The 140,300-nt window shown below is 33.2% G+C and overlaps 16 protein-coding genes and 1 pseudogene across 24 annotated transcripts; 6 read left to right on the top strand and 11 right to left on the bottom strand.

Annotated features, from left to right (window-relative positions):
* Positions 1-589: 589 nt before the first annotated feature.
* On the top strand, positions 590-13,147 carry LOC137836061 (mediator of RNA polymerase II transcription subunit 15a). The gene is made up of 12 exons (XM_068644880.1): positions 590-732; positions 1,329-1,506; positions 4,325-4,436; positions 4,534-4,648; positions 5,677-6,966; positions 8,510-8,580; positions 8,938-9,012; positions 9,174-10,517; positions 10,646-10,990; positions 12,082-12,282; positions 12,367-12,455; positions 12,736-13,147. Exons 2-12 carry the CDS (start codon positions 1,397-1,399, stop codon positions 12,938-12,940), a joined length of 3,957 nt encoding a protein of 1,318 aa, XP_068500981.1. The 5' UTR covers positions 590-732; positions 1,329-1,396; the 3' UTR covers positions 12,941-13,147.
* Positions 13,148-26,338: 13,191 nt separating this feature from the next.
* On the bottom strand, positions 26,339-35,272 carry LOC137836059 (protein TOPLESS). 4 transcript variants are annotated; one of them, XM_068644876.1, is made up of 26 exons: positions 35,045-35,272; positions 34,406-34,542; positions 34,108-34,287; positions 33,900-34,013; positions 33,674-33,832; positions 32,987-33,164; positions 32,768-32,891; positions 32,546-32,655; positions 32,273-32,438; positions 32,046-32,155; positions 31,882-31,951; positions 31,702-31,775; positions 31,505-31,600; positions 31,334-31,429; positions 31,055-31,182; positions 30,698-30,932; positions 30,452-30,613; positions 30,285-30,377; positions 29,953-30,099; positions 28,710-28,820; positions 28,435-28,614; positions 28,225-28,353; positions 28,045-28,140; positions 27,682-27,870; positions 27,434-27,600; positions 26,339-26,789 (listed from the first exon to the last, which is right to left on the bottom strand). In XM_068644876.1, the coding sequence occupies exons 2-26, from the start codon at positions 34,483-34,485 to the stop codon at positions 26,585-26,587; spliced, it is 3,399 nt and encodes a 1,132-aa protein (XP_068500977.1). In that variant the 5' UTR covers positions 34,486-34,542; positions 35,045-35,272; the 3' UTR covers positions 26,339-26,584. The 4 variants fall into 4 exon arrangements, with proteins under 4 accessions (XP_068500977.1, XP_068500979.1, XP_068500980.1 ...); XM_068644878.1 differs by having other exon boundaries at positions 32,546-32,589; positions 35,045-35,242; XM_068644879.1 differs by having other exon boundaries at positions 32,546-32,589; positions 34,646-35,232.
* A 9,529-nt stretch (positions 35,273-44,801) lies between these two features.
* LOC137836058 (uncharacterized) lies at positions 44,802-47,126 on the bottom strand. The gene is made up of 6 exons (XM_068644875.1): positions 46,779-47,126; positions 46,620-46,696; positions 46,451-46,516; positions 46,271-46,345; positions 46,080-46,154; positions 44,802-45,462 (listed from the first exon to the last, which is right to left on the bottom strand). The coding sequence occupies exons 1-6, from the start codon at positions 47,098-47,100 to the stop codon at positions 45,025-45,027; spliced, it is 1,053 nt and encodes a 350-aa protein (XP_068500976.1). The 5' UTR covers positions 47,101-47,126; the 3' UTR covers positions 44,802-45,024.
* Positions 47,127-49,876: 2,750 nt separating this feature from the next.
* LOC137836057 (amino acid transporter AVT6E) lies at positions 49,877-52,015 on the top strand. Its single transcript, XM_068644873.1, has one exon. The coding sequence runs from the start codon at positions 50,186-50,188 to the stop codon at positions 51,626-51,628; it is 1,443 nt and encodes a 480-aa protein (XP_068500974.1). The 5' UTR covers positions 49,877-50,185; the 3' UTR covers positions 51,629-52,015.
* A 5,255-nt stretch (positions 52,016-57,270) lies between these two features.
* On the top strand, positions 57,271-58,325 carry LOC137836056 (uncharacterized). The gene has a single exon (XM_068644872.1). It carries the CDS (start codon positions 57,468-57,470, stop codon positions 58,074-58,076), a length of 609 nt encoding a protein of 202 aa, XP_068500973.1. The 5' UTR covers positions 57,271-57,467; the 3' UTR covers positions 58,077-58,325.
* Positions 58,326-58,554: 229 nt separating this feature from the next.
* LOC137834438 (protein NUCLEAR FUSION DEFECTIVE 4-like) lies at positions 58,555-60,757 on the bottom strand (annotated as a pseudogene).
* A 1,584-nt stretch (positions 60,758-62,341) lies between these two features.
* On the bottom strand, positions 62,342-63,203 carry LOC137836055 (uncharacterized). Its single transcript, XM_068644871.1, has one exon. The coding sequence runs from the start codon at positions 63,094-63,096 to the stop codon at positions 62,494-62,496; it is 603 nt and encodes a 200-aa protein (XP_068500972.1). The 5' UTR covers positions 63,097-63,203; the 3' UTR covers positions 62,342-62,493.
* Positions 63,204-65,820: 2,617 nt separating this feature from the next.
* On the bottom strand, positions 65,821-69,248 carry LOC137836052 (uncharacterized). The gene is made up of 7 exons (XM_068644869.1): positions 69,074-69,248; positions 68,834-68,930; positions 68,618-68,742; positions 68,368-68,464; positions 66,731-66,840; positions 66,172-66,246; positions 65,821-66,088 (listed from the first exon to the last, which is right to left on the bottom strand). The coding sequence occupies exons 2-7, from the start codon at positions 68,901-68,903 to the stop codon at positions 66,038-66,040; spliced, it is 528 nt and encodes a 175-aa protein (XP_068500970.1). The 5' UTR covers positions 68,904-68,930; positions 69,074-69,248; the 3' UTR covers positions 65,821-66,037.
* Positions 69,249-69,958: 710 nt separating this feature from the next.
* Positions 69,959-73,876, bottom strand: LOC137836053 (NADH dehydrogenase [ubiquinone] flavoprotein 2, mitochondrial). The gene is made up of 10 exons (XM_068644870.1): positions 73,668-73,876; positions 73,549-73,581; positions 73,397-73,462; positions 72,194-72,310; positions 71,544-71,621; positions 71,355-71,460; positions 71,183-71,229; positions 70,603-70,680; positions 70,426-70,491; positions 69,959-70,332 (listed from the first exon to the last, which is right to left on the bottom strand). The coding sequence occupies exons 1-10, from the start codon at positions 73,722-73,724 to the stop codon at positions 70,225-70,227; spliced, it is 756 nt and encodes a 251-aa protein (XP_068500971.1). The 5' UTR covers positions 73,725-73,876; the 3' UTR covers positions 69,959-70,224.
* A 2,500-nt stretch (positions 73,877-76,376) lies between these two features.
* LOC137836051 (formamidopyrimidine-DNA glycosylase) lies at positions 76,377-82,180 on the top strand. Of its 4 annotated transcripts, XM_068644868.1 has the most exons (11): positions 76,388-76,709; positions 77,087-77,138; positions 77,927-77,984; positions 78,821-78,889; positions 78,980-79,105; positions 79,537-79,587; positions 80,370-80,447; positions 80,534-80,633; positions 80,702-80,788; positions 81,469-81,503; positions 81,596-82,063. In XM_068644868.1, the coding sequence occupies exons 1-11, from the start codon at positions 76,481-76,483 to the stop codon at positions 81,965-81,967; spliced, it is 1,257 nt and encodes a 418-aa protein (XP_068500969.1). In that variant the 5' UTR covers positions 76,388-76,480; the 3' UTR covers positions 81,968-82,063. The 4 variants fall into 4 exon arrangements, 3 of the variants coding, with proteins under 3 accessions (XP_068500967.1, XP_068500969.1, XP_068500968.1); XM_068644866.1 differs by lacking the exon at positions 80,534-80,633 and having other exon boundaries at positions 76,377-76,709; positions 80,686-80,788; positions 81,596-82,180; XR_011085181.1 differs by lacking the exon at positions 80,702-80,788 and having other exon boundaries at positions 80,518-80,633; positions 81,596-81,698.
* Positions 82,181-83,632: 1,452 nt separating this feature from the next.
* Positions 83,633-87,557, bottom strand: LOC137836050 (zinc finger BED domain-containing protein DAYSLEEPER-like). The gene is made up of 2 exons (XM_068644865.1): positions 87,421-87,557; positions 83,633-85,891 (listed from the first exon to the last, which is right to left on the bottom strand). Exon 2 carries the CDS (start codon positions 85,869-85,871, stop codon positions 83,895-83,897), a length of 1,977 nt encoding a protein of 658 aa, XP_068500966.1. The 5' UTR covers positions 85,872-85,891; positions 87,421-87,557; the 3' UTR covers positions 83,633-83,894.
* Positions 87,558-92,975: 5,418 nt separating this feature from the next.
* On the top strand, positions 92,976-97,657 carry LOC137836049 (PX domain-containing protein EREX-like). Its single transcript, XM_068644864.1, has 9 exons — positions 92,976-93,463; positions 93,551-93,649; positions 93,734-93,820; positions 93,922-94,030; positions 94,196-94,860; positions 96,047-96,211; positions 96,297-96,539; positions 96,771-96,986; positions 97,303-97,657. Exons 1-9 carry the CDS (start codon positions 93,134-93,136, stop codon positions 97,558-97,560), a joined length of 2,172 nt encoding a protein of 723 aa, XP_068500965.1. The 5' UTR covers positions 92,976-93,133; the 3' UTR covers positions 97,561-97,657.
* A 584-nt stretch (positions 97,658-98,241) lies between these two features.
* On the bottom strand, positions 98,242-102,135 carry LOC137836047 (signal recognition particle subunit SRP54 2-like). The gene is made up of 9 exons (XM_068644860.1): positions 101,648-102,135; positions 101,434-101,533; positions 101,122-101,275; positions 100,079-100,229; positions 99,851-99,999; positions 99,361-99,461; positions 99,087-99,244; positions 98,853-98,967; positions 98,242-98,738 (listed from the first exon to the last, which is right to left on the bottom strand). Exons 1-9 carry the CDS (start codon positions 101,876-101,878, stop codon positions 98,401-98,403), a joined length of 1,497 nt encoding a protein of 498 aa, XP_068500961.1. The 5' UTR covers positions 101,879-102,135; the 3' UTR covers positions 98,242-98,400.
* A 2,295-nt stretch (positions 102,136-104,430) lies between these two features.
* On the bottom strand, positions 104,431-111,649 carry LOC137836048 (uncharacterized). Of its 2 annotated transcripts, none has more exons than XM_068644861.1 (11): positions 111,072-111,649; positions 110,778-110,846; positions 109,693-109,785; positions 109,331-109,452; positions 107,892-108,087; positions 107,379-107,554; positions 106,723-106,852; positions 105,910-106,070; positions 105,732-105,820; positions 105,392-105,512; positions 104,431-104,739 (listed from the first exon to the last, which is right to left on the bottom strand). In XM_068644861.1, exons 1-11 carry the CDS (start codon positions 111,348-111,350, stop codon positions 104,694-104,696), a joined length of 1,482 nt encoding a protein of 493 aa, XP_068500962.1. In that variant the 5' UTR covers positions 111,351-111,649; the 3' UTR covers positions 104,431-104,693. The 2 variants fall into 2 exon arrangements, with proteins under 2 accessions (XP_068500962.1, XP_068500963.1); XM_068644862.1 differs by having other exon boundaries at positions 105,392-105,509; positions 111,072-111,627.
* Positions 111,650-113,674: 2,025 nt separating this feature from the next.
* On the bottom strand, positions 113,675-116,103 carry LOC137836045 (uncharacterized). Of its 2 annotated transcripts, XM_068644859.1 has the most exons (6): positions 115,637-116,103; positions 115,400-115,535; positions 114,735-114,958; positions 114,307-114,480; positions 114,005-114,099; positions 113,675-113,895 (listed from the first exon to the last, which is right to left on the bottom strand). In XM_068644859.1, the coding sequence occupies exons 1-5, from the start codon at positions 115,796-115,798 to the stop codon at positions 114,013-114,015; spliced, it is 783 nt and encodes a 260-aa protein (XP_068500960.1). In that variant the 5' UTR covers positions 115,799-116,103; the 3' UTR covers positions 113,675-113,895; positions 114,005-114,012. The 2 variants fall into 2 exon arrangements, with proteins under 2 accessions (XP_068500960.1, XP_068500959.1); XM_068644858.1 differs by having other exon boundaries at positions 113,675-114,099.
* A 4,186-nt stretch (positions 116,104-120,289) lies between these two features.
* Positions 120,290-132,367, top strand: LOC137836044 (pre-mRNA-processing-splicing factor 8A). Its single transcript, XM_068644857.1, has 26 exons — positions 120,290-120,846; positions 121,412-121,535; positions 121,655-121,747; positions 121,836-122,226; positions 122,459-122,945; positions 123,052-123,842; positions 123,961-124,046; positions 124,822-125,004; positions 125,141-125,455; positions 125,549-125,853; positions 125,927-126,381; positions 126,473-126,599; positions 126,919-127,160; positions 127,237-127,360; positions 127,470-127,659; positions 127,785-127,892; positions 128,041-128,294; positions 128,416-129,032; positions 129,114-129,220; positions 129,409-129,663; positions 129,751-130,224; positions 130,366-130,527; positions 130,672-130,869; positions 130,951-131,229; positions 131,435-131,677; positions 131,837-132,367. Exons 1-26 carry the CDS (start codon positions 120,575-120,577, stop codon positions 132,029-132,031), a joined length of 7,077 nt encoding a protein of 2,358 aa, XP_068500958.1. The 5' UTR covers positions 120,290-120,574; the 3' UTR covers positions 132,032-132,367.
* A 519-nt stretch (positions 132,368-132,886) lies between these two features.
* On the bottom strand, positions 132,887-135,873 carry LOC137836043 (PTI1-like tyrosine-protein kinase At3g15890). The gene is made up of 4 exons (XM_068644856.1): positions 135,453-135,873; positions 134,880-135,027; positions 133,883-134,145; positions 132,887-133,805 (listed from the first exon to the last, which is right to left on the bottom strand). Exons 1-4 carry the CDS (start codon positions 135,494-135,496, stop codon positions 133,160-133,162), a joined length of 1,101 nt encoding a protein of 366 aa, XP_068500957.1. The 5' UTR covers positions 135,497-135,873; the 3' UTR covers positions 132,887-133,159.
* Positions 135,874-140,300: the final 4,427 nt, after the last annotated feature.

Raw genomic sequence — 140,300 nt, 5'->3', positions numbered from 1 at the left:
AATAATAAAAAAGCTTTGTATAAGATATTTTTACCTTCCATTTTTTCTCTCTCTCCAAGTTAATCTTATTTCCACCAACATATAGTGAAATATTAATTATAACTAGGTTTAAAACTTCCAAAATAACTAACAAAATTAAATCATGCTCACTAAGTTACTTTTGTTAAAAAATGAGATTTGGTTTAGTTTATAATTATAGGATATAATATTCACAAACATATATTTTGATGTAATAAAACACAATGGCATGCAAAGTAGTTAATCCAATGCAAAATATAAAACTATATATAGTTAAACTTTATATTAATAGAAATATAATATTCCATTTAAAAGTAATACAATGTAATAAAATAACATAACCTAACCTAACCGTATGGTCTAGTATATTTGGAAATGGAGGCAAATATAACCTAAAACATAAAAAAGTATGTTGAATAGTTAAATGTAATATAATCATACATTGATAATCGTGATTAAAGTTTAATTAATCAACCACTTAAAGAAGCCAGGTATTTTTTCTTTTCTTAATATTATTATCTTATTACATATATTATATTTTATGTATTAAAATAATAATTATGGAGGAGTTAGAAGGGTTTGAAAATAACAATAAAGAGGCTTTGTTTCTGCACCCATTTTGAAGTTACCTACAATACAGTAGAAGCTCACGAGTCAGACACGCAATCTGCAACACTGCGTTCGCCATCGCCCCAAAATCGCCACCACCGTAAGGTTCGTTTTCTAATATTGGATTTATCTTCTTTCTCTTTCTCTCTCATCCTTCAAACCTTGTTATTGCCTTCACTCTGTAATTGATAACGGTTTTTAATCATCGAAAGAGCGAGTAGAAAAGTTTTTTTGAATCATTGCTCAAGATCTTCCAAGAAAAATTTCAAGAAAAAAGTTGAAGGAAAATTTGAAGGAAAATTAGAACAGGATGCACGTTCGTTCACGCAAAATTTGGAGAACAACGAATTACGATGTGGCATATGATTCTAGATAGAGACTGAAATGAGGGAATACTTTATGTAAAATTGGAATTCTGTTATTGGCTTTTACAATTAATTACTAGACAATCCGTAGTTTTGTTCGTTAGAAAATTAATGTTTGTTTGCATGCATAGATGGTTTAAGCGTGGTATGTTGACGATTAAGTCGGAAAACCTCTGTCCTTTGTCGGTTGAGGAGAAACGAATTTGGTCTCCTGTTTAACTGTTGTGGTGACTCTAGACAATTTATGGATCGACGGTTATAATCTGTGAAAGAGAGCCACTGATTTCTATGGATTATCTTCATGATATTTCATGCATTTGTGTTCATCTTTTGCAGGTTCTTTTGGGAATCGGATTTGACAGCAATAGTCTGGTTTCGGTGTTTCAGTTTATCAAAAATATTAGATGGATAACAATAATTGGAGACCTAATCAAGGTACTGAAGCCAATATGGATACTAGTGATTGGAGAGGTGGACTGCAGCAAGAGTCGCGCCAAAGAATTGTCAACAAAATGTAAGATTCAGGTTTAATATTGTCTATCTGATGTCATTTGTAATTTCTTACTATTGTCCCGCAACAGAAGTAAATCAATGATAAATGATATTCCATGAGGATTGTGGTCTTCTTTTCAAATGATAAATGAATGTATATCAAAGAACATTGATTGGCTGTGTCATATTGTGTAATTGTCTTATTCAAATAATTGCGAATAATTACGAATAATTACGAAACACGTGCTCAAATTTCTGGTTGATAGGTTAAAAAAATAATTAAATCTGTTCGTTTTTCCTCGAAACGAATATTTAATAAAAGATCGCTTTGATTGTTTTTAATGTCAATAAAAGTGTAGGGATGAGGTTTAGCATGTCAGCATTGCACATGCTCATTGATGGGTTAGTGGGACAATTTTTTTAAAATCATGTATCATTTTACATGTCAAAGGTCCTGGGCAAGCTGAACTTCTTGAGGGTGGGATCATTCTGGTATTGTGATTTACCTTGCCCAGTCATGGGATCCTCGTTAGAATGCAGTCAAAATTACCCTTTTTCTCTCCTATTATCAAATGGTCTCCGCCATTCACTGCCTTACCCCCATATGAAAATCACTCAATTGTATCATTGGACCTGTGTATAACCTGCTGAAGCTCCACCTTGCTGCTACTTTCACTGTGCGTAGTTGCTACAATTGCTGGTTATTGCACTGTAGTTGCTCCTGTTACCCACATCTCAGCTTCTGTCTTCTCTTTTTCTCAAGGTCAGCCACTGCTACCCAGCCTGGGTCTCTCTCGCTCAGTGATCCAGTCACTCTCATCTCATCCCACTCTTTTCTATCTTTTAATTCTATGCTTTGGCTTCTCTCACAGTGGCTGAACTGCTGAATTAATTTTTTAATCACCCTTTTATTTTTCATAATTGTTCTAAAATTATCTTTCTGACCTATTATTAATTTTAATTCTATTTATTAATTATTTGAAGAACTTTATGAATTATTTTTATCATGTTACAAATTTTAATTCCACTCTTTAGTTGTCTATAAATCTATGATTTTGGATTTCAACTTAAGTTTTGTAATGATGTGAGGTTGTTTTCTTTATCTGTGGTGTTTTTATGCATATGCATTATTTATAATTATTTTTGGTAGAAACTTAGGATCTTATGATCCGAGTTACTGCTATTCACTCCTCTCGATCCCAGGTAGTATCTTGAGTTTAACAACCTTGGAGTGGGATATAGTCATACTTGGGGGTTGAACGCTATCACCCGCAAATACAACTTTTCAATTATTTGGTGTTATTGCACAATGTTTTAGAATAAACTTTTGCTATCATGGGTGTATCCTTAGAATATGGGGCACTTGCTTATTTGTTTTAGATGTCTCAAAGGAGGAGTAGAGCAGAGTTTTTTTTTCTCTATGTGCTGTTATTATTTTTCATGTGCTATTTGGTGAGTTTGGTTGGAGGTTACTGCCATTATTTTCACAGCAGAACATGTTTGTCTTTGCAAACTGATTTAGGATTGTGTATTTTGCTCTTGAATAGGTTATACATATTTTCTCTTCATAGAGAATGTGTGGTAGATGGATATTTAGTGGAAAACTATAGGACTATTAGTAGGATGTTTTTCTCTTACGTTTTTTATAAAGGTCATATATGCAAAGGAAGCTTAAATGCATATGTAGCAAGGTAACAATTGGAGTTGAATCTTATCCTTGCCTTAAAACATGAAATCAATTATTGAGAGGCTTGAATCAATGATTCTAATCACAAGATCAATATAAGAATAGGAACTAGTATATATTAGAATTCAATACAAGAACAATATAGACTTCAAGCTAGGGGAATAGAATCATTAACAAGAATATAACTATGGATAGAAATGGATTAGAATAAAATTGAATCGAAAATTATAGAGCATAAGAACGTTAACACAAATTAAAAGAGAAAATGTGGAGAATACTTAGATGGTGGAAGAAGCAAGGCCCGCCAGTTGAATTTGAAGTTCCACCTCCATCTTCAAGATAAGCACAAAGGAAGAATAACCAGTTTGATTTCTAGAAATCAACATAAAACTCATGGATGAGAATTACTCTCACAAGTGCTTCAAACTCTCAATTTTCATATATTTCAAAAGTTATTTACAAGGAAAGGGAATTGTTATATCTATCCACTCATGCTAGCCTTAGCCGAAAATGTTAGAGGAGAAAGAGAGGGAAATCCGAAAATTTAAATTTAAATCTCCTAGATCTTTTCAATGACCAAGATTAACCTCATACTTTTTGTGGTTGTATCACACTTTCTATGTGTGTGTAACTCTCCTGTTGTTTCTCTCTTCTCTTGGCCGAACTTGATGCTCCTTTTTGGGCATGATTGACTTTTTAAATTTAGGCCGAATTACAACCTAAACTGCAATTACTATTTACACCTTGATATAACAAAGAAATTAAAGGACATACGTTTTCCAAGTCTAAGTAAGAAGTATAAAATAAAGAAAATGAAGAACTATTTTTATGAGCAATAGTATTTTCTCTTGTTATGCTCCTGGTGACTCTTCTTGGAATTATGTATTATTGTTCTTTTTCTTCTTTTTCAGTCATGCAATCATCAGATTTGTACGTAGAGGAGAAACTATCTACATTATCAAAATGATGCTTTGCACTCCATTTCTGATATCCATTGTACTATATTTGTTTTTTGTTCTGAAATTGTGTATGATTTCAATGAGGGCTTCTTACATTTTAACGAGCTTATAACATTTTAGGATTGTCTATTGACCATAAGTTTTCTATAATTTGTATTATTTAGTTAATAAACCACTTTCTTCATTTTCTATAGAATGGACACGTTAAAAAGACATCTTCCTGTTTCTGGTCAAGAGGGATTGCATGAACTTCAGAAGATTGCTCAAAGGTTTGAAGAGAAGATTTTTACTGCTGCCACAAGCCAGGTACTATTTGATTTTAGATTTATCAACTTATGGTTATGTATACAAACACGTACGAAATGAAAGACTGATGCTTTAATGTGATATTCCCTTATTTCAGTCTGATTATCTACGGAAAATATCTTTGAAGATGCTTACAATGGAGACTAAATCCCAAGGCACCATGGCCAACCCTCCAAACCAAGGTGGTCCAAGTAATAAACCTCCCGATCCAGGTTAGATTTTAATAACCTTGGCATAGTGGCAATATTCTCATTCCAACAGGATCTAACTTGGAGTTGTTTCTAGTTCAGCTTAAGTTTTTGGGACTGTATTGTGTCCTATTGATGTGAAGAATCACTAACATTTTATTTTTGTCTGGTGGTGTTACATACGATCCTGGTTGTTTGTTTTTGAGTCTTTGTTCCTTTTAAATTTTTTTGATGATATCAACTTGTTAAAATTTATCTCTAAAAACATTGCAGTGTCTGTGTTTAAATCCGTTGTTAACTTGCAATTTTGGTTTCCTTTGCCCTTGCCACTTGTTTCCATGCTGATTTTAGTATTTTGTTGTGGATCTTAATTAAAGAAATTTTATTTTAAATTGTTTGGTTTAATCTTGAATACCAAATACATGTAATTTGTTTGTTTTAATATTGATTACATCTTGTTGAGTTTCTTTTAGCTTTCTTTGATATTTTGTGATGTCTTATTGTTGTTTTCTTTCCTCCAGTGTTATTATGAGGCATTTAGTCTTGAAAGATGTTTGGTTAAGATTGTATGTGGATTTGAGCTAAGTGATTGATTAGCGATGCAAGTGTTGTATAGTACATTAGGAATCTTTTGTTAATCTCTAGCGTTAGTCTTGGACCAAAAAGAGCACATTGAAATTACAAAATCTAGGTGTTCGCCGACCAAAATCAATCTAATTGTGAAAGTAGAATGAAAACAACCCAAAAAGGTAGAAAGAGGTGAAATGCTTAATTTTTAAAAGTTCATAAAGCTTGAATCACATTGTTAAGTCTTTATTCCCACTGAAGGCCAACTTGTGTCCATTATTAGAGGTAGTATTGCTTGTTTATACCGTTACTCTCTTTTATTTGGACCTTTATTGCTTGCTTAATAGCTTTTTGGTAACTTCAACTCCTTCTAAGGTTGCAAAATTTCAATTGTGTGTTGTTAACAATTCATCTGGATCTTGATGTAATATCTTAAGTTTTTTTCTGGGTTTCTCTGACTTAACCTATCATTGTTTATGTAATAGGACTTGTTATTCCACCCCAAGTTCACAATCCTGGGCAGCAACATTCTATTCCTATGCCCAATCAATCTCAGGCACGCCAACAGCTTATTCAAAATAATATTGCATCTCAATCATCGGGTTTAACCCAGACTCCAATCCAAAATGTTGGCCAGAATAATCCCAATATGCAGAATATGCCTGGACAGAATTCAGTGGGAAACACCATTAACCAAAATTCCAACATGCAAAATATGTTTGCTGGTTCCCAGAGACAAATTCAAGCAAGGCAGCAGGTTGTTCCCCAACAACAGCAGCAATCACAAAATCCGCAACAATATCTGTACCAACAACAAATTCAACAACAGCTTTTGAGGCAGAAGTTCCATCAGCAGCAACAACAGCAGCAGCAGCAACAACAACAACAACAGCAGCAGAGTCTTCTACAACCAAATCAGTTGCAATCTTCTCAACAACCTGTCATTCAAACATCATCTGTTATGCAGCAGAATCCCATGATGCAGACATCTCTACCTAGCATCCAGCACAATCAACAATCAAATAATGTTCAACAATCAACACAGTCCGTCCTTCAGCAACACTCCCAAGTTCTAAGGCAACAGCAACCACAACAAAATTCGATCATTCATCAGCAACAAACACCAATTGGTCAACAGTCAATATTACCTCCACAACAGCAACAACAGCAACAACAGCAACAACAGCAGCAACAACAACAACTTATGGGGGCACAGGGAAATGCAACAAACATGCAGCATGCCCAAATACATGGGACACAGAATAATGTTGGTGATTTGCAGCAACCACAGAGGTTACTTGCACAACAGAATAACCTCTCCAACCTGCAACAGCAACAATTAATAAATCAACAAAACAGCCTATCGAATATGCATCAACAGTTGGGTAATAATGTCTCTGGGTTACAGCAACAGCAGGTCCTAGGACCTCAATCTGGCAACTCAGGTATGCAAACAAGCCAGCACTCTGCACACGTGCTACAACAATCACAGGTCCAAATTCAACCACAATCTCAGCAAAATGCATCAAATTTGTTACCATCTCAAGGGCAGCAGTCACAGTCTCTGGCTTCACAGCAGCAGTTGATGCCACAGATTCAATCTCAGCCTGCACAATTGCAACAACAGTTGGGTTTGCAACAGCAGCCAAATTCCTTGCAACGAGATATGCAACAAAGGCTTCAGGCCTCAGGTCCCTTACTTCAACAATCAAATGTTCTTGATCAGCAGAAGCAGTTATATCAATCACAGAGACCCCTTCCAGAAACTTCATCAAGTATGTGAAATTGCAATTGTGCATTTTTCTTTGTGTGCTTTACCTTTTGTCAATTGTTGGTTTCAAGGTGGTCAAATTCGTGAGCCTGCCTACCTACTACCTTGGGTCATTTAGGAGGTAGACAAATTGTATGATCACATCATGGTTTAAAAGATCTCCATCTTATAAAAAATTGTATTTCAAACATCTATATAACATAAATAGGTTGGATAACTTTGAAATCTCTACTGACATTGGAATAAACTCTTATTCTAAATACAATATAGGTCTAATTGTGCAAGGTCTAACCCTTGTCTGCCCAGCAAAAGAATTAGATGGCCTAAGTCCTCTAATAGTGCCAAGGTCACAAGTTAAAGATGCAAATAGCAACATTAAAACACTAAAAAGATTGATTTTTCAGTGAACTTTGAGGGTTGCCCAGAAAAATGTAATATTACATAAACAGAGAAAGGACTGGACATCAAAATATAATAGAACAGGCATAGTAATGTAAAGCATACTCTAGCAATGTGCGACTGAACCAACAATAGGCAGCTATTCTATATGTCTTTTATTTTGCTTTCAAAACATAATAGGACTTAGAACCCTTCTTCCTTGACCATTGTACGGAAGGTTACCTCTATTGTGATTTGATTTTAAGGTGGTAGCTCTGTTCTGTCCTTGCCCTAGACAGCTAGACCTATATAGGCTCTGGTGCAAGCAATACAGAAATTACATCCAGTCTCTAGTTACATATTGAGAAACTCACAATTTCAGTTTTGATGAATATGATTGTTTTAGCAGATATTGTTTATTTTGTATACATTGTATTTTGCAGGTATGAGGGTCCTGCAATATGTCATTTACGTTTTGGGTATTATCTGGGTTTGGGTTTGATTTTGCCAGCAGGTCAAGATGCAAAACCCAAGGTAGGATTACTGGGATTGCTTGATCCCAGTAATTTGACATGCTGGAACACAATCCCTGCATGATCTCAGTGGAACGAGTTTTCTTCTGGATCAGGATACTCCTTCTTACAAGCATGTAGAAGTAGAATCATCTTATGATTCTACGAATCTACATGTAGGAGTTCATTTGTACTGCCTTGGATAACTCTCGCATTGTCATCAGTTCTTGTCAAAAAATTGCAAAGAAAATGAAAATGTAAAATAAATACAATAATTCAGTGCATTTTTGTGCATTCTCTGCAGTAAATTATGATTATCGTCTTATTTCTTTAAAAGAAATATTGGGACTATTGCTTCAAATTTACCATTTCTGGTTTGTTTGTCTTTCCTCCATAACTTTTTTGCCTTGTCTAAGTGCTTGTGGCAAGTCTCAAATTCTGTTGTGATGTTTGTGCTATAAATCACTGGTCCATATAAGTTAAGCAACAGACTTTCTGAAAAGCAACAACACAGGATATCACATATAATGTATCTTCTATATATGATATAATAATATTCACTAACTTAGTTTGCAATTACCTCATTTATTTTTAAAAGCAAAACATTTCTGCGTTCTTTTAGCCCTAGCTCATATGTGTGTGAAATATCTTTTGTAGCTTCTCTGGATTCAACAGCACAGACTGGACAGTCAAGTGGGGGTGATTGGCAAGAAGAAGTTTATCAAAAGGTAATATACTATTTCTTATCATCATTTTTCTTTCAGTTAATTGGGTTAAGCAACAAATATTTGTTAAACGAGCCCTAAAATAAAACAATGAAGATTGATGATGTTTATTGTGAGGAATTTAAACAAGAACGTGGAACTCTATCAATTTTTGAAAAATAACAAGAACTCTTATCAAATATTTGCTTTGTGTATTACATGTAACTGCATATGACTTAAATTTTGTTTCAGTTTGCTGAATAAAATATCTTAATTTGTCAATCTGTTCTTAAGGCAATAGTGGTACAAATCTTCTTGCACAGGAGATTGCGAGGTTTATAATGCATTTGATTATTTGCTTCTGTTTATTTTAAATGGCAGATTAAATCAATGAAAGAAAGTTACTTGCCAGAGTTGAATGAAATGTACCAAAAGATTACTTCTAGACTTCAACAGGTATGTTTAGTCAGGCAACTTTTTAATATCAGCTATGGACAAAGAAGCTTTTGTCATTATTATTATTATGCAAACTCTAAAAGGAGAAGTCCTTTATTGTTTTTATTTTTACTCAAATTATTTTACTGTTTAACCTCGTATCTTTTTTCTTTTTCTATCAGCACGATTCTCTTTCACAACAACCAAAGTCAGAACAGCTCGATAAGCTGAAGGTGTTTAAAATGATGCTGGAACGAATTATAACATTCCTTCAGGTTTCCAAGAGTAACATCTCAGCTAGTTTCAAGGAGAAACTGGGTTCATATGAGAAGCAGATTATTAATTTTATAAATACAAATAGACCTAAGAAAAACTTGCCTGGACAGCTTCCCCCACCACATATGCATTCCATGTCACAGTCACAACCCCAAGTTACACAAGTGCAGTCTCATGAAAATCAAATGAATTCTCAGTTGCAAGCAGCAAATATGCAAGGCTCTGTAGCAACAATGCAGCAGAATAATATGGCAAACATGCAACATAATTCTCTGTCTGGTGTATCTACAGCACAGCAGAGTAAGATGAATTCAATGCAACCAAATACCAATTTGGATTCAGGACTAGGAAATGCTGTAAACTCCATACAACAGGTTGCAGTGAGCTCACTCCAACAAAACCCTGCTAGTGCTCCTCAACAAACTAATGTTAACTCCTTGTCTTCACAATCTGGGGTTAGTGTAATCCAGCCAAATCTTAATCCCCTTCAGCAAGGTTCTAGTATGCTTCAACACCAGCAACTAAAACAACAGGAGCAACAGATGTTACAGAATCAACAGCTTAAGCAACAATATCAGCGGCAATTGATGCAGAGGAAGCAACAGCAGATCATGCAACAGCAGCAGCAGCAATTACACCAGACAGCAAAGCAACAGCTGCCTGCACAATTGCCAACTCATCAAATACAACAACTTCACCAAATGAATGATGCAAATGACATTAAGATGAGGCAAGGAATTGGAGTTAAGCCAGGGGTCTTTCAGCAACATCTTACATCCAGTCAACGTTCAGCTTATCCCCATCAACAGATGAAAGGGAGTCCTTTTCCTGGTTCTTCTCCCCAACTCCAGGCCACATCTCCTCAGATTCCGCAACACTCATCTCCTCAGGTTGACCAGCAAAACCACCTTCCATCTCTCACAAAAGTTGCTACACCTCTGCAATCTGCTAACTCACCTTTTGTAGTACCCACTCCCTCACCTCCCTTGGCTCCATCTCCTATGCCAGGGGATTCTGAAAAGCCCATTTCTGGCGTTTCATTGATATCAAATGCTGCAAATATTGGATATCAACAATCAGGGGGTGCAACAGCACCTGCTCAATCCCTTGCCATTGGAACACCTGGAATATCAGCCTCTCCTTTACTTGCAGAGTTCACTGGTCCTGATGGTGCTCTTGGTAATGCATTTGTATCCACATCTGGAAAGTCGACTGTTCCTGAACAGCCTATTGAGCGTCTAATTAAAGCGGTTAGTCTGGTTAATCTTAGGCTGGCCTGTTCTGTGACTTTGCTCTTTAAGTTTATTACAAATTTGACAATTCATAAAGGTTTCCATAATTTTTCAACTGACAAATTTCCGTCCAATCATGATTTCAGGTGAAATCAATGTCATCAAAAACATTATGTTCTGCTGTTAGTGATATTGGTTCAGTTGTAAGCATGAACGATAGGATAGCAGGATCAGCACCAGGTAATGGATCCAGAGCTGCTGTGGGTGAAGATTTGGTCGCTATGACTAATTGTCGCCTTCAGGCAAGAAATTTTATCACACAAGATGGTGCCAATGGAACTAGGAGGATGAAGCGCTACACTTATGCTACACCCTTGAATGTTGTATCTTCTGCTGGTAGCATGAATGATAGTATCAAGCAGTTAGCTGCTACTGAGGTCTCTGATTTGGATTCAACTGCAACATCTAGATTCAAGATGCCAAGGGTTGAGGTACTATGTTTTTTAGGTGTTACATTTTATTTATAATTTATATCTTTTACTTTATGGTCTTATATTTTGGGCTAGCCATTGCATTTTATGAATGGACATAAACACATAGACGGCATATGCTCTAACATATTATGTAATTACTTCACCATTTATGATTTCAAGGAGTCAGACTCATAAACCATTGCTGCTAGTTCAATATAGAAGTATATAGAAAGGTGTAATTTCATATCGTCGTTTAGATGGTGAAATATCTATATATCAAATATGCATTGTTGCTTTCATACTTATTGTAACACCAACCAACTAAATTAGAGATTTTGATGCCTTGAAATATTCAGTTCACGCAACAAACAAAGATCCAGGTGGGGGCAAGGGGAAAGAAATAAACATATGGTGGGGGTATTTGAACTGATGAACGCCTTAATTTCATGATAGCACACGTTTTTTTGCAACTACCAGTATTTTGTAAAAGAACACAGTTTATAACTCTGATTATGATCTTTCAGGACATTTTTTCAGGATCTAGTCATAATTGAGATAGAAATTATTGAATTAGATTTTCTTTTATATTAATTTGATCAATTTAATGGGTAAGCACTCTTTTCTTAAAGATACAAATGGTACTAAATATATTACCAAAAAAGAATAGCGATTATCATGAAAAGATAAAAATGTATTATGGTTAGGCTGAATCATGTTGACTTGTTATTCTTCAATTCTTTTAATTAATAATGTCTTTTTTTTTACAAATAATCATTATCCACCCGAACCTCTCCCTCTTTATGGACAATAATTAAGGGCAGCATGAGCTATAGAACAAAGATCCTATTTATGTTTAACTCTCTTAACAGGTCAAATGTTGACTTGGACAGTTCTGGATTCATCATATAATAACTTCGATTTTGCATGATCTGGTTTAGCTTTTGACATTTGCTTCATCAGAGCATTAGATGATTCGTTGGTTATTATGTTTTAAAATTATTCTGAAGTTAACCTTGTGAAAATTATGAAGTCACTTTATAATTTATGGATTTACTCTAAACATGCAGCCTTTGATTGTTGATAAGGAATTTGTGTGACTTATATTGTAGGCTAATCATTCCCTTTTGGAAGAAATTAGGGAGGTTAATCAACGACTTATTGACACAGTAGTAGACATAAGCAATGAAGAAGTTGATCCAACAGCAGCAGCAGCTGCGGCTGAAGGGACAGAAGGGACCATTGTCAAGTGTTCTTACAATGCTGTAGCTCTCAGTCCGAGCTTAAAATCCCAGTATGCTTCAGTACAGATGGTGGGCTTTAAAACACTTAAACCACGTGCATCTTTGTTATAGAAATTTTAACTTTGTCCTTACTTGTGTTTTATTACCTTGCAGTCACCAATTCAACCCTTGCGCTTGCTTGTTCCCACGAATTATCCTAACTGTTCCCCCATACTCCTCGACAAGTTTCCAGTTGAATCTGGGTGAGAAAATGAGCTTTTTGGCATCTCTTATGAGTCTTATTTTCTTTTAAACAAAATCTTTACTCACCAAATCATGAATTATCATGACAAATAAGTTCTACTTTTGCATTTATCAACAAAAGGAATAAATGTATTGTTCATATCTTACAAAAAGTTGATTATGACTTTTTTTTCATTCATGAAGCACGGGTTTGATTTATTGTATCAGACTCCGTAGTTTATGTTAAATGTACTGAGAATTCTTGTGTTTAACAGAAGTGGTATTGAATATTTGTTTCAGTAAGGAGAATGAAGATCTTTCTGTGAAAGCAAAGTCAAGGTTTAGCATATCCTTACGAAGTCTGTCACAACCTATGTCCCTTGGGGAGATAGCAAGGACTTGGGATGTTTGTGCTCGCACTGTTATTTCTGAGCATGCACAGCAAAGCGGTGGTGGGAGTTTCAGCTCCAAGTATGGGACTTGGGAGAATTGCTTGACCACATAATGATCCTTACCATCCCATGCAAACATCTCTTTTTCTCAAAATATTTTCAAAACTTGTTTGTATCGTTGGATGGGTTTTTGGGTTTGAGATAAAAGCAATTATATCAACTCCTTGCCGTTGTAGTGAAATTTAGTGCATCCATTTCCTTGTCCATTTACATCTCAATGTAGTGAATTTGTGTGAAATGAATCAAAATGCCTTCACCTAGACTTGGTTCTTACTGGTATAGAACTGCTTCTTCACGCACCTCCATCCTTCTTGTGCCACCCTCATAGATTTATAGAATCCAGAAACAATTTTTAAAAATTATATATATTCTAGATTACATAATCCGAATTTGGACATAGTTTACGAATTATGTAATTTGAAATATATTTCTAAAAATTGGTATTTCATATTATATTTCATAATCTATAAATAATTTTTAGATTATGTAATATGTAATCTGAAATATATTTTTAAAAAAATGATATTCTGAATTATATAATTCGGAAATTTTTCTCAAATCTAGAAAGAAAAAGTTTATAGATTACATAATTCGAAAAATTAATTGCTTATCTGAAAAAAGGTTTTTGAAGTACATAATATGCATCTTAAAAAAGATTTTTGGATAAGTACAAATATGAAAATAAACTTTTGTATTAGGTAATTCAGAAGGATATTTTTTAAATACAAAAAATTTATGGAGGTGAGAGGAGAACATATGGGGGTGCAGAAAGAAGCAGTCCTGGTAGAGTTCTCGACAAGTTAGGCCCGTAATTTCTGCCCGAAAATAACTCTTCCTGAGTTTCATGCTAATTTGTGAGTTATGTTTAAAAATCTAATGATTTCAATGAATAACTATAGGGATTTGTTAAATTACATTTAGTTTTTTTTTGTATTTAAAAAAATGCATTTAGAAGTTGTTTTTTATAAAAGTAAATAGGTTTAATTTACACTATTTTTAAAAAAATATTGCTCCTTCCTCCCATCTCATGAAACATTATCCATTAATTATTTCCTCCAACTTCCTTGTACTATGTACATGCGTTTGGCATTGAAACTTCTTCCAATCTTACTAATCGAATAATTAAAATATAAATTTTATTTAAATTTATTTTAAAGATACAAACATAATTTCTATGCATTACTAACGTAAAAAAAAATTATACTACTAATTGAAGTTAATGTACAACCTGGCACTTGTTAAGTTTGATCATTTTTAAATAACATCTTATTAGTATAGAGTATTTTCTAACTTTTTCAGTAAGTTTTATTATTGCATTAGTTATATTCATTTATCATTTCTCTATATTTTCTCCCTTAATATATAATCCTTCACCTATTTATTTCTCTTTATTTTGGCTAATAGGTCTAGATAAAACCCCCATAACCACACTTATTTAATAATAACAGGTTAAGTATATCCTCTTCTTCTACAAGAGTAATCTAAAACTTGTGAAATTCTGGTCTAATTTTAGCAATTTTATTCTAGGTCCGTATGCGCTGAAAAAAATTCACACAAACACTTTCTTATGTTGTTTGCACTCAGGCAATGAGGCACATCCATAAACGAATGACAAAAAGAAGATAGGGGGAAGAAAAGTCAGGACGTTTTGTTTTCGAAAAACCGGTTTTGTTCACTATCGGTCTGGGACTTACTACGCCTTACTCCTTGGGTATTTTGGTCTGAAATTTTTACCAGACATTCGTCACTATGTCTATTGAGTTTTGACTGAGGTTTGAGCCCTAGATTCTTCCCACAAGATTGGCAATAAATTTTTTATTCGTCACTGCCAGGGCTGAAAGGAATATTCGTTTGTGTGTGAAACTGTTTGATTTTTTTCGTGGGTGAATACTCATCTGTTTGACCTGAAAATTGTCGTGTTTTGTCCCAAATTCAGTCGAGATTCTTGGGCGGAATTTCAGGAAAAAAACAATTCTGGGAGAATTTTTCAGAAATTTTGTGCAAACCAAAGCTATATCTTCTACCGAAACTTGTGAAATTCCGGCCTAATTTATGCAATTTCATTATGGGTCCGTATTACGCTGAAAAAAATTCACACAAGCACTTTCGTATGTTGTTTGCTCCCAGGGAAGGAGGCACGTCCATAAAAGAATGACAAAAAGAAGATACGGAGAAGAAAAGCCAGGACGTTTTGTTTTCGGAAAACCGGTTTTGTTCACTCTCGGTTTAGGACTTACTACGCCTTACTCCTTGGGTATTTTGGTCTGAAATTTTTACCAGACATTCGTCACTGTGTCTATTGAGTTTTGGCTGAGGTTTGAGCCCCAGATTCGTCCCACAAGATTGGCAATAAAACTTTTATTCGTCACTCCCAGGGCTGAAAGGAAGGTTCGTTTGTGTGTGAAACTGTTTGATTTTTTTCGTGGGTGAATACACATCCGTTTGACCTGAAACTTGTCGCGTTTTGTCCCAAATTCAATGGAGATTCTTGGGTTAAATTTAAGGAAAAAACAATTCCGGGAGAATTTTTCAGAAATTTTGACCAAACCAAGGCTATCCTCTACCGAAACTTGTGAAATTCCGGTCTAATTTCTGAAATTTCATTCAGGGTCCGTATTGCGCTGAAAAAAATTAAGACAAACACTTTCGTATGTTGTTTGCACCCAGGCAAGGAGGCACGTCCATAAATGAATCACAAAAAGAAGATACGGGGAAGAAAAGCCATGACCTTTTGTTTTCGGAAAACCGGTTTTGTTCACTCTCGGTCTAGGACTTACTACGCCTTACTCCTTGGGTATTTTGTTCTGAAATTTGTACCAGACATTCGTCACTGTGTCTTTTGAGTTTTGGCTGAGGTGTGAGCCCCAGATTCATCCCACAAGATTGGCAATAAATTTTTTATTCGTCACTACCAAATCTGAAAGGAAGGTTCGTTTGTGTGTGAAACTATTTGATTTTTTTCGTGGGTGAATACTCATCCGTTTGACCTGAAACTATTCGCTTTTTGTCCCAAATTCAGTGAAGATTCTTGGGTGGAATTTAAGGAAAAGACTATTCTGGGAGAATTTTTCAGAAATTTTACCGAAACTTGTGAAATTCCGACCTAATTTCTGCAATTTCATTCTGGGTCCGTATTGCGCTGAAAAATTCACACAAGCACTTTCGTATGTTGTTTGCACCTAGGCAAGGAGGCACGTCCATAAACGAATGACAAAAAGAAGATACGGGGAAGAAAAGTCAAGACGTTTTGTTTTTAGAAAATCGGTTTTGTTCACTCTCGGTCTAGGACTTACTACACCTTACACCTTGGATATTTTGGTCTGAAATTTTTACCAGACATTCGTCATTATGTCTATTGAATTTTGGCTGAGGTTTGAACCCTAGATTCCTCCCACAAGATAAACAATTAATTTTTTATTCGTCACTGCCAGGGCTAAAAGGAAGGTTCGTTTGTGTGTGAAACTTTTTGATTTTTTTCGTGGGTGAATACTAATCTGTTTGACCTGCAAGTTGTCGCGTTATGTCCCAAATTCAGTGGAGATTCTTGGGTGAGATTTCAGGAAAAGACTTTTCCGGGAGAATTTTTCAGAAATTTTGTGCAAACCAACGCTATCCTCTCCTGAAACTTGTGAAATTCCGGCCTAATTTCTGCAATTTCATTCAGGGTCCGTATTGCGCTGAAAAAAATTAAGACAAACACTTTCATATGTTGTTTTCACCCAGGCAAGGAGGCACGTCTATAAACGAATCACAAAAAGAAGACATGGGGGTGAAAAGCCAGGACCTTTTGTTTTCGGAAAACCGGTTTTGTTCACTCTTGGTCTGGGACTTACTACACCTTACTCTTTGGGTATTCTGGTATGAATTTTTTTACCAAACATTCATCACTATGTCTATTGAGTTTTGGCAGAGGTTTCAGCCCCAGATTCGTCCCACAAGATTGCCAATAAATTTTTTATTCGTAACCGTCAAAGTTGAAAGAAAGGTTCGTTTGTGTGTGAAACTGTTTGATTTTTTTCGTGGGTGAATACTAATTCGTTTGACCTGAAATTTGTCGCGTTTTGTCCCAAATTCAGTGGAGATTCTTGGGTGGAATTTCAGGAAAAGACTTTTCCGAAAGAATTTTTCAGAAATTTTGTGCAAACCAAGGCTATCATCTACCGAAACTTGTGAAATTCCAGCATAATTTATGCAATTTCATTCAGGGTCCGTATTGCGCTGAAAAAGATTAAGACAAACACTTTCGTATGTTGTTTGCCCCCAGGCAAGGAGGCACATCCATAAACGACTCACAAAAAGAAGATACGGGGAAGAAAAGCCAGGACCTTTTGTTTTCGGAAAACAGGTTTTGTTCACTCTCGGTCTGGGACTTACTACGCCTTACTCCTTGGGTATTTTGGTCTGAATTTTTTACCAGACATTCGTTACTGTGTCTATTGAGTTTTGGCAGAGGTTTGTGCCCCAGATTCGTCCCACAAGATTTACAATAAATTTTTTATTCTTAACCGCCATGGTTGAAAGGAAGGTTCGTTTGTGTGTGAAATTGTTTGATTTTTTTCGTTGGTGAATACTCATCCGTTTGACCTGAAATTTGTTGCGTTTTGTCACAAATTCAGTGGAGATTCTTGGGTAGAATTTCAGGAAAAAACTATTTCGGGAGAATTTTTCAGAAATTTTGTCCAAACCAAGGCTATATCCTCTACCGAAACTTGTGAAATTCTAGCCTAATTTCTGGAATTTCATTCAGAGTCCGTATTGCGCTGAAAAAATTCACACAAGCACTTTCGTATGTTGTTTTCACCCAAGCAAGGAGGCACGTCCATAAACGAATCACAAAACGAAGATACTGGGAAGAAAAGCCAGGACGTTTTGTTTTCGGAAAACCGGTTTTGTTCACTCTCGGTCTGACACTTACTACGCCTTACTCGTTGGGTATTTTGGTCTGAATTTTTTACCAGACATTCGTCACTGTGTCTATTGAGTTTTGGCTGAGGTGTGAGCCCCATATTCATCCCACAAGATTGGCAATAAATTTTTTATTTGTCACTGCCAAGGCTGAAAGGAAGGTTCGTTTGTGTGTGAAACTGTTTGATTTTTTTCGTGGGTGAATACTCATCCGTTTGACCTGAAACTATTCGCGTTTTGTCCCAAATTCAGTGAAGATTCTTGAGTGGATTTCAGGAAAAAACTATTCTGGGAGAATTTTGTGCAAACCAAGGCTATCCTCTACAGAAACTTTTGAAATTTCGGCCTAATTTCTGCAATTTCATTCTGGGTCCGTATTGCGATGAAAAAAATTCACACAAGCACTTTCGTATGTTTTTTGCACCCAGGCAAGGAGGAACGTCCATAAACAAATCACAAAAAGAAGATATGGGGAAGAAAAGGCAGGACGTTTTGTTTTCGAAAAACCGGTTTTGTTCACTCTCGGTGTAGGACTTACTAAGCCTTACTCCTTGGGTATTTTGGTCTGAAATTTTTACCAGAAATTCGTCACTGTGTCTATTGAGTTTTGGCTAAGGATTGAGCCCCAGATTCATCCCACAAGATTGACAATAAATTTTTTACTCGTCACTGCGAGGGCCGAAAGGAAAGTTCGTTTGTGTGTGAAACAGTTTGATTTTTTTAGTGGGTGAATACTCATTGGTTTACCTGAAATTTGTCGCGTTTTGTCCCAAATTCTGTTGGGATTCTTGGGTGGAATTTAAGGAAAAAACTATTCCGGGAATATTTTTCAGAAATTTTGTTCAAACCAAGGCTATCCTCTACCGAAACTTCTGAAATTTCGGCCTAATTTCTGCAATTTCATCCTGGGTCCGTATTGCGCTGAAAAAAAATTCACACAAGCACTTTCGTATGTTGTTTGCACCCAGGCAAGGAGGCACGTCCATAAACGAATCACAAAAAGAAGATACGGGAAAGAAAAGCAAGGACCTTTTGTTTTCAGAAAACCGGTTTTGTTCACTCTCGGTCTGGGACTTACTACACCTTACTCCTTGGGTATTTTGGTCTGAATATTTTTCTAGACATTCGTTACTGTGTCTATTGAATTTTGGCTGAAGTTTAAGCCTCAGATTCGTCCCACAAGATTGGCAATAAATTTTATATTCCTCACTGACAGGACTGAAAGGAAGGTTCGTTGGTGTGTGAAACTGTTTGATTTTTTTCGTGGGTGAATACTTATCCTTTTGACTTGAAATTTGTCCCGTTTTGCCCTAAAATTTGTGGAGATTCTTGGGTGCAATTTTAGGAAAAAACTTTTCCGGGAGAATTTTTCAGAAATTTTGTGCAAACCAAGGTTGTCCTCTACCGAAACTTGTGAAATTCCGGCCAAATTTCTGCAATTTCATACTGGGTCCGTATTGCGCTGGAAAAAAATCACACAAGCACCTTTCGTATGTTGTTTGCACCCAAGCAAGGAGGCATGTCCATAAACCAATCACAAAAAGAAGATACGGGGAAGAAAATCAATGACATTTTGTTTTCGGAAAACCGGTTTTGTTCACTCTCGGTCTGGGAATTACAACGGCTTACTCCTTGGGTATTTTGGTATGAAATTTTTACCAGACATTGGTCACTGTGTCTATTGAGTTTTGGCTGAGATTTGAGCCCCAGATTCGTTCCAAAAGATTGGCAATAAATTATTTTTTTGTCACTGCCAGGGCTGAAAGGAAGGTTCGTTAGTGTGTGAAACTTTTTGATTTTTTTCATGGCTGAATACTCATCCGTTTTGACCTGAAATTTCTCGCGTTTTGTTCCAAATTCAGTGGAGATTCTTGGGTGGAATTTCAGGAAAAAACTATTCTGGGACAATTTTCCAAAAATTTTGTGCAAACCAAGGTTATCCTCTACCGAAACTTGTGAAATTCTGGACTAATTTTTGCAATTTCTTTCTGGGTTCGTATTGCCTGAAAAAAATTCACACAAGCACTTTCGTATGTTGTTTGCACCCAGGCAAGGAGGCACGTTCATAAACGAATCACAAAACGAAGATACGAGGAAGAAAAGTCAGGACCTTTTGTTTTCGGAAAACCGGTTTTGTTCACTCTCGGTCTCGGACCTACTACGCCTTACTCCTTGTGTATTTTAGTCTTAAATTTTTACCAGACATTCGTCACTGTGTCTATTGAGTTTTGGCTGAGGTTTGAGCCCCAGATTCATACCACAAGATTGGCAATAAATTTTTTATTCGTCACTGCCAGGGCTGAAAGCAAGGTTCGTTTGCGTGTGAAACTATTTTATTTATTTTCGTGGGTGAATACTCATCCGTTTGACCTGAAATTTGTCGTGTTTTGTCCCAAATTCAATGGAGATTCTTGGGTGGAATTTCAGGAAAAAACTATTCTGGGAGAATTTTGAGCAAACCAAGGCTATCCTCTACCGAAACTTGTGAAATTCCGGCCTAATTTCTGCAATTTCATTCTGGGTCCGTATTGTGCTGAAAAAATTTTACACAAGCACTTTCGCATGTTGTTTTCACCAAGGCAAGAAAGCACGTCCATAAACGAATCACAAAAAGAAGATAAGCGGAAGAAAAGCCAAGACATTTTGTTTTTGGAAAACCGGTTTTGTTCACTCTCGGTCTCGGACCTAATACGCCTTACTCCTTGGGTATTTTAGTCTTAAATTTTTACCAGACATTCGTCACTGTGTCTATTGAGTTTTGACTGAGATTTGACCGCCAGATTCATCCCACAAAATTGGTAATAAACTTTTTATTCGTCATCGCGAGGGCTGAAAGGAAGGTTCGGTTTTGTGTGAAACTGTTTAATTTTTTTCGTGGGTGAATATTCATCCGTTTGACCTGAAATTTGTCGCATTTGTCCCAAATTCAATGGAGATTCTTGGGTGGAATTTCAGGAAAAAACTATTCCGAGAGAATTTTGAGGAAACCAAGGCTATCCTCTACCGAAACTTGTGAAATTCTGGCCTAATTTCTGCAATTTCATTATGGGTCCGTATTGCGCTGAAAAAAATTCACACAAGCACTTTCGTATGTTGTTTTCACCTAGGCAAGGAGTCACGTCCATAAACGAATCACAAAGAGAATATAAGCGGAAGAAAAGCCAAGACATTTTGTTTTTGGAAAATCGGTTTTGTTCACTCTCGGTCTCGGACCTACTACGCCTTACTCCTTGTGTATTTTAGTCTTAAATTTTTACCAGACATTCGTCACTGTGTCTATTGAGTTTTGACTGAGATTTGAGCCCCAGATTCATCCCACAAAATTGGCAATAAATTTTTTATTCGTCATCACCAAGGCTGAAAGGAAGGTTCGGTTTTGTGTGAAACTGTTTAATTTTGTTTAATTTTTTTCGTGGGTGAATATTCATCCGTTTGACCTGAAATTTGTCCCGTTTGTTCCCAAATTCAATGGAGATTCTTGGGTGGAATTTCAAGAAAAAACTATTCCGGGAGAATTTTGAGCAAACCAAGGCTATCCTCTACCGAAACTTGTGAAATTCCGGCCTAATTTCTGCAATTTCATTCTGGTTCCGTATTGCGCTGAAAAAAATTCACACAAGCACTTTCGCATGTTGCTTTCACCTAGGCAAGGAGGCGCATCCATAAACGAATCACAAAAAGAAGATAAGCGGAAGAAAAGCCAAGACATTTTGTTTTTGTAAAACCGATTTTGTTCACTCTCGGTCTCGGACCTACTACGCCTTACTGCTTGGGTATTTTAGTCTTAAATTTTTACCAGACATTCGTCACTGTGTCTATTGAGTTTTGACTAAGATTTGAGCCCCAGATTCATCCCACAAATTTGGTAATAAAGTTTTTATTCGTCATCGCCAGGGCTGAAAGGAAGGTTCGGTTTTGTGTGAAACTGTTTAATTTTTTTCGTGGGTGAATATTCATCCGTTTGACCTGAAATTTGTCGCGTTTTGTCCCAAATTCAATGGAGATTCCTCGGTGGAATTTCAGGAAAAAACTATTCTGGGAGAATTTTGAGCAAACCAAAGCTATCCTCTACCGAAACTTGTGAAATTCCGACCTAATTTCTGCAATTTCATTCTGGGTCCGTATTGCGCTGAAAAAAATTCACACAAGCACTTTCGTATGTTGTTTTCACCTAGGCAAGGAGGCACTTCCATAAACGAATCACAAAAAGAATATAAGCGGAAGAAAAGCCAAGACATTTTGTTTTTGGAAAACCGGTTTTGTTCACTCTCGTTCTCGGACCTACTACGCCTTACTCCTTGGGTATTTTAGTCTTAAATTTTTACCAGACATTCGTCACTGTGTCTATTGAGTTTTGACTGAGATTTGAGCCCCAGATTCATCCCACAAAATTGGTAATAAATTTTTTATTCGTCATCGCCAGGGCTGAAAGGAAGGTTCGGTTTTGTGTGAAACTGTTTAATATTTTTCGTGGGTGAATATTCATCCGTTTGACCTGAAATTTGTCGCGTTTTGTCCCAAATTCAATGGAGATTCTTGGGTGGAATTTCAGGAAAAAACTATTCCGGGAGAATTTTAAGCAAACCAAAGCTATCCTCTACCGAAACTTTGGAAATTCCGGCCTAATTTCTGCAATTTCATTCTGGGTCTGTATTGCGCTTAAAAAAATTCACACAAACACTTTCATATGTTTTTTTCACCTAGGCAAGGAGGCACGTCCATAAACGAATCACAAAAAGAAGATAAGCGGAAGAAAAGCCAAGACATTTTGTTTTTGGAAAACCGATTTTGTTCACTCTCGGTCTCGGACCTACTACGCCTTACTCCTTGGGTATTTTAGTCTTAAATTTTTACCAGACATTCGTCACTGTGTCTATTGAGTTTTGACTGAGATTTGAGCCCCAGATTCATCCCACAAAATTGGTAATAAATTTTTTATTCGTCATCACGAGGGCTGAAAGGAAGGTTCGGTTTTGTGTGAAACTGTTTAATTTTTTTCGTGGGTGAATATTCATCCGTTTGACCTGAAATTTGTCGCGTTTTGTCCCAAATTCAATGGAGATTCTTGGGTGGAATTTCAGGAAAAAACTATTCCGAGAGAATTTTGAGCAAACCAAGGCTATCCTCTACCGACACTTGTGAAATTCCGGCCTAATTTCTGCAATTTCATTCTGGGTCCGTATTGCGCTGAAAAAAATTCACACAAACACTTTCATATGTTTTTTTCACCTAGGCAAGGAGGCACGTCCATAAACGAATCACAAAAAGAATATAAGCGGAAGAAAAGCCAAGACATTTTGTTTTTGGAAAACCGGTTTTGTTCACTCTCGTTCTCGGACCTACTACGCCTTACTCCTTGGGTATTTTAGTCTTAAATTTTTACCAGACATTCGTCACTGTGTCTATTGAGTTTTGACTGAGATTTGAGCCCCAGATTCATCCCACAAAATTGGTAATAAATTTTTTATTCGTCATCGCCAGGGCTGAAAGGAAGGTTCGGTTTTGTGTGAAACTGTTTAATTTTTTTCGTGGGTGAATATTCATCCGTTTGACCTGAAATTTGTCGCGTTTTGTCCCAAATTCAATGGAGATTCTTGGGTGGAATTTCAGGAAAAAACTATTTCGGGAGAATTTTGAGCAAACCAAAGCTATCATCTACCGAAACTTGTGAAATTCCGGCCTAATTTCTGCAATTTAATTCTGGGTCCGTATTGCGCTGAAAAAAATTCACACAAGCACTTTCGTATGTTGTTTTCACCTAGGCAAGGAGACACTTCCATAAACGAATCACAAAAAGAATATAAGCGGAAGAAAAGCCAAGACATTTTGTTTTTGGAAAACCGATTTTGTTCACTCTCGGTCTCGGACCTACTACGCCTTACTCCTTGGGTATTTTAGTCTTAAATTTTTACCAGACATTCGTCACTGTGTCTATTGAGTTTTGACTGAGATTTGAGCCCCAGATTCATCCCACAAAATTGGTAATAAATTTTTTATTCGTCATCGCCAGGGCTGAAAGGAAGGTTCGGTTTTGTGTGAAACTGTTTAATTTTTTTCGTGGGTGAATATTCATCCGTTTGACCTGAAATTTGTCGCGTTTTGTCCCAAATTCAATGGAGATTCTTGGGTGGAATTTCAGGAAAAAACTATTCCGGGAGAATTTTGAGCAAACCAAAGCTATCATCTACCGAAACTTGTGTAATTCCGGCCTAATTTCTGCAATTTCATTCTGGGTCCGTATTGCGCTGAAAAAAATTCACACAAGCACTTTCGTATGTTGTTTTCATCTAGGCAAGGAGGCACGTCCATAAACGAATCACAAAAAGAATATAAGCGGAAGAAAAGCCAAGACATTTTGTTTTTCGAAAACCGGTTTTGTTCACTCTCGGTCTCGGGCCTACTACGCCTTACTCCTTGGGTATTTTAGTCTTAAATTTTTACCAGACATTTGTCACTGTGTCTATTGAGTTTTGACTGAGATTTGAGCCCCAGATTCATCCCACAAAATTGGTAATAAATTTTTTATTCGTCATCGCCAGGGCTGAAAGGAAGGTTCTGTTTTGTGTGAAACTGTTTAATTTTTTTCGTGGGTGAATATTCATCCGTTTGATCTGAAATTTGTCGCATTTTGTCCCAAATTCAATGGAGATTCTTGGGTGGAATTTCAGGAAAAAACTATTCTGAGAGAATTTTGAGCAAACCAAGGCTTTCCTCTACCGAAACTTGTGAAATTCCGGCCTAATTTCTGCAATTTCATTCTGGGTCCGTATTGTGCTAAAAAAAATTCACACAAACACTTTCATATGTTGTTTTCACCTAGGCAAGGAGGCACGTCCATAAACGAATCACAAAAAGAAGATAAGCGGAAGAAAAGCCAAGACATTTTGGTTTTGGAAAACCGATTTTGTTCACTCTCGGTCTCGGACCTACTACGCCTTACTCCTTGGGTATTTTAGTCTTAAATTTTTACCAGACATTCGTCACTGTGTCTATTGAGTTTTGGCTGAGGTTTGAGCCCCAGATTCATCCCACAAGATTCGCAATAAACTTTTTATTCGTCATCGCAAGGAAGGTTTGTTTTTGTGTGAAACTGTTTGATTTTTTTCGTGGGTGAATATTCATCCGTTTGACCTGAAATTTGTCGCGTTTTGTCCCGAATTTAGTGGAGATTCTTGGGTGGAATTTCAGTAAAAAACTATTCTGGGAGAATGTTTCAGAAATTTTGTGCAAATATTTAGCAAATGCATAAATCCATTCTCCACTATTATTTGAGAATAGAGTGGAGAAAAGGAGAGAGCTAAGGTTTTTTCCAAAAGCTTTTGTACATGTTTAGAAAACTTGTTTTTGAAATTTTATTCTGAAACTCATCTCATGATGTTGTGAAATTTTTTTCCAAAAATCTCGCTGGAATTATCATGTTAGGGAAAATTTGTTCCAAAAACTCATTTTGAAATGTTGTGAAAAGAATGTTCTGAAAAATCTATTATGGAAATCCTGTTTCAAAATTCTATTCAGAAAATTATATATTCTGGAAATCATGTTCCAAAAATAAATAAATAAACCTTGTTTGGAAGAATTCCAGAACTAGAAGTCACTTTTAATGGTCATTTTAAAATCATGGGGTGCAGCTAGAAATTATGGAGGTGCAGGAAAAAGCTACTATGGTCATTGAAAACACCAGAATTCACAAACCTCAATAAAACGTCATAACTCAGGGCAATTTCTCCTTCCACTACCATATTTTCCTTATGCACCTACAATATTTTTTAAAATACCCATTTTCCCCTTTCTGTTTTAATATCCAAATCAATAATATAATTATAAGTTTATAATTATACAATTCAGGATGTATTTTTAAACTGTATAATTCAAATACTTTTTTATATCTAAAAATATATTTTAAAATTTACAATTTGAAAACATATTTTAAACTGGACAATCCAAAACTATATCACATAAATAGTTTGAACTTTTTCCATATATCCTAAATCGTGGATAGTAAAAACAAATAACCTAATTTAGTCTGAAAAAACCAAAGAAAGAAGAAATCCACATAAAAATTATTTAAACAAAGGCACCGTTCTTTTTTATCGTTATTCTGATTCTAGAAAGAACAAAGAAAAATATGTAGTTACTTTCGTGCATATCTCAAAACGATAATGAGAAAAATAATAGTTGCTTATTTAGAAAAATAATAATTAATTAATTTAACTAATATCATGATAGGGCTTAAAATGTGAAGATTGTTGTTGCATTATAGAAAATCCAAATATTCATTAATAAAAAAATTCTACTTAGATTTTCTGCGGTCTCATTAACATTTTTTCAACTTCAAAGCCTCAGAAAGGGAAGTTGAGAAAAAAGATGCATCACTATGCACTTCATTCTTCATGTTTCATGAATCAGAAACTACACTGTTTAAAAAATTTATATATTTATATATGAATAAAAGTTGAGAAGCCGAAGACAAGATTATCCTAGTAAGTTACATGAAGAGTAAAGTTAGGATAAACCAATCTAAATAAATAACCAGAAAAAGTTCAAACTTGAGAACTTCTGCCTCTGCAACATTAGACTTGAAGAAAAATTTCACATATTTTTTGGCAATTACAAGGTTGGTCCATTGTTCTGGCATGTGAGTGTTCACAGAGGCCTGACAACACAATGGATAGAGAGAAATGTTGGATCAACTAATTCAGAGACTGTCCTGCATTAACATAAGTACATACCTAGTTCTTGAAATGGCCAGCAAGCCAAGTATGTAAAAGAAACTTGTCTTTGGCTGACATGGATCATCTCTGAGCTTCATCTGAAGAAGCTCCAACTGAAGTAGCTGCCATATTGCTTGTTGATCCATTCTCATTGGGTGGAGGCACACCCCATTTGCCTTCAGACTCAAGGGGCTCAAAGACATGAACTCCACCATCAGACAATCCTACAGCAAACTGATTTGGTTCTTGAGGATGTGCAGCAATAACAAGTGGTTGTACATTAGAACTGCAGAGCACAATGAGGCAATTAGTATTCAACTAGTACTGCACAAAAGATTGTCAGTTAATATAAAACAATCAAATTCCAAATTTAGAACAATCTTCATGAAGAATCAATGAATTGTAAGTAATGTTAATTAGATTAGATTCGCTTTAGAGTAACTCCCTTTTCACCTCTTTATAGAGAAAACAATAAAGGAAGTAAAACATACAAGTATTTTCCTTTAAAATCGTTTATAATAAGCATGAAATGATATTTGCATATCCATATTGTCCCAGTGTAAAGTTAAAATTGAAATTCATTCGGTCTGGAAGTTTGAAGAACATGTATTTCCAAAGGATATTATTGATAGCAAAGAAATGTAAAATGTTCACAACTTGAATGAGGTTTTGATTTTAAAAAACAGATTAACTAAATGAAACAAGAATAGAAGTTGAAGAACTGCTTGGGATTTTCAATGACTTCAAACCCAATTGCTTCAAGAGAAAATGGAAAAGTATCCCAAATTCACAGTTTCAAAAAAAAATCTACCAAATAAGTTCATGTTTGGTAAAATGTCAAAAGTTAAAATTGAGAAAACTAAAAATCATTAATAACTAGTGACAAGTATCATCCAAAGTGTTATAGAAGTCTATCAAACGAAGCATTACCTGACACTGGCAGAAAGATAAGCAGAAGGATTGATTCGACAACGTAATCTAAGGTTTGAAGCACTAAATACACACACTGTCGCATCTAAAAAGCTGGCATATATGAGCTGGCTATCACATGAGAAAGTTGCATGTGATACTGGGGCTGCTGATTCTCGCGGGAACCACTACAGTTTATGTTTCATTCATTAGACAAGAATAAAATTAATTATTTACAGTTAACAGAAAACTGAATTTAATAAACTAACCTGCTTCAAACATTCTAGTTTTGTTGCTTCATAAATGGCAAGCTGAGTTTCATGTACAACCAAGAAGCGGATCTGATCCTGATGAAACTGTACACGGGTATCTGCCTGAGCTGGTGGAGTTCTGCCGGCTGGAAGTTGCAAGAATCTAGATTTCTGCTTTTCCCATCCGTCAGTATTCCACACACAAAGCTGCACAACAAATAGAAATGGCTCTAAGAACTGAAGAGGAAATGCATTACCAACAGCATGCTCAAAGGGGGTCCATAATTGATGACAAAGTAGTTAAAAGACACTAAAGACTTTTAATTCAATTTAATCATAGAAAACATAGAATTCAGAGAAAAATCTAGGGGACAATATTACCTGAGCATCTGCCCCAGATGAAACTAGCACATTCAATACATGAGAAAAAGCAAGACCAGTTATTCTTTTAGTATGACCTTTGAGTTTACTTTTAACCTGCAAAGAAAAAAGAAAACACATTAACACCTTATTGCTTAGATAAAAGACTTAGCAGGAAATGTTTATGGGCAGCAATGATACCTCATCCACACGGACATTATATATTTGAATGGAAGAATCATCCATGCCTATAGCAATAATATTATTATCCTGAGGATGGAAAGCAAGAAAAGTTGCGGCAGGTGGTGGAGGCATGAATGTTGTCATTGTCTGTACTTAGCCAAGAAGATTGAAATTGGTTAGTTGTAAACCAAATGCAGTCTTGAATAATGACCATGGGTCATAGCTCACCTTAAAAGTCATCATATTGAACAGAGAAATCTTCCCTCCTGATGCTGACATTACATAAGAATCATTTTTTGACAGAGCAAAGCAGGGAACGGCATCCTCAGTATTGCTATCAGTAAGGTCATTGGTCATCAGAATGCCACTAGAAGGTTGCCACAACTGGGGCTGCACAGTAGCAGAGGCCTACAAAAATAAATATAATCAGAATAAAATTCCTATTCCCAATTATATGACTAGAGAAGAGCGATGTCTGAAGAGTAATTTGCACGTTCCCACACCTTGCCAGTTGAATTACGGTCACTTCGCTGCCATTTCCAGAGCAGATGAATGGCATTTGAAGCTAATGCTAGAATAGCATTACCTGAATTAGTATATATCAACCTTGATATCTGTAATAACAAAGATAAAAGTAAAATCAGAACGTCAGTTTTGGAGGGGATATCAGCTTACAAGCCGGAAATTTGAAGGTGGTCTTAACATAGTATTCATCAGTAAAATGAAATGAAGGACACATGATAGAACCCATGACATTGATGGGTTGGAAGAGGTCCAATTGCAAAAATAAAGTTTTACTACAGAAAGGACCAGAAGACCAACTAGGGCTGTTAATGCAAGGAGAGAATTTAGTAAATGTGGCATAGAGCATTTATTGTGAGATAGGGGAGTTAGTTATGTTTCTATCTGGTTTATGGTGCTGTAGTGTGTAAGGAAGTAGAAGTAAGTGTCAAGTGCATTGAGTGCTGCCTCTGGATCTGTGTTTATTTCTTAAACAGTGTGCTTGCTAGAATAAAAAAAAATCATTATTCAGAGGCGGTGTTCAACCGTCACAATTGCCAGAGTTGTTCTTTCTTTTTGATTGGGGGGTGCAAGCAAGGGAGCGGAATGCAGGAATCATTAGAATAGAAAGAGTGCGAGTAAGAAGATGAAAGGCAGGGAGATTAGGCAATCACATGTAGTGAGGGGAGGCTTGCGCTGTGAAAGAGAAGGTTTCTTAAAAACCACACCACACACACTCTTGCTACTGATAATCCTACTTACACATACAGTTGTTACTTCTGCTACTACTACCACAGATCACAGCTTACTGCTACTACTACCACAGATCACAGCTACTGCTACTACTACCACAGATCACAGCTACTGCTACTCATACACACACAACACAAGCACAACTATTGTATCTGCTACTCCTGCTTCTACTGCACACACAATCAGATGCTACTGCTACTGCTACTACACGCATCATGTGCTACCAGGCTTTGACATGAATATATTGATCACAAAGTACATTGCAGATAGAAGAGCTACTAGTCCACAAATAGAAAAATGAAAGAAATATTAAAAAGGAAATACATGTACACAATACCTATACGCTGCTCTTTTGTTGTCAAATTAAAACCATGTTCATCGAAAAAGGAAAATTTCAATGTAATTAAAATGCCATGAAAATTGGAAAGGATACTTGATATGATTAATCACATGAACACCTTTTAAGAAAAAATACAGTTAGTAAATACATACCTTGTTCACTCTAACATTCTCAGGTAGCTTCAAGGATCTACATTGAGATTGTTCATTGATTTCAGTGAGCTTCCATATCTTTGATTTGTCATTGGATTCTTCACTAATTCTAGGTTTAACATCACCCATGTTTCGAGCATCCCCATTCTGGTAAGTTGAAATTGACACATAGTAATGACAATAAATATACATTATAACAATTAAAGTGAGAACCCTAATCCGCTTTCACATCAGGATAGGAGTTGGATAATAAGCAACAAAAATAAATCATAAAAAAACAGTGGCATTCAAGTAAATAAGATCCTACTGATACAAAGACAAGATAAGCATACCATCGCAGTAATCGCGACAGATGAAGCCCTCTCTGCAAGTGCAGCACTAGTTGCTGCAGCGGCGGCGGCGGCTGAAATTGGATTTATTGCAGGCTGCCACAAGTATCATGTCAGACTAGGTTTAATTAACAGGAGGAAAGGGAAGTATCACATCTATACAAGTCTACCTTTGTCATGGCTTCTGACGTTCTAGATGTATCATATAAAGAATTCTCTAAAGTACGTAACAAACGAATACCATCTCCATTGGCTAAGATTTTGATTCCATTTTCATTTGCAGAAACAGCTAAAAGAGCTCCATCCTTGTTAAAACGGATGCGTGGGCTTGCCTAGAATTAAGATAACATATAACAATTAGCAACTACTATTTCTAGATAATGGCTATCCAAATTGTAATAAAATAATGAACTTACAGGGAGACCCCCATCAGCATCAACAGTTGTCAAAAGCTGAATATTGTCCATGTCCCAGAATTTAATGGAGAAATCATCACCTGCAGCCAAATATCGATTTTTGGTTGTATCAAATTGTACAACACCCAAAGATCTTTTGCGAAATCCTTGATAAGTCCTTTTCACAGCTCCTTCACTTTCATTCCACTCAACAATAGAGGATTCCCCCTCCTTACTTGTCCCACATGAAAAAAGTCTATAAAATACATTCAAGCCACGAAAATGTTTCAGCAGAAATAGATCAAAACATATAGTATAATTCAACAATACAATAAGATTCAGATTTAGAATACAAATAGCCATGGTTAGTATTTAGACCTTGTACCATCAGCACTGTAGGCCATGGTTGTACACCAACGACCAGGGGCTTCATAATCAACACGAGATCCCAAATTATCATACAGCCATGCTTTTATCTTTCCATCTAATGCTGTGGAAAAGATGAACTATAGCATATAGAGTTTCAACAAGAAAACAAATTAGTACCGTAGTCAAAGGATTTTCTATGGGGCACTCTACCAATAGAGATAAAGGAATCATATAGAAACAAACAACTCAACCAACATTTTCCCATTGGGTAACAAAGTCAACATCTACCTGAATGTTTTCTTTATAATGCGGACAGACAGAATAAACTGGAGCCTCATGACCTTCAAAAGTATACTGTTTTGCACCCGAAGCAGCATCCCAAACCTTAAGTTGAATAACTTAGTTAGAGACATGTTATCTTGATATAAAAAAACTAAGCTCAAGATATGAAAGACCTACCTTAATGGTCTTATCGTCACCACAGGTAATGACACATAACTGCTTATTGGGGTGGGAAAATGCTAGATCATTTACTCCACCGACATGAGCATCAATCTAGTAAAGTTCACAAGTAAACAATTACAAAAAGGGGTAAATAAAACCTAAATTAAGCAAAAAGATCTCTTCATGATACAAGTATTTGCATGCCCATATACCTCCAAATGCTGTCTAGCTTCATCCCCACCATGGTAAGAGTATATCTGAACAATGTGCCTTGAGTAAGCAACTCCTGTTTAGCAGAAAAACTCATGAATGAGTGATTCCTTTAGTTGACTTCTGACAATATATATTTCTTACATCTCCATAAAAAACTTGAAGAATTAAAAAAAATTTACCGAATAAAGCCCCATCAGGACTCCAAATAACACGGTTGACAGAAACGCCTGGATCTTTGACAAGAGCAGCCTGAATTGATTATGATTAGTTTTCTTTTCAGTCAGTGCAAACTAAACAATTCTGAGGGTTTGTTAATCAATAAATAAAGGTGAGAAAGGACAACCTGAAAGGGCATTGAACAAGCACTAAGATCCCACACTTTAAAGTTCCTCATGAGCAACCGCTCCCTAGAGCCCACTTCCCACAAAGCAATGTCCCCCACATTCGTGCCAACTGACACATTGCATCAAGAAAACAAAGTTCAGTCAATTTCCAGCATGATTAGTAAATAAATACATATAACTAAGAATCATGTCAACACTAACAAAAGGCCTTAAAAGAGTAGCAGACCAAGAAGCAGTGTCTGTTGAACTGGATGAAAGTCCATGCTCATAGGAGATGAGCCTTGGTTCAGAGTTCGCATGACAGTCTTTGGCAAGTCGTCAGGCGCATTAAAAGCCTGACCATGACCATGACCAGGGAATGTAGCTGACAGAACATTGACAGGCAGATTTACCTGCACAAAATAAACACAGATTCATAGCAGAACCGTGAAAGTTAAATAACTTGCATTTCTGAGTTCCAAGACTATATCAGATGTTTCAATAAATGAAACCAGATTACCTCATCTGATATTCCCATTGGTCTCGTTCTCTTAGAAACATGATCTGAATCACCAGACGGATAGTCAACAGAAGGATTAGTTGGAGGGGTCCTAGGGTGCTTCAAAGCAGCTTAAAAAGGCAATAAAACATTAGGGCTCGAAGATTATAAACCAAACATGGCATCCTAAGTACAACTAGTCATTAAGTGTTAAGAATGAAAGAAAGCAAAAGAATATAATACCAGGGATTGATGGTGCACCAAGACCTATAGCTCCACCAGAGACTGCAGGATGTGCTACAGTTGTTGGATTTGACATCCAACCAGCCAGGGGTGTTGGCACCGGTGCTGGAGTAGGTTGAAAAGGCTATACATATGACAGAGACCAGCACCATAATAAGAACCAAAACATAATAACATATCATACAACTCCTATTAAACCAAATCAGTTCAGTAGCCCACCCCATGAGCACCAAGAGGAGGAAATCCTCCAGCCTTTGGTAATGATCCTAGAAGTGGATTGCTAGCAGGGGATGGAGCCCGTGCACCATTTGGTTGTCCACACGAGTGATCCACAAAAAGTGTTTTTATATCTGGATTTGGCCGCGGATTCTTACAAAGTTGATGCTGCCAATTCAAGCTGAAATTTAATTTGAAACAGGAAAATAAAAAGAAAAGGAAAAATCTCAGTTATCCCATCATATAAGATTATCTAATCAGTTTTAAATAGCATTTACAGTGCAAAAGCATAAGCAGTAGCCCATCTACATGCAGAAGCTCCTCTGCATGCAAAATGATCCAACAAAAAGAAGAATTGAAGCAAGAACTAAGCAGTCAAGTATTAGCGGATATAATCAAAACATTCTATGAACAAAATTACAATGGTGCCACGCATCCCATCACTGATGAAAAATGCAATAGGGTTTCAATGGTCAGAATATTGGATAAATATAGCATGAAGCATGTGTACACCAAATAAAACAGAAAAATGTAAACATGGAAAACAGCTTATGACCTCCTTCAATTGTAACTTTTACACAAAGATACCAAAAGCAATCTATGGCCTATAACATATAGCAGTAAGTTATTACATGTAGAGCATAAAGTTGTATGTTTATTGACATTATTTTAGACCTTCAAATGAATTACCTTTGATTGATGAGAGTCCGTAACCTTGAGTTTTTAAGGTTGGGAAATTGCAATTTATCGCGAAACAAGGGATTGGCCTCAATCAATTTCTTGAGTTCAACCAACATGATTGCCCTTGCAGACTTCGTATCACCATACTTGGACAACTGCTCGTTTTCCCTATAACAAAAGAAATCACTTTCTGTCTCTTACACAAGTTTAACCAATCTACGAATTATATCCATACCTAAAATTCTCCAATGTCAAAAGCTGTGTGATTTCCTTAAACAGTTCTTCATTAAATGTGGCAAACACTTTCAAATCCTTCACTAATATTTCTACAGCCTTGGACCGATCATGCCTACCAAAATATTAATTAAAAAAACAGCAGAAGTTCAATACTCATAAGAGAATATTAAGTACATAATACATTTGTGAACTTGTTGAGAGCTTACTTATCCAATGCCTCCAGGTACTTCTGCTTCCTTATCTCAAAAAAAATCTTCATAGAATACCTATTGTCATCTACTTTGGTGAAACCAGATAGGTATCTCTCAACCTCATCCCAATTACCGTTGTGCACTTCATCCTCAAAATATTTCATGTTAAAGAAAAACCCAGACTCCTGTTCAAGCCTAGTATTCAAAAAGAATAATAATTGGTCAAATAATTAATGTGATAAACACTAATCAACACTAGTAGAGATGACAAACAATAACAACAACAACAAAATTTAAATGGAAATAACCCCACTTGTGAACAGTTTCTTTGAACTTTTCCTCATCGAGAAACTGCAGGATTAAGAACACCAACTCCCTACTGAGAGATGACATCGTAACTGCCTCGCCCTCGATCAGACAAGAACCAAAGTGAGCAACTATAAACTAGATCTGCGGACAAAAAAGACATTCAAAAAATGAGCAGTTAGAGAAATTGCACGCCGACCAGGTACGAGAAAACCACACAAAAAAATGCAGATAAGAAAATCAAGACCGAGAGTGAATCATTTGACTAGCCCCAGCAAAGCATTCAGGAAAGAAGAGCTTCCATGTCCGAAAAAATCAACCAAAACAGAGCGGGGAAAGAAGGTTTTAGGGGCAAAAACAAAAGGGCAAAAGAAATTGAGTGTTTCCCATAAGATCAAAGCTTGAGAACGAAAGCGGCTTTAATCCCACAAGGGAATCCAAGATGCAAGAGAAAAAAAAAAAAACCATAAAGTGTTTTATAAAAGGAAAGAAAAGAAGGAAAAGTCGAAATTAAAATACACATAAAAGCTACAGACTTTAACACACAGCAGATTCGGAAACTGAAAGAGAGAGAGAGAGAGAGAGAGAGAGAGAGAGAGAGAGAGAGAGAGAGAGAGAGAGAGAAAGGGTTTGGAGAAGCTCTCACCTTCAACCCTCAGTCACATGGGAAGCAAGGTCCCCCGAATATAGAACGCACCACCACACCACACCACAACAAGAGAGAGAAACCCCAACACCAAAGACCAAACCTTTCTCTTCTATTCCACTTTCTCTCTCCTGCAACAAATGTCCTAACACTCACTCTCTATCTCTAATTACCAATCTCTCTCTCTCTCTCACTCTCAATATATATATATATATATATATAGGACACATGAACTTGCTCAAATAGGTTATTTTATATAAGACGCGACAGGGAAGGGAGATGATAAGCCATCGTGCTTATTGATACGGGTTATCACCATTCCCGATAAGCTATAAGAGAGCGACACTGGCTTATCTTTCAAGTTCAGTTTCGTGTGGGTCCCACTAAGCCGGCTTCATTTTGTCTAAATTATCGGCTCGGAATCTGGAGCTGACAGCTGTCCTTCGGCTCGGTGTAAAAGTTTAGGAGGGTGATGTTTACCTACTCCCACACCTAGGGTTTTGCATCTGATCCGAACCGTTAGTAGATTTAGTCAGATTTTCACTGGTCGGAGAAGGAGATCGTAGGGTTAGAATTTAGTGAAAATATTTGGGCGAAGGAGGGGATAATTCCCAGAAAGCCATTTTCACTGGGTTCAGATCCCCCCGGGTAACGACAAAGTTTCTCGGACGGGTCCCAAAAGTGTTTGGGCTCAGTGTTTGGGGAATATTACGGTGTCTGCCACGGAGAAATGGCACTTATTGTATCACGTGATACGGCGATACAGTTCATGATTGCGATACGATATATTACGATATGAGATACGAGTTGGAGTAAAGATTCGCGAGATGAGAGTTAATAAAGTAAGTGAAGTGAATTTAATGTGTGGCGAGAGCGTGTGTAGGTTATTGTCCCTGTCAGATGTGTACGTTCACCTCTTTCCCAAAACCAACCATAAAATGCGCTAATTCAATTAGAATTTATTTTATATTTACTTTTTTCTTTTATTAAAAATAAAATACACTTTTGTTAATATTATCTAAAAATAGAAAAATATTGAATAATTATGCCATTAAATATTAAATTTTCAATTTGAATAGAGATAACTAAAACTAGAAAATTTTAAATTTTAAAAAAATTCATTAATTAAAGATAAGATTAATTTATTATAATGTAAATGAATAAATTAAAGACAATTTTATAAAATTAAGGTAAATTTAAAATTTATTTCTTAAAATAATATATGAGTTATTATAGTTTATCATTGTCAGAGTTTCTTGAATGTTGAATTGGGAATGCTTTTAAAAAATATTCAGAATGTATTTAGTGCAATTCTGGCAATGTAATTAATTATTTTTCTTAATTCTGATAAAATAATTAATATTTTGAGATATAAATTAAATAAGTATTAATGATTATTAATGGGGTTTGAATTTGTGGTCCATTGGGAAAGAGTCTGCTTAATTAACTACTATCTTTGACTCAATATTTAATGTTATGATTCTGATTATGAATAATAATTAATGTATTATTTTAGTTCATGAGAATTAAAGGGAAGCAAGCACATGAATCTTGAAACACTGGAATGTGTTTTTAACAGCAAAATCATCCAAAAAAACAAATAGTACTTATTTATGAATAAATATTAATTATCAAAACTAAATTATGAGTTCTAAATTCAATAAAAATAATAATAATACTTTCTGAATTCAGCAATTGCGTATATTTAACTTTTTCAGTAGGCCAAGTTCCTGGTCAGAGAACAAATCTAGCTGGCACTGTCAAAAAATGAGACTTTTAAGAATAATTATATATCTTTTAACAGTTTTTATTTTATTTTATGGTGAGAATATTAAATTAAAAAGAAAATGCGTTTTATGAAATAAAAAAGATATTTTGTAGTGGTTTTTTGGCAACTGTCCAGCATTTAATATATTATATTTATATAATTTCAAAAATCTATAATGGCATTAATTATTTATAATAAATTATATTATTATTGTTTCCTAAGCCTTAATTAATTTACTTATGTATTTATGTGATAAGGAAATAATATAATAAATAATTAATTAATAGAAATATTATAATATGAAAATGTATTGAAGTTGCAAAAACACATAAAAGCATTAGAAATAAGCAAACAAGTGGCATGCATTTATATGATATATATGATAATGCACTAAGCTGTTTCTAACCAATCATAACATTTTATTCTTATTAGCTGCCACTTGTTCATTCACATATAAATATTTATAGGTTAATGAATATGCATGTATTCTTATTAGCTTCATTCACATGTTTATACGTTAATTAATATGCATGTATTCTTATTGGTTGTCACATTTGTTTTTTTATTGAAAATAGTAGAAAATAAAAGCATAATTCAATTTTACATTGATTATACCATCAAGATTTATCAACTCCTATGTGATATTATAGGTTGAGTGGTCTAATAACGATCTGATAGTTAAAAAATTCTTATATGTGATTTTAATTAATATCATATATTAGGAAGTGAACTTTAGGTATAATTTTATCTTACAAAATTTGTTCATAAGGTGAGATTTTTACCCATGATATACTATGGAATGAAGAAGAGAGATAGTATCGCGCATTTATATATTAATAAATATGCATGTATTCTTCTTACCAGCTACATTCATTTTTTTATTCAAAAATATTTGAAAGGTAAAGCATAACCCAATCTTACAAAATTTCCTCATAAGGTAAGGTTTATATTCATTTATATATTATTACACCTTCGAGACTTGTTAACTTGTACGTGATCCACTACAAAAAAATCACGAAATAGAAATCAATTTTTAGAGACAAAAAATAATTAGTTGTTATAGTGACTAAATTAGAAACAGTTTTAGATACTAAAAAAATGTTGGTTTCTAAATTAGTTTATATTATTGTTAAATGGTTTATAATTTGGTGTCTAATTAACAACCAAGGTTTTTGCTACCAATTATTTATATTCTAAATCTGGTAGCAAAAACCCTGGTTGTTAATTAGACACCAATTTATAAACCATTTAACAATAATAGAAACTAATTTATAAACCAAAATTTTTTTAGTCTCTGAAACGGTATCTAATTTAGTTACAATAGCAACTAATTGTTTTTTGTATATAAAAATTGGTTTTTATTCAATGATTTTCTTATAGTGATACTACATAATGAATGGTCTGGCAGTAGTCCGATAATGATGACTTGATCAGTTCAAAAAAACTCTTATTGTGATAAACTCTATATGACTTTAATATCATATATTAGGAAATGAACTTTAAGTACAATTCTATGTTACAAAATCTGTTCATAAGGCGAGATTTGTATCCATTTATATACTATGAAATGAAGAATGAAGATTGAAGTGAGAAAGGAGAAAAAGGTAGTTGACAAAAATGTATGGGAGTGGCCCCTCTAAAATCCTCCATAACAAGAATGGCCAAAATAATAATGACAGAAGCCATGCTACACAATTTGAATTGAAATGCATGCCTTCCCTACCTTTCTTCCTTCCTACCAAATAAAGCAACACATAATAAGTGCTTTTATACGTTATGTATTTATTGCCATCACAACACTCTTTTGGATTTTATAAAAAGAAAATTGAGGAAATGAGGCACTTACCAAAGGAAAGAAAGAGGAAAAAAAAAGGCAAAGATTCGAAGGAGATTGAATTAATAGAGAAGAGTGTGGAAGTGAGGTAGACTCCACAAACCACTAACTAAGCTCAACATTACTCACCACCACACACTACACTTTTCAACCAATCCTCAAAAACACACACATCAAAACAACAACATTATTATTATTATTATTATTATTTTTATTATTATTATTATTTATACCCTCTAAAGTTCAACATGATAAGGTGTTAAAGAGAAAAAAAATTCCATATTACATATAATTGTTTATAACATCCTTATCACCAATTTGATATAAATGATAATATTAAGAATTTTCGTAATTAAAATAAAAGTATTTCAAATAATTGGATGAATTAAAAAAAATTCCATATTACATATAATTGGTTATAACATTCTTATCATTTTTTCTGCACCTTCATAATTTTTTTAATTCTTACAATACTTTTTTGAATACGATTCAGAGTGTGATGTCTTCTTTTTCATTATCAAATGATTATAGTTGGTCATGAACATTGATAGCTGGGTAAATTTTGTGATATTTTTAGTGGTTGTGATTGTGTTTTTGTTCACTTATTTTATATTTTTTTATAGAACTCATAAAAATCTATAAAAAAACCAATGAAGTAAAAAATAGAGTACAACAATAAAAATATATATATATATATATATATATATATATATATATATATATATTCACACATAAAATTTTAAATACAACGAATCTTCTCTCAAACATTCTCAAAGAAACTAACGGATCTGAAACACAATAATTAAAAAAATAATAAAAGTGTTATGATTGGAAGAGAGGTATAAAAATGTGGGTACAACTAAGATTATTTAAAAATAAGATTATATTTGTAAAAAAAAATTAAAAAATAAAATAAAATCGACTTTTTAGGGTAGAGAGATAAGGAGAATTTGTCTAATGTATAGAGAATATATAAATGAATGGATGACGTAAAAAAAATGAATGTGAGATGAGATGAGGAAAAAAGAGAGGTCCATTTAGAAATGACATCGAGAAGGTACAAATTAAAGGAATCGTGCAACATGCCTCAGCTGGGCCCCACACATTCTCTCTCTGTCTCAAGCGCTTATGAAAATACCTCTTCACCTTCTTCTTTCTTTCCTCCACTGCCCTCACCGAATACCACTCGCTCTTTCAGCGCGTGTCCTCAACTCCTTCCTTCTTTCTTCTTCTTCTTCTTTCTAAATTATGTTTTGATTTAATAAGAATTTATAAAAGTAAATTAACAATACAAAATTGTCACGTTGAATCATACTTATCTTACTGTTCTACAATAAATCCATTAATCACGTGACAATTAGTTTACATAAACAATAATACTAATGAAGTAAACAAAAAAAATTAAGATCAATGTTTGGAGATTCTTTAAACGACAATCATTTTAAAATTAATTTTGGGGGTTTTAAAGTGTATTTATTGTTATCGAAAATAAATTTACATTTTTATATTTTACTTAATGTTCCTTTCATGTTTTGTAATTCATTAAATATTTGTCTTAATTATTCTGAACTAGGTTTAAGATTACTCATATTTTGTGTGAAGTAAATGAGTGTACTGATAAATTGACTAATTTATGATTTATTTATAGATAATTTTTTATTGGTATAATAAGTTATCATCTAATCTGTTCTTATAAATATTTATGAACAAATATAGTTTATTTATATAATATTTTTGTTAGTATATAGTTTTTGTCTAGTTTTCAATGTTTTTGTATTTTTGTTCTTTTTTATGTCAAATTGCATAGTGATGATTAACATGAAAAATTTATTTAAAAAATTAATAAATTTGTTTTAACAATTAAAATATTTAATAAAAATGCTAATGTAACACCAACATTACTGAACAAATCCTTTTAAACCAATCATAAAAAATATTTTTTTTATAAAAATAAAAATATATTTATACACACAAATCTTTATTATTAATTTATATAATTCTTAACTATATAATATATAAATCCGTATACTATATTCTAAAAATTAAAAGTATACATAATTCACTAGAGTGTTACGTGGATAGTTCATTCCTTCTTTATTTTTCTTCTAACTATATAATTTTTATTTTTAATGTAATAATGAATAATCCATTTTTTACTTATTTATTTTTGTTTAACTATGAAACACATGTTTTGAAGTCCTCTGCAGTTCGCACCGACAATTATGAAACGTGTTCGTTTTCGAAATGGCTCAATTTCAAAGCATTATCCTATTAATATTTTATTTATTTATTTATTTATTTATAACTTACACAATTGAATTGGAGAGATTGGTGTTGACCAGTCAACCATACATACTCTACTCTATCACCATTCTATTGCTTACACGTGCCCAATTTTTGCTTAAACATGTTAAATACAATAGGACAAATTTATGGGTTGAATATCTCATCTAAAAATTAAAAATGAAATTCATTTTAAAATAAAAATACGAGAGATAAAATACATTTATTTTAAATAAAAAAAGTTAACTAAGAATTTTATAATTAGGATAAAGAACCAAATCTACAATTTACCTTTTTTATTATTTTCAAATATTACAATAAATATTAAGTTTTAAATTCTGTTTATAAGATATTAAACTTAAATTTTAAGTTTAACTCAACTTTATTAAAATCAGTTTATAAGTCAATGTTTGCATCCACTTATATTTTGTTACAATAAATTTTATTTTAATATTATATTAGAAATAAATTTTAAGTCTAATTCAATTTTATAAAATCGATTTATAAGATAGACTTTATTGAAAATCTTACATCGATTAAAGATTAAAGCATTTCACAATATATACGTAAGTGCAAATTTTACTTTATAAATCGAATTTATAAGGTTGACCTAAATTTAAAATTCATTTTTTAATAAACTCTGTATTCATTTATATATTATAAAATATTTTTATCTTTATTTCATGTAGAATCTTTAATATTTATGTAAAATTTAAAAAATATAATAAAACATTTATTTTGTTGTCATGAAAAGGAGTCCATTGATGTTATTGTCACCATCCTTGAACTTGAGAAAAATGGTGATTAAAAAGGAGAAACAAATAGATATTATTAGATTTTATATCCATCAATCATTTTTTATATACTTATAAAACCCATTGTTGAATAAAGTCAAGATAAATGATTTTGACTGATGAGGAAAATATATAATTTGCTTTTTTTATCATAACCCACACTACTCCATCACTTCACTAGCTTTCTCCTTTTGCAATACCCTATTTTTAAAACTCTGAATTATATTTTATATATATTTGGAATTTTAATATGGAGTTGCTAATTATTTTTGTTTATACTTATTAGTAGTTTTAAGTTGATGAAAAACATTTTCTGATTTTATTTAAAATTTAATATCATTATTAGTGAGTGCTGTCACTAGTGATCTCAGCAGTGGCAATACTATTTAATTATTAGCAATAATAATATTATTATTATTATTCTAATTTTCTCTTTTTTCTTGACGCGCGAATGCGTGCGTGTTTCTCGCGTTTTATTCTCTCTCTCTCCATAGTATGAGATGTACTTGTCTATAATTAGGTGAGATGAGACATAAAAATATAAAAGCAGTACATTTTCAACTTTTTTTTTTACTGATAATTAAATATATTATTATTATTTTTTTATTAATTAAAGATAATATTGTTTTTGTTATAGATTGTATGAAATGGTTTATTTTATAAGTAGAGCATGTTTTATATCGCGAGATTTATAGATTTATAGGTCTGCAATGGAATGAATGAGATATTGACTTGAATGGTCCTTTGAAATGCTTTAATTTGAATATTAGCATTTGCGTGTTAAATAATAAATAATAATGATGGTCCCCAGAGAATGGAAAATAACTATATAAAAACAAGAGGAAAAGAAAATGGGTGAGTCTAATTAAAATTATTATAGTTTAAGTGAAGCATAATAAGCATGAACTAATACGTGTTTCATATCGTTAATATAGTTTCACGTAGTTAAGGAGAGAAGAGGAGTTGAGATATATGTAGCACAAACATTGATACAGACACTACGACACATTTTAGAATGTAAAATACGGAGACATAGATCTATATATTATATAATTATGAATTATATAAATTAACAATAAAGATTTATATGCACAAGTATGTTTCAGATTATTTTTTGAAGTAGAAATATATTTTTCATGACTGATTCATAAAAATTTGTTTCTTATTTTTATAATCATAATAACAATTTATACAATAAAATTTGAATTTTTAAAAAATTAATGTATTTTTTTTTTAAATTGTGTTCAAACCGTACTACAATTGTCGGATACGTGATGAGTGTTGGTGTCCGATACCGACACATCATTTAAGAAAAGTGTCTGAGCTTCCTAAATTGAAATTAAACACTTTTTAAATATAAAATTGTGATCAAATACCAACAATGCAAAATGTCTTAAATATAATGATTGAATTTAAATATACTATCTCTCAAACTGGAATTCGGAACATTACCAAAACTCAAACTCAAAATCCATGGGCTTGCAGGTTTTACATCCTTCACACATGGCACATGTCAAAACTGTTACACCATTCTCACAGGAACTCCCCAATGGGTCTGTGTTCTCTGCCATATGTACACGTGGGAACTACAACTTTTCAGTAATAAGTCTCGTGTCTTCATCAATTTTACTCCACCAACACTCCACCACGAAGTAAAAAGGAAGGAAAAGGAGATTGTGGCAACAGATGAACCCAAGAGCAAGTGAGTTAATTGTGTTCACTCACACACTTCTTCTTAAATGGCGTATCCGTGTCAACACTCTTAGGATACTTATCAGTGAAATGTTGAATTCAAAAAAATATTTGTTGGATTTTTAAAAATTATAGTTCTAACATAGTTTTAAAATATATAAATATAATAACTTTATAAGAACTCAAATTTATTGTATAAATTTTTATTATGATTATAAAAATAAGAACAAATTTTTTTGAACCAGTAATGAAAAATATCTTTCTGCTCCCAAAAAAATATAGAACACACTTTTACACATAAATATTTATTTTCAATTTATATAATTCAAAATTATATAATATATAGATTCATATCCCCTTATCCTACATTTTAGAAATTATACGTATCTTCGTATCCGTGTCAGTATCGTGCTACATAGTTGTTGAATATTAGTATTACTTGTTAAACTCACCATTATTTGACCTATTGGGGTTAGAAAACATGTTATCGTTATCATCATCACATTAATAATATTCTTCTGAACAATAATTTCAACATCAAATAGAACAAGTATACTTGTGGAAACATGATACGCGATTTTGCTGTGTTTTCTCTCTAGCTCTGTTTGAAATAAATTTACATTCTGTATTTTAAGGCCATTGTTAAAGTAACCTTTTATTCATCTAACTTTGTTATAGTATAATAATCAATCAGCACTACAAATTCCATGAAAGAACTAAATATATCAAAATCGATTATCACATTGTTGTTATGGTCAAAGTTAATATTGGTCTGCTCAAGCTTTTGCCCATCTCTTCTTCATTACAACTTGATGACGTCCATACAAAGACTTTATGTCCCAGTGTTTGAAACTATTTGCTCCATGCAGGGAACACGGGCTCTTAATCATAACATGTTTCTGTTGTAATTGTTGGTTAGTCATGATTTTTGTTAGACTACTCCTTTTATCCATAATAAGAAGATAACCTTTATTGATCGATCATTTATACTTTTTCTTGCTTTCCGATTGCTATTCTCTGTTAAAATTAATAACATTTAAATTCTAAAATTCTCTGTTAAAATTAATAACATTTAAATTCTAAGTTCTCAACTTTACATGGACGTAAGTTCTATACTTCCAAAAATGAAACCTATCCAGTAAAAACTAAACACCCCCATCAATGTCCCTTATCCATCCCTCTACATGCATCCAACTCAGCACATCACCAAAACGCAAAAACAATAAAACACTACTAATAATCAGCCCTGTGATTCCCCATAATCAAATTGCTATACTACTACATATAAAATGCCACGATCAAGACTTTAACCCTAAATTACCTGCAACAAACAACAAATTTCCATCATATCAAGCGATTGAAACCTAAATCTGTGGACAAGGTGAGTACTCGAAAGCCATCAATACTAAATACCAAAATCTTGATACATCAACATCTTAATTTGTGAATATGAAATTGACACAATGAAGAGTGTACAGGTGTATTGCTTACGAAACAGAGCCTCCAGCATACCACGCTTCAAGTCCTTAACAGACAGGGGTCATTCCACCCAAGTTGTTTAACACTTCAATCAAATTATGCTCGCTGTTCTAGCCTAAAGCCAAAGAACCTACTGTCCCATGTTAGGGGGTGGCGGAGGAAGACGGACACCCTGACTCTGCATTGGTTGGGCAGGAAAACCTTGTGGAGGAGGCATTGATGGAGGTCTAGTACCCATGTTGAAACCCGATGCTCCACTTGCAATAGGGGGTGGGGGTGGGACAGATGGCATTCCACTGGAAGGTGCAGGCCTAGGACCGTTAGCTGCTGCCATAGGAGGAGGAGGTGGCATAGATCCTGGCATTGGAGGTGGAGGAGCTCTAGGAGGATTTGCCATAGGTGCACCAGGAGGTAGCCCTTGTGGGGGAGGTGGAGGTGGTGGTAGTGGAGCTTGAGGTGGTGGGGGCAAAGGCCTTGGTGGAACACCAGATGTTGCTGTGCCATTGGCTGTAGAGGGAGGCTGTGGTTTGTTTGCCTCCGGGGGCTTGGTTTTAAAATACAATTGCAACTACAGACAAGTATCAATTGAAGTTGTCAGTGGCAGAAGGGGGAAATTAAAAATCAATGATGCACACCGCATAAACCAAAAATATTAAGAAAAGAAAGCAAGAAATAATACAGGAAATTCCAAACCTAGTTCTGCTGCTGCTGAATGCTTGAATAATTAGCTTGTATTGATAGTTACAAGAGCAAACAATTAAAATGAAATGACTTGGATTCTCTTGAATCAGCCTTGTGTTTTGATGTCTAGGAACAAAGTGTGGGTTTACGTAGCTTAATTTAATGTTAAAAACAGGTTTTAACCAAAAGCTTTTAAAAAGAGCCACTGAAAACTATAATTTTTAATTCTTCACAGCAAACATTTATCAAACAAGCTGCAAGCTATTCCAAATGTAGCACCACACCATTTTTTTTGTATCAATTGCACGCTCAAATTTGCATGCTCTGGGATCAGTGCATAGAGCTTCATTGGCGTGTACAAGTATAAAACTAATCCTCATGCATGGGGTGTTACCGTCCCTTGTAAAATTAAAAGCTATCTTTTGCCAGGATCACAAAACACACAGGCACTTGCATAGATCAAGTTTACCATCACAGACAGACAAGAGGAGCACATGAACTAACCGTGAACATCTTTGAGTCCGGATCCCAGTGCGAGAAAAACTTTGGAGTGGACTTATCAATCTCCGTGCTGGGCACCTGAAAATGTAGCTTAATGAGCACAAAGCAAAACTCCACAACCACAAAAGAAAAAACACAGCCAAAATAAAAGCATAAAGACCAAAACAAATACTCAAACAAGAGTAACAAAATACCTTGAATGCAACTATTTCATACGGTTCAGCCGCAAACAGAAGGTACTGATATCTTTTATCAAAGGGCTGCACCCTCTGTAACCATCAAAACACGAACAAAGAGAAAAACATTAAAACAAAAGCATATTTACTAACAACAATCGAAGAGAAACGCAATTGAACAAAATCACCAGAATTTACCTGTTCGTAGGAGGACATAAACCGGTGCCTGGGCTTGGCGAGGTCTTCAATCTCAGGATATTCAATCTGCATCATCTCAAAATTCCCAAAATTAAGAACAAATATAATATTATCGATTTATCAGAAAATTTAAAAAAGAGTGACATATGCATAAATATTAAAAAAGAACCTGAAACAGGAGAGATCTTTGCTTGGTCTCAGGATCATACTGCTTGGTCACACGGTACCCAGGGCGTCCAATCTTAACTGCAAAAAAGAAACACGAAACGTTAGGTCAGTTCAGTGAACGGGGAAAGGGGCAAAAGAGGGAAAAAGAGAAAAGAGGCACCTGTTTTGCGAAGGGTGACCTTGCGCTTGTGGGGTTGAGGCTGCGCGGGGGCGTCCTTGGCCTCGCGGGCGGCACGTTTGGCCAAGTTGGTCTGGTGGCGCTTGCCCTGAGTGTGGGCCAAGTAGTTGCCCTCGTTGTTGTGGAGAGTGAGACACAGTTTGCACTCGTAGCTCCCGAGGTGGTTGCGCATGAAATAGGGGTCCTTCGCTAGGTCTATTGTCTCCAGAGCCAGTCGCCGGAGACGCTCTCGCCGGTCGATGGCTTCGTTCTGCGCCGTCGCGGCGCCGCCGCTCCCGGGCTTCGATCCCCATTCTCGATCCATCGCCAACACAACTTCACTTACCAATGATGTTGATAATGGTTTTGAAGATCGTTGTTATACCGTTCCCTCCCTTTTGGGCTCTTGGGCCCTCCCTCGGCCCACTACCTTCTTTCACGCCTAGCCCATTATTCATTTCAGTTTCATCATTCCTTTACTTGGGGCAATTTCTTCCATCACCTCCCTAGTTTCTTTCCGCACCTAAATACTTTTTTTTTAAAAGTCAAATTTACCCTCAATGAAATTAGAAAATAAGCCTATGTTCTCGCCCCCTCTATCATCTTTGTTCAACTTCATTCAGTATTTTGAATTTTACAATTTAAAAATCAATTTTAAATCTAGAAAATAACATTTAAATTATAGAATTTAGAAATCAACTTTGTATTTCAGTAATTAGAGAATTTGAAAATCAATTTTAAAATAATTATAAAATTCAGAAACTAATTTTTGTATTTCAAGTTTTATAATTTACAAGTTATAATAACTTTGTAATTATAGAATTCGAATTATAAGATTGACTTCCGAATTTTACCATTCAAAACCATTTTCTAAATTTAAAAAAAGTTTTTGAATTTTCTAAATTTAAAAAAAAAATGAATTATAAAATTTGAAAATCAGTATTCAAGTAAAATTTAGAAACCAACTATATATTCGAGATTCTGAAATTCCAAAGTAATTTCCAGAAAAAAAATGAGTTTCAAATCCTAAATTTAGGAATACAAATTCAGTAAATTATTTTTAAATTTACAATAATCATGCAGGAAGAAACTAGAAAAGTGCAAGAAGAAATTGTCCTTTTGTATTTTTATTTAGGGTTTTTTTATTTTTATTTTTACGTGTTTGTCACGGTTTGTTTTTAAAGCTAGAAAGTTATTACCATCAAAAGCTATCTTTTTTTTTGTTATTAAAAGAGGAGGCTGTTTGAATCAGCTTAAGGTCAAATCAATTTTTTTAATAAAGTAAAGCAACTTAATGTAGATACTAATACAAATATAAATGTATTTGAAAACTTTGGTTTAATTAAGCTAAAATCTGGAAGGAACCCAATTTTAACTTTTCGATTTAAAGAAAAATATTTGTTGCCATTCAAATTCGCAAAATAGTTTTTAATTTCTAAAAAATGATTTTGATGTACTAAATAAAATAATATTTTTAATTAGGAGATCACAATTGGATTTTTTTCTTCCAGATTTTTTTATTTATGAATATACTATATCAATTTAAATTTTATATACTTCAATTGACTAAATCAATAATTCATAGAATATTTACATATTAAGAAAATTAAGTAACGTTACCAAAAATAAAAAACAAGAGAAATAACAGGATTAAAAAATTAACTTGAAAGTTTAAAAGCAATATTATTATTATTATTATTGTTATTATTTAATTTGAAAGGGAAAATAATACTAACTAGATATGAACAGTTAACCAATATAGAAATTTGTAGAATGCACGGCACATTGAAATCCGATTAGAATATCATTACGTGACTGCATATAAAAAAATGTAATACAAGTATAATAATACATATACTTGTATCAAACTTAAATCAAGGTAATGTAGTGTGTTATTGAATGTGAAGATGACGGTTCTATGGTGTATTATTTGAGTGTTTAAAATGTTGAGATTTTGTAGTGTATTATCTAATTGTTTGAGATTTATCAAAGTGTCTAAGATGTCTAATTAAGTATTTGAGATATTGAGGTTGTATAATGTAGTATTTGAGTGTTCGATATGTCAAGTTTCAAGTTGACTTCCAAACATCTTTGTAACATTCGCGCGACAAATGCATTTTAATCAAGATTAGGAACTTAACAATGCAGTTAACAAGAATCACATAATAAATAACTTGAAAATCATTATCAATAATACTTGAGTCTAATCTAGTTATCCATACAATATAAAAAATAATAATTTCGTCACTATAATATATACGTGAAAAGATAATAATTTGTTGACTTTATTATATACAACTATTTATACTGATAATTGACTTGAGCATCGTGAACCATAATAATAACATGTATCCATGTCAAAAACTAAAAAGTTAATAATTTAAAGACCCAAAGATTGAATATTCAAAAATTGAAGATCCCAATTAAAAAAAACTCAACGAATAAAGAAAATTGAAATTATGCAAAAACAATTTGTAATAATATAAATAAATAATATAGCAGAATGGTAACTTGATGTTCATTTAAAAAATTAACATATTATTTGCAAGACTCAAATTGAGTTGTGTTAAGTGTTAGCTCAAAAACTACCAATGTGATTACACCCATGTCATATCGCAGGTTAAAGGCGATAATCTTAATTAGAGATTATAAAGCGAAATTAAGTGTGTTTGTTGGAGATAAATTAAAAATGTAGACCCTTATACAAGCCCTGGATTCGAGGAAAATTCCGAATTTGCCATCAGTTGAATTGGAACTGGTCAAAGTTCTGCCAAGTTTTTGAAAAAATCACAGCTATTTATAGACTATGAATATATTATGAGTATTTGAATGCACATGTAAGTAGATACCAGTCTTCATTAATAAAAAAAATATGAACTAAAAAAAAAGATTACCGATTTCAGGAACAGTTTAATTGGTAAAATTAAAAAAAGTAAAAAAACCACAAAATACGAAAAAAAGACTAATTGATTTTTATATTTATTAACATAATAATAAGATAATAATAAGATGTATAAGAGTTGAATAATTCCTAAAATAATTTTTATTTATTTATTTTTATCAATAAAAGAAAAAGCGTAATAATTAAGTGAATAGAGTGCGGTGGAGCATAAAGAAAGAAAAAACTTAGGAGGTAGAAAGAAATTGAAGGAGTGGTGGCGGAAAGCAAAGGCTTGTTTGGGTGCCAAAAGAATAGCGGCGCCTTCCGTTTTGTCAGCTTATTCCGTACAAATCTGGTGACGGAGAATTCCACAGATTATCCATTACAATATCCTTTCACCCAGAGATCTAGCTTCATCTCTTCATCTTCCGAATCTGTGAGTTTTTCGATTTTCTTATTCTCTCCTCAGATCTGCAGACTCTTCTTCCAAACAGCACCATTATTCCTTTTCGTCTCCAATTGCCGAATCATGTCTAACAGAAACGAGTATTCTTCGTTACCCGTTAATTCCTACTTAGAATTGCAGCGTCAAAACGAGTCCTCAAAAGCCTTTCGCAAGCCTTCTTTTGACGAATCCGAGGTGTATTTGGGATCCAAGAACGAAGATGACGATGACGATTTGGAAATGGACATCGATAATTACCCCCTTGTTGTGGGGTCCAATCAGGGTTCTGGGATACCTGGGGCTGTTTTCAATTTAACAACCACGGTTATTGGGGCAGGGATCATGGCTCTCCCCGCCACTATGAAGGTTCTGGGATTGGTTTTGGGTATTATTTTGATAATTGTCATGGGGATTTTGTCTGAAATTAGTGTGGAATTGTTGGTGAGGTTTTCTGTTTTGTGTAAGGCGTCGTCGTATGGGGAGGTTGTTCAGCACGCAATGGGGAGGCCTGTGAGGATTTTGTCTGAAATCTGCATTATTTTGAACAATGCGGGTGTTTTGGTGGTTTACTTGATAATCATGGGGGATGTTATGTCTGGTTCCACTCACCATATGGGGGTTTTTGATCAGTTGATGGGGAATGGTGCGTGGGATCAGAGGAAGATTGTGGTTTTAGTTGTCATGGTGGTTTTCCTTGCTCCTCTTTGTTCACTTGACAAGATTGATTCATTGAGCTTGACCTCCGCAGCCTCTGTGGCTCTTGCTGTGTTGTTTGTGATTGTTGCTTTTACTGTTGCTTCCATCAAGCTTGTTGAAGGACGCATTGATTCTCCCAGGATGGCTCCTGATCTTAGCTCCAAAACTGCAATTTTGGATTTTCTTGTTGCGATACCCATCATGACCAATGCATATGTTTGCCATTTTAATGTGCAGCCTATATACAATGAGCTTGAACAACGGTCTCCTCAGAAGATGAACCGAGTTGGGAGGTACACTACAATTTTGTGCATCCTTGTTTATTCTTCCACTGCTATATCTGGTTACCTGCTCTTTGGGAAAGATACAGAGGCTGATGTGCTGACTAATTTTGATAAGGATCTTGGAATTCGGTATAGCGCGGTCTTGAACTATATTGTTCGGATTGGCTACATTCTTCATTTGATACTTGTTTTCCCTGTGATTCATTTCTCACTGCGCCAAACAGTGGACACATTGGTGTTTGAGGGATCACCTCCTCTTTCAGAAAGTAGGAAGAGATCTTTGGGGTTGACTGCGGTTCTGTTGGTGCTCATATATATTGGGTCTACTATGATTCCAAATATATGGACAGCTTTCAAGTTCACTGGGGCAACCACTGCTGTTTCATTGGGTTTTATATTTCCTTCTCTTGTTTCACTGAGACTGAGTCATCTAGGAGATATAACCTACGGGGAGTGGTTTTTTTCATGGTTGATGTTGATATTGGCTGTGACTGTTAGCGTAGTAGGAGTTGTTAGCAATATCTATAGCCTTGAGAGCAAGTCTTAGCCACACAATTTAGTTTCTTCTTTATAGGAATCATTTCTTCATTGGCTCTGCTGCATTGTGATTCAAACAGCAGAAGATAGGGGGTGGCATGATTGTTTTGTAATATGGGATAAGTATTTTTGCCCCGGCTATGATATATAGGATATGAGATGCACATAAATCTTCAAAAAGTCCTCCAATTTTGAGGACTGGTGACCAGTTGATACAGCACGAGAGGAATGTAGCTGATCAGTTTGCCGCAGTATGTATACAGTTCTATTCTTTATGGCAGTTTTTCATTTTTGTTCATTGATTTTACACAAGGTTGATGTTGTAACATTTTGTAATAGATTCTACAATTGCTTAAACTGGCATATCCACGTTTTCTTTTCATTTTCTGGTAGAAAATATCTGTTTTAGTTCTTTTCCAAAGGCTTGTTATAAAATGCTTTTGTGAATCAAAGTACAGGAGTACCTTGCACACACCACACCACACACATCATAAGGGAGATAGATACACACTGCAACTGCTCATTGCATAAGAATCATGCACAATTGTAACATTATGTCTGAATTACATTTAAAGTAGAATGCAGACAACTTGCTAAACATAAGCCTGAATTTGAGCATAAATTTACTCCTTAGTGAAGTTGCCCTAGCTTTTTCTTGGCATGAAAATAGGTGACCTCGGTGCCCTTTTTGAGAATCTTGTATGCTGCAGCTTTGTTTGTTTTCTTTTTATTTGGCTTCTTCTCCTCATTCTTGTTTACAGCTGGAATGCCAACATTCACTGATTTGGTTTCTCCCAGGAGTAGGAGGCCAAACCATCATCATAACCCTTACAACAAAACAAACATATTATTTCCTGACAGGTTGATCATGATCTGATCCATCGAACATAGCTTCAGCCTAATAAACTGGAAATCCCAGTTGCTGATTACTAGTAAATTCCATTTTAGTATCTACTTTATTATAAATATTATACTTATTAATTTGATGCATAAACTGATAAAACAACAGCTACCTATATTATATTATGACTAACTATAAAATACTAAGACTAAATAAAACTAAAGTTTACCAAATTCTTCTAAAAAAATCCTGTAACTTAAATAGGTGGTTGAGTTTGGAGGAGTATGGTATTGTACCTACCCTAACATAAACGAACACTGAGGGATGATTTTATTTTCAGATTAATAAAGCATCGTCTCATCATAAAAATGAAATCACTTTAATTCAAAAACGAGATAACTATTTTAATCTATCAAAAATGTATTTGGTAATGTCGATAAACTAGTTACTGATTTGTTTAACTAGTTTATAAATTAGTTTCATTAATATAACAGTATTTAATAAGTTGCTTGAAATAATTCATGATAACTTGTAGTTTATTTAATTTTTTTATTAGTATTTTTTATTTAAAAAATCTTAAATTATAATTATATAATAATAACTTTTTTTTAGAAATATAAAATTTATGTAATTATATATATTTTTATGTTATTTTATATTTATCACCTAGTGTATCAGTAACTTTATGAAATACTTATATACTTCTAACTTATTAGTTACTCTAGCTAATAGCTAACCTATCAACTCCCACTAGTTTTATTATTAAATTTTACGTCAAAATTGATATTTAGTAAGTTAAAAGGCTGATTATAAATGGTTGAATTTAATACACATAAATATTGAACCAAATTATACAAATACTTTATCTTTTTATGTTTTATTTAATTTAATTATTTAAAATAATCAATTTCGTCTTTTATATTTTTAAAGTGGTTCAAAATAGTTATTTTTTTAAACTTAAAGTTATTATGGTTTATATTGAAAATTAATCACTCATCTCATCCTCTATCTCTTCCCATCATCCACATAAACCAACGCCCAATTCATAAATTTAATTCGTGACTTGTTACGATATATTTATCAATATTTTACCTTAAATAATCAAATAACCTAATTAAACTAATTAAACTAATTTGATACAAGCTGAAAAATTAAATCAGGTCAAATTTAATATTATATAAATTAATCTAAACTAAGCTGAAGTTTATTTTTATAACCAGATATAATATATTTGAACAATGATACATGTATAACCACAATTTTTTATCACATTACAACTTCCAATAATATATTTTAATATTTTTTTTATATAATTTAATTATAAATTTATCCTTTACTATATATATTTATTTATAAACCAATCACATCAAAGATGGTATACAACTTCAAGAGTTTTCAACCTATATTTTCCAATATATTTTTACCTAAAAATCAATCTAAGTGAAAACACTAGCATGATTAAGAATTAGTTTAGTATGGATTCATGATTTAAATTGGAGAAAGGTAATAAGAATTTGAGAAAAAGTTGTGATTAGTATTAAAATATGGATGACACATCTAATGTAATAAGATATGGAGTAGAAGTTGTGATTGGTTGATATAGGAATATTAGTGTTCTCTTTCAAGTGCAGTAACATGGTGTATCTTTGTGCCATTAATGCTGTGACAGTAAGCACCAGTGGTTAAACATGTTTTCAAAGATGACTTCTCACTTCTGACATCGACGTAACTCACATGGACCACATTTCATACTCATAACATACATCACGCCGAGGTCATCATAGGAATTCTATGTTCGATTATACTTCCAAAATACACTGTTTCTTTATTCTTTATTCTTATTCTTAAAATCTATCTGTATTTATATGATGATCATGATTTTTTTTTTTTACTAGATCGAATTAGGGTTTTGAAACATAACTAAAAGTGAATTACATAAAATTTAATTATTAATTAATTTTATTAGTTTTTTCTTAAACATAATGAATTTAATCGTCTCAATTGAACTAATCAGATGTTGAGATTTTCAGTTCGACGGATTCGACCAATACAATATATATATATATATATATATATATATATATATATTCAAATTGATGATTATGCTTCTTGGTGTCAAGTTGCTAACGTTATTTGTATGCTAAACATTTTAAGAACAACATTTTGTAGAAAAGTTTGATCTTTGTAGATAACGCTGCAGTTGGTTGGGTTCAATTAATTAGGTTGATGCACATAATTAAGCAACTGAATATTAAATTTGACTGGTTCTTTCAGCCAAACATGTAGTTATGTTTAATATCCGTTGTTCTGTGAGATCTAAACCTTCATTAATTTATACATCTGCATTTAATTCTTGCACTGTTTTCACTCTTGTTTCCATCAAAACCTTCGAATTCAACCAATTTTTGGTGCTGTTATATTGCGATCTAACTATATATTACTATAATAATAAGTTTGTTTGTTCACTTTTATAATATTTATTTTTGATAATTTTGTATCGATTGAGGGCGTAAAAATTGTGCATAAAAAACCGAGTTTTTTAATAAGAAAATGATAAAAATTAACGAAAATTAGTAGTGTAATTCGGGGTATCTTCATTCTTAATTGAATTTAATTATATTATTCTTATTATATAATATTACTCACATAGGAATAGTGCTGCGATCATTTATTTGTGCTCGTGAACCAAAAATTGCATGGATCCAAAATATAATCGATAGAAGCATGTGCTTTTCGTAAAGGCAAAATAAAGACAACACAACCATTGGATAGTGTCTGAATCATGTATATATAAATAAAACATATTCAATAAGCTTTTAAAATATTATTTTATTGAATAAAGTAAAAGAACGCATAAATATTTTTTCTAAGATAACTCAATATTAATTGTGCTCAACTTGCAAAACACCCATTTGATTGTGATGCTTTGTATAATCAAAGTCAACACAAGTCAATTTGGACATTGATAAAATTTAAAGAGAAAAAAAAGCTATACTAGGAGAAAAAAAAAGTGTCTTTTTTTTTAAATATTTATTTTTTACTAAAAAATAATTAACGCATCTTTCAACTATAAAGGAACTTGTAGAACAAAAAAAAAAATCTTTTAAAAAGGATCTTATAAATAAAAATGGAGTATTATTCTGGAGCGTAACAGTTGGGACAAGTTTCATATGAATAGAGAAATCAATACTTTTTTGTTTTCGTAGTTGAAAAGTCACCTCAGACTTTTCATTAATTTGTCTGTTCTTTTTTAATAAAAATGGTACTAATTAATACAAATTATTCACAACTGTTATGTTTTTCACTATATTATAATTAGAAGAAAAATATTTTTTTAAATATAAATTTAACCGAAGAAATTAAATAATTTTAAAATTGTATTACAGCGTATTAAATTGGTTTTTTTACTGTGCAAAATAACATTTTTCATAAACTTAAACCCCATATTTGATTGACATCAATATGTAGACTTTAATAAAAACCATTTGTTGAAAAAAATAATAATTGAATATGCGAGAAATAATGTATAAATGAATGTAAACCTCAATTTTATAAATCGATAATTATATGAAATTAAATTAAATTTGAAGTCTCCTAATATAGTATGAGAATCAACTATAATTTATTCTAACAAATATTTATTGAATTTATTAAACTATTTATTGACCATCTACGAATCATCTATAATATATAGTTTTCCGTTCGAGTTGGTAAGATCGATATGTTCGAGTTGGTAGAATCGGTGTGTGAGTTAGTGTGAGTTACATGTTCGTTTTCATCTGTATTGATTTCGGCTTAACCTAAAATCGAAATCTACAAAATTCATAGTTTGAAAACTCTTATTCCGAAGTTTTGTATGAAGTAATTGGTGGTCGACGTGGTCGAAGCCATGATCGTCGGCATAAGTTGTCGACATGAAAACTCTTTGGTCTGATCGTTCTAAGTCTGATGAGTGATAACACTTTAGCCTCGTTTAGGGGGAAACAGTGAACATGCCTTACATACCCCACATGCCCACATACTATTACTATCTCAACATTCAACATTCAACATTCAACACATTACTTTTTTTCTTTTTTTCCACTTTCTTTTTCATTTTCACTTTTTATATTCTTCTTCTATTAATATTTGTCAACTGTATTGTAATGATGTCATTATTAATCTGACAAGTTATACACCATGGTAAGAAGATCAAATACATCAACGTACCAGTCGGGTTCGTATGATACCTAAAAATTTAGTATCGGTCAAATAAAAAATTAACAAGATTAATCAATGGTCAAGTATTAGATAATACACTCTTAATTATGATTCAAATTTTAATCCGATTCAATAACAAAAGGTCTATGTCATGTAAATAAGCACAGATTCTAAAAATCAGTTACGTCATCATTTATTACTAATAGTATCGATTGTCAAACACTGAAATTTCACTTGAGTATCAGAGTGTCTTTTACCCGTACCTGTTGGGTATGAAGCCAAGACCAATTAGGTTAGATTGATTAGACACATATTTAGTGAGTGGACTTAATCATTGTGTTCCTTTTATAATCTCTATTTAAAGAGATCATTGTACTTGTAATTGGTGTGCAACAGGACGTAATGAAAACCTAATAGTTGTCCGTGTGAATGTAGGTTGCAGCTGGCGACCGAACCATGTATCGTTTATTTTTCTGTAGTTGATTCGTGATTGTGTGTTGCTTTGGCGTGTGTTTTTTGCATCAATACCATTCAAAGTGAGAAATAAAGGGTAGAAAGACTGACTGCATTCTCTTGACTCCAACTCCCTTACAAAACATGAAATTTCGTAGAATATGTTGTCATTGTGACGTGTGAACGAACACACACCTATACAAATTTACATGTGTCAACCCATTCGATGATTCTGTAACATTTCTTTTTCAACAGTATTTTTTTCTATTGAATGTATAAATAAGAATGGTGGATGGAAGTGATTCATATTATTAATACAGAACCGTGGTCCACTTGTTCCTTAGAGTGAGTAGAGATGGATTGGTTCTCGTGGCTTTCCAAAACTGGGCTCGAGCCATCTCTGGTGTACGAGTATGGCCTCACCTTCGCTCACAACGAGCTTGAAGAAGATGACATGTCTTACTTCAACCACGAGTTTCTGCAGAGCATGGGAATCTCCATAGCAAAGCACAGACTCGAGATCCTCAAGGTGGCCAGAAAAGACAAGGGAAAGAGCCCACGCGCGGTGGCAAAGCTGGTGGTGGCAATCAAGAGGACAAAGAGGAACTTGGCTAACTATGTGAGGATGCTGATGCACAGAGAAGAAGAACCATCTTCTGCACTTGTTGTGGTGCCCCCACTGAGGTCTAGGAGTGGGTTAGGGACAAGGTGGAAGATTGCTACCATGAAGAGGAGCAAGAAGTTGGTGGTGGCAAAGCAAGAGCCTCTGTTTCTGACAAATGGAAGTCCCACATCGGTTCCAGCTCTTCCTGTTCTTGGTGGTTTTTCTAGTCCTGTGGTGTACCATTTCCATAATGATAAGATGGATGGTGATGGTGTTGATGATGATGGAGATGGGTACTGGTCTGCTGCTGTTGAAGAGATCAAGTGGGATACCATGTTTCAGGATCTAAAGCCTAACTGAAACTTTTTCTCTTTTCTTCAGAGATTTCAGTGTTTTGCTTATTTGTGACAACTTCAAAACCTTAATACTCTTTTGCTTGTACTGTTATATATGCTCATGTCCTTTAGATTTGGTAGGGGAAAAGATGCATCAGTCTGAGTCACCTTCTGCAGAGAAATACTGAGGTAGATGTTTAGCTGGGTTGTTATATAGCAAGAGGTATATAATTTGTATTTTGAATCATAACAATTTGGATTCAGGTTGATGAAATTATCAGATGTCAGTGAAATTTTTCAATGAATTCTAATTACAGGTACCAAAACAAAGTAGAAGTTGGTGAAAATTTCATATCAACTAAATCATTTCATAATACATAATTAAGTACGAACCTTATTTTATAAACCGGTTTTATGAGATTTAGTTTGACTTAAAATTCATTTCTTAATAAAATTCATTCTCAATCATTTCACTAGTTATCCAACTATAATAGCAGCATGGTATGAAATACACAAATCACCATTTAACAATTGGAAAATTCATTATTGTTCACCTAAGAACAACACCAGCCAAAACCAGAAAAGTGAACCTGAAGAAATCAGCACCATAGCAGGTGGAGTTTCCTTGCTTTGCAGCTTCTGTATCGTACACGTTGGCTGCAAGAAAAACAGAGAAAATAAGAGCACCAATTGGATTGCCTAGCATCATGAAGCTACTAATAACACCAAAGTGTTTCAAACCAAAAATCTCAGAGACAGTTGGAGCCATTATAGAACATTGAACCCCGTAACAGATACTAAGAAGAGCAGTTGCAGCAGCATAAAGACTTCCATCAAGAGCATAAGCATAAAATAAAATGCTACGCTCATGATTATTTGTGCACTTGTCATCCAAAATGTTCGAGGTAGTGCTATCAACCTGTCATGATAATAACATCATCAGCATATTCTCAAAGCCCTGACCCAATTAAAAGACAGTCACAAGTTCACAACCATCAAAAGACAATTCAAATTCTGCAAACATGATAACAAATTCACGATTCGGTTCATAAGGACGAAAATATTGACGGGTAAGTAATTACACTATTAAGAATTGGATTTTAAGTCTAACTCAACCTCATAAAATTGGCTTATAAGAAAAGTATTACATTCACTTATATCCTATGAAATGTCTTAATCTCTAGTCAATGTGGAATTTCCAACACACCTCCTCACGTCAAGAGTGACACCTTTTTACGCCGAGAGTGACAGCTCGTACGTCTGATAAGACCAACAAACACTCGTTTGAATAAACTTGAAATAACTATGATATCATATTAAGAAGTGAACTTTAAGCCTAAATCAACCTCATAAAACCGAATATGAGATTTGCACTCATTTATATACTATGAAATGTTTTAATCTCTAGTCGACCAGGATCTCCAACATACACAATTAGAAACTATTTGTAATTGATGAATACTATCTCATAAAGTGAGGAACTGCATTAAGAATACCTGACAAAGTATTCAGAAACAACACCAGCGTCAAGACGGCCAATGAAATTGCAGAAGCTGAAGACTGACAGTAACATGGTTGTATCTTCTACACCCAATGCAACTCCAATTTGAGCCAAATTGTTGAGAACTGTTACTCCTGAACCAGCACCAAGAAAATAAGCAAACCAGCAAAGCCAGAAGTCTGCTTTGATGAAAGCTTCACGGAACTTGAAATCATCACCCCTCTTATGTCTCCTTTTCTCCCTCACTGCTCCCTGCCCTCCTGCAATGAGCATCTCAACATCCGAGACATCACCACTTTCATGAAAACTTGAAGAATGGCAGCTGAAGAAGATGGTGTGAGCAATGGACTTGTCTGCGTTGAAATGCCATCCTCAGATGCCAAATTACCTGAAGAACCAACCAGTGAAACATTGCTCTTTGAATTAAATAGTGCCATTTTGATAGGAATTGCAAGGGGAGCTTTCAGAAGTAAAAACCATTATGGCAACCAAAATGCAGGTTACAGCATCATTTATAGAGATCACATCACTTGCAACTTGGACAAAAATAAAATGCACATGCACTGAAGAGTCTTCTCCTCAGAAGGAGGAGTGAAAGGTCTAATGAAGAACATCATAACTAAACATACAGCAGGAAGTCCAATTGTTAGGAACAAGAGCAATTTAGAAGCAGACCCTTTCAACACCAAGCTATATATTAAGGTGTATACTTCTGCACTGATCCCTCCATAACCATTGAGAATGCCAGAGATGGTGCCTCTGCTGAGAGGAAAGTTTCTCATGTTGGTGACAAACACAGCTGTTCCAAACCAAGCACTGTTGTTGGTGGAAACACATAGGGCAAGACATATCTTTAAGAGATCCCATATCGACTAGAGATTAGAGCCGATTTTATGGGATTGAATTAGGCTTAAAGTCCACTTTTTAATATGGTATCAGAACCATTTCAAATCTATCCTAGCGAGTGTTTGTGTTGGATCTTATCGAACCACCCATAATACTATGAAAGGATCTAATCTCTAGTCGATGTGGGATCTCCAACAATATCTATCCAGTCATCTTATCACTTTGGATTCGGATCTAACTCAATACTAAAAACTATCTCACAAAGAGAAAAGTGACTCACTTGCATACACCATTTTGATCATATAATCATTGAGAATGATACTTGTCAATGTAACCAAACTGTCTAAATCCACACACATATGTTCCAACTTCACTCTTTTAATGAATCCTAACAAAATTCATATACTCAAATGGAATATCAATGCCATGGTGTAATTGGAGAAGATCATTACAGTTTTAAGGAAGATGAGAATCTGTTATCACCTTCTAAAAAATTATAGCTAATGATTGAAGTTTAACTCTTTCTACTCATTAAGTTCAAAAACTACAATTTCACTGTGACTTAATTTAAAGAGAAAATTACAGCAGGTAAGTAAATATTAGTTTTTGGAGTACTAAAATACCCACCTCAACCTACAGTAATTTAATTAAACTTTTCTTAATAACTAGTTTCAATTGAATTAAATAATCTATTTCTTATATAGCTTTATGAAATATGTAAAGTTTTTGCACTTGATTAAGACATATTTAATTCTTGCATTGCATTACCACATCGTATTTCACAAAGCCTATTATGGAATATTTAATACCAGAAAAAAAACTTCTATAAATACTTTTTGAAAAAAAAAATTGGAAGTTAAAAGTAATTTATGTATAATTTAATTTGTAAAAGTTTCTCTTACAATTTTAAATTATTATATTGCATATTTCTGTAGAGTTAAATCTTTTGGAGAATATGTTTTTAGCCATTTAAAATATTCTGAGTTTAATAAAGGGTACAGTATTCAGGAGTTTAATAAATATTATAATGTCTATAGAAGGATACACAAAGATACTAACCAAATATTTAAACTATAAACTAACATTCTTTTCTCAATTTTTATAAATTCGTATAACGTGTTTAGATTTATTTTTCGTTATTTTATATCACAGTGAGTTGTATTGCATTTTTTAAAAATTTCATCTTTTTAAATAAGATATGGAGAAAATATGAGAATTCTTACAAAAAATTGCAGCAATTTCATTTTTATTTCATTTATATAGACACATTACTATTTCACATATTATTACGTATTAGTTTGAATATATTAAATTTATTTTTCACGTTGTTTATAAATAGTTATTTATGTAAACCAATAAGAATTTGAAATTTGTAGATAACGTGAATAATGGCATAACTGTAGCCGCGATCTCGTATGTAGTGTTTTTTCTTAATAAAATATTTTATTTTTATTTTTTTATGTTTAAATAGATTACTTGCTTGAATTATCTTATATTTATTTTTTTAAAATAAAATCATATTTTTTCTGTAAAAATTAAAAATACTTTATTGAAAAAATTATAAAGCGCAAAAAATCTAAAATAATATATTAAAGTTAAAACACACGAACAACAATCTTTATTGTAAAAAATCAATTCTGTTAATGGTTTAGGATTTATATTCTTGTATTCTAAAAATGAGTACTTTTAAATAGTTTTTATCTATTATTTTATTTATTATCTTATTTCTAAAGAGACATAGTAGGATATTAATATTTTTTATATAATTTTTTTTTAATTTTTTATAATAAAAAACAATAATAATTTTTTTAAATTTTTTTTATGTGACTTATAATCTATGTAAAATATTGATACGATAGGAACACCAAAATACGTAAAATCTTGAAAATATAAGATACGAAATACAAATTTTATATGTTATGTAATTATTAATTATATCAGTATAATATACAAATTTTCTTTCCTTCTAAACCTCAAATTACAACTCAATGGTTTTTATTTTCATTGGTAAATGTTCCGGAAAAGAAAAATGAAATTGCAACAGTTGTTGCTATTTATTTTCCGCTAAGAAACTAAGAAAATTGAAAGAGTATTATTATTTATTATTGACAATTGAGTGGTCTTGGGCTTTGGACATGAGCGAGAGGCGAGTGGGCCTGGGCTGAAAGCCCACACGGCGGTGCAAGTGGTGGGACGACGGTCTAATCAGAGTCGTCAAGCCTCTCCTCACAATCTCCCCCTCCACTCCTCCGATCCTCACCACCGAATTCTTCATCGCCGATCTCAGAAGGTTCAGTTTTCTGCCGCTCGACGACGCCGTTTGCTGCCGCTGCTGCTGCCTCTCCGCCAACTGTTTGTGGTACGCGCATCGGAACGAACCAGGATGCGTCGTTGGAGAACACATGCACGTCCTCTTCTCGCCCTCACTCTTCCACGACGACGAGGCCACCGCCTCCTTGTTCGCCTGACTCTTCGTCGCCACCGTCATTGACCGGCGCACTGGAGACTCCGCGCTCTGCTCCACTGCCAAGAATCTCACCGACGACGGTGATGAAGATGATGGAAGGTGGCGCTGCACTCCGGCGTTCGCCGAGAAGCATGCTCCGGGAGAGAAATTCGTCGCCGACGTGGACGCAAACGCCGAGGAGTACGAGCGTGGTGACGTTTGAGTTCTTGAAGATGGAGAAGCAATTAACATTGTTGAAGCAGTGTAGAGAGAGAGAGGTTTAGAGTGAGAAGGAGAATAAAGTTGTTTTTGTTTGAAAGTTTGTTAGAGACGGTTGGCTAGGTAGAAGTTGTTAACCAGTAAGCGGTTACGCTAACAGAAGCAAGTCCACTGAGGTTTATATAGGGAGAGAAGAAACGGGGTAAAACGGTAATTGTAGTTTCACTTTTCCGTGTTTTTACCATGTAATTTTTTATTATGTGGTATATAATAGCATACTATAATAAATAAATAATTTATGTTTCATTGGTTTTTGAATTCGAAAAAACAAAAATAAATGAAGCTGACAGAAAACGAAGCAGTATAATTTTTCACAAACGTTGGGCGGCCGTTTGTTTTTCGTTAGGATTTCAGAATGTTGTGGGCTACAAATTAAAAATAAAATAATCAAGAGTATCGTAAAGAATAAAAAATAAATCTTCATTTTGAAATATTTCGAAAATCAATTAAAATAGAATATTTTATGATATTATTCAAAAATCATTAACATGTTAATGATTAAAATAATATAAATAAATAATAAAATTAAATAACACTAACTAACAGTATCAAAGTTTAATAGATAGAAACAAAATATATTTAGTAATTACAATATAGGAAAAGTAAAACTTCAATCAAGTTAAAAGTCCAACAACAACTGATATAAATAGGTGATCTGTTAAACGTGATTTTATCTGATAATTGAACAATCTGATTCTCACTTTATTATTGCACATATACTTCGAGAGTGGGCAACTTCGTCCTGCACCTTACAAATTTCTTCTTGCACCACCTCACTTTTAGAAAAAACTATTTTGCCCCCTTTACAAAAAGCACTTCTGGATTGTTCTTTTCAAAATATTTTCAAAACATTTTTTCTAGAACATGTTAATGAATTCTGGATTTATAAATTAAAAAAAAATTGTTACAGAATGCTTTTTTGTCTTCCGGATTTTCTATTCTAGAAATATCCTTTGCTTATGGAACCACTATTTTGGAAACACAAAAAACCGTAAAGGATAATTTCGGTATTTTGGAAGAATGTAGGGTGCAGGAAGAAACACCCCGAGAGTGATCCTGGACCTAGAAGTTAAGCTCAAACCCATATAACAGAGTTCAAACTAGTTGATCCAATAACCGAAAGCCCAAGTCAACAAGAGATAAAAAAAATCAATAGGAGGAAAAGAAAAAGTTAATTATTTCTAAGGCACTCTAAGAACAATATATTACATAGATAAACATTATTAACTCAATAATGTTATTATAAACGATAATTTATAATTAATGTAGTACATATAATCCTAAAATATAAAAAATAAACCTATCTAATCGACATGTTTGTGAGTACCTATGTAGCACAAATATGGATACAGACACTGACACGGAGATATGTATAATCTCTAAAATATAGGACACGGGGACACAAATCTATATATTATATAATTTTGAATTATATAAATTGAAAATAAATATTTATGTGCAAAAGTATGTTTCAAATTCTTTCGAGAGCAGGAAGATATTTTTCATGATGACTGGTTCAAAAGAATTTGTTCCTTATTTTTATAATCATAATAAAAATTTATACAATAAATTTGAGTTTTTAGAAAATTATTGTATTTATAACTTTTAAAATTGTGTTAGAACCGTGCTAAAATTTTAAAAAATCCAACAAATATTTTTTGAATTAAACACTTCACCAATAAGTGTCCTACGAGTGTCGACACCAATACGTGTGTCCGACACGGATACGCTCATTTAAGAGAAGTGGTCGGGTCTCATAGGTGAGTACTAAATGGAAGCAGAAAACCAATAACTAGAGTCTAGAAAGGATCAGAATCGAACATGTTCTGCAGACAATTTTTTTCTAGATTTTAGTTTCAAAATTTAATTATGTAAAGAGTAGAGTTTAGATTTTTATCCAATAACAAAAATTTATGTCCGAAAGGAGAACATTCATATTATTATCTGCTTGATATATCTCCACCTAGTAAGGGAACAACAAAGTTGCCAAGTTATTGACCAGTTTGCATAGTTTCTTCTAAAACTCATTATAATATGAGATCACCTTCAATATAATATAATAATGTATGAGTTATCCATATAATATAGCATGCCATCAACTTCAATCCAAAACCACACATTGAACTTTAAGGTTTTGGCTTCAAAGTGGTGTCATGGTATATGTCTATCGATTGATCCTCGAGTTCTACGAATGAACCAATTAACATGGCATTACAAGAACATTTAGCATGTCATTTGGTTTTCCAGTACAAAAAGAAAAGGAGAAAACATCTCTTACCCTTTTCAAGAGAGGGATAGAGAAGCAAAATATTATTTATGAATACACAATGTAAATCCTCTCCATGCACGCCAACCCTTTATTGTTGCCTTCTGTATGAGTTCCCCTGGACAAAAGCAACACTACTTTTCTGCAGATGGCTGATATTTCATATATATTTTCTCTTTTATAAGGGTAAATAAATATTAATACATAAAAGTTATTGTACTTTTATAGAGTATCACAAGTCTTGATGAGAATCAGTGTTCTAATCTAACACAGTAACAATCTTCATCATGCTGCTTTTGTGCGGAAATGACAATTCCTTACTGGTGAGATTAACACAGAAACATGAACTTGGCAATTTCATAAACTGTTGATTGAAACTTCAAAAAGAAAATAATTTTTACCTAAACTCTGAATCCAGGAGACTCAAAAAGTTGCAAAAAACTGTCAAGGAATGTGAAAAACTGAATCAACCTCGAGCTTTTCAAACTGGCTCCAAAACAGCTAGTGGCTGAAAAGCATTGGCATTACAAGAATCCCAAGAAGAAAGAGAACAAAGGTACTGTGCACTTTTCATTTCCACATGAAATATATTACAAGAATCATATGAATAGAGTTTACAAATTTATCTTTCACGAGAACAAGCTAGTTTCAATCAACAGGGACTTCAACATCCATTTTTAGGTCAGATTGACCAAGAACCTGTGACAAATTAAAATAAAATATTAAATCAAACATAGCAGTCATCCAGTGTACAGAAGAAATACATAACAAAATGTACAAACCTTAATGAAGTCATCCAACGTCAAGTAGGAGTCTTTTGTGTATCCCGCTTCTTTTAGAACTTGACTGAGAACTTCCTGCAAATCAAACACAGAACAGAATTAGCCAAACTCAGTTAAATCTAATATAATACAAGCACAACTGAACAGGTGGATAGCTTTCGTTGAATGGATATGCAATTAACTTATAGCATATAGGTAATATACAAAAGGCAGAAACAAATTGTATCTACCAAAAACTAGAGAAATCTATTGGTTACCATTTTAGCCATTAGCTTCCCCTTTAGAGAACTTGCAATAGAGATGTGATCAATATGTAACTCAACAACCCAAATTATATAGTGACGAACTTCTATTTGTAATTGTAACCAATAATGAATATACTGATCCTAGGAAACTATATGATACTAAACTCAGACTTCAGCATACCAAATTTGAAACAGGGATGTCAAACCAGTAACAAGTGATGCTGCCCCTTAATGAAGACCTACTTTTTTTATTTAGCAACTACTTCATGATTAAACAATACAGGGAAGTGAACAGATTGTTGGTGATATGATACCTCTCTCTGGTCATCGGACATGAATGAACCTGACAAATCTTTTAGCACTTCCAATATGTCTTTGAAAGACACCTTTCCATTACGATCTGAATCAAAGACTTTGAAAATAACTGCAAAAAGCTAGAAACTATAAGTACAATGACGGTAGCAAAAGATATTATTGTAATTTATTAAGAAAAAAATTAACAATTTCCCTGCCCACAAAGAATTCCCTCTTTCAATGATGAAAACCATTGAATAATTCATGACATTTGAACTCCGTATTTGCATTAGCAATTTCTCACCATTTTACTACATTGTCGCAGCTATCAGCTCTTCCAAATATATTAACAAAGACTATATACATAGGAGCTGAAGTTTTCTAACTCAGTGTTGGATCCTACTAAAAAGACTACTTATATCACATATAAGTTCTAACTAATATGACTACATGTGAAAAAATAGACAATTTTATACGTTATCATTTAGAAATGAATTATTTTGCTTGCTTATCTCTACTTGTGTCTCATCCTATCTTCAAATTATGTGAGATGAAGGAAGGTGAGTCTTGAAGCAACAGTGAGGTTGTTGCCCTTGATCTAGAGGTCGGGTTTCAAATCCAGAAAACAGTCTCTCTACTTGAGGGGATAAGGCTATGATATCTACCCATCAATCCCCACCAAGCAGGAGCATTGTACACAGGACCGCCCTTTTATTTGTGAGATGCAGAGACATCTACTTCATCCAAATGCAGAACCTGAATCTCCTAAAGAATAATTCTGAATCAATAGAATGAGAACAACTTGACAAGTACGATCTACGTCTAAAAAAATAGAGAAAATTCAGCATTGTTAAGTGTTATGTTTTCATCCACTGACCACCCTAAAAGTCACTTCTCTTCTTTGTAGGATCCTATAGATACTATTGTTAGATTTCCTTAGCCAAGCCTCGGGAATCCTCATAAAGATGGGTTTACAACAGTCCCTAATATAGGATTCTTGTAGGGAAATTGATTAAAATTAATGACCACAGTTAGTTATTGGTTGGTCAGCATTAATAACTGAAAGACTGGGAGTTATATTTATATCATAGTACATGATTCGTTGGTTGGTGATACTAATTAATAGGCAAGAGGTTATATGCTTAGTTCATTATCCAAAATGAATTTAACCAACATTGCATTCAATTGGAGCAGATAAAGTTAGATAAGTCTGCCCAAAATTTCCATAACCCGTGTATGGCAGCAAGTTTTCCCTCTCAACCATTTTCAGGTGCTTATAAGTGCGCAGTCCAAACCTTTTCTAACTGAAATATGAAATTTAGAAACCTGCAATGTGTGGCAGGCAAGAGAGAATCTCATTATCCCATACAGAACTTAGAATGTGAACATAACATGGAACTGTGAGTTTCACTCTGAGACTTTAGGATTGGGATAAGCAACAGAAAATGGCATCTTCACCATTGAACATCACAAAAATTGAATTAGGTCTTCCCTTGAGACCAAGCTCAGAACTTAGGAACCTTGGTGAACAGCGAGAATGCAAAACCAATCTCTAACTTAAAATACATCTTCTAACTCCCAAAGTCAAACTATAATTCATAAAAATAACATCGGAGTGCATTGAATAATTCTGATGTACGATGTAACTAAAACGTACGCTCTATTTTTTGTTGTGCATTAGCTTTGGCACTGAATGCAGATAAGAAGGCCACAAAGTCTTTAAAATTCAAACCGTCCACCATCTTGAGCAGCCTCTGCAAACAAGCACAAAGATCATCAACAACGATAAACTAGATCACACACCACCCTTTAGCATGTAGTGATGGGAAAACAAAGTACATAAACTCCAAAACAATTGAGAACAAACGTTAGGGTCGAAATGGCCGCAAAGCGAAAAAAGTGAGCACCTGGGAAAGTGGATTCATGGCAAATTCAGGGACGGACAAGAACTCATCAGCCGAAATAAATCCCTTGGCATTGCGGTCAAGTTGACAAAATCTTTGATATAATGACACAATTTCCTGCTGGGAAACTGAGCTTGAAACCCAATTTCAGATCTTAATTAATGTTAAAAAAATGGACAGTAATAAAGGAACAACAGGGGAGAGAGAGAGATGAACTACATAAATTATTGCAGTGTTCTTGAACTTCCTCGATGTCGTATTGAGTTAACATAGATGATGCAGTCCCCATCACTGGTTTTGGGATTCAAACCAAAATCTGCAGAAGCATCGATTATTACTAACTTAACCACTCCACTGGACTGGAGAATAGTGAACACCACATGATATTTTCAGTGCATACAGTAGAATAGTAAAAGGAGAAAAAACAGAATATTCACAAAAGGGGAAAAGAAAGAAAACCTGAAGAGCAGAGATGAAATGGTTACAGACACGTACACGCTTCAGACCACCTGCGAATATATACTCGTGTCTTGCTTTGTCATCATCGACTCTACCGAAGGCACCAATGCCCTGTTGCGTTGCGATGCTACCCGCAAACTGGTGACCGTCGACCTTTTCACATGTATCTCTAATTAATTTCTTTCTAACTCGATTTAATAAAAATATAAACAAATTATTAAATATAAAATCAATTATGTTGAAAAATAGTATCATTAACATTAATCAATGATAACATAAATAAATATATATACATTTTACAGCATAGTCTTGTATAAGTTTTTGGTACAAGATTTAACACAAAATTTATGTAATCTCACACAAAATTGAACACAAATTATTTATGGTTTTTTGTATTTTCGATTTTTTTAATTCCTTATTTTTCATACTTTATTTTTCTCGCCTTAAAACAAACAAAGCATAAGGAAATTGTTACCTAACATGTTATTCTGTAATAAATTTAAATTTAACTTTCGGAAAGCATGAGTAAAACTTGGCATAGATTAAATTTTATCCTCTTTTTCAAAATATTCTTCAATGCTCGATCTTTAACTTTCGTCGGTCCCTAACACATGATATCAGCGAGAAAACCAATAAACCAAATCCATGGACTATTCTACATTTGTCGGCAGTTATTCAGGAATGTCATAAAATTAAAAGAAGAGTGATGCACGTAACAAGGGTTAGCTTGGTGACCCTTGAGGACTTACTCTGATTGTCAAATTTGACATTAATTTCACAATCAAACTTCATTTTCAACCTTCGGAATTGGCAATTATCAAGAAAGTGAATGTTGCATTAAAAACGATAGCTCTACCCTACTACACTCCCACATGGGTAATCCTCTTTTTCACTTCTTAACATCGTAATCTCAAATTTCATTCAAGATGATTAATGTACAGAGTACTGAAAAGGCATAGCATAGATACGCTTGGAAAGTAATAAACAATCCAAGATATTGATGGCGTTTATGACACTTTTTAGAGGAAGCCATCTTGGCAGTTGTTAATACAAAAATTGGTTGAGCATCTAATAATCTGACAATGTTTTCAATTAAGGCAAACTCGAACTCGTGCAAGCCACACATTATTGAAGGCAAAACGTATCACACTTCAGCAGGAATCAAGGTCACGGCATGGAGGAGGCTTGGGCTCGCCTAACAAAGTAGTATTCCCTCCTTCAGGTCCACACTTAATCCGTTGGGGATTTTGCGTGCCGTGCTGAAGAAAAAGAAACCAGATTCATAATTTAACAAGGTTTAAAGTTTCTAAAACATGGGCAGTGTTAAAATAGATTATGGTCAATGTCCTTACCGGAGGCTTCTCACCCTTTCTCAGCTTTTCTACTATCTCAACTACTTTCTCTGGGGTTACATCTTCCTGTAATAGGCATCAATATGACATGTTAAAAAGAGTGTTTCAGAAGCAAATCGCACAACAACATCCCCCCTCCCCTAGGAAAAAAATAGAGAAAAAAGAGGAAAGACGGACATAGTAATTATATGTGTATCCCTCTGATCCATTTGAATAATCGGCCACTGTAATCATAGGAGCATTCACACAGCATCCCTGCACAAGACCAATAAAGTCAATCGTTCACCATTGGTTGATCAATAAAATTACCCAAGAACATCAAGTGGTCACTCTAGACTACATATAGGAATGTATCCGGATTCAGTAAATACAGAAGACAGGTATGCACCTCTTTCGCATCCTCTTGGATTTTATTTTTCTCTGAAACAACAAAAGCTGTACACCACATTGGGTGATCCTCTTTTTCTATCAGTTAGATATTATGTCCTATTAAGTTTGTTTTAATAGTTCCTATGCTAACAATGAAAGGAACTTCTATAATAACTTAATATTACTGGAAAAAGGTCAAACACTACTTCATAAATTCATGATTGATATCACACACATATCCAAAATTATGACAACACTGTTAGCCAAACAGTTCAGTTTTGTACTTAATGCAATTTTTCCCTCTAAAAACAATTGTAGTGCCAGCGCATATCAAGCAATAATATAACTCTAAAAACAACGAACTAGACACAACTAAAATAAGACTCACCATGCATTCCATTTCTCCAACAGAAAACAAACCATCTGCTGTTACTTCTGCAAATCAGAGGTAAAAGGAAACTAATTATCAGAAAATGCATATGGTTCCAGTTTGTCATGAATACGATACAATTCAATGACAACCTACAGATAATGGGAGAAATTAAGACAGGTGAACTAACCATTGCGCTTCACTCCCAAGTGTTTCAATAAGGCTTCTTCAATTCCTCGTGAACCGCGTATCATACAAGGTGTTGTTCCACAAACCAACAGATGGTACGTCCCAACCTGAAAGCAAGTTAGTCCAGCTAAGCTGTGGCCTAACGTGGATTAGGAATACTAAAAATCGTTAGAGTGTAGTATTATTTCACCTTAGCTCGATTGAACATGGAGTAAAATGTGGCAACCTCATAGACCCGTACAGGAGGAACCTCTACAATATTTGCTACCTAAATAATCCAAAACTTGTTAATAATAAAGAATAACATAACTTTTTGCATTAGAAAGAAAATTAAACTACAGATTCCAAACATTATGTAAATTTGGGATTCTCACTGAATCATCATCAGTGACAAGAAGCTACAAGTAAAACTCGACCAAATAATCATGAGTATTTACATAGAAGAACAAATAATCTGTACATCAAACCTTGTTGAATGCATAGATTTTAGGCATAGCATATTAGCATGTATGTCAACCAACAGAATGATATTTGAGCAAAAGAATGTACAGTACATACAAACTATATAAAGTCTTCACTCTGACAATCTTAACAATAATTTCAAAAGGATCATCATTGCTGCAAATTTATTGTGTACGCTGTTGCAAGAATTTCAAGACTTCATGGGAATTATTAAGGGTCTTATTCAACTTAGTACTTAATAACAGACACTATCTACTGAGCACAGTAACCTTTTCCAACCAACAGGGGGTACAGAACCGGCTTAGAGAATCAGACATAGTTCTTTGATATGTTTCTACATTTTCTAAGAAGAATACATCAAGAAGGAGGCCAACATACCGCATTCATTGCAGAAACAGTGAGCCAGCCTCCATGCTGCTGCTGGGCAAGATCCAAAAGCGGAATCACTGCAGATTGCTTATAGTTGGATGGATAGTGAGATAAAATCTCCTTAACCTGTAATTAGCACGTACTAAAACCATCAAATATTTATATTATGGGTCAGGTACCAAAAAGGATCAAACATGTAATTTTAATAGTTAACTAGAGATCCACAAATATTAGAAATATTATGATAACGAACCAATCAATAAGGCATTGAATCATATCACTCTACACTTACTCAGACTAAGAAAATGTACTCTGCCTTAACTCTGCGATAAGGAATTGAATCACATCACTCTACACCAAGGTTATAGAATTGAGATTTAAATCATGAAGTGTTGAGCTAATTTTCGAATCGCGAATTGTAATTTTGTATTGAATCATGATATTAAGGTAGAATGAAAAATTACTTCAAATATATCATAGAAATTATATCTAATGTTCAACATATTTATGTAAACAATTTAAACTAGAAATAGATAAAAGCAACTTAAGAAGAACTCTTACAAAAAAACTATTAGTTATATATATACAAGTTTCTGAAGTCTTTATTTTAGATGACAGAAACAAAATCATCAAATAGCAAAATAGAGTACATGCCTTGAATGAGCGAATGAAAAAAATAAGTGAAATAATAAAATAGTATAAGTTCACAAGTGTTCTTTCAAATTCCTTTTCATTTAAAAACTTAACCTCACAAGAATTTTTTATTTTTTTCATAATTGATGAGAAAGTAAAAATATATGAATCATAGAATTGTGTAAATCACGTTGGCGATACGAAACTACGTAGATTTATCCAAGCTTCATAAGATAGTCATTCAAAATTCATCTTGGGATACAATGAAGTAGATAAACAAAATGTATAAAACTGTAAGATTTGAATCGTGAATAGTAAGATTCTGATAACCATCGTCTACACTCTTAAAAACGGTATATCTATAGTGATCAAGCGTCAAATTAAACACAACCAAGAAAGTTTGAAAACAGACAACACATATAGCAGAATTACCCCAACCCACGACAAAACCGATTATAAGCTATATGATTGAACTAATCATATTCAGCAGTGCCCGTCACTGCATTTTCCGTATTTTGATGGCGAACTATAAATTATAAAAAATCAGAATATGGAAATTTAAAGTGCAATGAAACATACCTTTGCTTTGTTGGGATCGGTGAATTCCCATGGAAGGTTAGGGTTGTTGTCCGGCGAGTCAAGGTGCTATGTCAATGGAAAGTGGATATATTAACAATCAAAATTACAAAACGGAAACTGAGAGAATTGAAGCGAAGACGAAGAGCACTTACGTAGTTCAGAGCGGTTGAGAAAGCCCTCGAAGGCTGAGAAAGGGAAAAAAATCAAATAAAAATATGGACAGAAATCGGAAAACGGAGTGAGAAAACGAGAGAGAAAACGGAGGGAAAACCTGACGGAAAATGTGACGGATCTCGTTGAAGCGATTCGCTGCTATGCGTGCCAGCATTTTCGAGCAGCTACACGGAGCAGATCGCAGAGAGAGAGAGAGAGAGAGAACGCGAGAGAGAAACTAGAGAAGGTAAAACTGAGGGGTGTAGTGAAAGAGAGTATGGAAAGGTGGCAGCATCTTGGCCGTTGGATCTCATCAATAGATAATGTACACGTCAATGAATAGGGGAAAATTCTCTCTGCGCCACATCAATTCCAACATGCACCTCTCCTATTAAAAATGGCAAAACTACCCCAACCAAATGACGAAAATAACCTTAAATAAAAGTAGGGTAGGGTGTAGATAAAAATTATTTTCGAAATCTTTTATCCGGAAATTTCTGAATTTGAATTAACACATTTTTTAATTTTTAATTTTTATTCAGAATACATTTTCAATTTTGTGTTCCAGATTTTTTTTTTCCGAAATGTATTTGTTTAATTTTGAATTATATTTACTATTTTGGATTAAAATTCGAAATAGGAGTAATTTTGGAAATTTTATAAAATAGGTTAAAATTTATATGGTGTAGAAAGAAATTGGCAAGAAACGGTTTTTGCTTGGGCCTTGGTGGATCACTCGATGTACAATGGAAAACTTTTTTATAATAACCAGTGGAAATACATGACGTCCTATGATAAAGAAAAATAAAAAAGTATCATAATTATAAGAACTGTTTTCTTTAAAATAAATATATTTATTATTAAATTATAGTAACAATTGAAAAAAAAATGTTATTTTAATAGAAAAAATTAATGAAGTTCTTAATTCTGTGCCCGGATCTTAAATAATTACATAGAGAAAACTAATCTAATATATTTATGACACATTAATATATAATATGATAAAAGATTAAATAAATAAATAAAAATATGAATTCAAATATTCTGGTTTATATATATATATATATATTATTTTTTAGAGAGCAATTATCTTTTTATCATGTTGAGTTTTATCTATGTGAAGTCCCGTAAAATGGAATAAATTTGTAAAACAATGAATCTAATATAAAAAATAATGTGATCCTTATAAATAATAAATCACGTATCAACATCATTGTAAAAAATTATTACATCTCGTTAAATGATTTAATCAATGAAAGTGATATCATCCTTTCAGTTTCTTATATATATATATATATATATGCAATGTACATGTAGACAATTACTGATCTGTAGTAAGATGCATGATTGTTTTCAATTTATATTAAAGAATGAATTATTTTAATGAGTAGCGATAATCGGGTTAAAAATTAAAGAAAAAAACTATATAAAATTATCCTCTTTATTGTTAAATTAAAGAAGAAAAAATACCCAAAATGAAAAATAGTTATTCAACAAAATTTGAAAAAAAAAATATTTGGATTGTCACACATTGAGTAGCAATGTGCTTAAAAAAACAATATATAAAAAATAAGACTCACGTACACGATATCTTAAGGGTTTGGGTTGAAAGTGTTGTTTTAAATTCTTTATTTTAAATGTTTAAGGCTTATTGGTGTTGAATCATTTCTGTTTTCCTAAAAAAAAACCAACAAAATGGTGCAATGAGTGTAGATTAAACACGTGAGTGGTTGGATCCTATATTATTATGAATCTTTGTATCGAAAGTTTTCTAACAAGGAGTTTTGGGTACAAATGGTTTATCTTTGTTGCTTGTTTAATAGTATAAACATGGAATAAACTCTCACTTAAATAATTAAATTGTTAAAATTATAAGTACGACTCTCCGAGTATAATTAAATTGTTAAGATTATAAGTACGACTCTGCGAGTATATATGTGTCTGAAAGATATTATATATATAAAAAAATCACATACTCAATATTTTTAGGTTTTTAATTGGAAATGTCCTACTCGAATTTAGCATACTAAATGGTCAACAAGGATGAAATGTCACTCAGCTTTCGATCATGGTACTGACGAAAACCTCGACGATTAAATAAGCTAAAATTATAAGTGTCAAAACCTCATTAAGAACTTATTGAGCCTAAACCAATGTCATTAAGAAAAAAAAACCCAAAAGAAAACTATAAATATAAGAAGACCCTCACACGTAAAGGGTAATGAGTCTTATAATTTTAAATTAACAAATATATTAACATCCAGTTGACTCGAGCATTAGAGCACGATAAACACAAGGTTACTTAAAAATATGTCAATTTGGTTAAATAAAAAAAACATAGAAATATATATTCAGTATACTCCAAAATTTTCTTATTTTAAAATTAACAAAAATAAATAAATAAAAATTACTCAACTTTATTCTTTATTGATTTTAGACCTAAAGAAAAAATTATGGACTATGAATAACCGTTATCTTTATTGAAAATCATAAATAAATATTACTATAATTATTATCGACTATAAATAACCGTTATCTTGATTGAAAATCATAAATATTCATATTATTATAATTGAGTTTGATATGTATAAAATCTACCATAAATAACCGTGATCTTGATTGAAAATCATAAATATTCATATTATTATAATTGAGTTTGACCAATAAAGAAATATAAAAGAAAATTTTGCAAGAATGAGTTAAAGTTTACAATTTTGAAACTATTATTAAGGGTAAAACGGACATTTTAAGTAATATATTGGGTGTAGATTTGAATTGATTTGGTGCAGCCAACAATTTAAACCAACGATAAAAAGCCCTTGAGCCCAAAACAAAAACACGAATTGAAAATTGCCGAGTTTGAGAAGTGAAGAAAGAGACCGGAAAAGAACGCGGGAAAACGGCAGAGGAGTTAGCGAGAAAGAGAGAGCAATGCCGGAGCTTCCAGAGGTGGAGGCGGCGAGGAGGGCCGTCGAGGAAAACTGCGTCGGCAAGAAGATAACGAAATGCATTGTCGCCGATGATTCCAAAGTCATCGACGCCGTCTCTCGCTCTGACTTCGAAGCTTCCGTTATCGGCAAGCTCATCGTCGCTGCTCACCGGAAGGGGAAGAACATGTGGCTTCAGCTCGATTCCCCTCCTTTTCCTTCCTTCCAATTCGGTCCTCTCTCTCTCTCTCTCTCTCTCTCTCTCAAACCCTAGCTTGTTCTTCTCGCTTTCCATTTTAACTCAAAACGTGAACCACGTGAAACTCTCCTTCGTTTCTTTTACAGTTTGCTTTGCTGCTTAGTTCGCATTACGACTTGGCGTGGTTCTTACGTTTTTGGTGATGCATGTTAACCATTTGTGTGCATGCAGCTTAGGGCTTAGGCTTTTACAACAGTTGTAACAGTGACACAGAAAATACGATATAAGGTTTTAAAATGAAACGGGTTCAAGACGAAATATGAGAAGATAAACAAGGCGATAGTTAGGTTTATTACTATAAATTTATAGCTACAATTTGTTGTTACTTACGAGTTTCTACCTCCATCTCAGGCATGGCTGGTGCTATATACATTAAAGGGGTCGCAGTAACGAAGTACAAAAGGTAAGGTCTATGGGGTATGGTTAAGTAATCTTTGTTTCGCTATACTGAATAGTTATGCCGAAGTTTCAAAATTTTGTATGTAGAATCTTTTATTGCATTTGTCAATTGACTGTATTTTTACACACCCACGCACTAATGCTGTTGATATACCATGACTTTCTTGCCACAATTTCTCCTGCATCCTTCTTTTGTTAGCGTTTTGAAATAGGATACTTTGATAAGATTTTTGCGGTAAAAGGTTGTAATTCATGCTAATTGGCATGAAATGATTTTGTGATTGTGAATTTTTTCAATACAGTCAGTTTTCGTCTTTATCCTTCCCCAATTTTTTTGACACTGAACCTTACATTCAATGCCTCAACTCAATGTGAAAAACTGCTTCGGCTTTGTATGTAAGGGTAGGTGCCAACATTATGTGCAATGCAAGAGTATTGATGAGAGTTCACTGTCTTATTGATGAAATCAGACCTGTTCCAGGGTGCTACAAGACCCCAACTGTGTGAAAACTACTGGGGAAGTACAATTAGAAAGAAAAAAGTTCTAGGCACCTTCCAATTCTCACTCCCTAGCCTTAGACCGCATACATCGGAATCATTCTTTCCCAATTTTGCTAACTCAGCAGTTAGTTACATGAAACACTCCTCATTTTCTCAATTATAATGCCACTCTTTTTTAACGTATACCATACTATTTCGGTGTTTCTATTATTTATTTTGTTGTAGTAATTTGACACATAGATTACCCATTACTGGTTGTTGTAATGACATAAACATGCATGTGCCATGTAGGTCAGCTGTGAAGGACGAGGATGAGTGGCCCTCAAAATATTCAAAATTCTTCATCGAGGTACGAGATGTAACTTCACTGATGAGTGGAATGCTGGAATTATTTGAACTTTTGGTCTTGTAACCTGTTGGGATTCAATCCATTGACTTGATTTTACAACAAATTAAACTTCATTTTGTTGTGGATTCATAAGATTTGTTTTCAGTTGGGAGATGCGACTAGACCATATGCTAAAGTAGGGCTAGATCCTAGTTCAGGCAACCATAAAAATGTTATGTAGGTTGATTTATTTGCTTCGATAAAGCTTGGTTTCATGGCATGAAAGAGATGCTTACATGTTTACGTGGGGAGAGTGAATAGGTTGGGATTTAGGATTAATAAAATGGCAATGTATTCATTGAAAGTCCTTTATTGTTTGTTTTGTTTCATTACCATAAATCTTTGATACACTTGGAATCTGATTACACATGCAGGGAACTTTGATGAATATGATAAACTACTATGAAGTTAATATGATAAACTACTTTGTAAACCCATAATATTAGTTCACACACACATAGAAAGCTTAAATGAATTAATATTTTCTTATACACGCCAGAAGAATATAAAGAACATTATCTGCAATTCAAAATCTTGAAGATGAATAAGATCAACATCGGCATAAAACTTTTGATATTACTGGGAATCTGAAGAGCGTGAATTTCTTATTGAATTCAGTTTCTTAAAATTTTGTAGGAAAACATTAAATTCTTTAATTATCATACATAATAACATTACATAATCAGTTTAAAGTTGTGTGAAGGTGATTTATCTTTCAATTTTCTGGACATGCCTGTATGTCCATTAGAGTTTCTTACTAATATCATTATTAATCAGATTAAATCACATTTATGCAGTTAGATGATGGTTTAGAGTTGTCTTTCACTGACAAAAGACGATTCGCCAAAGTCCGTCTTCTCAAAGATGTATTGTGACTCTACTTGCCAATTGCCATCCATTTTTATTTTTCTAATAAAGAAATTTTCTATTGACTGTATATTTTTCCTCTGATATAGCCGACATCAGTGCCACCCATATCTGAGCTTGGTCCTGATGCTCTTTTTGAACCAATGACACTTGAGAAGTTTACAGAGTCTTTGCACAAGAGGAAAACTGAAATCAAGGCTTTATTACTTGATCAAGTATTAAATTATTCTTTTATCACTCCCCTTACATTGTATTTCACTCATTTTTAACTTGTTTATCATTTGAATATATGGGTGCTTATGTTTCGTATAGTGAGTTTGTTGACTTTTACAATAATTATCTTTTAAGTCAAACCAACTGTGTATTGTGATTGAATGGTACTGTAACATTGTTTTACACTGTCGTGCATGGCACCGAACTTTCTTTTTTTAATTCTGTCTTTTATAAACATATAAATACATGCATATACATACATATAAATACATGCATATACATACATACATATATATACATATATACATACATATATATACATATATGTGTATATATATATATATATGTAGAGGAATTTGATATATTTTTTTACATCTGAGTGTATCATGACATGGTATTAATTATTAAAGATCTGAAATTTCAATCTTTACAGAGCTATATTTCAGGTATTGGAAATTGGGTGGCTGATGAAGTGCTGTATCAAGTAAGTACAACCTTCATTTTCTAATTGATTTTGAATCTTTGATGTTTCCCATTATATTTTTCGTGGAAGATGCCAGATTTTAAATGTAGCCTTAGAGTTTATTTATGGCTTATTAAACTTTAGTATTAATATTCATCTCAATTTATTCCTTTCTTTAGTTATTTCAATACATGGTCCCGTAGTGGATAGGGATAAAGCCTTGATCACTTGAACTTTAAGAAATGATTCTAATGAATGTACACTTTACTTTTTAAACGACTAATGCCATTTCTCTACTCCCAACTATTTGTACAAGATGATCAATATGCTCTCCGCACAAATCTGGTTTGATCTTATGTTTTGCATAGGTTTCTTATTGGTCCGTCTCTATGCATATGAAACAGTTAAATATCTCCACATGCCATCCAGACTCATGATGTTCTGTTATGTACAAATATGCTGGGAGGGATGCTTACTTTTTTTTGTATGAGGTTTTCTTTTTAGCTATATATATCATGGTGCATTTTAATGGGAAACATCCAAATAGTAATGGTTGCAGCATAGATTTTGATAAAGAAATTCGAAGTAAGCCTGTCAATTTCTCGAGGATGAATGCTATTCTGTTAGAATATAACTTGATGTTTTTCAAATCAGATGCATGGTTATATAGAATTTAAGCGCATCTAGATGAAATTAAGCTGCTAACAAGTACTGTTATTTATAGATTTTATTTTATTTTTCCCTTTGCATTATATATCATGAGCTTCAAAACATAGTTAATTATTATTTCCCCTTATTTCCAGGCAAGAATTCACCCACGGCAGGCAGCTTCTAGCCTGTCTGATGCTAGCTGCTCAACTTTGTACAAATCCATTGAAGAGGTGGGGGTCCTGATTTTTCTTGAAATGATTGTAGTTTATGGTACATCTGTACTTAATAAAAAAAATATAGAGGATGAAATCTGTAGGTTATTCAATTGGCTGTTGAAGTTGATGCTGACAGTAGCCGTTTTCCTCTTGAATGGTTATTTCATTTTCGATGGGGAAAAAAGCCTGGAAAAATAAGTGGTGAGAATACTTTTCTAATATGTATTAGTTGACGAATAGTTCCTTTTCACAGGTCATTGAAAAAGCAGTTGAGGTTGGAGCAGATAGTAATCAGTATCCTAACAGTTGGATATTTCATTCACGGGAAAAAAAGCCTGACAAGGCTTTTGTTGATGGTTTGCTTCCTTACTTATAAAAATAAACATTTTCTTGGTGCTACATGAATGGTGGCCGATCTTCACAAGATTTCTTACTGCATATATTTTAACTGCATGTGCAATTTTCCTAAAAGATTTCTTATTGCGAATATTTCTTACTTCCTCACCTAGTTGGTTTGTGTGATTTACTTTTCTTGATCTATACCCGAATCCTAGGCTTGTTTTTCCATCTCTGATGAGATTGCATATATAGAGCTATAAGTTCTTTTATGCTTATTTGTCACGAACGGTCATATTATTAGTGAAATTTAAGTGCGTTTTACTATGGAGGGTGCTATTGGAATATGGATATTAAGTTATTGATATCTTCAAATTTGAAAATTGAAAGCATCGCCCATGCATAATAGAACACTCCATTTTTAAACCGACTGATTATCCTGTTAAGTAAATTATTTTAACTTATTTTAATTCAGATTTTCATATATCGGCTATTACTCTTATTTTTTATTCACCAGTTCTTCTGTTGTATCAATGCAAAACATATTTATCTATAAACAGTTTCTTCAATCCTTTTCGTTAACTCAGGTATATTTTCTTCTGCTTACATATTGGATGAGTGTACCCTGCTCACTGACCCAGAATAATAATTTAAAACTAAGTTTGTGATGCTATATCTTAACATTTATAATGTGATGCAGGGAACAAAATTGACTTCATCACTGCTGGTGGTAGGGTATGTCGTTCTGAACATTTCCAATTTGTCATTTGTTTTATTTTTATCATTATATTTGTGCATTTCTGATCTACACACGATGTTGCTTTTAGACAACTGCTTACGTGCCAGAGTTGCAAAAGCTTAGTGGATCTATCGATGTAAAAGAAACTGGTAAGCCTAAAAGGCAAGCCTCAAAGAAAGTAAGTGGAGATGATGACACTGAGAAACCAACAGATGGGGAAGAGGGGGATTTGGGAAATGTCAAGTCAAAGAAGGGGGCAAAGGCTGGGGTTAAAGGCAGAAAGCCTGCTATAAAGAAAAAGTCAGAAGAAAGTGATGAAGACAATGACAGTGATGCACAAGTTGAAAAGAAGAATCCAGGCAACGTGACTAATAGGAAACAAGTTGGGGAAGAGAAGGTATCAAAGAAAAGAGTTCAAAGCAATCAAACTGGTAGGAGTTCCAAAAGGAAAGCTAAGTAGCAAATATGGGGGTTAGTTTTGTTATCTGCTGTGTTCGCACTAGAACAGCAGAACGATGGTTTATTATGTGCCTGCAACTTAGGTTTGCTGTTTTATAGGTTGTGTTCGTGATCTGTTTGCCTGCTTCTGCTTCACATATCATGTATGATAATTTAATATCCCATATTAGGCAAATGGAAGGCATGAGTATGATGCCTTCAGTTTTTGTGACTATTGTTAATGCCCACTTGTCCACAAGCTACGAGGTATTTTTTATGTTTTCACTCATCATATATTTTCAATCTAATTTTTTATACAACCACATTACAATCTTCATTATTATTATTATTTGAATATTTTTTCATATTATTTAATTACAAATTTATTTTTTATTATATATATTTATATTTACAGCTATCACATCAGAATTGGATACAAATTTAGGAGGTTGTGAAAGCATCATTTTTCTATATTTTCTTTGAACGTACATTTTTACAGTTTTTCAATGAGGTTAAAATGAGTTAGCTTCGTAGGGTTTTGATCGGATGCATGCAAGACATTTAAGTTTCAGTGACTGCGTTATTATTAATAGATTCCGTGTGCAGCACTATTTCTTTCTCCACCTCCACCCCATATTTTCTTCATGGACTTCAATAAATCTTTTAATTCTAAAACTATCTTGAATAAAAAGGTGTAGGATTTGTTTTTTTCATATCTGAATCGTATAATCTACAAGATTTTATTTCGAATTTTAGATCTTCTGAATTCGAAAAGTTATTTTAAATTTTAAAATTTGAAATGCAATTTTGTTTTTCATATTTAGATTTTGAATTCTAAAATTTGAAATATAATTTTGTTTTTTATATTTAGATTGAGAATAACTTTTGAATTTTAAAATTTAAAATACAATATTCTGTAAATATATCTTGAACTCTAGAATATGAAATTGAAATAGTAAATTTTAGAATTCATAAAAAGAGTCAATAAAAGAAAAGGGTAAAGTTGTCATTTCATCTCTTATATGGAAAACATGGAGGTGCAGTAAGAAATTGCCTTGAGTTAGTGGAGTTACTGATAGCTACTATAACATGATTAAATATGGCACTTGTAAGTCTGTTATTACTTTTACATGCTTTAAATCTGGTTGTTACAACTATGTTGGTGTAGGAGAGCATGATATTTTAATAATATATCCTCTACCATTCTTTTGGTAAATTAATGTATCTCATCAACAATAATTTTAATCATCACTAAACCTCTGTTTATTTCATCCCCATAATTTCTTAATACAGCCTCACATTTCATAACATCCAAAAATATCCTTCTGAATTCATGTTTTTTTTTTCCCATTTCTCCTAAATAAGAGGATACGAAAAATATACATATAATTTCTCTTGTTTTTCTCACACTCCTCTATTGGGTGTGCGTCTTCTTAGTATAATCAGAATCTCTCACGAGAAATCCTATAGACGATCATCGTTATCAGATTAGGCGACGTTCTTCTTCTTAAAATGAATTCAAAATTTAACTTAATAAATACTAATTATCTTCTAGACTTGATGACAGAACAAAGTTATTTACACAGATTCATTATACCATTGTTAACATCATTTATTTTTAATTATAAAACATGCATTCTATTAATTTTGCAGTGAAGGAAAGCAAAGATAAGATTCAACAATGGTGTGACGACAAAACTTCTTTTTCACCATGGGGCTCATATCTATTCAAAAGGCAAATAAAAGCAAACTTTCCTGGTTTGGCTGAACCTGTAGTACAATTTATATTTTGCTTGGCCAAATAATTAGAACAAAGCTAACTCTATATACTATAAACAAGTAACAAAACGGACAATCAATCAGAAAAATTAATTGCCCTGAATGACAGTACCAAAATATTCAATACCTAAGAGCTAGTTGAGACTATCCCTAAACGAGGAAAGCTGTACCTAACACTCAACTTTGACAAGTGTATTTGGAACAGTGATGGGTAATGATTTATACTGGAACCAGTCCTTGGAACAAATAAGGGCCTCAAGAGTCAAGGAGTCTAATGAACTCCGGTAGTTGTCCATTTTTCTTATTTGTGTATCAAAAACAGCATCTGCAGAGAGGGTGGATACTGGCACACACAAAATATCTGATGCTAGTCTAGACAATGTTGGGTACTTCAATCGGTTTATCCTCCACCAGCTCAGAACATCAAATTCTTGTACTCTGGACTCTAGAGGCTCTTCAAGATACTCATCCAATTCGGACTTAAATTGCTGATTACATGTTAGATCAGATATATAAAATTCAATATCAGAGAGTCCATCATCAGCCGCAAAAAGAGATCCATCAAATCCCGCTTCATCAAATGACTCAGTCTTTATCATAGTCTCATCCCCTTCATTGTCACTTCTTGCTGTGAAAGGAAGCACTTCTATGATATTATAGTCAAGGAACAGTTCATTAAGACCATCCTCAACCACTCTTATCCAGTACTCAGCATTCTCACCAAATATCTTACCAAAGGTGGATTCCACGAATTTCATTTTATATCTTGGATCCATGGCTACAGCAACAGCCAATATGAAGCAGCTTTCTCTCCAATACTGATCAAACTTCTTTTGCAGAGGCATAATCAAACGACTGCAGAAAGGATCATGGCTTAAGGATGCACAAGTCAACACCAGCTGAAGTTTTGACACTTCAAGGAAAAACAAATTTGCAGTTGGGTATGGTTGAACTGTTAAAATGTTAGCTGCATCATACAAGTAATTCAAATATCTACACAGAGTTTCCACCTGCTTCCAGTCATCCAGTGTTAAAGTCAGTCTGAAATCAGGATCAAAGGCATCAAAGCAAACAAAAGCTTCCTTTAATTTGCATGCAGCAACAAGCATGTGGTAGATTGTGTCCCATTTATTTTTGTCATCAATAACAAGGTCCATTGTAGTGGGGACTTGAAGTTGTTGCCTCAGCTTCAAAAAATTTGCTTCATTAGATTTAGAAGATTTCACATACTTCACACTCTCACGAACTTTATCAATAGTTTCTCTCATAGTAGATAGCACATCCAATGCAAGGTGACTAAGTACACGAGCATAACAGTTCTGGCTTAAAAATTGACCATCGAGAATCACAGGGTTATTAACAGAAAGGAGACTTCTCAGATTTCCTATCAAAGTCTCAGTGGAGAAGAATTTATCAAGTGCAAGAGTAAATAACCGACCCTTTAAATGCCAATTGCTCAGGCATTTAATTACAGTTTGATTTAAGGAACCAGCAGAATCAGGAAATGGTACCGTGAATACATTAAGAATAGGATGGTGTAAGTTCCAATCACCATCAATAAAGTGACCTCGGAGAAAAACATAGGCTGATGTTTGGTTTGAAGTCCATACGTCCAAGGTGAGGTTGACTCGTCCAGGAATCCCATCAATAAGTTTCAATAGCTTTTGCTTCTCTCTGATGTACATAGCAACACAATCCCCTTGAATAGCCTTAAAGCTTAGTGGATTGAACTGGGGTTGTAGTGCCTTTACAAAATCAATGAAACCTTGGTGTTCTACAATATGAAGTGGATAGTCGTGTAAAATAATCATTTTAGCAATCTTACTGTTGCAACACTCCTGATCAAATGAGATAGCAGCAATGTAAGGTTTTGCCCTTGCTCTTTTCTTAGGTGGATCTGCATCAGTATTGGAACATGGGATTTTTTTATTTTTCTGACAGATTCCCAGAGCAATGTGTCTCTTGAGATGACTGGTGCCAGATTGTTTTGAATGTTTGAGATAAGCAAATGATTTCTGGCATCTTTTGCAGTAAGCCCTGGCACATCCAGGTCCATCAGTTTTCACTGTGAAGTGCTCCCAGACAGTAGATTTCTTTCTCCTCCTATTATTTTGATGTGTTTCTGACTCAAATATATTTAACTCCATGACAGGACAGCAGGTTGAATCTAAAAAACAAATTAAGAGTAAATCATTAGAAGAGAGAAATCAAAATGTGGTTGAACTCGAACCAGTACTACATCACGGGAAGGCAAATAGGCAGTGACAAAACAAAAGCCAGTGGTCTTGAGCATAATTTCTCATTTAAATTCTTGGTTCCCAGCAGTCATCAATCAATACCAAACACGATTATGAAATTGAGATTCAAATAGGATATCACCAAGATAATTTTTTGATCCTGAAATTATAAGATTCAGACACAATGATAAAATAACTTCAAGATATAGTGTTGTGTAATAATTGTATACTAGAATCAGATAAAAATTTAGAAATTATAATGCAGACAAACTAAATAATTCGTACTATACATATAAATATCAAATTGTCAAAGAAAATAAAAAATTAAATAAATTCACGATATGTCACAATTCACACCCAGTCAAACACAATTACCATTATCTTAGGAGCGATGAGAACACAGTAATGAAGCCAAAAAACGAGAGATGATGGTCAATTTAATAGGAAAAGAACTTAACAAATTAACTACATATAAGCAAATGTAAAGAATTGAGTCTAAGAGAAGAAGAAAGAACAGAACATAGGTTGTAAAGAATCAAGGAATAATGTAAATTCCTGAAGAACAGTAAAGGAGAAAGGGATTGAAATCCCATTATGCTTCTGAAGAAAAAAAATGCATTAAGGAATGGGGTAAATATCACAATTTTACTCAAAAAAAAATCCTAAACAATGTTGTTCTAGGGGTACAGAAAATTGGGTTTTCGAAGCAGTAGTGCTGCTATGGTGCATAAAAAGCTGTTATTGCAGCCACTATTCAAAACCACTCCACTATTTGAGTCTTGTAGCGGTTTAGAGCTGATTTACAAAACTATATATTTGAATAGTTGATGTTAACTCTTGTATCCCGCGTCCTCTTCCAAAAGGCTGTGTGGGGAAAGTAATGGTTAGTAAGCACCCACTAACACCTGCCATTTTTCTCTATCACAACATATTACATATCAGTTACTCTTGTACATGAAAACTACTGATATACCCCAATTTGTTTTCTAAAAGAACTATTAAAAAAGGCTACAACTTGAGAAACAAATTTGTCTAACACACTCTTTATCACAAACAAGTGGAGTACACAAAAAATTGCAGTGAACGCGTGATGAAAGGAGGATGATACACCGCTAACGGAGGGTCAGATACGACTTTACCAAAACCTAATAATCTTGATTACCCACATAAAATCAAAAGGAGAAAAACAACCCTTTTCCACCAAATGCCATGCAATTTTTCAACAGACATGGAATGGCTACAGTGGGCAAGAACAAGAAGATCCTATGAAGAAAAACAGAAAAGGGAAACCATACACAAACCCGTCAAGGACGAAAACCATGGCAGACACCCAGAAACGAATTCAATCATAGTGACGCCAAAGGTAGTGCATTTGTCGTTTTGAACAAGAAAAAAACAAAAAAGAGGAAAAGGGTGTTGCAGAATCCATGTGAAAAGCGTAGAAAGATAGAGAAAGAACCTTTCTTTCTGCGGCGGCGAAGGTAACAGTGAAAGAAGGCTTTGGCGTTGGCAATGAAAGACGAAAGATTGAGTGCAATGCAATGGAAGCGCCACTTCCTACTCAGTCCCAAGCAACGCCAATAACCCAATTAAGGGTTTCAAATGCATAATATTATTATTATTATACACGTTTCAATTTATTCACATGTTTTTTTTTTTTTGTTCTTTCAAAGTAACAAACCATTCAAGATTTTCTGAAATATTTCAATATCTTTGAGTTTAAAAAAATCATAAATCTTCAAATAATCTATATGATTGATTTTATTGTTATTTTTTAATCTTTTTAAACTTATTTTTAATCTATAAAAATCGTGTATCATTATATAATTTTTATGGTAAAGTCTAAAACATATTTGCAATTTTTAAGTATAATTCAATTTATATATTTAAGATATTTATTATTATTATTATTATTATTATTATTATTAAAAAATTTGGTTGTATGAAAATACTTGTGTTGTATATTCTACAGTAAAAATACTAATAAATTCTTCAGCAGTTTTTTTTCTACTTATTCTCTCCGACTTATTATATAATAAGAATATTGAAGAGATTTTTTTTTTTAATTTAGATATTGTTAATTTATTTTTTTATTGAAACTTGAAATTTTCATAATTGGAGATGAACGGTTTTCTCGATTCTTTTGAATTAATGTTTTTAAATACAAAATATAAATGATTTAGGTGTTAAGTGGTTTATTATATTAAGTTTTGATTACAACATAGCTTATACATTTAAGAGATGTTTATCTATTTATGATTTTATATAAACAAATATTTATCTAATACGTAGGAAAACTAATTTAAATTAATTTGAAATTTTGTGAGAATCTAAATGTATATATTTAATTAGATATTTAAAATTTATAAAGGAAAAAATTATAAATAGTGATGAAATGTAGTTAAATTTAATGTTTTCCATGCAATCAACATTTCTCTTAACTTTATATTTGAATAGCATTTTAATTTTGAAAACGTAGAAAGTATATAATATGTAATTATTTAATCATCAAATTAAAACAACTCATTATATTATTTCAATAAATCAAATCAATAACAAATAGGTTAAATTATATAAGTGATCACTTTTATTCAAATGGTTATTTTATATAAATGATGTATAACTTTCAATTTTATTAAAGGCTTTTTTTTATTTCAAAGAGTTCAATTTCATGCTTAAAGTATCAATTTAAAATTTATTTAGTTAATTGTTAAATATATTAACAGTTTAAAACATCGCATAACAATATATTTTTTAAAACATTTACACTGCATAAGTGGAGAAAAGATAAATTCATACCCAACTTTTTTTAAAACAACTAAATGATAACTATTTTTAATACTAAAATATTTAATTAAATACAAATTAAATTATTTAATAAAAGTTAATAAAATGAGTCGTAGGATATTTGTGAAACAATATTTGGATTCTCAAAGTATTTTTCCCCTCTCTAAAAGTAGTTACTATAAATAAATAAAAATTATAGCAAAACACTTTTTTTTTTCAACTGCATTTCCTTTCTTTTCTATTATAACATTCTTAATTTTTTAATAATCTCAAAATTTATATTAATTTTTTAATAGTCCGTTTTCTAAATTATTTATTATTTTACTGATTTCTTATATAGTCATTACATTTATTAAATTATTATTTGGTATTTCTATTTGATATTTATACAAGTATATATTTTTTATTTATATTTAATATTGAAAATATATATATTCATTTGAAATTAAATACTTAATAATAAATATATATTTTTTAGTTTTTTTTATAAAAAAATTATTTAATTAATTTTAAAAAAATGAGTATAAGTATATCTATTTTCTGATGGGATGGAGATGATTATAAATTTTTTATAGTCATTAAATGAATTTCATTCTAAAAAAAAAAGAAAAATAATATTTTAGTATTTTTTTAAAATGTTGACACGAATAAGAACCGAAAGGTTATCTAATGGCAGAAATTAAATTGGGAATAAAATTAAGGTGGGATTCTTGTTTAATTTCATTTTTCATTTTCAAGAAAAAAAAAATAATGAAAAGATGAAGAGGTTTAGTGTGGGTTTAAGTTAGGTGGTGAAGCAAAACAGGTAATAAATAGGTATATTTTTTAAATAATTTATTTAATATATTAAATATTATATGTAATTAAAAATGGTAATACAACTATTTTCATATATAGCTCTTATGCAATTCCAAAAATATAATTTCTTTATTGTATTCATAGCACATTAAATGATGATTTTCTTTTACAAATAAAAATAAAAAAGGTTAAATGATTTAAATTTTTATGTATCATCTTAACTAATAATTTATATTTTTAATAGTGAAAAATAACTATGATGAAATGTAAGGACAAAAAAAATATTCTTTTAGAAATACTAAAATAAAATAAGATCGTAGGACTCGAAATATATTTAATCTAAAAATAAGTCATATAATTTAATTATAATGTCAATCTAAAGATAAGAAAATTCTTGTAACAATATCTAAAAATAATAAATCTTATAAAATTAATATTATCAGTAGTATATAAAATATATAAAATAACTGTATATATTGTCAAAAGTGTGTTGATGTGATATTAAATTGATTGCTGTCGTCATTATCTTATTGACGATAATTGATCTAGAATTGTCGTAAAAATAAAAATAAAATGATTAATTGTCATAAAATTTCATTATTTTCAATTAAATTAATTTCTTTTATAATCATTCTAATATGTGATACGATGGTGTTGTCTTTTAAGTAGTTTATTTTAAGGAGCATTTTGTAAATTATATTTGTTGAGGTTGTTTATTAGAGATTAAAATATTTTATAGTATATAGAGAATATAAATTGTAATTTTTTTTAATACGGTATTAAATATATTTTATAGTTTATTCTAGTGAGAGTTTATTAAATTTATTATTTTATGAGTTATCCATGTGAGTGGTGTGTGTTGAACTTTTAACATCGACTAAAAATAATGACATTTCATAATAAGTGGAGACAAATTTTATGAATCGGTTTTATAAAGTTGAATTAAACTTAAATTCTATAATTAAAAAAAAACTTTTTAAAATTAAATTTAAGGTTTTAAACTCAATAATTTTAGCATAAAACATTAAAAAATAGAACAAATAAGTTTAATAATATAGACTAGTAAGAAAAGAAAAAGGAGTGAAAAAGCCTATAAATCTATATTGGTTAAGCTAGATTATAACACAAAATAAATATTAAAACATAATTTAAAAGAATATATATTATTAAAATAAAAAAGTAAATTACATTTGTTTTACTTAAAAAATATTGAGAGAGTAGCAACAGTCTTACTCAAAGTACCTCATTCTTCTTCCTGTTGCATGGTAAATGATAGCAAGCATCATATATGAGAAAAGAAAAACTGTGTATACATAAATTATTATAACCAAGTCCTAATAATTTGGCATCTTTTTCTACAGTTTTCTTGAACTGCTATTTATACCGGTTCATCATGCTGAAAGTATAATTAAGAAGTTCAAGAAAGCTGTATGTTGGAGATCCCACATGGACTAGAGATTAGAGTCTTTCATTGTATATAAGTGGGTTCAAACCTCAATCTTATGAGCCAATTTTATCAGAGCCATTTAAAACTTATCCTAACAAATATTTGTTGAGCCTATCGTGCCACCCGCTATCGGACCACCAAAAATATATAGTCCCACGCACGAGCTTCTAAAACTGTTGAATCAGAAGAACACCCTTTGAGCTATCAGAGAATTTCCACCAACAATATCAATGAAAGTTGAAGTCACCAACATTTTATATATATATATGTATATAGTAGTTAATTCACAGGTTTGCTGCAGCAAAAACATAACTGTTGCATGCTTTTTCTTGTGAGTTTCTGGAAAGGGTATGTTAAAGTGGAGCAACCATAACAGTTTAGTTATAGAAAAAAAATAAAATCTGATATTATATTAAAAAATATCTAGATACTATATATTATATATGATTTCTGGCACAGTGAGTTGTTGATTCCATATAATTATTTTTTTTGAAAGTAAAGTGTAGTGGTTGAAAATAAAAAAGAAATCATAAATGACATAGAGATAACACACTGATACTGCTATTCTGAACTGTAGCAGTGACTGTATTTAATATCACCTCAGTAATTTTCTGAGACAAATATTAAATCCATGGCTAACCTCATCAATTTGCAATATAAATAATATAATTTTCTAAGACCAAACTAAATACTTTTTTTTTAAAGTTTTTTTGTGATATTTTCTAAGGTAGAGGAAAAATCTTTATTGAGACTGTAGAATTCACAAAAGCATTAAAGAAGAACTGAGAAAAGAAAGTTGTGGAAAATTATAACAGCTTTACTGATAAATCATAATAAGAGTTGTATTTTATAAAGAGTTATAATAATTATTGTTTACCCTATAACAAATGTTTTAATTTATTATAGGTGGATATTATTGAATTGCATTAAATTTTGTTTTTAATATTTCAAAATATTTTTTTTTATGATGTTAACTTTTATATTAATATATTTTACTGGAGATATCTTATTATAACACTAAGACCTTAAATTTGTAAATTTAAATATAATTTGTCTTATAAATAGAGTTATTAAAATGGGTTTAGTTGGTATAATCTATGATTAAAGTCATGTTATACCCTAAACTTAGACAAAAATAAGTTTGTTTAACCTTATAGGTTAAGATTGGGTGAATTCACAAGTTAATGGTTGAAATTAAGTTTTGAATGCACATTTTTAGACGAAACACTTCAATATAAATTTTTGTTTAGTTGCATGTATTATAAATGTTGGAAACAGTAAATAAATTGTTTTAAGTAATATTTAGGATAAAATGTTTAGAGTAAGATATTTTATAATACATATTGTTATTAAATATTAAACTTTAAAACTTTATATAGTGATATATATTTATTTTTATGAATAAGTTATGCTGAAATCTCAACTAAACGTATACTTCGTAATTATATAATTTTTATTTTTATTTTTATTTTTTTTAAGTTATTTAAAATCTATTATAAGATAATTGTTAAGTGTCATCTCCTCTTGAACTTTCTAGACTATTTTCAATTAAACAAAAATAACTTGTAAATCTAATATAAAACACATGTTCCAAAAAAATATTTTATATTATATAGGTAAAGAGGGCATATGAAATGAGTTTTTAATGGTTTAGACGTGTTGATAATCTTTCTTTTTTATTCTACAAATCATTCTACAAATGCTGATGCTCGATTGTGATTGACTTAAAAAAGATATTCCGATTATTTTGTGTGTAAATTGATAATTGATTAAAGTGTATACTCTTTATATGATTTATTTATACTGTTTAGTCATGGATCCTTATGGTGATAAGTCGAATGAATCAAAATATCAATTGCTACCTAATTTATAACATTTTTCGTAATTTATAGGGAGATATATTGGTATATTTAAAAAATATTTATATTATTTTTTAGTTAATCAGTATTTAACTGATTTGTAAGAGATCATCCAGTGGGTTTATGGTTTAGGGTTGTATTTATTTAAAAATATTGTTGAGAAAATTTCTTAAGAGTAATAAATATAAATATTTATAATAAAAGTTTGAAGCTTGGATTGGTAATGGTGAGGAAGGTTGAAAGTGTTGAGAGTTGAAGTTGCAGTAAGAGCAAAGCAAAGGATGCATTGGTTGGGTCCTGACGTACCCGTTTTCGACCCAAATTTCAGTTACAATCACAATCCCTACTCCTACCACCATCATCTCTTTCAAAACGACGATCATCTCTTTCCAAACGACGACGCTCTGCACAGTCTGAACAATGCCGCTGTGTCCCACCACCACGACGGAACCTCCCCTCTCCCCTTGGGCATGGATTGGAGCCCTCCGCCGCGCGTATGGGCGGGTCGCAACACTGTTTGGCCACGTCATCCTCCCACCGGTTGGAGCTTCTGCGTCACGCTTCCGTCGTGGGTTACCGTTCCCCAATCGCCACCCTCTGATCCCGTCGTCGTTAGTATCTAGAATATTCCTATAACCACTTTTTCTCTTAATTTTATTTTACGACGTTTATTAACTTTATTAGGTTTTTGTATGCAGTTTTTTAGGGTTCAAGTTGGTGTACAATCCCCCGCAGCAATCACCACCACTCGATTAGTATTACGCAGATTCAGTGACTTCGTCAGCCTTTTTTCTGAAGTATGTGTGTTTTCAACGCTTCACTCTATTTTTCTGCTATTTCCTTCGTGGAGTGGAGGAATTTCAATTTATTTTTTTTTGCAGCTGAAAACAGAATTTCCCATGAAAAATCTACCTCCACCTCCACCCAAAAAAATGCTCAGAATTAAGAGCCATGCTCTTTTGGAAGAGGTAGGTATATAGCTTAATTATCACTGCAATTAATTTCCTAATTTTTGAGAAATGACTCTTAGTTCTATGTAGTTTCATACTCATAAATTTCCTAATTTCAGCGACGGTGCTTACTGGAAAATTGGATCGAGAAGTTGTTATCGGACATTAATGTATCAAGAAGTGCTCCGGTGGCAATATTCCTCGAGCTAGAAGCTGCTGCTAGATCATGTGTGTGTGTGTGTGTTTTTTTTCTCGTAAACCTAAATATAGTAACACTTTGTCATTTTATCTTCAAATTTTTAAGCAGCTGTTCATTTCTTGAAGAGTATAATAAACGGTTCATCATGATATTCCACAAATATTTCATGCCCTTTTGCTGCTGATGTATTGCAGCCTTCCATGATGTCAACGAGAATCCGGATGAAACCTCTGCTAATAATAGTACCACACCTGCACAAGTGTTTCAGGATAACTCGCCTGGTTCTGTAATAGCACATGGTTCGTCTGCTGCATCTGTTTTTGGTAATGATACAGTTTCTGAGTTGGGAGCACCACACCATGGAAAGGATAAGCATTATGATCAAATCATGGATAATTCAATATTAGAGCATGGCTTAATTAATCAAAGTGAAACATCTGTTGATCATGCCACATCTGGCAAAGACTTAGTTATTAGGGATAATGGTAGAGACAAAGATGCTATAGCTCTCAACCTGGATGGAACTGAGTTTACACTTGCTGTACGAGATTATAACTTGAATGCTCATATTACGAAACTCTCATCGGAAAGCATTGGAAATGACTTAACTTCTTTGAAGAATACTGAAACAACTACGACCACTTTGGTTCAGGATATTGCACAGGACCTTACTGGGAGGAATGATGAAGGCTCCAGAAACTCGGATTTATTGTTGACTTTTCCATTTGATGAGCGTCACAAGTTAAACAAAATTCTTAATACCCAGAAACAGAGACTGGTCACTGCAAAAGCAGATGTCGAAGATCTTATAGCAAGATTGGATCAAGAAATGGCTGCAAGACAGTATCTTGTGACAAAGGTATGCTGCATATGCTTAAGATATTTCTTTAAGTACTGAATTTTGAAATGGAGATTTTTGTTTGTGACTTGCTTTTACCATTTTATCGAATGTGTTTAGGACAAATCTTTTTCACTTGTATGGTGTTTTTCTTTGGCAGAATATTGTTGGTTCCCTGCCCTTTAATTAAAACCTTGAACTATGCATAGATTTACTTATGTGCCTATGGTTCATATTCAGCGCATTGCCATTAGAAAGACAGAATTTCATAACTGTTAAATCTTTATAGTTTATAGTCTGTATGATATTCAATACTCCTTTGTGGCAGTAGTGTACATCAAGTCATCAAACTGCCATTTACCAGCCAAATTATCTTCTATGTTGTTGATTCGTTATGGATCAAACCTCTAATCTTGTACAGTAATAAGCAAATGAATAACTTGAATCACTCATGTTGATATCTTGTTCTATATTTGAAGTCTGAAGAATAAGTTTATTATTTACAAAATTAGATGAAGTTTGGGAAGACTATATGTGCAAACGAGTACATCAGCAGAAAACTGTTTTTAGAGTATGCAGAATGAGCTGTCCTAAGTATCGTCCACAGGATTTTAGGAAGTTCAAAATGAATGTTAGCAGTTTTTCAATCCCAGAAGTCCATGATTTCCATTATCTTTGTTTCAGTATCTGTCAAATTTACCTTTCTATCATAAAATAAAAAAGTATCTGTTGAATTTAATAACAAATCAATTAATAATGTTGTCAAGTTTCTAAGTATTTCCCATTAATTTTTCTCCCTAGATCTAACATTGGATAATGAAATGGGGAATAATGATATAATTAAAATTAAAGGCATGATATTATATTTTCTCTGCATTTCACAAATGATTTTTTATAGTTCTGAAAAATTAACAATTGAATTTGTGATTTTGAAAGTATCTTCTTTTTGTGGGCTATATTTGTTAAAGAAACATATTTGCATTTTTTAATAAAATAACTTAGGTTATATCTTTCCCCAGCTGAGTGTTTTCTGATAAATTTATATTTATTGTCTTTTTTTTTCATAAGGTAACTGGTACTGAGTAGAAATCGCTAGTTATTTTGGAACAAGTTCACTCTCCTCAGTGATAGAAAAATGACAAGTGATGATGGTTTATTGGGCATTTGTAGTTATATTATATGTTCAAATATTCCATTTTACTTGTAGGTTAAAGATTTGGAAGTTGAACTTGAAACAACTCGACTGAACTGCCAAGAAAACATGCAGCAGGCTGTTTTAGCTGAAAAGGAAAGGTTTACACAAATGCAGTGGGATATAGAGGAACTTCGGAGGAAATGCCTGGAGACAGAAATGAAATGGAAGTTAGAAGAGGTATATTGTGACAGTTTACTTTAGTCAACATCTCTCATCATTGCATTTTGTGGTGGGCTTTTAGTGGAAAGTTATACTGTTTTAGGATGAAAGGCTGCTAGCAGAATCTACAAAAGCATCTGTCATTCAGGAGAAGGAAATGTTGCAGCAAGAACTAGATGTAGCTAGAGAACAACTTGAGAACTTGCAGAAACATCATGATGATTTTGAGATGAAATCAAAGACAGATATGAAGGTTCTAATCAAGGAGGTAAAATCTCTTAGAAGTTGTGAGTTAGAACTGAAGCAGCAGCTCAGTGAATTGATCAAGGAGAAGTTAGATTTGGAGGTATAGTCCTTTCTGGTTGTTGTACGTTGCAACTAGTACTGATTTTTTTTTTATACATTTAGACTAGAAAACTATCAATTTTGACTAGTTCCTTCCAGAATATTTGCATTTTTTTAACGAAAGAATTGAAATTTCTTATTTGATACCCTTTTTAATGAAAAAGTGGTTTAAATATGTTAGATCCTGTTTGGAAATCCAATTGTTTTCATGGTATTGTTTTTACTTATTCAGAGAATTCTCCAGAAGGAAAAGCAAAGAATGGAAAATTCACATAATGCTAATACGAAGTTGCTGCATGAGTGTGCAATCCTTCAGAAGAGGCTTAGCGAGTGCAGTGTAAATTTCCTTGTTGAAGAGGAAGATAAGCTAAATATAGACACTTCGCCATCTGATGCTCTGGATTTATTAGCAACATCAGATAATCGGATTGGGCTCTTGCTTGCAGAGGTATTATGATATGCACCTTGACCAACAATTTTGTCCTTTCATATTTACATTCACCTGGTTTTTATGCTTTGCGTTTATGCATTATGCTTCTGTAAGTGATCATCATTTTACTAAATGCGTTTAAAATCTATTTATCTGTCACACTTTTGAAAATTATTCTAGCTCCGCCATTGGACATTGCACTCCATTGGCATCTGTTCTCATGAGCATCCAGAGTAATACAGGCTGTGGTTACGTAGCAATTATCATTTGGATTATTCTTTGTTTACTGCATTCTGCCCCTTCTATACTCACTGTTTTGGTTACATGATAACAGGCACAGCTCTTAGCACAAGATGTAGAGGATGCTGTTGTTGCTGTGGAAGAGACCCGTGATGCAACTACCGACAGTACTGTGAAAACTTATGATGAATTGAGGAAGATGCTGGCACATATGTTTGTAGACAATGCCAGTTTAAGGAGACAAGTCAATTCAGTTATTCGTTGTGCTCTAAATGCAAATGCCAATTCTGAAGAGGAAGGGGAAGAAATCCATTTGCAGAAAACTGTCTTAAGCAAGTTCTTAGAAAGATAGAATGTTCAATCCAACACCTTATCTATTACTGAGTTACATATTGTATCTTTTCATCATAGTTAGTGAACAAAAAAAATAAGTGTTCTGCTTGTTTCAACCGTTTGAAGTATTCACATACGAAAACGAATAATTTCTAAAATATAGGAATACAAAATATAGGAACATGTTTAATCTCTAAAATATAGAATCGATCACGTTTAATTTCTAAAATATAGGATCTTTAAAATATAAAAACATGTATAATCTCTAAAATCTAAAATATAAAAACAGGTATAATCTTTAAAATATAATAAAACACGGTGCATATGTTTTAATTTTTGTTTATAGCAAAAATATTTTTTTTTATGACTGATTTAAAAAGATTTTTTTAAAATTATAATAAAAAATTATATAATAAATTTAAATTTTTAAAAAAGTAATTTACTTTTTCCTTTTAAAATTATAAAATTATGTTAAAATCATATTAGAATCATAAAAAAAATCTAATAAAAAGTTTTTGAATAACACTTCAGCGATACACGTACACGTCCTATAAAATATTCTGATACACAGAGAACACGAACACGCCTTAAATGGTGTGTCCGACCCATAGGTTGAAGTCAATGCAGTTATTGGTCATGCATCAATCGATGTAATGTACAAATATAAAGCCCAATCAATATAAAAAAAACAGCAACATGCTTTTGTTTTTAATGTTACTAGATTACGAAAATTGCTCCGTATAAACAAATAATATACACACAAGGAAAAAACAATTTAATTTTACAAAAATGATTGAACTAAGTCTAGTCGAAAAGAAGTAAAATGAGTATGGAAGAGGTGATAAGGCAATGAACATAACTAATCAGCAGCACCACCAAATAATCCTCCCATTCCCATCATGTCTTTGGCAGATCCCATCTGCTTCATCAGGTTTTGTAAGCCACCCATGCCACCGATTTGTTTGAGCATCTGCGGAGGGAGGACTTTGCTCATGTGCTGGGCATTCATATTTCGGGACAGGGCACTCATTTCACCTTTCTTCGGTATTTTAAGCCCTTTCATTTTGCTCCATATCTTTGCAAGACGTTTGTACTCTTCCATCATCTCCATTGCTTCCCTAATTTGACGACCTGCACCTCGGGCTATCCGCATTATACGTGATTCATTCATGAGCTTTGGGTTCGAACTATCCAACTCTGAAACGTATCAGCAACCAATTAATGGTTAGCACGTGAGGGTATGTAATTCCAATGAGAACCTAAATCATGTATGCATAAAGTTTATCACAACAATAAAAACATAATGCTTGCCTTCGTTTGTCATTGAATCCATCATTGTCATGTAACGCTTTATTTTTGCCTGGCTTTCTTTCTCACGGCCTTTTGGCATTAATTCGGCACTAAATCCGGGAAGCATAGAAAACACCTAAATCAACCAAGAAGTTAATTAAATGATATAGCAACCCTTTTAAGTTGATTATATAGGAACGATCAAGCAAACACTTGTTATTGTCTCTTTCATCAAATGTATAATGAGTAAATAACCTGGCTGATAGGACCCATTTTAAGTATGTTCTGAAACTGCTCATACATAATCCTCAAGGTGAAGTTTCCTTCTGACAGCTTTTGAAGTAATTCGGGTTGTTGATCCATAGGAACAACTTCTTGAATTTTGTCCATAAACCCAGACCAGTCACCCATTCCTAGTTCAAAAGCCATTTGACAAGAGAAAAGATTAAATATGTATAGAAACCCACATCACGTTCTTGATGAATAATACTGTATTAGATATGGAAAAAACGAAAAAAGAAATGCACACCTAATAAACGACTGACAAATGGCTTAACATCAAAAACTTCAAACTCATCCATATGTTCTCCAGTTCCAATGAATATGACAGGACTCTTTGTTGCTGCAACACTGCACATATATAAAACTAACAAGAGTAAGGTATCCAGACCACCCGACAATACATTTTCGCACTTAAATACAAACACATCAATTTATAATATTAATTTCCCAAATCCTTTACATGATTTAAATTTTAATTTCTGTTGTGTATATGTAATATTTTACATCACCAGGGTAGTTTAAATTTGGATTGGAAACTATGCAATACACTTGCGTTTATGAATGTTAGACAAGTGCTAGTGCATTACACTTGTATAAGTGTTCATAAGTTAACGCTTAAATTTTTTCATTTATACAGAGAGTTCATTTGCATATAAGATTACTAGCTATTAAATTAACTTGTTCATAATGGCAAACGTTGCTAGTAAATATTAAACAATTATCCTCATAACACTTACGCACTAAGAGCACCACCACCTTTTGCATGGCCATCCATTTTGGTAACTATTACAGCTCCAACTGCAACACTCTGTTTAAATGCTTGGGCTTGATCAAAAGCAGCCTGACCAATACTGCTATCCATAACAAATATAACAAGATCTGGTTTCTGAACAACATAGAAAATATATAAGCATTTAATGGATTTTGGAAATAAATATCAAACACGTAGTAAAAAGGGGAAATACCGTTGCTTCTGCAACTTGACGCATTTCTTCAAAAAGAGCAGCTTCTTGTTTGTGCCTCCCACTGGTATCAACAATTATAAGATCACAGTTTTCTTCCTTGAATCTCTCCACACCTTCCACTGCAATTTTTACAGGATCGGATTCCATGTAGCTGCAGAGAAATGGAGCCACAACATTGAAATAATTACTAACACATTAAAATCAAAGACAATGGAAATGTAACTAATATAGAAGGTTCGTAAACAGATAATATTAAGCACCACATACTCTATACAACCTTCAACGACTTGAAAAAGAATAAACAGTGGTTCAATACGGATGCCCCCTTTCAAAAAGTAAAGATTAAAGACAGGAAAGTGTGAATTTATAAGACAACACTATACAGATTCAGGAAAGTGTGAACTCAGAAGACAACGCTACACAGATATCCTCTTGGCAGATGATAAGTTTGCTCCATGGTGGTAAGATATGGCATAATTACCTAGTATTTTTAAGGGGCCAGCAATTTACTTTTTCCTTACTTTCTTTTTGTCCATTTCCCCCCTCTTATTTTATCAGGCCACCAGTTATATTCCTCAGACTCAAAATTGTTAAAGGTGATTTTGTTCAACAATAATCATTGATCTAAGTTTGTCCTCAATTAACACTTGCCAAAAGAACATAAGTAAACACAGATCTTGGGATGCATTATTCACTATAAAAAAATTCTTCCAAAAGAGAATTATTCTAGAAGTAAACCTTCAAATTGCATCTCCAGACAGAACCAGTCAGATCCCTTGAAAGATTATTCCCCTCAGTTTCAAAATTAACATAAAAATTATTGTAAGCCAAGACACAAGCCATATACAAATAAAAGTGTAGTTGCACTCATTAACATCTATATTACTAAGATTTGATTTCATCAAGGAGGATGTTGCATAACTAAACACAAAAAATAAATCTACAATTTATTTTGACTATCCTCCCCATCAAATTCTTCATCAACAAGCCAATAGTACTATAACAGAGCCTACATACAAGAAACAGTAACCAACAATAAGTACCTTCCATAGAAAGGGATCTTAGCTTTGGTTGCATTTTGCTTCAATTGATCAAATGCACCAGCTCTGAAAGTATCTGCACATACTAGAGCTGGCTTCCAGCCTTTCTTCTGATGATAATATGCGTATTTTGTACAGGTTGTGGTTTTCCCAGAACCTGGATTCATTTGAAATTATAATATACTTTTATTTTTGTTAGCTCGTTTAAAGTTGACAGAACAAGTAATCGAAGCTGAAAAATGCCAAAAATTCCTGAGGATAACTCATAACATAAGAAACCAAAAAGCCTGATAGAGTTAAAATTTGACAACAGACCTTGCAGACCAACGAACATGACAACACTTGTTTTCCCCTTTTTGGGAGTGAAAGAGGGCTTCCCAGGGTCTAGTATCTTGCAGAGTTCGTTAAACACAGCCTACAAAGAGAAACACAATCCAGAAAGTGTTACTGGCATAAGCAATAGTAACAAACACATCACCATTTACTTAATCAATTACACGATTAGAAGAATCAACAAAAGAAAAATTACTTGTTGGATGATCCTGCGTTTGTTGTGACCGGCAGCAAGATCGTCAAGGTTGACAATGTTCTTGATGTTGGTCTGCATGTCGCGAACGAGCTTGAATTGAACATCGGACTGGAGAAGAGCGCGAGTGATGTCGTTGAGGCAATCGTTGAGCACCTTCTCGTCGATCACCGTGGCATTGCTCATCTGCTGGAGAGCACGCGAAATGCTCCCCCCTAACTCCGCGAGAACCATCTTGTTCTTCTCTTCGACGATTCAGCTTCCGATTAGGGTTTCACGGCAACAGGACCAAGAAGATTACGGTTTCAGATTCAGATATTGCTCTCTTTCTCCCTGACTGTATCTTCCCCCGCCGGTAAAACGAGCGGGGCATTATAGGGAAAAAACTATAACCTGTAATGGGCCTTGGCTGTATTGGGCCTTTGTTTAGCCCACGTCTTGTGTCTCTTTCCACTATGGGAAATTTCTTCCTGCACCCCATGTTTTTCTTCCTGCAGCTCCACAAATTTTAAAATTCAGAAACTATCCTTGACTTTTTTTTAAAAAAGGACACTTGCATTTTTTGAATTACGGATTTCTGAAGATGTAATGTATTTTTTACATTATGGATTCTGAAATCTGGAAACATACTATTGATATGCAAATCTGAAAGATTATCAGACTCACTAATCCGAAAGATTTATGGATGTCCTAATCCAGGAGTTTTGCGGATTCAATATTCCAGAAGATAAAAAACAAAGTGTAGATTTTCTGTTCCATTAATCTAGTGTTTAGAATCACAATATATGTACTTCGGAAATGAAAATATAGATTCGAAAACCAAAACAAAATTACTTACATTCTTCTTCAAACAAAAAACCGTCAAGAAAAACCACTGAATCACTACCAAATCGCCGAAGACACCACTAATCACCATCAAGAGAAACACTCTCCTCTGCCAAAAGATGGAGTAACGCTGCCGTTGAAGAAGCAATGCAATCTGTCTGTGCGTAATCTATGACAAAGAAAAAGAAATAATAGAATGTGGGTGTTGGGTGCATTTTGGGATTTTCAGAAAATATTAGGAATATGTTTGTCTTTGGATAACATTGTGGAGATACAAGAAAAAAACGTAGAGATGTTTTTTCCTGCACCCGTCAAATTTCTCCCTCTACCCCCATAAATTAGGTAAACTGACTAAAATATTTCATACAATTCCTCATTATTTTGTAAAGCTCTTTATAAAACATATGTTGAAAAATTTATTCAAAAAACACATTCTGGAACATATTACACTGTAGAAATTTTGTTTTTGAATTTTTTTTTAAAAACGTTTTTTAAGAATATATTTTACTAATTCTGAAAAGTATGTTTTGGAAATATTCCAAAAAATAATAATTTGAAAGCCATTTTTTAAAAGGGCAAAATTGTAGGAAGAAGCACCCATGTTATGTTAATAGGTAATAGGTGTTTGTGGTGGGTGTGGTGAGGGAAAAGATAGAAGATATGGCAGTTTCAGAGATAGGTTGGAGTTGGAGGCTTTTGTGTAACAGCCACAGATTTAGCAAGCCAAACACGCCCTTCTTCCTCCAAATCCCATTGCCAATTCGCTTCACCAGCTTCTCTTCATGTGTTGTTGCTCGCGCTTTGGAACCCAAAATGGAGGATCAAAACTCCACGTCTTCTTCTCAAGTAAAAGAAAAAAAAAAACCCTTTTCTTAATTATTACAAGCAGTTAAATTAATGATATATTTTTGTATTTGTTGATGTAAAATAGGAGGATTTAGTGTACGTGGGAAAAGTAATGGCGGGTTCTTTTGCTGGTGGTGGTGCAATCAAGTATGGTAGTGCTCTTTTCCCTGAGATAACCACTCCCAACCTTGTGCTTGCTCTTATCATCATCTTAACACCTGTGCTTGTTGCTGTCTTGCTTTTGATCAAGGAAAGTCGTGGAAACCAATAACAACTTTGTTTATTTATTTATTTTTGTATGAAATCATAATCAAATCAGTGAGATACTGATACACTTTATGTACTGCGACTGAGTGATTTATCTGTGCAATGAACATCCCAAGAAATTGGACATGTTGCCAAAGAAATCAAGTATGAAGTAGTTAATTTTCGATATCGAGTTATTAGTAACATTAAACTGCAGTTGGTATTCTCTTTTTTTCAAGGAAACTCTACCTTTTCTCTTCAAAAAAGGACACTCTGTTATACATTCAAAAAAAATATTTGTATAACTAATTTTGCATTCAAAATACTCAATTTTAGATATTAAAGTAATAATGAAAAAGAATAGGTGACAGAAATGTAACTAGATTTTTTTTTGCCTTTTCATAACGATGTCTAAAATTTTATTTACAAAAATGCATTAGTAATGTAGAAGTGACAAAAGTAGGCCAAATTCCACTAACTCGGCGAGTTTATCTGCCCATAAAAAATTAGATTTAGGTTTTGAATTTTTAACCCGAAATAGAATATAAAGTCAATTAATTTAGCCTATAAATTTGACAAATAATGACCCATTTAATCATTAAATTTGACTATCGTCACTTGATTTGGCCCATAATTTCATTAAATGATGCACTTTAAAAAAACTAACTGATAATTACCCAAGTCAAACTTCAAATTGATGGCTACTTAAAATTAAAAACTGAAATAATTTAATAGTGAGTTTCAATAATCGAATGTTATTTTTCTCATTTTAGAAGTATGAATGTAGAAACAAATTTAACGTCTTAGTTGTTCAATGTGTTCATAAAAAAAATACAGATATGCAAAAAGTGGAACTAGACACAAAAGGATTCACTTACTAACCACTATTTCAGATGTATACTAGCTTTCTTAGTAGAACCATTTGACGATCCTTGAACAAGTTATTCTGTATAAGCATCACTACTTGTTTGATTTTGCCGCGTAGCTAAAATTCAGTTAAAGCATTTGAAGATAATGTTGTCTCTATTAGTTCCTTTCCTTTCAGTAACTGCTGAAATCATGAGAACTCCAAAACCACATAATTGGTACACCACATCTTGAAGACTCTGCTCCGCCCAGCAACCCCATCGGACTAGAGATTATCACTCAGCCACCTTAAAGCTCCATTTGCCACAGATCTGCAGGTTTTAGTGACAGTAAGTTTCGGACATTGCAGTCAACTCAACAAACACGTGAATGGAACAATTACTAAATATCAATGACCGAAGAAACTTTCAATCTAACAGTAGGACCAGCACAAACAATTTTTTTTCGGAAATTTAGCATCCCATAGAATTACAATAAACGGCAATCTAAAACAATCTATCTATCTGCGTAGATAAGCCAGTCCAGTTCAGCACGTCGTTTCTTGTCAAACCATTTGTGAGGACTCAAACAATAGTAAAAAGCATCAACGATCAAACATTGAAGCAAAAATCTCTATTCGATGCATCAACTCAATGAGAAAGACACTCATTTACTAAGAATCATTTCTTACGTGGAATAATAGCATTGGAGTACGGAAATAAATTGATATAGATTATGTTCAAACTTATATACGACAGAACTACAAGGTATATCAAGAGCTCATGGCATATTATGGAGATTCTTTAATCCCGTCCTACTAAAACTGAAATGCTTTATTTGATTATTTTTATAAAAAGAGTAGTATTTCTCAAAAATTAGGTATTAAAATCAGAATTAAAGATTTTGGCTTATGAAAATCCAAAGCTCTCCCTTCTCCCTACACGTGGATGGAAAAATTAAAAGAAAATATGAGAAAATTATTACCCAGCAAAGCCCTTCAATTTTTTCCATACATCGTTTTCGTCTTCTGATTTCTCACTTTTTTCTTCCACTGTTGCTGTTGGACTTTCATCCTTTCGAAGTGTAGGAATTTCCGTACCACCTGCTGTAGAAAGTAAAAATATGGTTCACAGCTCAAAAATGTAATGTCTACCCATTGCATTGTAGGATTTCTCTATTGCAACATGAAAACGTGTTGCAAAGACCTGACCAAATGTCATGTTACATAAAAGATTAAAGCTGTCAAATGACTAAATGTTCTAGATTGTAGAATAGGGAGGGTGGAAGACTAACAGATATGTCAATAATAAAAAAAACCACCTACTTGAAGAGTGGGTCTTAGGCCGGGATTTTAAACGTCTGCTTGTGTCACCTAGAGAAGCAAGTTCTTCAAGCAACTCACGCTCCTTTGTACTAAAGATGCAGTGCAGAGGCAATTGATATCAAACCTCTGATATAGATCATCGGATATGTACAAAGAACAATACATAAAGACTCATTACCTAATACGTTTTGGTATCGAAACTTTAATAGTGAATAAGTGGTCACCACGTATTGATGGTTTATTTAATTTTGGTACACCTTTTCTTGCAAGGACGAGGACATCTCCAGGTTGGGTACCAGCAGGTATTTGTAGGTCCGAAATGCCTTCAACTGTCTTTACCTGTTTAGGTACCAAATTCAATCCATCGATGGTGAGGCCAGAATTTATTAAAAGTTCTCACCAGCAAAAAAAATTAAATATCTAGTATATGTTAAACCTTGTAACTTAACATTCAATAATAAAAAGCAATAAATATCATATATAAAAAAAAAGGGAAGACTATATATTCAATCATGCAAAATCTTATTAGCCAAACATATTTGCAAAAATGTCATTTGGTAACATCAGTTTTGACTCTTTATGAGACTCACAAGGCAACGAAATTACTAGCTGGGGGAACAAAGTGTTGTTGAACCAGTTACATTCAAGGACCAACATAGAAACATACACAAAATCCTCCGTATACATCTCTATCTATCATGCCACAGTTTCCATCCCAAGGATGATATGAATGTAAGTATTATATGAGCAGATATAGTATTATTATGACAAAAAAAAAAAAACTTTAAGGTCAAGGCTTGAATAGAATACCATAGATCAGGGAAACTATGCTAGGTGTCAAGTTTTACATTTGGTAACATATATAACAATGAAAATTACTGGCATAATGTTATTTCCACTGAAATTAAGAGGACTAAAAGTGTCCAGCCTATGTGAAATGACCCAAAAAATACTCGAGCTCAAAGCAAGACTACTGACTACATTAACTTACCTTCACAACAATCCCCAGTATTGCATCTAGATAACTGATTGATAATGTTGAGCAGAGATTAATGTCATCCCTTTGAATTCCAGGCATCTCTTGCACTTCAAGATAGACGTAAAGATCTCCAGGAGGGCCCCTGCTATGACAAGATATAAAGCAACTTCCAGATCATGTTTTGAAATAATAAAATAGTCTAAATTCACATACAAAGTAAATCATCTCCATTTAAAGAAGCATTAGGATAGTTTATGACCAATATGTTTCTCTCTCTACATACATTTCCCATTAGGTATTTACATATGGAGTAGGTTGTACAGCAGCATTCTTTGCATCCCACGCTTAAGAGTCATTTACTATAGATATGTGTTCAAGTTTTGATGGGGGCATTTGACCATCCCTGGACAGCTACACTTGTGAGGATGTCTTTCCTTTGCTTATTTATGTTTCTTTAGATTAAGCAGGACATACTAATGCCCCTTTTACTTTGAAGATCCATCCTTGCTTCATCAGAGAGCAAGACAAACTTACTCACTGATGGAAGCGTGTATTCCATGTTACATTTACAATAAAAGCAAAACACAAATTCTCAATATAACTATTATGCAATAGTTGGTCAAAGAATTTCACAATAGAATACCAGACATTAATACAAAATAGCATACCCTCTTGGTCCAGCATCACCCTCCCCAGGAACTCTTAAAATAGTGCCTGGGCTAACACCAGCAGGAACTTTAACTTTAATACTTTTCTTAACCCGTATTCGTCCTTCACCATTGCATTTACGACAATATTCAGATATGACTTCTCCATCCCCTACACAGCTTGGACATACTGAAACCTGGTATTGAGAAAGAGATTATATTAGAATAGTACTCCCGGGCAGACAAGAAATACAAGGTTTTGACCTTGTGTAAGAAAACTATGTACAAAATGACGATGAATGTATGAGTGATGATGAAGTAATATAACCAATTGCAACATAAATCAATAATTCTCAGAAGTAAAGCACGAGTATGTCTACAATTCTTGAAAAGAAATGGAAAATTACAAAGGGACATCCAGAATGTCTGCCCCCAATGGAGAAACTTATTTGGAAGACACAATAGTACAGTAGTATACAAAATTAAAGGGAAAAAAAATTATATACAGACCCATGAGGAAGGAACTAAAATTACCTGTGAGAACAACCCAAAAGGTGTTTGCTCAGTCCTCATCACCTGACCCCTCCCACCACAAGTTGAACATACTCTCATCTTGGAGCCTATTTTTGCTCCGGTACCAGTACAGACTTCACATGTTTCCAAATGAGAAAGATCGAACTCTTTATCTGTTCCAAAAATTGCCTCAGAAAACTTCAAGGAAAAATCATACCTGTTGACATTTGAATCACAAATCATCGAAAATCACAGTTTGGAAGATATAATATTACCATAAGTAGAACTATCAAGTCACATGTTCTTAATGCAGAATTGATAGGATAGGATATAATATAAACTATTAAATAATAAAATTTCAAATCATCAAATAATAATTGGAGAAAATTATTGCGTTTTTTTTAACTTTCCCGTTATTAATATTATATGTTTTGTGTTAGGACAGTGATAAGAACTACTTAGTTAATATGGGGTTAGGAAGTTAAATAAGAGGGTGTGAGGGGAAAGGATGCATTCTATCTTGCCATTTTGGAGATTGAGATTTCCTCGGTGAAAGGAGAAAATCAGTGTCTACGAAGGGAAAACCATTGGAGGAGAGAGATCTCTTCTGTTCAATCTCAATCTATCACCAAAAGTTTTTCTTTTCTTTTCCCCAATTCTGTTCTTGGTTCGTATCATATGTACAAGTGTTTTGAGCGTCAACTAATTGTCTCACATAGAATCATTGCCCTTAATCAATACTCTTACCCCAACCAAAGCATTAGCGCTTTTCCCTCTTTGTGGATTTGTTCCTTGTACCTTCAGTCCTTAAGGAGGACCATTACAAAGTAAGAGAAAAAAAAGAGAGAATATATTGTATTGGAAATATTGGTATGACACCTACAGATAAAAAGATGACAGGAAATGGATTAAGATGGTTTGGACTCACACGGGACCAGGAAAGAAGGTTGAATGATTTTTAACCCTATGAAATGGGTACACTATAGATGGAGATTAAAAAGGAACATGAAGGAACCCATCTATTGTTGTTGTCACGTTTGTATTTTCCTTTACCAAGTCTAGCCTCACCAGGTGGAATTAGCTATATATAAATCAAGCAATGTCCATTGAGCTCAACAAAAACTAAATATTCAAAAAATCAATGTAGAATAAGAGCCCAAACTTATGGTATAATTTAAAAATAACTGATGCACTCAACTTTTTGAGAAGATAGAAAAAAATAACTAATAAGTTGAAGTGGAAATTGATTTTAAATTATGGAAAAAGTTTGATTCATTTTATCTTCTTATTTTCTTTTCTTATAAGTATTTCTTGAAAAGTTTATACAAATTAAGTTTATACAAATTGTGCCGAGAAGGTCTTTTTCATGCACTACCAATTTTTATTTTAACTGGCTAAATATAGTAATCATTCACCTGACTAAAGTGGTAAAAAAGAATGACCAACAGCCCTCAACTCACCGAATGTCTTCACCCTTAGTAACGGTACTACGACGACGAGTTCCAAATCCAGTTGGATCCGTGCCACCAAAGCCACCCATACTTTGCCCAAAAAATGTCTCAAATAAATCAAATGGATTTGTCTGCAAGAAAAGGATCATTAAATATAAATCTACCTTAGAGAAGCACCAAAAGAAGAGTGGATAAAGTAAGAAGCAACTTCAATTCATGCATTTCCGTTTTTTTCCCAAAAAATAAGACAACTTATGTGCATTGGAGCTATCACTGTATTAACCACAAATTCTGCTGACCAGCGAATTATTTTATGGTGATTCATCCTTTCATATATGTAATGCTCCCAAAACTTATATAAAAAATAATACCGTATAGGCACTTGAGCCTCCTCCAACTGCACTCTTAAGTCCTGCCTCGCCATATTGATCATATAAAGCCCTCTTTTTATCGTCTGATAGCACCTGACAATGTTATGATTCATAATTCAAAAACTGATCACAAATATAATTTAAAATAACTTGCACTCAGTGGTATACGGGTATGTATGACTACAAAGACAGGTTCATGCCACTGTTCCAGAATAATCTAGAAGTCTCAGACATTTCCAAGGAAATAGTAACAAGTAAAGCCTGTCATAAAACTTTTGATATTGAGCCTTTAAGAGACAGCACATAAAAAGGTAAATAAATAAGAGTATGAGTTTGAACTACACACTACACACCTATGATTGGCGGTAATCATTTTTCTTATCTATCATTTGAAATGTGACATGTTGTGATTTGATCTGTCATCTTCTTAAAAACATTCAGATATTTTAGAATAGTAGCCCACTTTTCACAGAGAAAATGTAGGTGCAATTCTTTATGTACTTTTCCCACAGTTTCCCAATTAGAAATGGAATTTCATTTTAATAATATGCATAGTAAAGATTTCCATTAAAGGTACTGAAAGGTTACCGAAGTGAAACTCCATGTTCAAATGGAGAACAACACTAAGAGTACCTAAGGAACTGCATCTAGGTTTTGTCCCTTTTTTTAATGGCCCAAAGATGCTTTATATTGGCTGTCATAGATTCGACCACAAAATGCAAGAAAATGGATGAAAATATTTCAAAAGCAAACATGCATTCCGATACGAAAATCTTAGAATTAAAAGGAAAAAAATATCGGATCTAGCCAGAGCCAGCTGAAGCCCTAGAGCTTACATTCAAAAAACAAATTATTGTTAATCATAGACCAAAGCCAATGTGCCTCTAATTTAAAATTGACAGAAAACTAAAAGAATAAAAGAAAACTGCACACGTATTAGCACCATAAACAAAACATCCATTCATTTGCTAAAGCAAAACATCAGTGGATTGCTTTCGAAAGTGATGCTAAACATGCATACAGGTCTAGTAAACAAGACAAGAATAGCAGAACATAATACTCAGCACTGTAGTTTCCATGCAAACCTCGTAGGCAGCACTGATCTCTTTGAACTTTTCAGTCGCCCCGGGCTCCTTATTCACGTCAGGATGATACTGAAGAGAAAACAACGAACACAAAATCAGGCTAATTAGCAATATCTGAATACACTATCAGGTGCATTGCACAGTTCAAGTTCCACAAGTAGCAACGAAATCGCAACGATCCGCATCGGACAACAGAATAAGCACTCGAATTCCCTAGCAATTTCTAATTCGCCACTCAGAATCAACTTCGGATTCGTAACGAATTTTAATAGAGAAGCGGAATCGGATACGCACCTGACGAGCTAACTTCCGATAAGCGGCTTTGATTTCCTTTCCGGTGGCGGATTTGGAGACTCCGAGAGTGGAATAGTAGTCGGAGGAAGCGGCGAAGACAGTGTGGAAGCGGCGGCGCGTAGGAGCGGGGTTGGGATTGGAAATCGAGGAGAAGGAAGAGGAAGAGGAAGAAGAAGGAGAATGAATGGAAATGAAGCTGCTGTGAGAGCGGAGATGAACGGTGCCGCAGAAGCATGGACAAGTGGAGGGAGGAAGCAGAGAGAGCGATGCAACGGCCATTGAAAGAATGTGGAAATGGAGAGAATGAATGAGAGAATGGTGATAACTAACAAGATGAGAAGGAGAGTGGGGAAATTCTGTTTGGGAATTTGTTCATGATTTTTGTTGCTTTACCCACTCTGCGTCTGCGCGCGCGTGTGTGTGTGGGTGGGAACTAGGCTAGGTGTGTCAAGCATAAAGGTCAGCTTTTATGGCGTTGCTATTGCTACGAACCAGAAAGGGAGAGACTTCGTTGGACCCACAAGATAAGTTGTGTGGTCTGATCAAAAGCTATTACAAAATGTTTTTGACATGGTTTCGTAAAAGAAGGAGAAAAAATTATCAATATATTATTTTTTATACTATCTAATAATTTATTTTGAAAAAAAATATGAATTATGTAAAATTATCGAAACATGAAAAATTATTTGAAATTTTTTTATTTTAATTAAAATAAAAAATTTAATATTTGTATTTATGCAAGATACATGGGAAAATTTAGTAAATTTTATTAAGTTAAAATGAAATATCAATAAAGTGTGTAATAAATGTTAAAAAATTACAATTCAATGTATAATAAACAAAGTGCTTACTTGATAGTGCGACAACCTTTTAGAATTAACTCTCGATCAAGTATTAAAAAATAAATACAAGAAAAAAGAACGGGGCGACAAAGTATCAAGGAGCATACAAGAAGAAAATAAAAGAAAGAGCGATCGAGGGACTAGACACAATTATTATCTAAGCCTCCCTACAAATACAAATATAATACTTAATAATAATAAAAAGTTGTCTAAACCATTTTTAAAGAAAAATTATAAGGAATTTTCTTAAAATGGTCTATTTGCATAAATCCACTTCACACCACTTGTTAATATACTAAATTAATAATCTTATCACGTTACTTAATAAGATGCTAGTAATCTAACCATATAGAGAGAGGAAATTAATATTTTTCCTTTAGTTTCTCAATGTTTTGATTAATTTTTTACTTGAAAATATTTTGTTAATAAACTTGGAAATAGTTATTAACATCCCTTTTAAAAACGGAAAAACAATGTTACTTGAAGACTGGGTATTGGATTACGGTAAAGAAAATATTGATTTATTTCTCTTACTCGAATTGGTGTTTGAAACCCATTTGTTGTATGAAATATTTGAGAGATTGATGTTTGGTGTTTTATGTTTAATGTTTTGTGCAGGTTTGGAAGTTTTGGTGTGTTTTGTGCAGGTTTTCTTGGCTTTTGTTTCTTCCTGACAGGGTCAGTTTGATGATTTTGGTCTTGGGTTACAGTAAATGAAAGATTGGTTGATTTATCATACTCAGATTGGTGTTTGGAACATTTATGTTACATGAGATATTTGAGAGACTGATATTTGGTGGTTCTTGTTTAACGCTTTGTCTATATTTGGAAGACGTGGTGTGTTTTGTGCAGGTTTTTTGGCTACTATATCCTCATCGCATGGTGGGTTTGATGGGTTTGGCGCTTGAGTGTTTGGTTTACTTATGTTTGTTGGCAAAGACTAAGTTTAGTTGTTGGACTTTTGTGTCTTGTCTTGAGAATGTATCATTTTGAAGGAATGTAATTGTATATTGATGTGTTATTGTATCTTAATATGGTATGTTAAAGTGGTTGATGTATTGTAATGTTTGCTGGATCCCTAGCTGATTGAGTGATAAGAAATTTGTGTTGAAATTATTTGTATAAAAGTTAGAACACCCTTAAAATGCCTCATTTTATTTTATTTATTCTTTGCCGATAAAAAAAATTAGATTAAATATATCATAATCCCATTTATATGTTCCTTTATACTGAATAATACTTTTAAGCGATGTTGAACAACCTGCTCGAAGAAAGTTACCATGCTTATCTTAAAAAAACAAATTATTAATAAAATTTAAATCATTCCAAACACTATTGCAGAAATTTCAACATAAATTTTAGAATTAATAGTATAAATAACACTTTTTTGGTACCAAAAACTATGTTACTAGTCCTTGTAGTTATTATACATTTCTACATATTGAGTTTAAAAATTGCCTCGTAAAAGCAATGGATAAAATAAACTGATCAAAATATGCTGTTATGAGTGGTACTAACGATCATCGTCTCCAAAAAAAATTGTTGCTACATCGTCTCCTTTTGTATTCTCTTAATCTAGATCACAAGCATTTCTATATGAAAAACAAACTTTAAGTTACACATCTACAACTAATTCCCAGAAGAAGAAAAAATGTAGAAAGCACAAACTCAATCGTTTAACCAATCAAAACTTGGAGCTAGTATATCATCTCTACATGGAAATCAATATTATCACGTATGGAATAACCACTGCAATAGTGATAATTGAAAATGGTAAACTCAGAATTAAAAACATAATTGGTAGTAGACTGTTGTGGTGGTACATCAAAGTGATCTTAACATTCTTAGTGATTACAGTACACCCAAATCTCAATGCTAAAGTAGTGATAAATAATTGAATTAACTGACGAATACTCTCATCTATAGTGTCAAATTCTATCCAAATCACCCCTGAACTGTGGGAACAGTTAGAATTCCTTGACCTACAGGAGGAACACAAACTGCAACAATTCAGCAACACGCATACTTTCTCTGGGATAATTAATTAACGAGGTGCAGCTATTTTACTGCCTCAATTAATATTCTACATACAGAACACCCTAGAAGGCATCAGGAGGGAAACGCCCAGGAAAAGAGTTGTACTGTTGTGCCTGATTCAAATGCATTCGCAAAGCATAGTTATTGACCTGTAAACAAAGCACACAGCATTCATCAGCAAACACAAAGGCATTTTCACCTTTTCTCTTCAATTTTACAAAGGAAAGGGATACAAGATTTATGCATATAATAGTTCAATTTCAAACTTTAAATCCCAAATACATACAAGAAGCATTGAAATGTTTTTATCAAAATTGAACTGTGCGACCGTGAAGTCAACCAGGACCAAACAGTACCTCAAGAGTTCTGATCTGCTCCTGATATTGAGACACCAACTGCTTCAACTGCTGCAACTCTTGGTTTTTATTCTCGTAATCGGAAAGACGTTCAAGCTGGATTCTAAATGCACTTTTAAAACAATTTTTCTCCTTGGTCAAGGCTTCAATTTGCTCCTTCAGCATCAAATTCTCCTGAAAGTAAAAACCACTTATGAGTTACAACAACCAAAAGTAACGCACCAGTTATTAATTTCACCAAACTGCTACTTCAACATGTCGCTATGCACTGTGAACATGCCAACGATCATACACACATACTACAAGCCTGATACTTATCAGGCAAACTCGGTAACATGAAAAATAAACTATTCTAATCTAGAACAACAGCCTTCCCAAATTCCAAAAACAAATAGAGTTAATACAAATAATTGTAGCAAGAGATATACCCTTTGAAGGGCAGTTGTTGCCCCAGAACTGGCATGTGCACTAATAGATTTCTCTAAAACCTCCAGTAATCTAGCAGCACGAGCTCTGGCATCATCAACGCTGGTAGCACACGTCATCTCTCTAACAAACAAGTCAATCCACTCTGCTCCATCGGCAGGAAAGTTGTCCGCCGGCTGATCCCCAGAAGCAGATGCAGCAGCATCCCCATTCTCTTCCAAAGCACCTGCAAGGGTTTCAAAATCAAACCATCCAGATCCTTTAATCAAGCCATACATCAAAGAAACTCCAGCCGATAACAAGACACAACACAACAAACACGCAATTGAAATTCAAAAAGCCTATGAATAACGTTAATCCAGCTACAAACTAAAATGGATAACCTCTAATCTCTTGGTTAGGATTTAAATACCAATTGAAATTCAAAAGCCTATGAAAATGGATAACCTTTAATCTCTAGGTTAGGATTTAAATACCAATTGAAATTCAAAAGCCTATGAATAACGTTAATCCAGCTATAAACTAAAATGGGGATAACCTTTAATCTCTTGGTTAGGATTTAAATACCAATTGAAATTCAAAAGCCTGTGAATAATGTCAATTCAGCTATAAATTAAAATGGATAATCTTTAATCCGTGGGTGAGGATTTAAATAACCCGATTGTACCTGTGTGGACGACGCTAGCGTGGGGTTGAGGAGCAGTCTGAGAATTATCATCGGCAGATCCCAAATGGAGGCCGTGGAGGCTCTTGATGGCAGCATCTAGGTCATTACCGCATTCTTGAAGGGCTTTCTCGAGGATCTACGAGGAAAAAAAAAACAAAAAGCAGAATTAGCGATGAATTTGAATTCAATCAATTAACTAAGAATTGAGAAAGAAAGAAGAAAGGAAAGAAGAAAAACCTGATCATCCATATGAGGGAAGAGAGGGCGAAGGTGATCGACGAGGGAAGGGAGAGAGAGGCGAATTGGGGAAGAGGAACAGCGGAGCCTCTTGGAAACTGGCGGAGAAGGAGGAAGCTCTTCGAACAAAGATCTCTTGGTTCCGCACACCGCAGCAGACATCGTTGTTCAATTGCAACAATTGTGCCCGCTTTTCTTCTTCTTATTATTCTATCTTTTTCTTCCCCAAATAATAATACCAATTCAATTGAGTTCAATTGCGCACGAGATAGGGTTCGGTTAGGGTTGAAAGGGGAAGAAGGGAACAGCAATGCAAGGAAATGAATGAGGGAATGAGGGTTTATATCGATTCGTGTGATATTCGTCTCTTCGATAGGTCAAGTTCCCAACAAACAAGTCACGTTACGGCTTCTTCTGTCCTATTCCAAATCCCAACCCATGCCATCTACACAAAACTTTCATCTCCTAAATTCATCTTCCTATTTTTTTTTATCTTTAATTTAATCAAACAAATCCTGCATTAATCCTTCGTTAACAATATTCAAAAATTAATTACAATATTTCAGATTAAATTTCTACCCAACAATTATATATTTAATGAATTTCTTTAATATCGTTAAGCACACCCAAATATTTTGTAATTAAGTGTATTTATTCAAATTACTTTATCACGTGTTTTTTATTTAAAAAAAATAAGATGTATAATCCGAGGATTTCTCAATAACTCATTCACTCTAATACTATTATCGTCCAAACACGCCTAATTATCTGATGTATTAGACACACGTATCGAACACTAACACCCATACGACATGTATAGGTGAAATGTCAAATTTAAAAAATATTTGTTGAATTTCTGATAATTCTAGCACGATTCTAAGACAACTTTAAAAAGAAAAAATACAGTAAATTACTAAAAACTCAAACTTATTATATAATTTTTCATTATGATTATAAAAACAAGGAATAAATCTTTTTAAACCAACTTTAAAAAACATTTTTATGTTAAAACAATTAAAAATACTTATACACATAAATATTTATTATTAATTTATATAATTTATAATTATATAATATATAAAAACTTGTTTAAATATCTTATATTTTAAAGATTATATTCATTTTTATGTCTGTATCGTATAAGTACTACATAAGTTAATAAATTAGTGCTGATATGATTGTAATTTATTGTCACATGTTTTCTACATTCTCCTCTAATGAATAAATTCAGATATACTAAAAATTAGATAGAATACAAATATGATAGTTTTTATTATAGTTTAATATTCAGTGTGGATATAAATTTTATGAATGGTGTTGTCCAATAGCATTAAACATTGGTAATTTTAAAATGATTTAAAGATTCGTTTTTATTTTATGATAATTCGTCACTTTAATAAGCATATATATAATCTAATGTGAATGTGCTAGATTTTAAAATATAAAAAAATATTTTAATGCTTTTGACTTTCGTATATAAATATATTAAATTTGATTGGTTCAAAAATTAAATTATAATAATGTCTTGCATTAATTATTTGCGGTAACAAAGGACACATACACATTCTTTTCCATTAATGAAAATCATAGAGTATATAGTTACTGAATAGTGAAATAATTACTGTGAGATTTGTTGTAACAATTTTATCTACCATTTCGGATAATATGAAATTTGACAACACAGGCCTTAAGACATTACTTAGTTAAAACAATGAAATTTATATAATTTATTTCAATATTATGTTATTGTATTATTTCACTGTGTTATTATTAATAAAAGTGACAAAATCAGTATTAATAAAAAACAACGTAGACAATAATATACACAACTTCAAGTTATTAAAATCTAAAAATAAAAATTGATAAAAGTACTATGTGAAATCTTCGATTTTTTCCTCTTTCTCTATCTTTGTAGGTAGAGTTTTTGAATCAATATGATTACATTCCAATTCATTTTCATACCTCAAAACCGAATTGAATCCTTTATGCAATGAATAAACTATAATTTATCATAATTGTTGTCATGTCTTTGCAACCACAAACTAATAAGTTTATTATTAAAATCATAATCTTACAAAATTTATAAATAACAGAATTTTCACTTATTGTTATCAAACTCATTGTTACAATGTACGTACAATTATGCAAATTTCAACTTTTGGTTATCAAAAGGCAAACAAAAATCTAATGGAATGATAATTTTGACCACAAATTTGAGATAAATTGTTTTGTTATTCATTTCTGATAATCAATTTTTGTAAACACTGAAATAAAAGAAAACATTAAATTGAAAAACATTATTGTATTTAAAAAGTATTGACTTTTTGTGATGCCTTCGCAATTTTGGTTTGTTATTTTTTTTCATTCACATTCACAATTTAAGTGAATAATACTTTATAAAAATACAAATAAGCTAATTTCATGAGTTTCTCCAACAATAATAAATACGTCATAAGGGATAAAATGTTGAAAATATGGATAAATTGACTCATGGTGTTAAAATGATTGAATTCCTATAGTAATAAATATGTTAAAATGCAATTGAATATTGAAAAAAAAAATCAACATGTTTTGAAAAATTTATATAAGAGTTGGAAATTTTATATTGATTAGAAACAAAAATATTTCTTAATACATAAGTGAGTGCAATTCTCACCTTATAAACATGTTTTATAGGATTAACTTAAGTTTAAAATTAATTATTTATTATGACATCATAATCATGTAGAACGAGTTGGTAGGTTTCAACGTGTGAGATGTTGAAGATTTAAGAATATTTCGTAATATATAAATAGGTGCAAAACTTACCTAACAAATGTTGAGTTATACATAAATTACATTTTTTAAGATTTTTTTTTAATATAGTTAATTACAAAAATATTTTTACCTTCATCGTTGAACTCTTAAAACAAATATTGTTCATCAATCTTTACAATTTTGAATCATCATGGCTTTAAGAACCATACATTTAAGTTAACATGGTGTAAACACAAACTAAATTCATTCTTCCATACTTTCATTCACAGATATATCATACACAACAAACAAAATAATGCATTTATTATGATTTGTTCATAAGTACAACCATCTCAATCACATGTTTCAATGACTTTTATTATAATTCTTAAAGTTAACTAAATCATATAAAGGAGTCATTTAAAAAAAAAAGACATGTAATTTAGAACCATCAACTAATGACCAATTCACAATTTTATTTTTTTTATATATATATATATATAAATGGTTAAATATTAAATAAGTTGTTTTATCATTGGTTGTGAATAGAAGAGGGAAGTCCTTTAAGTTTTTGAGGAAGCCTAAACTCATTAAGTTCATAATTCTTCTATCTCAACAATTTGTGTATACATAATATTAATTGATTGATATTGATGATGTCTTTTTGATTTTTATTTTTACATTTAATATTATTCATGAAGTACATTGTAAAGGAACATTAGATCAGGTTGGACAATTGACCTTTCCATCAAGGTAAAAGGAATATTTTGATATTATAGATAAGAAAAGTTTGGTTGTTATCAAATATTCATAATATTGTTATTTTTAAATAAGTTAAAATTTAGTTTTAACAGTTATGATTTAATAATCATTTCCAAAATCCAACCAATAATTTTTTTGATAATAAACTATAACCAGTTATTTTTTTATCGATTTGGATTTTTTCCTAAAGCTGGTTCAATTTAATTTGTGATTTAATCCTTTGAAACTGATTTAATGATATAAATTAAATTGATTTTTTTTTTAAAAATATTATTACATTATTTGTTATTTCAGTCACATTAGATATGTGTATACAAGAAGAAATCTAATGTGCTAAACTTGATTAATATTTTCAAATGAGTAACATAATAATTTTAACATATTAAGTAGGTGGAGAAAAAAAATGTATCATTTCTAAATGATATTTTCGGAGAAAAAAAATACTAAGGCAAATTAAAAAGAAGTACTAGAAATAAATCACATAAAAGAACTAATTTTAATATCTATGTGTTTGAATTTATTGTAATATTGTATTTGTATGCATGAAATTTGTTAAGGTTACTATAGGTAAATTTTAAAGGGATTATGTAATACTCATGACATAATGTTTACAATATGTGGAAAACCTAAAAATACACTTTAAATTGTATATTGTAAAATATATTTACATATTATGTAATCTGTATTTTGAATTACATACATTTTTAATGTATTATGGATTATGTAACGTTTAATATATTTTTGGATTATACAATCTATAATCTATTTTTTATCTATTAATATATTTTAGATTGTAAAATTTATTAAAAATATGCAAACAAAAATAAATTTTTGATTTTACAATTCGATAATAAAAGATGACTTTTAAATTGTGTAATTTTAAAAAAATATGTTAAAAATTACTTTTATAGTATGTAATTTAGACATTTCATATGCTTTTTTTCTTTTATGCAAAACAAGACTTTAGATACTCTTGAATTATGGATTACACAAAGGAAAAGCTCTTCAGCTTACAAAATAAAAAAAAAACTTTAAATAAAAAGGACAAAATAAAGATTTTTCATATTGATGGGGTGCAAGCCAAAGTATGAGGTGTAGGAAGAAATACCCAAAAGTTGGGGATATCACAATTGGGCTGAAACATGGAGCCCAAGTAAAGGTAACCCAACGGTGAAGGCGGTATGAGAAAAGAGGCGCCACGTGATAGCAATTTTCGAACACCCACTATCGTTCCATTTCCTCTTCTCAGTCACTCAGTTCTGTTTGTTTTATCTCTCACTCATAAACCCTAGAACCTACAAATCCTTCTGCAGAGAGCCCTACAAGGTTCTTCGTTCAATCCACACACGACATGCTCTGAAGCTATCTCCAATCATTTACACCACACCAGCTCATCCAATTTCCGAATCTTGAAGCTCCGACGGAGTAGTGTTTTTCAAGATGTGGAACAACGGCCAGATTGTGCCGCCTGGAACTTCCGTTCCCCCGATTTTTCCACCTCCGGCCGCGCAACCGTCGTACACGGTGCTTCCACCGCCGCCTCCGCCTCCCGCACCTATGGAGACCGAGGCCGATGCGGAGGCGCGGCTCGAGGAGAAGGCTAGGAAATGGCAGCAGCTCAATTCGAAGCGCTACAGTGACAAGAGGAAATTCGGATTTGTCGAGACGCAGAAAGAGGACATGCCTCCTGAACATGTCAGGAAAATCATCAGGCAAGTGTTATCCTCTTTCACGCCTCGCTGTGGATTTTTTTTTTCGACGATTTGCTGCTACAAGTAGTTCGTTATTTAGAATTTATAAGTGGGATTGAAATTGCTTTGTTTTGCTGGGTAGAAAGGATGACGGGTTTTAAGACAGGTTAGGGCTAGCTGATAGCTGATTGGAATCTATATTTTCTGTGTTATGAACTGTGAAAGGATAATTCTATCTCTGTAAGGTGATGCGCTTAATATATTTTTCCCTTTTGATACTGAAGAAATGATTTTAAGTTACTTGGACGTCATTTCTGTGTTTTAAGTTTCGTGGTGGTCAAGGTTAGCTTGAACATAGATGTAGAAGGATGATCTGATAAAGAGCCTTCACTGTTTATAGAAGTTGGTTGATGCCATGAATGTGTTATTGGATGATTATTTGTTGGCAATGATTGGAATGTCTTTGAGGTTCTGACCTTGTATCGTGTAAATAACTAAATATCTTTCCCTGTAATGTTTTTAATTTAATCATGGTGTTTGTACTATAGCTCCCAGTAGTTATTATCTTTTCGGTTGCTTATTTCAGGGATCATGGTGACATGTCCTCAAAGAAATATCGTCATGACAAACGTGTTTATCTTGGAGCACTTAAATTCATACCACATGCAGTTTACAAGCTCTTGGAAAATATGCCTATGCCATGGGAGCAGGTTCTCTTTATGTTACAGTTCCTCACGTTTGATCAAACTGGCTGTCTAGTTTTCCACCTTTTCATTTGATTCTTTGTACCTATTAATAACCTCTATAAATTTACTTTTGATAAATGTAGGTTCGAGATGTGAAGGTCTTGTATCATATTTCTGGGGCTATCACATTTGTCAATGAAATACCATGGGTTGTTGAGCCTATTTATCTTGCTCAGGTTTGTTATTCTAATATTGTTGTACTGTACACATTAGCAGCTTATCATTGATTTTACAGTAAAAAATAAAGTCTTCTATATTGTGCAGTGGGGTACCATGTGGATCATGATGAGAAGGGAGAAGAGGGATCGTCGCCATTTTAAGAGGATGCGGTTTCCACCATTTGATGATGAGGAACCTCCACTAGACTATGCCGATAATCTTTTAGATGTTGATCCTCTAGAGCCTATTCAACTGGAGCTAGATGAAGAGGAAGATTCTGCTGTGTATACTTGGTTTTATGACCATAAACCTCTTGTGAAAACAAAGCTTATAAATGGTCCTAGTTACCGGAAATGGCATCTATCCCTCCCTATAATGGCAACTCTACATCGATTAGCTGGCCAACTTCTGTCTGATTTAATTGACCGCAATTATTTCTACTTGTTTGACATGGAGTCATTTTTTACAGCAAAGGCTTTGAACATGTGTATTCCTGGTACTTATATTTCTTTCATACGTATATTCATTGCTATTTGTATTAAAAAGTATTCATGCTTGTTAAGAACTGGGTCTGATATAGATCCCTTGAACATTATATTACTAAATAAAAAACTAGATTACAAGGCAGTTTTTAAAGAGCTGTAAAAGGCATATAAATTTATTTAGAATTATGTGGAGAGTCAAAATCGTGGATTGATTTTTCTTTTCTTTTTATTTGTGCCATCCAGGTGGACCTAAATTTGAGCCTCTTTACCGTGATATGGAGAAGGGAGATGAGGACTGGAATGAGTTTAATGACATCAATAAACTCATTATAAGGTCACCACTTCGGACAGAGTATAGAATTGCTTTTCCTCACCTTTATAACAATAGGCCTCGCAAAGTAAAGCTTTGTGTGTACCATACTCCCATGATAATGTACATAAAAGCTGAAGATCCTGATCTACCCGCATTTTATTATGACCCCTTGATACACCCAATAACCAGCGCTAACAAGGACCGACGTGAGAAGAGAGTTTATGAAGAGGATGATGATGATGATTGGATATTACCAGATGGTGTGGAGCCTTTGCTTAAAGATACACAACTTTATACAGACACTACAGCTGCTGGAGTCTCCTTGCTATTTGCTCCTCGTCCTTTTAATATGAGATCTGGTCGGATGAGGCGGTCAGAGGATATTCCTCTCGTGTCAGAGTGGTATAAGGAGCATTGGTAAGTTGTAGCTTTATCTCTCCTGTATTCTTTCTTGTGTCTTTCAATTATGCACATGGCATTTTGCATTACAAGAATTAACTGTTTTATTTTTATTGCCCAACAGTCCTCCATCATATCCAGTCAAAGTTCGGGTTAGTTACCAAAAGTTGTTGAAATGTTTTGTGTTGAACGAGCTGCATCATAGACCTCCCAAGGCTCAAAAAAAGAAGCACTTATTCCGTTCTCTCCAAGCAACAAAGTTTTTCCAAACCACAGAACTTGATTGGGTAGAGGCAGGTCTTCAAGTTTGTAGGCAGGGGTATAACATGCTGAATCTGTTAATACACAGGAAAAATTTGAACTACCTTCACCTTGATTATAATTTTAATCTAAAGCCTGTGAAAACCTTGACTACAAAAGAGCGGAAGAAATCACGATTTGGCAATGCTTTCCATCTATGTCGTGAGATTCTCCGTCTGACTAAGCTTGTGGTTGATGCTAATGTTCAGTTCCGATTGGGAAATGTGGATGCTTTCCAGCTGGCTGATGGTCTGCAGTATACTTTTTCACATGTTGGACAATTGACCGGTATGTATCGGTATAAGTACAGGCTTATGAGGCAAATAAGAATGTGCAAGGATTTGAAGCACTTGATTTACTATCGTTTTAATACGGGGCCTGTTGGGAAGGGACCTGGATGTGGGTTTTGGGCACCGATGTGGAGGGTTTGGTTATTTTTTCTTCGTGGTATTGTGCCTCTTCTTGAACGATGGCTGGGCAATCTACTTGCACGCCAGTTTGAGGGGCGTCACTCAAAAGGCGTGGCAAAGACTGTCACTAAACAGCGTGTTGAGAGCCACTTTGACTTAGAGCTTCGTGCAGCAGTTATGCATGATGTTCTTGATGCCATGCCAGGTCATAATTTTTTATTTAACATATATGCTTTTGATAGAGTTTATTTTCTTGTAGTGGTTTTTGTAACTTTTTCCTGTGGGGTTTACTAATGTTATGGTGTTTTCCTTGTTGACTGTAGAGGGTATAAAGCAAAACAAGGCAAGAACTATTTTGCAGCATTTGAGTGAGGCTTGGCGATGCTGGAAAGCAAATATTCCCTGGAAGGTAAACGACTATTTGATTGTAATATTTTGATATATGTCATTGTTAGCTCAATTGTGGATTAATAATGGTAGCTTGTTTAAACTTCAAATATATATTTATGAAATAAGCAATTATTTTAAAAATCACTAATTTAAGAAGCAGACAGAATTTGCTAAATAGAAAAAGCAGAAAACTTCTTATTTTAAAAATAAGTAGAATAGTCAATCACATAAAATAAAGTAGAAATATTTTTGATTTTATTAAAAAACACTTGTTAAAAAAATGAGCACAACCAAACCTTCCCAATATCTTAGAATGTAGAAGGAAGTGTGTATTTTTTTAAAATAAATTAATCCAATCACACACTAAATTGTATTAATGGGATAAATCTTTGTTGTTGGTGTGTTGATACTGCTGGTGTAATAGTAAAACTAAAAACATGGTTGGGTTATTCATGTCCTAGATTGCTGATAAAATGCGTTTTTTTAAAGAAAAGCTAATCCAAACATGTTGTAAATTATATTGCTGGTTAATAGTAAGAATAAGCACGTATTAGGTTTGAAGAAAACTTGAAAGATGTCTAAATTGCTTGTCTATAAGCTGTTCAAGGACCTTAGCATAGTGAGGCGCAATAAGCAATGAGAACTTGGCTCTGAATGTTTTTTGGAATATCTTTCAAAATATTATAGCCTAGAAAAACCATGTCTTCCTTTTGCTCTGAAATATTTATTTGGCCTCATTTGAATTTGGTTTCCTGCCTCATAGTCTTGCTATTGATATATTTCATAATGTGTAGGTTCCTGGTCTTCCTGTTCCAATTGAGAACATGATTCTTCGATATGTGAAATCAAAAGCAGACTGGTGGACAAATGTTGCACATTATAATCGAGAGCGTATAAGAAGAGGTGCGACTGTGGATAAGACTGTCTGTCGGAAAAATCTTGGAAGATTGACACGCCTCTGGTTGAAGGCAGAACAGGTGTGTTTAGTATTCTCTATGATTGATATGATTTTTTGCTGGCTCACTATTTTCAAGGATTTGTTGTTAGTTAGTTCTATAATTTTTTAAATAAATATATTTGAAGTCACTTCCTTGTCATTGATAACTTTTGCAGGAACGTCAACACAATTATTTGAAAGATGGTCCCTATGTTACTCCTGAAGAAGCTGTTGCAATCTATACAACAACTGTCCATTGGTTGGAATCTAGGAAGTTCTCCCCTATTCCATTTCCACCTTTATCATACAAGCATGACACCAAGCTGCTTATCCTTGCACTTGAGAGGTTGAAAGAATCTTATAGTGTTGCGGTGAGGTTAAATCAACTGCAAAGAGAAGAGCTGGGGCTGATTGAACAAGCTTATGACAATCCCCACGAGGCATTATCAAGAATTAAACGGCACCTGCTCACACAGCGTGCCTTCAAAGAAGTATGCTGATATAGTTAAATTTAGTTAGATTTAGGATGTGCATTCCTATTACAGGATAGCTTTAATTTTTTGTTTTGTTTTTTGTTTTGGCAGGTTGGCATAGAGTTTATGGATTTATATAGCTACTTGATTCCAGTCTATGAGATAGAGCCTCTTGAGAAAATTACAGATGCATATCTTGATCAATACCTGTGGTATGAAGGTGACAAACGTCATCTCTTTCCCAACTGGATCAAGCCAGCAGATTCAGAGCCACCTCCCCTTTTGGTTTACAAATGGTGTCAAGGTATAAACAATTTGCAAGGTATATGGGACACCAGTGATGGTCAGTGTGTTGTGATGCTGCAAACTAAGTTTGAAAAATTCTTTGAGAAGATTGATTTAACAATGCTGAACAGGTATGTGATTTGTAGATCATTTTGTGGATTTACTTGGCTATTTTCTCTTCTAAATTTATTTTTTGATGTGCAGGCTTCTGCGGCTGGTTTTAGACCATAATATTGCTGATTATGTCACTGCAAAGAACAATGTTGTGTTGTCATACAAGGATATGAGCCACACAAATTCATATGGTCTTATCCGTGGTCTTCAGTTTGCTTCCTTTGTAGTTCAGTATTATGGATTGGTATTAGATCTTTTGCTTCTTGGTCTGACTCGAGCCAGTGAGATTGCTGGCCCACCACAGATGCCAAACGAATTCATTACTTATTGGGATACAAAAGTTGAGACTAGGCATCCGATCAGGCTTTATTCTAGGTATATAGACCGGGTTCATATATTATTTCGCTTCACCCATGAGGAGGCTCGGGACCTCATTCAGCGGTATCTGACTGAGCACCCTGATCCTAACAATGAGAACATGGTGGGCTACAATAATAAAAAGTGCTGGCCAAGAGATGCTAGAATGAGGCTCATGAAACATGATGGTAGTGGATTCTCCATTTTACCTTGTGTGGTTTTTATATGTATTGACGTTTGGTTCTTTATTTGTTTGACATTTTAATTGGTGTAATTCAGTCAATCTTGGGAGGAGTGTCTTTTGGGATATGAAGAATCGTCTTCCTCGAAGCATCACAACATTGGAGTGGGAGAACAGCTTTGTTTCTGTTTACAGCAAGGATAATCCAAACTTGCTATTCAGCATGTGAGTGTTGATTATTTTCAGCAATACCAATTCCTTTTTATCTTTCCCTTTTTCATTGCATTCAAGCCTTTAAGAATATTTAACTGGCCTTGGATGTCTAATTTATCATGATTATGGTTGAAAATATAGTTTTAAATGGTTTAGTTCTTTTAGTTGCTTTCACTCTATGTCATTCTACTGTCCATATGAAACTTTGTATTTCTATTTTGTAATTTCCTTAATACCAATTTGTCATATCTTACTCCATATCGTTTTGGGTTTTTTGAATTGTATGCAATGAATGAAGCTATCTTTACTTACATCTGTCAATCACCTTTAGGTGTGGGTTTGAAGTAAGGATACTTCCTAAAATTAGAATGACCCAAGAAGCATTCAGTAACACAAGAGACGGTGTCTGGAATCTCCAGAATGAACAGACAAAAGAAAGGACAGCTGTTGCTTTCTTACGAGTTGATGATGAACACATGAAAGTTTTTGAGAATCGTGTGAGACAGATTCTTATGTCTTCTGGTTCCACTACATTCACGAAAATTGTCAATAAGTGGAATACAGCTTTAATTGGTGAGTGAAGCTGAATTGTGAGATAGTCTGTGAAGAGGTCATCATTGGTTTTCTCATGGTCTTTGTTTGTTTTCAGGGCTTATGACCTATTTCCGAGAGGCAACTGTGCATACCCAAGAGCTGTTAGATTTGCTAGTTAAATGTGAAAATAAAATTCAGACTCGTATTAAGATTGGGCTCAACTCAAAGATGCCTAGCAGGTAATTAATTCTTTTTTTTATGGTAGGTATATTAGTTGTTTCTTAATATTTTATTCATAAATAGTGGGTTTTAATGTTCAAATCTATGCTCCACTGTATCTTTTATCAGGTTCCCACCTGTCATTTTCTACACTCCTAAAGAAATAGGAGGGCTTGGAATGTTGTCCATGGGTCACATTTTGATTCCACAAAGTGATCTTCGATACAGTCAGCAGACAGATGTTGGAGTAACCCACTTCAGGAGTGGAATGAGTCACGAGGAGGACCAACTGATTCCCAACCTTTATCGTTATATACAGGTGAACCTTAATTAATTGTCTTCCTCTTATATGTACTAATCTGTATGCATTTGCCTTGTCATGTGGCTTATGAAGAGTCATATATTAAAATAAACTTTATCTTTATGTTCTCTTGGATCATGCAGCCTTGGGAGAGCGAGTTCATTGATTCACAGCGTGTCTGGGCTGAATATGCGTTGAAAAGACAGGAAGCACAGGCACAAAACAGACGGTTGACCCTCGAAGATCTGGAAGTGAGTTTCTGTTGACTTTTTATTGATTTTAATATTTGTGTTTTGGTAGTTGTCGTGACTCTGGATAATACAGTGGTAATGTGCATGTGTTTTTCTTTGGGACAAATCTACGTATTTCTCTACTAAGTTATGTTAATGTGTTCCGCAGGATTCATGGGATAGAGGTATACCACGTATTAACACTCTGTTTCAAAAGGATAGACACACTTTGGCTTATGATAAAGGATGGAGGGTACGAACTGATTTCAAGCAGTACCAAGTTCTGAAACAAAACCCCTTCTGGTGGACACATCAGAGGCACGATGGGAAGTTGTGGAATTTGAACAATTACCGAACTGATGTTATTCAAGCTCTTGGAGGAGTTGAAGGAATTCTCGAACATACTTTATTCAAAGGAACATAGTAAGTCTTACTTGCCTTTGAGCTTGTTTTGCTGTTTGACCCAGGTTTTAATTCTTTGTATTGTGTGCCTACTATGGAAAGAGCTCTAATTAATTAACTTATTGTTACTTTTCACCGTTAGCTTTCCAACTTGGGAAGGTCTTTTTTGGGAAAAGGCATCTGGTTTTGAAGAATCCATGAAGTATAAGAAGCTCACCAATGCTCAGAGATCTGGTCTCAACCAAATACCCAACCGAAGATTTACGCTGTGGTGGTCGCCAACCATTAACCGAGCCAATGTTTATGTGGGTTTCCAAGTGCAGCTAGATCTGACTGGTATTTTCATGCATGGAAAAATACCAACTTTGAAGATATCCCTTATTCAGATATTCCGAGCTCATTTGTGGCAGAAAATCCATGAGAGTGTTGTTATGGATCTCTGTCAGGTTTTGGATCAAGAGTTGGATGCTTTGGAAATTGAAACCGTTCAGAAGGAAACCATCCATCCAAGGAAAAGTTACAAAATGAACAGTTCTTGTGCTGATATTCTTCTCTTTGCCGCTCATAGATGGCCAATGTCGAAGCCCAGTCTTGTAGCTGAATCTAAGGATGTTTTTGATCAGAAGGCAAGCAATAAGTACTGGATTGATGTTCAACTACGATGGGGTGATTACGACTCTCACGATATTGAACGTTACACTAGGGCTAAGTTTATGGATTATACAACAGATAACATGTCCATATATCCATCTCCTACTGGTATATATATCCCTACCATTTTTCTATTCTCCATTATATGTATTTTTGTATGTAGAGCTAACTACGTTATTTTCCATGCAGGTGTAATGATTGGCATTGATTTGGCATATAATTTGCATTCTGCATTTGGTAACTGGTTCCCTGGGTCAAAACCACTACTTCAACAGGCCATGAATAAGATCATGAAGGTAATAAACCATCATACATCATATATCACTTGCATATATTGACTTGTACTTTTGGGGGATTAAAATTTTAATGACCTGTTTTAATCTATATTCACACCATCTCCACCAAGCTATGGTGTCCATAGTGTGAACGTAAGTGTATTATGTTATCTAACAGTCCTTAAACTAATAATGTTGTGTATATGCAGTCCAATCCTGCACTATATGTGTTGAGGGAACGGATAAGGAAAGGTTTGCAATTGTACTCTTCTGAGCCCACTGAACCATATTTGTCTTCTCAAAACTATGGAGAGATATTCAGCAACCAAATCATATGGTTTGTTGATGACACAAATGTGTATCGTGTTACTATTCACAAGACTTTTGAAGGAAATCTTACTACGAAGCCCATCAATGGTGCTATATTTATTTTCAATCCGAGGACTGGACAGTTGTTTCTCAAGGTTTGTTTACATTCTGCAGTCTTTACTGAGGTGTTTCTAACATTTGTTGTCAAGTTATTGATCTTTCATATCCTACCTTGTTTGCAGGTTATTCATACCAGTGTGTGGGCTGGTCAGAAGCGTCTTGGGCAGTTGGCAAAGTGGAAAACAGCAGAGGAAGTTGCTGCTCTTGTAAGGTCTTTGCCTGTGGAAGAACAGCCAAAGCAAATCATTGTCACTCGAAAAGGAATGTTGGATCCATTGGAGGTTCACTTGTTGGATTTCCCCAACATTGTTATTAAAGGAAGTGAACTGCAACTTCCTTTCCAGGCATGTTTGAAAATTGAAAAATTTGGGGATCTTATTTTGAAGGCCACAGAACCACAAATGGTGTTGTTCAACATCTATGATGACTGGTTGAAGAGTATATCTTCATACACTGCATTCTCTAGGCTAATTCTGATTCTGCGTGCACTTCACGTGAATAATGAAAAGGCAAAAATGTTACTGAAGCCTGATAAAACCATCGTCACCGAACCTCATCACATCTGGCCTTCTCTAAGTGATGACCAGTGGATGAAGGTAGTTTTAGCTTTTAGACTCTTGGTTGCTAAAAAGCCTGTTATTTTGAATGTTATTTGTTGATAAAGTTGTGTAGTTCCTGATTCTGCAACTTTCTTTTTCCTCTTGGTATTTATGGATTAAAACTTGATGCATTGACAGGTGGAGGTTGCGTTAAGAGATCTTATACTTTCAGATTATGCCAAGAAAAATAACGTCAATACTTCAGCCTTGACTCAATCTGAGATCCGTGATATTATACTTGGAGCTGAGATTACTCCACCTTCTCAACAGCGGCAACAGATTGCAGAGATTGAGAAACAGGTTATATTAATTTTGTTGCTTCTTGGATATAAAATTAAAGACTATTTTTTCTCCTTTTTATTCTTCTTGATTTTGTAAACTTGATTTTCTCTTCGTCTGGAACTCGAATTACTTTATCTTAGTTCTGTATTTATAAATTTGCAGGCACATGAAGCAAATCAGGTGACAGCTGTAACAACAAAAACTACAAATGTTCATGGTGAAGAACTCATAGTTACCACCACTAGTCCTTATGAGCAAGCCGCTTTTGGTTCTAAGACTGACTGGCGTGTCAGGGCAATATCTGCCACAAATTTATATCTTCGTGTGAACCATATATATGTGAACTCTGAGGATATAAAGGTTTGTGCTAAGTTGTCATCCTTTTGGCCAAATTCTGTTGCAACTCTTTTCCGAAGCTAAATTTCAGATTTTGTGTTGCAGGAAACTGGATACACCTATATTATGCCAAAGAATATTTTGAAAAAGTTTATATGCATAGCAGATCTTCGAACGCAAATTTCTGGTTACATGTATGGCATAAGTCCTCCAGACAATCCTCAGGTTAAAGAAATTCGCTGTATTGTGATGCCACCACAATGGGGGACTCACCAACAAGTTCATCTGCCATCGGCTCTTCCAGAGCATGATTTCTTAAATGATTTAGAGCCTTTGGGATGGATGCATACGCAACCAAATGAACTTCCTCAGTTGTCGCCTCAGGTTTGCTTTCATCAATTTTGCAATTTGTTTTGTTTTAATTCGATTACAAGACATCGTGGTTTTAATTCTCCTTTAGGAATATAGGAACGGGTTTTAAAATATGATGATATAGTGTTTGAAACAATTGCTCCTCCCCTATCTTTTGCTTATCAGGGAATATGTTTCATGGTAACAGTATCTCACTTGAGAGTTGATCTTTTTGCAGGATCTCACTTCACATGCCAAGATCCTAGAGAACAATAAGCAATGGGATGGGGAGAAATGTATTATATTGACTTGCAGCTTTACTCCTGGTTCTTGTTCTTTAACTGCATATAAGCTCACTCCATCTGGTTATGAATGGGGTCGTGTCAATAAGGATACGGGAAGCAATCCACATGGTTACCTTCCCACTCATTATGAAAAGGTGCAGATGCTTCTCAGTGATCGCTTCCTTGGTTTCTATATGGTAAGTTTTCCTGCCTGCTTGAAGTTGTCTAGTTTGTTAGCGTGTAGTTGTGTTAGATAATCACGTTGATTCATTATCTTTTAGAAGTGATTATAATTTTTAATTAAAATTATGATCATCATCATCTTGATTTAGTGGTTTTTTGTTAAAATTTTGTAGGTTCCTGATAATGGACCATGGAATTATAACTTCATGGGAGTGAGACACGCGTCGGGGATGAAATATGGAGTGAAGCTTGGGACTCCAAGGGAATATTACCACGAGGATCATAGACCAACTCATTTCTTAGAGTTCAGCAATATGGAGGAAGGGGAGACAGTTGCCGAGGGAGATCGCGAGGACACATTCTCTTGAGATAAAAATATTTTTGTTCGAAAATATACAAAGTGGCAGATCCTTTCATTTTTGAAACACGTCAGAATATGTTGTATTGTGTATTGTTTGTGCATCCTACTGATCCTAGGGGTTTTGTAATAACGGTATATCATAGCTTTGTAAATAGTTAACAGACACAACATTTACCTGCTTTGGCATATGTGTGGCGCCTAGTATTTTTTCCAAGCAAAAGCAGCTGCATTAATAGCCCAAGCAGATGATTGTGAACTCGTACGCGTGCTAAATATTATTTTTTGAACAATATTATGAGCATCAAAATCCTCTCTAATATATAAACTTCCCTTTTTATTTTCAGGATCTATTTTTTAATACTTATGAATAATTTTTCAGTGTTTTTAGATTGACTCATTTCATATCTAAAACCAAAGCTTTGGTAATTTTGCACTACGTATGTATTTACGCATTCATGTGATTCGAGACAAATATACTTAAAATGTAAAGTCCTAGGAAGTTACTCCGTATCTTTCGCTTAATTTAACTGTTACATTAAGTTAGTCTAAAAGGAAAATGCAGTCGTACGAAATTCTGACATGATAAATGAGTGTAAATACCCAAAAGAAACCAAAGTGATAAACATCGATGAAAGTGATAAAATGTATATGATAAATTATATATTAAGCTATATATTTAAATAGAAGTATTAAAATATTTTAGTTTATTTGAAATTCCAGGATGTAAAAATAATTAGTAAGGTGAACGCTTTCTTTATTTTTGCTTATGGCATGACTTTTACTTATGAGCATGAGTAATGAGTATTACAAAACAACCTATAGACAACGGCTCTATACATTATACCCCTGCGAAAAGAAAGTGTTTCCAAACAAAAAGTTATAAATTTTGAGAACTTCACAATGTGTATTTAACAAATTCCTAGTTTGAGACTTCAGCAACTCTGCATGATTCAAAGCTAGCCACATTCATAGTGTGGGAAGGAGAGACAAGCAGCCCCCTCTCTCTAATAAATAGGCGCCCAGCCCAGTCTTTCCCTGCACAAGTAATAAATATAGTAATACAAAAAAAACACGCAGATTCACAATCTGTATTTAACACATCAAATTCAAAGTTCTATCTCATTCAAATAGTTGTTCATGCCCCAGTTTTGTCTTCCACCTCAGGTTTTGATTCTTTCTCTTCTGAGATGAAATCTGAACTGCCTTCAGCTGCAAAGTTCTCATCATCAGTATGTGCTGCAGGAGGGTTCTTAAAGATTTCATTATTTTCCAGCTGAACTAACTTATCTTTGGATTCTCCCTTCAGTAGTTCTACAACCTCAAGTATGGTGGGCCTCTTCTCTGCCTGACTCTGAGCACATAATAGAGCAATTAAAACGACCCTTTTAAGCTCTTCCTCCACATAGTTACCCTCCAGTTTTGGATCTGCTAGCTCACTAAACTTCTTCTCACAAGCCAATGGAAGTGCCCAGTCATTTATTGATCTCTTTACCGTAGAACTAAGTTTTTCAAGTGGCTTTTTCCCACTAGCAAGTTCTAGAAGGAGAATTCCGAAACTGTAGACATCACAACTCTCATTTGCTTTACCTAGCATAGCATATTCAGGTGCAAGGTAGCCTAGGGTGCCCTTAACTCTAGTAGTCACATGTGTTGCCCCATCAGGGATCAACTTTGCAAAACCAAAATCAGCAACTCGTGCCTGAAAATCTGAATCCAACAACACATTGCTTGCCTTGATATCTCTGTGGATGATGTGTGGTGTTGCCTGGAGGTGAAGATATCTGAAAGGAAATTGAATCATAGCATTAACAAAATGATAGAGGTGGAAGAGCATATGGAAAACCACAGTGGCACTTACGCAATTCCCTCGGCAGACCCGATTGCGATGATCATCCGCCGGTTCCAATCAAGAAGGGATTCTGCTGAGTGCTGTCCATGAAGATGAGAGAGCAAGCTCAAATTTGGCATATAATTATATACAATTAACCGTTCCTGACCTTCAGCACAATAGCCACGTAGGCTGAGAAGATTCTTGTGACGGACTCTAGCCAATATCTCAACTTCAACAGCAAATTCCATGTCTGCTTTGTTGCTCCAAACTTTCAATCTTTTCACTGCAATCTGCATGTGTACGCACATAGATATGCATAGAATTGCAAGTAGCCATCATAAAAAGTTGTTGGAAGAAGGAAACAGGTTACCAAGTCAGCCATCAGCAAAATTTACAAAAAGGTTTGTTTCACAGGCACCAGCTAAAATGTGTTAGACACAGTTTTTTGCAGCTTTGAAAGTTGATATTTTGTTTCATAAAATGCATTATAGGTGCAAATCCATCGTACTAGTTCACTTTTATCAGATTTAGGCAATAATCATCGTAACTCAACACTAGAATTAACAACCAAATTAAGGAGGGGAGATCCTATTAAGAAGGAAAACCAAATTGATTTTCCTTTACTTACAAATTATTATAAAAAATCTTTCGTACTTGCATTGAATTGCTGCCAAAAAAACTCTAGTGTAGTCCAATCTATCCCTAATTTGATTGAGAGAAGAAAACTTCCGAACCAATTCCTCATAATCTGATCCCTCTCAGTGTTACATGATAAAACCATCTTAACTAAGTCATTTAAAAGGAATTTCTTAGTGAGTTCGTTCAATCTCTAAAATCAGATCCCATATGCCATTAGCATGTCAACTGAGCCATATATTTGGAGACACACCATTGAGAGTTAAAATAACATAATTAACCATTACAAAGAACACAGCAATAATAATCAAAACTAGAATGATCATGAACAACCATAAACCGAAGCTGATTTGGTATTAAAACAGAATTAAAAAATGTGAAGTCCTACCTGCGATCCATCCCAAAGCTGGCCCCAGTACACACTGCCAAATCCCCCTTCCCCTAGCTTGTTATCATAGTTGAAATTATTAGTAGCTGAGTGCAATTCCTTCAAAGAAAACACCCGCCAAGGAGGTTGTTTCTTCCCTCTTCCTTTTCTGCATTGAAAGAGACTAATATCAACCATCCATCCAAAACAGCATAATTCACAAAAAAGTTTCTATCTAAAACCGGAAGTAAAAAAATCTGCACCTTAGTATACTCATAACAACGATAGCTTTGCATGTTATGTTAACTAAGTGATAAGAACAAACTCAATCTCACAATCTTCCATCATTATTTTCGCCTGACATTTTACCAACCAAACTAACGACTTTTAGTAGTTGTGTTGCAGAAAACAGCTTGACTGATACCTAGAATCTGAGCTAAACCAGAATCTAAATCCCTTTCTATAAGTAATTCCCCCCAAAAAAGTAAAAAAAAAATTGAAAGTGAGGTGAGTGACGCAACTATTCATATCTGATCCAAAGAACAATAACGACAAAATCATTACAAACTATAGACTACTGAAACACTGTCTTACCGATCCGAACCATTTCCGCAGCAAAAGATTGGGCAAAAAGCCATAACCTTCGCAGAAAGCACCCCCACTGTCTCTGGAACTGAACTTTCTCAATCGACAAGAGAAAACTCAGCAAAATCGAAACTTGAAGTTGACCCACCAAAGCAAATCAAGCGCTCCACTCAGAAAGCCGTTACTTTATCGTGTTACTGGTCACAAACACGTTGTAGAGAAACTGAAGACAAGTTTTTTTTTTCTGGGTTGTTTCAGGTTGTGCGAAACTCAAAGCCGAAAAGAACAGAAAAGAAAAAGAGAAAAAAGAAAAGTGGGAGCAATCGGTTATTATTGTTTGATCGATGAGAAGGTGTTGGTGTGTAAGCCAAGTCTTTGTTTTTTCTTTTTTTTGTTCCAGCTGTTTGCACATTTCAAAAACAGAAGAAACACGCACGTGGGGTCCATTTTTTCTCTTTCACAACAAAAATTCATGTAAAATATTATTGAAAACCGAAACAAAAAGATTTAAAAGAATTTGAATTTGTTTATTGGTTGTGTTCATCAGCAGTTAAAATGTAAGAAAAGTATTAATATCTAATTAACTGTAATAAACATTTTCAAACTTTGAAAAATATTATTATTTAAATTATAAAGGGGAGTATACGCGTTATAATGAAAGCAATTTATGTTTAAATTTTATTATTAAATAGTAAATATTGTAGTCCAACATTTGCAATTATTTTAACTTTTTGTCTCAATCATTCTTAAATTATATATAGTGTAATTAGTTTAAATCAATGAATATTAACATGATTGCATCATATATGAAAAGTTTACATGGAAATGTACTGGTATCTAAGTAATAAACAGATATTCGTGTTATAAAACAAAAAAAATGATTGAAAGTACCATTTATACTTATATTATGGAAATAAAAGTTTCCTACAATTTATCATATATTTTATATTTTAATTCATTTGAATATTTACTTTTCATATATATATATATATATATATTTTGTACGGTATGAGGAAATTCCTTAACTTTGACGTGAGCAATTAAAAAAATGGTAAAAGTTTCTTCCTGAGGGTACAAGACAAAAACGATGTTTTTTTTTTTTTATATTTGGATGTTTCTTTTATAACTGTTTAATAAAACCATAAAAAGTAAAAAATAAAATGATTTGTATAAATTAAAATTAATTTATTAAAAAACTAAAAAAAAAAGAAATTTAGAGGAATTATAAAAGTTAATTTTATCTTATGATAAAGTTAATTTTAGTTTGAATTTATCTTATCATAAACGAGTGAAGTTGACAACACATCTAATTTTAAATTATTCTCTATACGTGAAGTTTATATGTTTTTTTTTATTGATATTTTCTTTTAAATAACTATTGTCGGTGCTCAAAGAAGAGTCCCACACTAACTATAAATACCATGTACTATTTGCGATGTTAAGAGATGTTAATTTCTTCCAATAAATCTAATACTTCCTAATTTATATAAGTTTCTTTTTGTACTGTTTAGACAAGACCATTAGAATATTAAAAATTAATATAATAAAATAAATAATAGAATAAAATAACACTATCAAATTTCAATAAATATAATAAATATTATTTAAAACATTAAAAATATAAGATGAGAATTAAAATCAAGTTAAAGTTCAACAACTAGTGATCAAGTAGAGTGTTTTTATCTGATAATTAAACAAATTAATTATAATTTTTAATATCGAAATTATTTGTAAGTACACACATATTTGAAAGTGATCCTAGATCTAGAAGTCGATAGTTGATCCATATCCACTAGACAAAAACAAATCCAAATCTATATAACAAAATCCAAGATAACTGATCAAATAACTAAAATTAATCCATGTGAACAATAAAGGATTGAGGAAAAGAAAAAGTTAATTGTTTCTAAAATTTTATAAGAACACTTTTAACTTACATATATTACTTATATTGTTAGACTTAAACTAGCAAGTTATATAAGCATCAAATATACATATTCTTCTTATATATATATAGTTAAACGTTCTTATTCATGTCTAACTAACATTAACGTAAGGCTTTTTTTAATTCTATTTATTTTGTCAAAATTTGTTTTGGGTTGAGCTTATATATTTACTGAATAATGATTGAACAACCAATTATTGGTTACCTTGTAAAAGATAAAATTTTGGTAGAATGATTTGATTAGAATAAGATTGATATTTAGTGAATATTAAATTGCACTAGTTGGAGAGTACTTGTCGTTGGTAAAGTGAAATGAGACATAATTGTGTTTGGTGTGCACTTTGGTTTAGTTTAGATGCGTAAGCATAAATGGACCCAATGTTTTGGCAGCTACACTTGTCACACTCCTTCTTAGAGAATAAAAACATTAATATAACAGATATTTTAGCTATACGTGCTGCAACTTCACCAACTTCTTAAGTTCAAAATCTCCATGACAATTAAACACTAAATGTAATCTTGAGGTGTGGAATATCTCTCAATCACACCTAAGGATTAACAATATCATAAATATTATTAAATTATAATTAAGGGATAATTGTGTTTTATTAGACTTACTTAACCACCCACCCAACTGTCGAACACAATAACTATAAATAGATGAATAATCAGTTGAAGAGTCTATTTTAACTAGAGATAAAAACATTTTATAGTATGTAAGTGAGTGTAAATCTCTATCTTATAAATCAATTTTATAAAATCAAGTTGTACTTAAAGTTTACTTTTTAATATATTATAAATAAAATAACAATATTGTATCTACACGCATATAGGTCGGTAACGACCTCAGGATGACTGTCCAGGTTTAGAATTGAGTTGTTACTTCCTATTAATGATTGTCGTAAATAAAACAACTTAATCAAGGTGCTTTAAATGATTAACGACTATTTATGAAACAATGAATAATAGTTACATGTGTAATCCAAATAACTCGTAATGGTCTACTCAAAGAATACTACCTGATCAACCTATAAATATTCACTATCGAGAAAGTACAATCTTATCTTATCTTATATCATAGTCTTAACTCTTATATTGTTAAGAACTTATCATTTTTGTGCTCTATGCATCAGAGAATCACTTTTAGGTGAATCTCTCCCTATCATCGAAAATCAACCGAAAACTTTTTTTTAAGGAATATTCTATCCTTGTGAAGTTGCATTCTCGAGATATTTTCAATAGGAAGAAAACTATAACCCTAAATTTGTATTCTTAACTTAGATAAACAGTAACTTAATCATTATAATTACAAGTACCCCTGCATATACATGTAAATATTTGAAACCAAACATCTAGAAATCAAATATAGAGAGGAAGACGTGTAAGACATATATATCAGATGTTGTAAGAAGTAAATAAAAATGTTTCTTAGAATAAAATTTGGAAAAGTGTAAGATATAGCATTCCTTTGCACTAAAGTTAAAGCTGGTTGGGTGGGATCCTTCACGTTCATGTACTTATATTCACGTGGTTAATTTAATTGCTAAAAAGCTGCAAGAAGAGTTTAATAATATTTGGAATTTTTTTGTATATAGTAGGAGGGATTATAGGTTATATCTGTGTAATATAATATGATTTTCCAAATTAGGTATGACTATGATCATTCAATCATTCATCTTCAACACATCCTCAAATGAGTTGTCCTCAAATTCTTTAAACTTCTTGCCTTCACTTCTCCCACACTTCCCCCAAAATACTAACTAATTAATAATGCTACAAATTAATAACTAATTTCTTAAGGATTAAATATGTTTTTATCTTTCTTTATTATAACGTGAAATTGATTTTTTTCATAGTTCAAATTTTATATGTTTTAGGTATTTGAAATATTTTAACGTCCCAGTATACACTTAAAATTCGGTTGTTATGTAAAAAAAAGACAAAGATTTATTATAATCAATAGTTTTCTCACTATAAATACTCAGAAAATTTAAAATTTATACGAGAAACAAAAATCAATCTCGAGTTATAGAAAACCAATTTCTTAATTAGATTATCTAATCATAAAAATAAAAAAATATTTATTACTTATATATTTTTACTAATAACTAAAAAAACTAGAATGTTAATGAAAGTGTAAATTTTATAAGATTCTTCTATTATTAAAGTGAAAACTGTAAATATTTCTTGAAAGTAATATGACAAGTAATTTTTAAAAAAATTGAATTAAAAATTAATAAATAACTCGTGCAATGCAATGGAAATGCTCTTGTGAGATGTAATTGTTTTTCAAAGAACTTTATTCTTAATGCAAGATCATATATGCATGGACAATAAACACAAGCTGCATTACATATTTTTCTGTTTTTAAGCATGACAAGTGTGGTATGTTGTCAACAGAATAAATATAAAATCAATTACTACATTAAAAAAGTTATTTATTTTAAGACATGCCTGATTATATTATAAATATTTTTGATGTTAAATAATCAATTAGGTTAAAGAGATAATGTTTTTATGTAATTAGTAAAGACATAGTAGATCATATAATTGACATTTATATTTTTTATTATAATAAGAGATAAAAAATAAAAAGATATTTTATCTTTGACTTCCTCATTTCTCATCTTCAAATTAAAAAAAAGAAACAGAAGAGAAGAAATTGGGTGATGATGGATGATAAATGATGAAGAAATAAATAATGGCAGTTATCACATCAGATTTGCACGGTTTCTATCATCTCAACATTGTTTTGTGTAGATGGAGAGGTCTCTTACCCCACCAACTATTTATTCAAACCACATAATGCATAATATTCTACCCATTTCAATTTCTTCCTTCAACAAAACTATTTATATCTTTATATACACACGTAACATTGATTAGAAATAAAGACGAATCGAGATAAAAAC

Source organism: Phaseolus vulgaris, chromosome 5 (genome assembly GCF_000499845.2).
Source record: "Phaseolus vulgaris cultivar G19833 chromosome 5, P. vulgaris v2.0, whole genome shotgun sequence".
NCBI lineage: Eukaryota > Viridiplantae > Streptophyta > Magnoliopsida > Fabales > Fabaceae > Phaseolus > Phaseolus vulgaris.
The sequence above is the reverse complement of the archived record's forward strand: the minus strand, read 5'-3'. Positions and strand labels throughout refer to the sequence as shown.

Bases quoted from the DNA above. Each gene is read 5' to 3' on its own strand.
- LOC137836053 (XM_068644870.1), bottom strand. From the start codon at position 73,724: ATGCTGGCACGCATAGCAGCGAATCGCTTCAACGAGATCCGTCACATT. The intron at 71,622-72,193 runs GTATGTTGGCCT...TGGATTATTTAG, and splicing joins CTGTTTCTGCAATGAATGCG to GTAGCAAATATTGTAGAGGT. The intron at 71,230-71,354 runs GTTAGTTCACCT...TCTGATTTGCAG, and splicing joins CTTGGGAGTGAAGCGCAATG to AAGTAACAGCAGATGGTTTG.
- LOC137836049 (XM_068644864.1), top strand. From the start codon at position 93,134: ATGCATTGGTTGGGTCCTGACGTACCCGTTTTCGACCCAAATTTCAGT. The intron at 93,650-93,733 runs GTATGTGTGTTT...TTTTTTTTGCAG, and splicing joins TCGTCAGCCTTTTTTCTGAA to CTGAAAACAGAATTTCCCAT. The intron at 96,987-97,302 runs GTATTATGATAT...ACATGATAACAG, and splicing joins TTGGGCTCTTGCTTGCAGAG to GCACAGCTCTTAGCACAAGA.
- LOC137836045 (XM_068644858.1), bottom strand. From the start codon at position 115,798: ATGTCTGCTGCGGTGTGCGGAACCAAGAGATCTTTGTTCGAAGAGCTT. The intron at 114,959-115,399 runs GTACAATCGGGT...AAACCCTTGCAG, and splicing joins CGCTAGCGTCGTCCACACAG to GTGCTTTGGAAGAGAATGGG. The intron at 114,100-114,306 runs GTACTGTTTGGT...CTTTGTTTACAG, and splicing joins AGCAGATCAGAACTCTTGAG to GTCAATAACTATGCTTTGCG.
- LOC137836048 (XM_068644861.1), bottom strand. From the start codon at position 111,350: ATGGCCGTTGCATCGCTCTCTCTGCTTCCTCCCTCCACTTGTCCATGC. The intron at 105,821-105,909 runs GTAATGAGTCTT...CTGCATCTTTAG, and splicing joins TCGATACCAAAACGTATTAG to TACAAAGGAGCGTGAGTTGC. The intron at 105,513-105,731 runs GTAGGTGGTTTT...TACTTTCTACAG, and splicing joins GCCTAAGACCCACTCTTCAA to CAGGTGGTACGGAAATTCCT.
- LOC137836057 (XM_068644873.1), top strand. From the start codon at position 50,186: ATGTCTAACAGAAACGAGTATTCTTCGTTACCCGTTAATTCCTACTTA.
- LOC137836061 (XM_068644880.1), top strand. From the start codon at position 1,397: ATGGATAACAATAATTGGAGACCTAATCAAGGTACTGAAGCCAATATG. The intron at 4,437-4,533 runs GTACTATTTGAT...CCCTTATTTCAG, and splicing joins TTACTGCTGCCACAAGCCAG to TCTGATTATCTACGGAAAAT. The intron at 10,991-12,081 runs GTACTATGTTTT...CTTATATTGTAG, and splicing joins TCAAGATGCCAAGGGTTGAG to GCTAATCATTCCCTTTTGGA.
- LOC137836052 (XM_068644869.1), bottom strand. From the start codon at position 68,903: ATGGGGACTGCATCATCTATGTTAACTCAATACGACATCGAGGAAGTT. The intron at 66,841-68,367 runs GTACGTTTTAGT...AGCTTTTTGCAG, and splicing joins TGCACAACAAAAAATAGAGC to TTATTTTCAAAGTCTTTGAT. The intron at 66,247-66,730 runs GTATCATATCAC...TTTGATTTGCAG, and splicing joins TGTCCGATGACCAGAGAGAG to GAAGTTCTCAGTCAAGTTCT.
- LOC137836047 (XM_068644860.1), bottom strand. From the start codon at position 101,878: ATGGTTCTCGCGGAGTTAGGGGGGAGCATTTCGCGTGCTCTCCAGCAG. The intron at 99,245-99,360 runs GTGTGCATTTCT...CTTTTGAACTAG, and splicing joins ATTTGTCAGTCGTTTATTAG to GAATGGGTGACTGGTCTGGG. The intron at 98,968-99,086 runs GTTATTTACTCA...TGGTTGATTTAG, and splicing joins AAATGGGTCCTATCAGCCAG to GTGTTTTCTATGCTTCCCGG.
- LOC137836058 (XM_068644875.1), bottom strand. From the start codon at position 47,100: ATGGATCGAGAATGGGGATCGAAGCCCGGGAGCGGCGGCGCCGCGACG. The intron at 46,697-46,778 runs GTGCCTCTTTTC...TCTTTTTTGCAG, and splicing joins GGTCACCCTTCGCAAAACAG to TTAAGATTGGACGCCCTGGG. The intron at 46,517-46,619 runs GTTCTTTTTTAA...GAGATGATGCAG, and splicing joins AAAGATCTCTCCTGTTTCAG to ATTGAATATCCTGAGATTGA.
- LOC137836055 (XM_068644871.1), bottom strand. From the start codon at position 63,096: ATGTTAATTGCTTCTCCATCTTCAAGAACTCAAACGTCACCACGCTCG.
- LOC137836056 (XM_068644872.1), top strand. From the start codon at position 57,468: ATGGATTGGTTCTCGTGGCTTTCCAAAACTGGGCTCGAGCCATCTCTG.
- LOC137836050 (XM_068644865.1), bottom strand. From the start codon at position 85,871: ATGGAGTTAAATATATTTGAGTCAGAAACACATCAAAATAATAGGAGG.
- LOC137836043 (XM_068644856.1), bottom strand. From the start codon at position 135,496: ATGGCTTTTTGCCCAATCTTTTGCTGCGGAAATGGTTCGGATCG. The intron at 134,146-134,879 runs GTAGGACTTCAC...GTACACATGCAG, and splicing joins AGCTTTGGGATGGATCGCAG to ATTGCAGTGAAAAGATTGAA. The intron at 133,806-133,882 runs GTAAGTGCCACT...ATTTCCTTTCAG, and splicing joins GGGTCTGCCGAGGGAATTGC to ATATCTTCACCTCCAGGCAA.
- LOC137836051 (XM_068644868.1), top strand. From the start codon at position 76,481: ATGCCGGAGCTTCCAGAGGTGGAGGCGGCGAGGAGGGCCGTCGAGGAA. The intron at 78,890-78,979 runs GTATTGTGACTC...CCTCTGATATAG, and splicing joins AAGTCCGTCTTCTCAAAGAT to CCGACATCAGTGCCACCCAT. The intron at 80,634-80,701 runs GTGAGAATACTT...TTGAAAAAGCAG, and splicing joins AAAGCCTGGAAAAATAAGTG to TTGAGGTTGGAGCAGATAGT.
- LOC137836059 (XM_068644876.1), bottom strand. From the start codon at position 34,485: ATGTCATCTCTCAGTAGGGAGTTGGTGTTCTTAATCCTGCAGTTTCTC. The intron at 31,430-31,504 runs GTAGGTCTTTCA...ATTCAACTTAAG, and splicing joins GTGACGATAAGACCATTAAG to GTTTGGGATGCTGCTTCGGG. The intron at 28,354-28,434 runs GTGAGCTATGAC...GGCTAAGTACAG, and splicing joins TCAATATGATGACTTTTAAG to ACAATGACAACATTCATGCC.
- LOC137836044 (XM_068644857.1), top strand. From the start codon at position 120,575: ATGTGGAACAACGGCCAGATTGTGCCGCCTGGAACTTCCGTTCCCCCG. The intron at 125,456-125,548 runs GTATGCTGATAT...TTGTTTTGGCAG, and splicing joins CACAGCGTGCCTTCAAAGAA to GTTGGCATAGAGTTTATGGA. The intron at 127,161-127,236 runs GTGAGTGAAGCT...GTTTGTTTTCAG, and splicing joins GTGGAATACAGCTTTAATTG to GGCTTATGACCTATTTCCGA.